Source organism: Zootoca vivipara, chromosome Z, assembly GCF_963506605.1.
Source record: "Zootoca vivipara chromosome Z, rZooViv1.1, whole genome shotgun sequence".
In the NCBI taxonomy this organism is placed as follows: domain Eukaryota; kingdom Metazoa; phylum Chordata; class Lepidosauria; order Squamata; family Lacertidae; genus Zootoca; species Zootoca vivipara.
This window is the reverse complement of record NC_083294.1, coordinates 30,822,719-30,964,749: the sequence shown is the minus strand read 5'-3', so window position 1 is coordinate 30,964,749 and position 142,031 is coordinate 30,822,719. Positions and strand designations below refer to the sequence as shown.

At 45.6% G+C, this 142,031-nt stretch overlaps 5 protein-coding genes and 1 non-coding gene across 17 annotated transcripts in view; 1 reads left to right on the top strand and 5 right to left on the bottom strand.

Moving 5' to 3' along the window:
• The window catches only part of BCORL1 (BCL6 corepressor like 1), a 29,717-nt gene extending 20,704 nt beyond the window's left edge, over positions 1–9,013 (bottom strand). Inside the window, exons 1-3 of one of the 9 annotated variants that reach the window (XM_060270497.1) lie at positions 8,633–9,013; positions 5,335–5,399; positions 1–16 (exon numbers count right to left, since the gene is read on the bottom strand). The exon at positions 1–16 is cut by the window's left edge and continues 117 nt beyond it. The gene's annotated coding sequence lies outside the window, so the exon portion shown is untranslated. The other 8 variants (XM_060270494.1, XM_060270500.1, XM_060270496.1 and 5 more) reach the window with 8 other exon arrangements.
• Positions 9,014–45,650: 36,637 nt separating this feature from the next.
• On the bottom strand, positions 45,651–62,033 carry UTP14A (UTP14A small subunit processome component). The gene is made up of 14 exons (XM_060270190.1): positions 61,596–62,033; positions 60,637–60,710; positions 60,456–60,520; positions 59,832–59,974; positions 58,527–58,682; positions 55,882–56,001; positions 55,665–55,759; positions 53,870–53,993; positions 53,689–53,766; positions 52,221–52,515; positions 50,945–51,300; positions 48,511–48,701; positions 48,323–48,422; positions 45,651–47,043 (listed from the first exon to the last, which is right to left on the bottom strand). The coding sequence occupies exons 1-14, from the start codon at positions 61,665–61,667 to the stop codon at positions 46,753–46,755; spliced, it is 2,160 nt and encodes a 719-aa protein (XP_060126173.1). The 5' UTR covers positions 61,668–62,033; the 3' UTR covers positions 45,651–46,752.
• A 371-nt stretch (positions 62,034–62,404) lies between these two features.
• ZDHHC9 (zinc finger DHHC-type palmitoyltransferase 9) lies at positions 62,405–90,576 on the top strand. Of its 3 annotated transcripts, none has more exons than XM_060270601.1 (10): positions 62,405–62,724; positions 64,981–65,246; positions 75,267–75,427; positions 76,091–76,249; positions 82,631–82,768; positions 82,936–82,985; positions 83,159–83,260; positions 84,079–84,182; positions 88,103–88,253; positions 88,527–90,576. In XM_060270601.1, the coding sequence occupies exons 2-10, from the start codon at positions 65,080–65,082 to the stop codon at positions 88,626–88,628; spliced, it is 1,134 nt and encodes a 377-aa protein (XP_060126584.1). In that variant the 5' UTR covers positions 62,405–62,724; positions 64,981–65,079; the 3' UTR covers positions 88,629–90,576. The 3 variants fall into 3 exon arrangements, with proteins under 3 accessions (XP_060126584.1, XP_060126585.1, XP_060126586.1); XM_060270602.1 differs by lacking the exon at positions 62,405–62,724 and adding an exon at positions 62,742–62,857; XM_060270603.1 differs by lacking the exon at positions 62,405–62,724 and adding an exon at positions 62,878–63,314.
• A 245-nt stretch (positions 90,577–90,821) lies between these two features.
• On the bottom strand, positions 90,822–102,922 carry SASH3 (SAM and SH3 domain containing 3). Its single transcript, XM_035113289.2, has 8 exons — positions 102,604–102,922; positions 99,214–99,309; positions 98,081–98,233; positions 96,373–96,484; positions 95,718–95,881; positions 94,136–94,342; positions 92,660–92,810; positions 90,822–92,374 (listed from the first exon to the last, which is right to left on the bottom strand). Exons 1-8 carry the CDS (start codon positions 102,658–102,660, stop codon positions 92,193–92,195), a joined length of 1,122 nt encoding a protein of 373 aa, XP_034969180.2. The 5' UTR covers positions 102,661–102,922; the 3' UTR covers positions 90,822–92,192.
• On the bottom strand, positions 102,268–102,342 carry TRNAE-UUC (transfer RNA glutamic acid (anticodon UUC)). Its single transcript has one exon. It is a non-coding gene; the product is annotated as a tRNA-Glu (tRNA).
• Positions 102,923–111,693: 8,771 nt separating the features above from the next.
• On the bottom strand, positions 111,694–141,146 carry XPNPEP2 (X-prolyl aminopeptidase 2). Of its 2 annotated transcripts, XM_035113290.2 has the most exons (21): positions 140,893–141,146; positions 136,750–136,823; positions 135,898–136,008; positions 134,657–134,720; positions 132,256–132,360; positions 131,390–131,476; positions 130,063–130,209; positions 129,073–129,174; positions 128,151–128,232; positions 127,327–127,525; positions 125,390–125,479; positions 124,575–124,684; positions 123,965–124,042; positions 120,348–120,419; positions 118,715–118,775; positions 117,069–117,138; positions 116,178–116,282; positions 115,569–115,628; positions 114,976–115,052; positions 114,009–114,107; positions 111,694–113,387 (listed from the first exon to the last, which is right to left on the bottom strand). In XM_035113290.2, exons 1-21 carry the CDS (start codon positions 140,939–140,941, stop codon positions 113,193–113,195), a joined length of 2,037 nt encoding a protein of 678 aa, XP_034969181.2. In that variant the 5' UTR covers positions 140,942–141,146; the 3' UTR covers positions 111,694–113,192. The 2 variants fall into 2 exon arrangements, with proteins under 2 accessions (XP_034969181.2, XP_060126226.1); XM_060270243.1 differs by lacking the exon at positions 136,750–136,823.
• Positions 141,147–142,031: the final 885 nt, after the last annotated feature.

Here is a 142,031-nt window from a genome sequence, read left to right as displayed (position 1 = left end):
CTGTCACAGGCTCTGCCTATTGAAAAAACAACAACGAAAACACAAAGCATTAGGGCCAGATTGGACAGTTGCTGTTTTCAGCTTCAAAGGGGCAGTTCAGACAAATAAAGAGCAGGGGGGGGGCAGTCACACTGACCCTTGGGCTAAGGTGGGGTGGTGCCATGCACAAAGTTAGGCTGGAGGCAAGGGCATCTGAAGAAATGTTTTTGGGAAGTTGGGAGTTAAAACACCAAAAAGAGGAAAGCAAGCTAACTTCTCTGCCGCACAAAATGAGAATAATTATTTCTTTTACTTTTTTGCCTCGTATCTCAGTCTTGAAACTTAGCTTGTTTAAAATGAAAAGCGGGCAATCTGGGAGTTATGGTTCATGGGGTACAGGGCTGTCTGTGGGGGGGGGGGCGCTTAACATGCAAATTTTGTGGGGTACTGTGGGTGAGAAGAAAGCAAAGTACCGTACAAAATGGGAGGCGGCACTGGGGGAGAAGCAGAGAGCACAGATGGGACAGGATCTCCGCAGATGAAAGATGCCAAAAGCAGAGGCCAAGGCTGCACGAGCAGCCGTGCGTTTGCTGAAAGTGCAAGGAAGGATGGGGGTCAACGGCAGAGGCACGAAGGCCCCTTGAAGGATGCAGCAACAGAAACGGACATTGTTGAGTGCATTCTTTTTTTGTTATTCCCAGGGAGGATGTGGGACGGGAGCCAGACAGAACCATTCCCAGGGAACAGAGAAAAGGGGAGAGCAGGAATCCCTCGCAACCACAGGAACAAAACCCAGGGATTGAAAATTGGGTAGAGGGGAAGAGAGAGAGAGAGAGAGAGAGAGAGACGGACGCACATACATAGAAACACACACTCCAAGCTAGGCAGTACAAGTGCAAGTTCCCAAGGAACTACGAGGAGTTCCCTTCTGGGCAGGCAGCACGTAGGGAGGTGCCAAGTGAGAGAATTCCACAAAGGAATTTGCAGAAGTGCCCTCGACCAAGCCCGCTGAGAAGCCACCCTGATGGAGTCAGGAGCCTTGAGAAGCAGCAAGCACCTTCTTTCCCAATCCTCAGTATCCCACTCCCTCAGCAGGAAGCTAGCCATGTACACCTCTTGGGGTCCTACAATGTCATCTTGTGTAGCCTGGCAGATGAGCAGGACCCAAAGCTCTCTCTCTCTGCCAATCTACAGTGAACCATTACAACAAAACAGAGGCACCAGGAAAACAGCTCAAGCCTACAAATGTTTACTTGGAAGTTGCCCTGCTTTCAGCACAGTTGAGGCTAACTGTGAAGAGGATGCTGCAATCTGTAGGGTCTTCCAAATTTAGTAAACACCTTAGCAATGGAGTTTTGAACATAGCTCTCATGAGAAAGGGGAAAGCTGCCTCCAACTTCTCCTGTTCTCTCCATTCCCCTGCCTCAGCTGCCTTTTTCAGAAGCCTGTTCCAATTGCCAGAGATCAATTCGGAACCCATGCAGAAATGCTTGCTGTTTTCCTGTTTCATTGCAGAGTTATTCAAGAAGTAACACACTCGATAATACCGGAATGATCATCGCTTGGGAGTGCTGCACTTGGTCCAGGATGTTGAGGTTCATGCTGGAAGCATGGAAGGGATTTTGGTAGCTTACCCACAGAATCAATTCAAAGCACAACTGTGTATGCCATTTATGCTTTTGCAGGGGTTAGTCCTGCAAGTCAGGGAGGGGCTGTGGATCAGCAGAGGAGCACCGTGCTTTGTATGTGAAAGCTCCCAGGTCCAATCTCTGGCATCCTCAAGTAGGGCTGGGAAAGAGCCCTGCCCCAAATCCTGGAGAGCTGCTACCAGTCAGGATATGGCCTGCTACTCATTCATCAATAGTTCTTGTAACCTGCCCTTCATCCCAAAGAGGAGCACAGGGTGACTAACAACATAACATGAAAAGAACTGTATGACACAACTGCCTATCAGTACAGTAAACAGTACCAGATAGACCCAACATCCTTTGGTCCCCAGCCCAGCCCAAACGCAGGACAGATTAGTGAGTTTTTAAATTTTGCCTGAATGTGACCAAAATGGTGGACGATCCGACGATACTCAGGATAGAGTTGCATAAATAGGGGGCTGCCATGCTTCATTTTACTGTATAAGGCAGCTTCTTATGTTCCAAAGTTCTCATGCAATGGCAATAGAGTAATAGCTAGTCAAAACCTTACGGGTGGGAGGAGAGGTCTGCAACTGTGCTCACACACCCCTTCCTAATGGTCAGGAAAGATGCAAGAGAGAGTGTGTGTTGGAACCGAGAGAAACTATCCTCAAGATAGTCTGGAGGAACACCTTGATCGTCCATCTGAACAGGTGGTAGGAGAATTGCTCAAACAAACAAAAGGACTTCTCTAGATTTTTGTCCTCTTCAACCTGGTCAATTTCAGGGGGCCTCTTGCAGGCTGCAGCATTACAATTAAGGACCACTAGGCTTTCCATAGTTAAAACCATACTCAAGGCAGCTTACAACATGAAAAATATTACATATTTGCAAAAGTAGCCATAAACAATAAACAAAACATCAGAAAGTACACAACCGAATGAAACAATTTCCACAACGTTCCTCATCAGTGAAGTCATGAGCGCTATCCATTGCACTCACACAACCACATTCCAGACAGCACTCTAAATAGCAATCCCTTACCCAGCTGAGCAAAGAATTTAAAATTTCCCAACAACAATATGGTTCCATCAGTGTTTTTCAGGAGGGATGGGGGTGATGGTGACTGCAATACCCTTTCAGAACAGAAGCAGTTCCTCAAGGGAAAATGCCCTGGTCCTGTGCAAGAGATGAGCCACAGCAGCACATTTCTTGGTCTTCAAAATAAACACGCGAAAAGGAATTCCAACCCTGGATGGAACTCAGTGGGTCATCTAATACAATCTCAGTGTAATCTCAGTCAAATGTAGTTGGTACAAGTGTCAACGTGGACCTGGAAAACCCTTGTCTGAGTCCTTGTTAAGTCATGAAGCTCACTGCAGGACCTTGGCTTAGTCACTCACCCTCAGTCTGTGCTACCTGACAGGGCTGTTGTGAGAATAAACTATGATAACCCTCATGTATATTGCCCATAACTCATCCTAGAAAGAGCAGGATACAAACATGATTGATGGTAACAATAAATAACCTCCTACCCTAGGAGACAAGATCTCTTAGATGACATCCAAGAAAGACAGGAAGTTAACTCCATTGCATAACTGCTCTCCAAACTTCTTAAATAATTTTAGTCTACATCTGTCATGGAAGTTCACTACAAAGCTAGGGAAATGGCAGAAGTTGGATTCTAGCACATAATTATACAAAATAGGGTGCACAGGACTCCAATGTTATATAAATGCTGGTGCTTGAAAATTTTATGTATTTCCAAAGTCTGGATTCAAACCCATTGCTTTTTGCTTTGTCCTCAGTAGAAATGATGTCTGATACCCCTAACTTTGCATAGATCCTGCCCAGATCTGTTTTCTGCAGAACATATATTTCATCCTGATATCATGATCTGAATTTTCTGCTGAAGGGTCCAGACATATTCTGAAGGGTACCAAACAGATGAAGGGACTTTACAATGCTACTGCCTGGAACAGCAAGGAAGTCTCTTGAATAGAAGTGATTAGCTTAGTCCTAGCAGAGAGGAAAGGGCAAAAGTGGGACAAGGCAAAAGACTGGGTGTTCTTGCCTAAGATGCCCTGAAAATCTCTCCTAGGACAGATGGAAAAGAAAGAAGGGGGGAAAATATCAAAAAGGATGAAAATCTAAAGGAGGCGGACAAAAAGAAGCGTCCAGAGAAATTGTTTTACAGTTTATGCATTTGTAAAAGGAGGGCTTATTTCTGCAAAATAAAATCCCCAAAGAAATAGCAGGACACAAAAACTCCAGCAGTAAAGTTTCAAACCGCATGTTGCCTTGAATACATGTGTTGTCTTACTTTAGCCAAATAGCTAAACTTATTGTTCCCCTAGTTCCTTCTCCTCCTACTGCATACCCCAAATGCATACCCAAAATGATCAAACACTATTTTATCTGAAGAATGACAACACAAGCTTTTCTAGCCATAACACACCATTCACAGATATCAACACCCGCTCTGGTTTTGGACAACAAAACGCAGCTTTCCTGCTGTCCTTGGGAGATATTCTAGCCTCCTTTTTTATGTCTTTCCCATCACTTCCAAGTGGGCCATTTAAATTTTACACCCAATGATCCAGAAAGCTCAAATCACAGGTTGCAATAGGTAGCAATGGACAGGATAGGAATACTAATAATAATTCAGGTTTGTGCTTTAAGAGGCTCAAAGCACTTAAGATACATTATTTCAATAACTCATACAACAATCCTGTAAGTTAGGTCAATATTATGATCCAGGATGGGTGGGAAAGCAAACACAGCGGTTTTCCTAAGGGCACTTTGTTCACAACAGAACAGTATTTACCACAAAAGATACATTTTACATGTGCTTTAACAATCAACAACATTTGTCTGTGCTCTTTTTGCGCACTAAAACTTCATTGCAAAATCCAGTTAAATGCATTCTCTAATGAGGACTTGTGTTCCAATCCACAGACAAGTTTAGGACTGTTGAACTGGGTCAATACATTGCAAAAAAACAAACACAAAAAACACACAAAAAAAATCTGACTGATTGAATTCCTCCTCCATCCCAAAAGACTACAGAGCAGAAACAGGAGAACCTATGGCCCTCCAGATGTTGCTGAACTCTAGCTCCCATCACCCCCAGCCAGCATGGGCAATGGTCAGGGATGATGGGAGTTGTAGTCCAGTATGTTCTGGTGGGCCACAAGCTTCCCACCTCTGCCACAGAGGAAAGACCAATGTCTGAATAAAGCTTTAGATGTTGTTGGAACATACGGTATTTACTAAGAATCAGGGCAAAATTTACAACATACATATGTATACTGTAAAGCCAACGGCTTGTACAGCTTTGAGAGCTTCAGTGGCTACCACAAAAAGTCAAAATTGACATCTCTGCTGGTGCTTGCAGAGACAAAGGCCAAAAGGAAATGAGCTCCGTCAACAGTTAAAGGCCAGACGGATTAACAACATTTCTTATAGCTCTTGTGTTTTCAGGTCAGCACTCCAGATGAAGAAAGAAGTTTATTCCCAACCTGCAATCTCTTTAAGTTAGCCTTTGACGGACACTTGGTACATAAACAAGTATGCTCCTGAATTGAATTCCATATATGACATTTTTCTTTTTAAATATACTTTCCAGCCCCCACCCCATGAAAAACAGCAACCATCACGTAGGAAAAGTTGCCAAAACTTTGGCAATATAGAAAAGATAAAGTTACCCTATTTACTTATGCTGCACCTTTTAACGACCTGGAAATCTGGACGTTGAGAACTTAAGTGAAGCAAGGACTCAGCACTGGCAACCTGCAATTAAGCACACAACATTTCTGAGAGTGTACAGAATGCCTCTTTCTCCCCATTTAAAACCAGCTCCACTCCCTCACACTCTGCTTGTGAGTATGTATACAGAATGACTGTGAAAGCAATCTTTGCCTGCACACCTACACATTCCCTTTTCTTAAGCGTGCACGGCCAGGACAATGCACTCCTAAGCATGCAAAGACAATAATGCATCTCCACCGAAGCCAGGCACTTGCAAACTTTGCAACCATCTCCCCAGGTAAAGCCTCTCTCTTACTCACACTGTGCAATGGCACAGAGAGAACCATCACTCGCTTGCTCACTGCAGCCTGGCAAGGGAAGCCTCACCGTCGCAGCTGCAGATTAACATCACATTTCTAAAAAACACGAAGACAAGCTACCAAGCCTGGGAAAAGCCTCCTCCAGACCCCAAGCGCACACACATTGTCCAGCTGATGACGCGATGCCTGCAGCACATCTTCCCACCCCCACCCCGCAAATCGCCCTTCATCCCCATTTCAGCTTCAAAAAACGTCCCATCCCTTCACTCTTTCCTGCTGCCACTGCCAGGCTCCGATTTTCTTGGCAGGCTGAGAACTACAGGACAGTAAACACGCACAACGACTAGCTCCAGGGGCTGCCATTTGTGGGGCCAACCTGGAGGCAGAGCCATGGTTACAACAAATTGGAGGGGGGGGGGTGTTGCTCATGTGTTACCTGGACAAGGCAAGGCAAGGCAAACTGGGATAGCATGCAAAGCCCTAACTCTATCCTCCTCACCAACACAGACACCTCTTGTGCTTTGCAAGCATTCTCAAGCCACCCTCCCACCAAGACATCTGATTTTAAAGGGCAGGCCATTCCAAAAGGGCTGGCCAGTTACACTGCAAAGATGCCAACCAATACTTCCCACTCTTCCAAATAGGGCAAAAGTTGTCCCCCTCTTCCTGAAAACAAGCTTATGTTCTCTTCCCCTCCTGCGGACACACACTCTACCAAGACTCAGAGAAATCAACCTCCGGGAGAACGGGTCGCCTCCTTTCCGCCTTCAGCAGCCCATCTCTGCTTAACGACCGTCTAACATTTGGTTACTCCTTCGAGTTTAGCTCGCAGCCGCGACGCGTTCCTCTCCTTTCCCCCCGCGCGCCACGAGCTAGGCTGCCCGTCCCTTCGGGACCGTCACGGGCATCGCCCTTGTCTCTTGCTGGAGGGAGGGAGCGGGGTAAGGGAAAGAAAGAGGGAGGCGGCGGCGGCGGCGGCGGCGGAAAACAGCAACCCAAGACGCCTGGAAGGAAGCAGACGGGAGGGACCAACCAAGCTTGAGTCTCTGCCATTCAGAAGTGTATATGCCATTATCAGGTCTCTACTATCGGCGGATTGCCCCGCAACGTGCGCCCGGAGTCCGTAGCCGCTGAATAATTCCCCCTCCTCGCTCAAAAAATGAAGCCCAGAATTTAGACGGGGTGGTGCAGCTCAGGCTTCCCATGCCGAAGGATCACCGCACGCCCTAGATGCGCAGAGACTCGCGCAGACCACCGTATCCGCCTCCAGAGGCCAGAGCGAAAAGGGTGTCGACCCCCTCTGTCCGCCCCGTCGATGGAAGCATAGGAGAAATGGAAAGAGAGTGTGTGAGGAAGAGGAGGGTGGCGGTGGTCGAAGTAGTGGGGGTAAGCCCAAGCACCCTTTCCTGAGAACAGAAAGTGAAATAATCTGCCTGCTAGCCTGAAGCGACGATCGCTTCCTCCCTCGCCGTCGGGGCCGGAGCAGAAGCGGCCCTGCTGTCACCATCCTGTCCTGGACGGGACCTTACCGCGAAGGAAGGACGGGGGGGGTCAGGTAGGGAGAGAAAAGGGCCGCGGTCCAAGGCCCGCTCCCCGTTTCCATGGAAACCACACTCACACGCCGCCCCCCCTTCCCTCCCCGATGGCGACGGAGGCGGCTGGGGGGGGAGGAGAAACGGGCCCGGGAAAGGGAATCGCCGGGGACCGTCCACACGCACCTGCTTCCAGGGCGGGCCCCCGCCGGGGTACAAGGGGCATTCGATCCCGAGGGAATCCAGCCAAGCGGAGCCGAAGGAGCACAAGGGCCGGCCAGCGCGGCTCCGCCGAGCAGCAGCGCAGCGCAAGGAACAGCGGCGGTGGCGGCACTGGCAGCGGCAGCCCGAGTGTGAGGACGAGAGCGAGCCGCCGCCGACTGCTGCTTGCTGCAGGGCCTGCCGGGAAGTGTAGTCCGGCCGCTCGGCCGCCCCCACGCCCACCCGAGCCGGGCCCTGCCCTGCGGACTACGCCTCCCAGGCTGCACCGCGGCGAGCCCTGCCCGTGCGGGAGGGGCGGTTTGCTCTGAGCCAGCCGAGTCCGGAGAGGGAAAGAAGGGGGGGTGGAGTGTTGGGGGGGTTGAGAGGGGGAGGGGCCTCGCGCCCTGCCCGGGGAGGGGGAGGGGCTGGGTGAGGGCGGGGGGCGAGGGCGGGGACCGTCCTCCACCCGAGGGGAGGGAGAGATAAGAAGGGGCGAAGAGGAGGAGGCGGCAGCTGCTGCTGCGCTTAGGCTCTTGCTCGCCTCCCCTCTTTCCACCCCCCCGGGGTTACCCATTCACACGCACAAAACCAAGTCCTCGGGTGGTACTGGGCACCCATCCCAAAAATATGCACTATTAGCTCTCCACACCGATGAGGTCACGGGACTGGGAAGAGAAAAGAGGAGGGGTACATCAAACATTGCGGGGGGGAGTTAGGTGTTTTCTGGGGAGAGATCTACAATTTTGGGTAATCAAGCGGGGGCCTGAAAAGATAAAGGGGGCGCAAGGAACCCGCGTGGCGTTAAGGGAGGGGGAAGTGCAAGCCCCGGGTGCGCAGAGCCCAAGAGGGTCAAGCGGCGGATCAGCCGAGGGCTCCGCGGTGCCTAGATTGGCGTGCGCGCCTCTGCGCAGCGGGGAAAGAGAGGCGAAGACCGGAGCGGTGCTGTCCGGTGGCTGCACCGACGGAGACAGCCCGCAAGCGACTCGGGAGGGCTGCAGCACGCGGATGGAAAGAAGCAGGGTGCCCGTGCCGGGTGTACCTGGATCAGCCCGAGCTGATACTGCGCGCGTTCCAGGCTCCGCACCTGCGCTGGATGGGCGCCCCCTCGGGGTCGCAGCGCAACGCGGCGTCCGAGTCTGTCTCCCGCTCGCTCGCTCGCTCCCTGGGCGGCGCAAGCCGTGATCAGCACCGGCGCGCCCCGGGGAGCGGCTGGCCTGCCTACCTCCTTCCGTCGCCTGTTCGGCTCCTCTCGGGGATGCGGCCGGAGGGAGGCGCCCCAGCTCGGCCGGAGGATCGGTTGCTGGCTTTGACCCCCAGCCGGCCGGCAGCGTCCGTCGCCTGCCTGCTTGGCGGCCACGCTCTCCTTCACCGCCCGTCTGTCCGGGCTCGCAGCGCCTGCCCTAGAAGTTGCTCGAGCTTCGAAGGCCGCGATCGCCGGCCAGGCCCGCGCGAGTCCCACCTCGCGTCGGCAACACAAGCAGAAAGCCCACGCCGCGCAGCCCTGCTCAGTCCGGCCCCCCTGTGGGCCGTCTCGGCGACGATCGAGCCCGGCTTCCCTTCCCCTGGGCCCGTCTTCTTCGCGACTGCCCAAGGCCCTCCCCCTCTGCTCGGCCGGGACCCTCCTCTCGCACCCAAGTGCCTTCCCACCCGCGCCGTCTTGCCCCCTACCCTAGCCCAGCGCCCTCCCATACCAGGATCGCAGTCCATCTAGGACGAGTGGCGATGATCCCGTTTCCCCTCTAGTTTCTCCCCCACCTTTTTTCTGGCAGCCCCGCACGTCTTTACACCCGCGTGTGCACACACACCTCTCCTTACCAGTGTGCCGTCCGAGCGACTCGATCTCTTTGCCACACCTCCGCTTTCCCGAGCTTTAAACCGACTCCCCTCTGTATGGACCCAGCGCATTACATCGTCTGCCCCAGCCGTTCTTCCTGCTTTTTGTATTCCGCCTCAGGGCTAGTTCTTTCTACCACAACCTGGTTGGCCGGCACAGGCAAGCCCACCCCCCACCTCAGCCACCAAGCAGCAACTATGCAATAGGGGGCTATTAAAACTGTGCGACAGGGAAGTAAGCTAGTATGGACTTACTCTCCAGTAAGCTTCCTGAACAGCCCCCAAGAATTCTTTTAAGCAGGAATTCTTCTAAACTAAAGGATCCTAAAATCAGGAGGAATTTATTGTATTGTATTGCATTTTGCAGCTTTGAGGTAAGCTTTGCGTTTTGCAAAAAAAACTTTCTACAGAGATGGATGGAACTGTGATCAGGCAAAAGCCACCCAACAAACCCCAATCAACAACCCTTACTACTGAAGACAAATAAGTGCATTGAAGAGGATTGACTTCCCATCAGGATAGCTCCCTCTCTCCATTTATTATTTCTGCTCCTACCTCCCCCCCACCCTTGTTTCTTGCTTTTACTCAAACTTCTCTAGGAAGGCCTATTTAAGATTCCTGGCCAGGTGCTCAAAGTATAAAGTCATAAGAGGCAATTCCACCTCACTACCTTAAACTGTATGTGCCCCAATCTAGAGAGCATTGTGGACTGGGGGCTAAAATTAAACTTCCATTACCTCCTGTGCTCAAGGAAAGTTTACTTCTTGTATGACTTCCCTGGTTTATGTGCACAATGTGTTGTTCTTCTAGCAGTACAGTAGCTCTGTGCTTCTGCCTCATCTTCCGTACTAAATGCCTCCTTACCTGCTGAAAGGCCACCTGTATTTTATGTTTCTGCCAGTGGCCAAAATCACACAGGATGTGAAAGTTAGAACAAGACAGGTCCACGAAGATGACCTCCTGGGTGTTACTATTGGACAAAGTTGCTCAGATACAACGCCTCAAACTCTTCCATCAGTGTACCTGTGAATTCAAAAATGGTATGTTTCAGAAGTGAGGGAAAGAAATTTAACAAATATACAGCTAAGTCTGTAATTCAGCAACCAAAGCAACACCAAGCTCCAGCTGAAGTTTCTTGCATAGTAAGAAGACATCCAGGTGATTTTGTGTAAGATGTAGACCAGAATAGGACAAACCTGCTTAGAAATTGGGGAGAGGAACAATTTACCCCAAATAACATGTTGCCCTTTAACTGCTCAGTGGTGGATTTCCCTAATGTGGCTAACGGGCCTAATAAAATGACTCATTTCTTTCTAGATGTAATGGGCATAGCTGAAGTATACCTGCTCTGCTGATCTACGTCACTTTAAATACTGGTTTTACAGCTGGTAAAGCATAGTGGTTTGGGCTCAGTGCAGACCAAACCATGATTTGCACTAACCATGGAGTAGTGTTCACAGACTCTCAGCATTTCCAAAGCAAAGAATACTCACTGTGCTCCCACCAAAAATGTTTCTCTATGGTTTTTTGCAGTTCAGAACATGCTTGCTGTTCCCCTGGCATAAAGCAGCGGAAGAACAGTCACATACATTTCCCACAAATTGAAAGCAAGGTAAGAGTTAATGGTACCCCAGCCAGTATAGGAGCCAAGGAGAATCCTCTGCAGGGTGGGTCAGGGCAAGATGAGAGCACCACCAGAGAAGGAGAAGATGTGGGTCATGTGAGCATTTTCTGTAGGTGAATGTTAGAGACCGGATGGTCTTTAGGTGACAAACCTGTTACTCAACTACAGCCCCCAGCATCCCGACTGAGGCTGATGGGAGTTGGAGTCCCAACATCTTCAAAGGTCCCACCACCACCTTTTTTAGTCTGACCTTGCTGGGGGAAATCACATCCCAGCTGGAGAGCAGCTTTGAGATGGTTCTTGTATGTACATGTGCATGGCTTGATTTTTCCAATGGATGGCTTAACATCAAATGATAGCATGCATGTCTGAATGGGTGATAAGAGCTCTTAGAACACCAACAGAACATTGGCATCATCTCATATTACCTCAAACACAATATTTTCAGTGGAAAGCAACTGTAGGGGCCCAGCCTTCACTAGAGATGCAGTAACTGAGTGATGCCAATGGATGAATCAGCTTGATCACAGGCTGCTGAACATGTGAACTGCCTCCATTCAAAATTCCTGCTTCCTGATTGCTTTTGCTTGGCAAACCAGATTCAGTTAAATAACTATATTGCATCTTGGGAATAAACATGATGATGATGATGATAATAATAATAATAATAATAATAATAATAATAATAATAATTTTTATTTATACCCCGCCCTTCCCGATTTGAAAACTGGGCTCAGGGCTGCTAACAGTAAATATGAAACATTAATTAAAAGTGACTTTAAAAACAGCATAAAATACAACATAAGTATAGCCTCCATGTCAATAAAATTCAAAAAATTCAGGGTCATTTTTCTTGGGGGGGGGGAACCCAGTTTAGTAAACGTCAAGTAATCACCAGGGCTAACTGGCCAAGTTTGGTCCTGCTAGGGCCAGCAAGGAGACCAGTTTAAATGTGGGGTCCCAAAAGGGTTTCTTCATAGAAAAAGGAAAGGGAAAAGGGAATGCAGGATCAGGCTAATTCAAATTGAAGGCCAGGCAGAATAGCTCTGTCTTACAGGCCCTGCGGAAGGGGATCAAGTCCTGCAGGGCCCTAGTCTCGTGGAACAGATCATTCCACCAGGTTGGAGCCATCACTGAAAAAGCCCTTGCCTTGGTGAAGGATAATCTGGCTTCTTTAGGGCCCGGGACCCTTAAGCTATTATTATTCATGGACCTTAGAGTCCTCTGCGGGACATACCAGGAGAGGCAGTCCTGTAAGTACGAGGGTCCTAGGCCGCATAAGGCTTTAAAGGTCAAACCAGCACCTTAAACCTGACCCGATACTCCACCGGGAGCCAGTGCAGCATGTTAGAGCACGGGGTGAATAACATGTCTCCATGGCAAGGACCCCGTGAGGAGCCTTGCTGCAGCATTCCACATCCACCCCTTGGAGTTTCTGGGGCAGTTTCAAGAGCAGCCCCACGTAGAGCGGGTTACAGTAGTCAAGCCTGGAGGTGACCGTCGCATGGATCACTGTGGCCAGGTCGGGGTGGGAAAGGTAAGGGACCAACTGCTTGATACGGCAAAGATGGAAAAATGTCGCCTTGACTGTTGCTGCAACCTGCGCCTCTATGGAAAGGGAGGCGTCAAGGATTACACCCAAACTCTTAACGGAAGGCACTGGCACTAATTGAGCCCCCGGAAGAGAAGGGAGTAGGTCCCACAACCCTATACCATCCCGACCTAGCCAGAGGACCTCTGTTTTCGAAGGATTTAATTTCGGTCGGTTCCCACTAAGCCATCCAGCCACAGCCTCCAATCATCTGGTCAGTGTGTCCGGGGCTGAGTCGGGGTGACCGTCCATCTGCAGATAGAGCTGTGTGTCATCAGCATATTGGTGACAACCCAGCCCAAAGCTCCTGACAATCTGGGCGAGGGGGCGCACAAAGATGTTGAAAAGCATCGGGGAAAGGATTGCACCCTGCGGCACTCCACACACCAAGGAATGGCACGACAACATCTCCCTCCCTAGCGCCACCCTCTGTCCCCGACCAGAGATGAAGGAGCGCAGCCATTGTCGGCCTGTGCCCTGAATCCCCCTGTCGGCAAGGCGGTGGTCCAGAAGATCGTGATCGACCATGTCAAAGGCTGCTGACAAATCAGCAGTCCTGAGCCGCCTCGGTCCAGTTGTCTACGGAGATCAACTGTTAGGGTGACCAGAGCCGTCTCGGTCCTGAAACCAGGATGGACACCGGATTGGAAAGGATCTAGAGCCGATGGATTAATCCGGAGGACTATACGTATTGGTATTTTATGACTAGCAGAAAAGTTTAAAAGAACAGTTTCTGGGGTGATCTAGCAGGGATGGAGACCCAGATACTTGGAACTTCAACTCCCGCCAACCCCAGCCAACGTGGCCAATGGTCAGGAATGGTGGGAAGTGTAGTCCATCAACATCTGTTGGACTATGGGTTCCATATTCCTGTGACAAACAGAAGATAGGAATCTGCTTTATACCAGGGTCAGGCCTTTAGGCTGCTACGGATAACAGTCTGCTCTGACTGGCAAATGTCAGGGATCCAACTTATGACCTTCTGCATTCAAAGCTGGTACTCTACCGCTGAGCTAGGTTTCCTCTTGAAAGTTCTATCTTTGGTGTTATGCCTACCATTCACACATGCAAATTGCATGTCTTGTGGTGCAGTAATCAAGTGAAGAAGCATGCAAGTATGAATCAGCCCTTCATCTATGGGAGTTGACCAGGCAGGCAGGCACACATATTTGCAAAGACCAGATAACTGATAAATCCTAAGGCAGCTGAACTGATGGCTTCAGTGAGAACAATACAAGAGCGGTGAGATCCTGATAGAGACTGAAGGGAAAGAGTAGAAGGAGAAAGAACAAAACTTCTCCTATGCTGTTACAGTGGTGACAGAGAAAGGCCATGCAAAGTTTTGCTAACTGGATGTCCTCCAGACATTGTAGACTGCAACTCCTATCAACAGCAGCCAGCGCAGCTGAGGTTTTGTAGCGCAAAACATCTGAAGGACGCCAGGTTGGTGAAGGCTGCAGTACAGACTTCAGTGATTTAAGTGGAGGCAGTGTTAGAAACTCACGATATATAAGCCAGGTGCAAAATGGCTCCTAAAACCAAGGTTAGTAAAGGTAAAGGGACCCCTGACTATTAGGTCCAGTCGTGACCCACTCTGGGATTGTGGCGCTCATCTCGCGTTACAGGTCACCAAAATGGAATGTCTGGTTGCTATTTGGGGCAAGTCTTATTTTTCAAATGACTGTGATTCTCAGTTAAACATCTGGCTAGTTCAGAGGACAACCTTGAGCTAGGTTAAGAATTTTGAGAACTTAAAAGAAGAAAAGCCACTTTATCCAGGGACAGTCCACATATACACTGGCCTATTCTGACCTCTTTTTCTTAATGGTAACATGGATCATTCATAACATGGGAATAGTATTCACAACTATGAGCAGGGAAGTGGGGTAGGGTATGTGAAGACAAGTGACATCCATTGACTATAATGCTGTCCATTGCTCCAACTCAGGCTGCACAGAAAAAGCATTTTGGTTCCTGAAATTGACCTTAGCTTTCCAGAGGGGAAAGGCAGTAGTAATTAATGTATTGTGTCCATGCACCCTGGAGGGAGTAGTAGTGTGGTGCTGCTTTGACTCTGGGATGATTTATTCTGAAATAACAGCAGGGTAACAGAGAAATCCAAAATGCAGAAACCCACCAGTAATCCACCAGTGCTAAATTGGTGGCATGCAAACCTCTTCTGATACGCCAGATCATAGGTCTGGATGACAGCCTTAGCAGAATTGTTCAGCCAAGGTTAGCATGGACTACACAGAAATTCAAGGGTGCCTTTGAGTATGCACAAAGTACTTCCCTGCGGCACTGTGTATCATCAAGATGTAAAAAAACCCCTAAGTTTAGGAGAATGAACTTGCTGATTGAAGCCAGGATTTCAAGCTTTGATATGATGCTCAGTAGCAGATCATCAACCTTGCATGTAGAAGGTCCCAAGTTCTGCCTTGCATGTAGAAGGTCCCAAGTCAGTGTAGACAATACTGAGTTACATGGACCAATGTTCTGACTCCATCTAAGGCAGCTTCCTGTGTCCCACTCAACATGAACAACTATTTGAGCATATGGGTCCAAACCCAAGAAAGTAGGCTCTCTGCTGAAGTGGGGGACAGAAAGAAGGCTTCATTTACTATGTCCAAATTATAATCAGTATTGCTAGAAGAGGTGTGCTCAGATTGTTTCTTTCTCCTTTGATGGGTACAAGAGTTTTGGAAATGTTCCTCGTCAATTTGAACCTAATGTCCCAGGATTCCTGTATAAAGACCTTCCTAGACCATGTGTATGCCACGGCAAAGTTGTGTACAGCTTGTAGCTGGAGGTCTCCAACGCAACCCTCTCAACAGTTGTTGATTAATAAAATTTGGGGCACTAGGTTTAGGAACAAACTTAATTCAGCTTAACATAGGAAGCAAGGAATCCCCATTTTTAATAATAATGCAGTGTGGCTTTCAGTTTTATTTACTATATGGAAAGCCTTCAAGCTTCTGATCAACTGCCAATCAAGTGCAGATGATATATTTGATGTCTATATCATCAAATATAACACATGCATCAAATAATTAGGGAGGTTCTCCTTAGGCTACTCATTTTCTTTTCTTTCTCTTTCTGAAGTAATTGTCCCACAAGCATGACATATATTAAGGACTGTAATCAGTGAGTTTCTTTATTCCTTTAGTCATCTTGTTGTGTTTCCATGTGCATTGCATTCTGTTGCCTGCATTTTTAACTTTTATTTGAGGAAGAGGAAGAGGAGAAGAGGATGACAAGGCACCTCTTGAGATGGGGAGGGGAGAGAATATATTGCTAGACTGCACAGGATGTTCAGTTAAAAGTTCTTCTGTCTCAAATCTCCCCCCCCCCGCGCACACCCACACCCAGAGTTTTCTGCAATGCCCAGAAAACTGGGTTGGGGGAGTGTGCGTGTTTGGAAGGCCAGAGGCCAGTTGTATGCTGGGGGAGGGGAGGAGGAGTCCGCTGCGCAAACTGACAGCGTGCCCCAGAGGACTCTGGCGAATTTCTTCTGCTTTCATGCCTGCTTTCCTGCCCCCTGCCCCCCCCATCACTTAAGGGAGACCTACTGAGGGCCTCCAAAGTTCTAGCAGATTTTTTTTACTGGTTTCCCCACTTAACAGGGAAAAAATGAGAACGGTACATTAAGGAACAGGCCCTATTATGCTTCCACTCTTTCCCAAAGCCCAACATTTAAGCCATGTGAATTTTAAAGCCAAGTCAAAACAGCTTGTGTATCTTTGCCCTATATCTTTTCAAGCGATTGGTGATGCAGTGGCCTTGGGTTTTGTTTTGAGATGGAAAGGAACTTTCCCAGACAATGTGCGTTCATTAGGGAAGATGAAGTGGGGTTCATGCAGCAAGAATTTAAGGGAGGGGAATACTTCTCAGGCAAGTGGATTTCAGTGGATCTGGGCAAACAATTCTGACTTTTATGTCTTGAGGCAAGTTAAGTTAAGTTATATTATATTGCAGAGGTAAACATCTGGAGACCACCAGGCTGAGGAAAGTTAGTTTAAAGTGTTCTGATAGGGCTGGGTTTAAAATCTCAACTTTGTCAGGAAGCTCCCTAGGTGATATTGGCCTTGTTTCTTTCTGTCTTTTGCGCTCTCTCTCTCTCTCTCTCTCCCCCCCCTCTCTCTCTGAATAACCTACCTCACAGGGTTGTTATGAATATAAAGAAGTAGGGAGGAAACCATGTACACTGCCCCAAATCCCTCAGAAGAAGTATGGAATATAAGTATCAGGTTGTTGTTGTTTAGTCGTTTAGTCGTGTCCGACTCTTTGTGACCCCATGGACCAGAGCATGCATAAATATATGCATATTATTCAAAACTAGTAACATCAGTGCTATTTTTCTAGAAAAAGAGGTGTTGGAACTCACCATGAATGCCTCACTAATTCTCTTAGAACAGCAATGATGCCCACCTGAGATGTGCCAGAACTGAGTTCCAGTGAGTTCCAGCTGGGGAAATAAGCCTTGAGTAACACAATGCAAAAATTAACCTCTGAAAACTGGATAAATTATCAAACACCGTTTCATTACTAGCACATCTCTTTCCTGTCTTTCCATTCTTAATAGAACTCTCCAGGTGGTGAAAAACCATCTTCAAAGACATAAACAGTCCAATAAAGCAGCACAAGACTGAACCACCAATAGCATACATTTTAAAATAGCTTGCAATATCATAATGACAGAAGTCAGAACAAAAACCAGAACCATTTCCAATTGCTTCGATGAGCTCCCTGATCAAATGCCTCTCAGTACAGTGGCTGTATGCTTCTGAATTCCAGTTTCTGCAAACTGCAGGAGGGGAAAGCGCTGCTGTGTTCAGGTCCTGCTTGCATGTCTCCTGCAGATATCTGGCTGGCCACTGAGAGAACAGGATGCTGGACTAGATAGGCTTTTGACCTGATCCAGCGGGGCTTTTTTATGTTCTTATGATCAACTTGTCTCCTAAAGGAGCTGTTAAAGTGGGGTGTTTCTTGGCAGTGCCCTAATTGAAAAGCTTTTCTGAATCCAGTGATGGTTTTTGAAATCCAAAATCTGCACAATCTTGCTTCCTTCCAGTCAGCATCCAGTGTGGGGGAGAATTCTGCCCATCTCTGGCTGGATGCATCTGAAGCATTTAATCTACTCTGATGGTGCAGAATGACCTGCAAAGAAGATCCCCATTGCCAGGGCCAGAGTCAACCTAATCTCTTAGCAAAGATTCCCCCTCCCCTTAAAGTTTCCCACTATCCAGCTCTCCCTCCCAGCTTACCTGCTAGTAGCGGCAGCAGCGCTTCCAGAGTATCATTCCAGGGCATTATGGGAAATTTAAAATGAAGGTTCATGGATGCAGCCACCCAATAAAGACAGACTAGGCAGGTGGAAGTACTGCTGTGGCCCTCCTGGAGTAACAGGATACTAGCTGCTTGCACCAGACCCTCCACTGCATCTATCCATAATAGTTACTATGTCAGTCATGCCTCCTGAAGCGGGATCCTCTTGACCAGGCATCCCCAAACTTCGGCCCTCCAGATGTTTTGGACTACAATTCCCATCATCCCTGATCACTGGTCCTCTTAGCTAGGGATCATGGGAGTTGTAGGCCAAAACATCTGGAGGGCCGTAGTTTGGGGATGCCTGCTCTTGACGGCACATAATTCTTTCTTCCTACACAATTCAAAACTGAATCTTTTGCACCCCAGACCAAAAGCCTCAGTTTTCATTTGCTCAGTTTCCAAATATCTTCCTTTCTTTTGCATTTCAATCATTTCATTATATTGATGTTTGAATCGTTCACACTGATTGGCAGCAGCCCCGCAAGGCTCCAGGGAAGGGTTTCTCCCAGACCTACCTGGAGATGTCAGAAATTGAATCTGGGACCTTCTGCATGCAAAGCAGACTGAGGAGGGACGTAATACCAATCTTTGGGTGCTGTGATTACTAAGACCCAGCATGGGTTTCTCAAAAATAAGTCATGCCAGACAAATCTCTCTCTCTCTCTCTCTCTCTCTCTCTCTCTCTCTCTCTCTCTCTCTCTCTCTCTCTCTCTCTCTCTCTCTCATGGAATTACAAGCTTGGTGGATCAGGAGAATGCTGTGGACATAGTGTATCTTGACTTCTGTAAGGCTTTTGACAAAGTCCCCCATGATATTCTTGCAATGAAGCTGGGTTGAACCAGGTGACTGTTAGGTGAATTTGTAGCTGGTTGACTGACCAAACCTAAATAGTATTCACTAATGGTACCTGGTCACTCTGGAAAAAAGTGACAAATGGGGTGCCACAGGGTTCTGTCTTGGGCCCACTGTTGTTCAACATATTTATAAACTACTTGGATAAAGGAATTAAGGGGATGCTCATCAAATTTGCAGACGACCCCAAACTGGGATGGTTAGCTAATGCCACAGAAGACAGAATCAGAATTCAGAATGACCTTAACAGATTGGAGAACTGCGCCCAAACTAACAAAACGAATTTAAACAGGGACAAATGTAAGGTTCTGCACTTAGGCAGGAAAAACAAGATGCACACATATAAGATGGGGTACACCTGGTTTACTAGCAGTACATGTGAAAAGGATCTTGGGGTCTTAGTGCACCACAAACTTAACATGAGTCAACAGTGTACTGCAGCACCAGAAATAGCTAATGCTATTCTAGGCTGCATCAACAGAAGTACAGTGTCCAGATCAAGGGAAGTAATAGCAGCACTCTATTCTGCCTTGGTTAGACCACATCTGGAATACCGTGTCCAATTGTGGGCACCACAATTTAAGAAGGATGTTGACAAGCTGGAACCTTAGCTGTCAAGTTCTCCCTTTTTTTAAGGGAAATTCCCTTATGCTGAATAGGCTTCCTCGCGAGAAAAGGGAAAACTTGACAGCCATGGCTGGAACGTGTGCAGAGGAGGGCAACCAAGGGTCTGGAAAACAAGTGTATGAGGAGCAGTTGAAGGAGCTGTGTGTGTTTAACTTGGAAAAGAGGAGGCTGAGAGGAGATATGACAGCCATCTTCAAATATCTCAAGGGTTTCACATGGAAGAGGGAACAAGGTTGTTTTCTAGGGGGTTGGACTAGATGACCCTCGGGGTCCCTTCCAACTCTACAATTCTATGGTTCTATGATTCAACCACTCAAAGGGCTGTCACACAGAAGAAGAAAAAGGCTTGTTCTCCACTGCCCCGGGCTATGTACACACTATAGCTTTAAAGCACATTCAAAGCACATTCTTTCCCTCAAAGATTTATGGGCAACTGTAGTTTACCCCCTCAGGGAACTACAATCCCCAGCAACACTTAACAAATGATAGTGCCCATAATTCTTTGGGGAAATCCATGTGCTTTAAATGTATGGTGTAGAGATTCAGGCTGTGTATACACTATACCTTTAAAGCACATTCAAAGCACATTCTCTTTCTCAAAGACTTTTGGGCACTATCATTTGTTAAGTGTTGCTGGGGATTCATCATAGAATTCCAGGCACTTTTGTTTCTTACGGATTGCTGGGGATTGTAAGTTGGTGAGGGATAAACTACAATTCCCTGCAAACCTTATCAAACTCTATGATTCTAAGGCTACATCGGCACCACACCTTTAGAGCACTTTATACCTTTTTAACAGTCATGGCTTCCCTCCCCTTAAAGAATCCCAAGAGCTGTCATTTGTTAGGGATGCTGAGAGCCATTAGGACAGTGATGGCCCAACATGGCCCCCCAGCTGTTTTTGTACTACAACTCCCATCATCCCTAGCTAACAGGACCAGTGGTCAGGGATGATGGGAAGTGTAGTCCCAAAACAGCTGGAGGGCCACGTTGGGCCATCACTGCATCTTCCCCTCAAAGAACTAAAACTTACTCTTCCCAAGGAACTCTGAGAACTGTAGCTCTGTGAGGGAAATTGGAGGCCCCTTAAACAACTCTTAGCACTCTTAACAAATTACAGTCCCCAGAATGGTTTAGAGCAGGCATGGATCAACAGGTAGTTTGTGATCTACCGGTAGATCACTGGAGGCCTGCGGTAGATCACTGGTGGATCATTGGCTCCCCCCAAAGAAGCTGAACAACTGTGGCTCCCCTTAAAAAAGCTCAACATTTTACCTCTTCCCTGAAAAAACTCAACAACTTTGACCAGAACCCCCCAAAAGGGGGAAGATCATTGCCAGTTTTTAACTCTCTGAGTAGATCGCAGTCTCTTGGGAGTTGGCCACTCCTGATTTAGAGGAAGCCATGATGGTTGAAATGGTATCATAGTGCTTTAAAGGTGTGGTGCGGATGTGACCCAAATGACAATAGCAACATGAATGCAACGCTGGCCGGGAACATCACTGGTGTCAGTTTTACAATGGACTGTTTCTACTATGTGTTTATCCCCTCACTCCTGCCCCTTGAGGTTTGGCAGTCAGCTGTGACACATGCCCCTCAATCTAGCCCCAAGTATACTTCCAGTTTCAACTGTTTGCTTCAGTTATCATGTTGGGAAAGGGCTTAAGATAAGGAAGATATTTATTTGCAGGGAAATGGGTTGTGCCTTGGTGGCAGAACATCTGCTTTGCATGCAAACGTCCTGAGTTCAAACCCCAGCATGGGTTGGGAGAGATTCCTGTCTGAAACCCTGGAGAAGACTTATTGATATAGATAGATGGACTACTTCCTATGTTCCAAATCCATACTGACTTGAGAATTACAGCAAGACCAGGGTCTAAACTTGCTGAGTTCCAGGAACCGCATGTGAGAAGAAGGGCCAGTGTCAGCTCCCAACATCACTGGCTGGCTCTGAGCAGCACCACATAGCTGACTTTAGCTCCCATTTCCCTTGCTCCACCCATGCCAACAATGTAGCATCCTGCAGCAAATCAAAATGGTGGCTAAAATCAGCTGTCTGGCTGTGTTCTGAGTAAAGTTTCCTGCCGGGACAACCACCTAATTTCACCAGGGGCCTAGTGACAGAAGTTCCCCACTTTGCTCAGGGCCACCTCAGACCTGAAGCAGTCCATGGTGAGCCGGAGAGAGAAACTTCTGGATGTCTCTCAAGTCTATGTTCAGTTTCTAATGTACTCCTCTTTGTCCCCTCTGAAGAAACAGTGCAATTGGCAGGGACAACATAACATGGCCTTTTCAGCTGTGGCATTGAAACAGGAAAGTACTTCACTGAGGGTTCCATTTTTGCCTGCTTTTGAACAAGTTCCCAAAGTGATGTTATTCTGGCAGGGTTTTATTTTCATTTGTTTTAACTACAGCTTATATATATCGGTAGCAATGTGTTTTACATACTGGATCAGACCAAAGGCCCATCCTATCCAGAAACCTATCCAGAAACCTATCCAGAAATCCTATCCAGAAACCTGCAAGCAGGACGTGAACCGCACAAGCACTCTTGTGCTCGCTCTCCTGCAACAGCCATTCGTCAGTGTACGACTGTCCCCTGCAGCGGAGGCAGAACATAGGAGTCGGGGCTAGTAGCCACTGAAAGCCTTATCCTCCATGAATTTGTGTAAACACCTTAAAGCCACATTAGTGGCAATTACCACATCCTGTGGCAGCAAATCCCATTGTGTTCCACTATGCACTTTATGAAGAAGTCTATTATTTTGTGTGTCCTGAATCTTCCAACGTTCCGCTTCCCTGGGTAGTCCCAAGTTCTAACATTATGAGCGAGGGAGAAAAGTCTCTACTGTACCCACTTTCTCCACCCCACACAGATTCTTCAACTCCGTCATGTCCCTTGTAACTTGCCTTTTTCTCTGAACTAAAAAGCCCAAAATATTGTAAGCTTTACTTCACGTGGGATTGCTCCAGCCCCATGACCGTTTTGCTTGCTCTTTACTGAACCTTTCTTTGCAATTTCTAAAACTGAAGTGCAGCAACCAGAACTCAACACTGTATGTGTGGCTGCACCATATATTTGTATAACAGTGTTATGTTATTGGCAGTTTTATTTTCCCTCCCTCCCCTAGCGTCTCTTATGATGCTGTTATCGCTGCATATTGAATACAACAATTGGGTTTTCACTCGCTTCATCACACACACACACACACACACACACATTCAAATTCTGCAAGCCACCTTGAACATACTTGTCATAGGAAGACATAATATAAATGTTAAAATAAAGTGACAGAACAATCCCATGCATGTCTACTCAGAACCCCACTGAGTTCCATGCGAACTTGCTCTCAGGTAAGTGGGCACAGGTAAGTAAGACAGTGTAATGCAGTTGTCATGTCAGACTAGGACCAGGGAGACCAGGGTTCAAATCCCAGCTCTGCTACTTATTTATACATTTATCAAACTTATATCCCAGCACTTCCTCCAAGGAGCTCAAGGCGGTTAATGGTTAATGGTTCTCCTCCTCCTCAGTTAATCCCCCAAACAAACCTGTGAGGTTCCTTAAACTGAGATGCAGTGACTGACCCAAGGTCACCCAGTGAGCTTCATGATCATGTGGGATCATGAAGCTTGCCAGGTGACTTTGAGCCAGTCACTCTCTCTCTCTTTCAACCTAATCTACCTCGCAGGATTATTGTGAGGATAAATGGAAGGGGGGCACAAGTGAATTAAGTGTGCCAGCTTGAGCTCCTTGTAGAAAAGGTGGCATTAAAATACGCACACTTTCCTGAGAGCAAATCCCATTAAATTCAGTGGGGATAACCTCCGGGTAGGCATACACGAGATTGCACTGTACATACGTAAAACTGCACACCCCATCGAAAACCCAGCCTGCATTCACAGGTATTCCAGTGCTACCTTTCCTCGCCCCACATTTTATTCCTATGCGTCTTATTCTGACCAATAACAAGAAACTTTTCTGCAAAGTTGCACGAGCTTCCACATTAGAAGAGAGATACACACACATACATACATGTATACAAACAAACATACAATACATACACACACACACACACGCAGCCGAGTGCGGTGCGTGCAAGCTAAGCGGCGGAATGTGTTACTTCCCGGGTCGTGTGCAAGGATTACCTCATGCGGCACAATGGCAGACAAACACGTGTTTTCACCTTCGCCCACCAGCGGCATCAGAACGCGTCCGTGGGGCAGGATTGCCTCGGCTCCACCGCATCCTCGGCGAAAAAGGCTGGTCGCGTGAAGAGGGAAGAGGGCGGAGTTTGTGGCAGAATATACGCAAGCAACCACCGTGCGATTGGCTTTCGGAGAAAGGATTGTGGGAGTTTAGGGGAAGATGGCCAGGGAGGGGTCTGCGGGGCCGAGGCAACGTGTGAAAGGGAGGGATGGCGAGGAGGAAGCGGGGAGTCACGCCCGCACGCGCAAAAGGGAAGCTCGGAATGTGGAGATGGGTCCCGGCTGCTTCTCGGCCGCAAGCTTTCGGATTCGCAACGAGCCTCTCTCTCTTTCCTTTCCTTACGTGGGTCGCTCAAGCCCCTAAATTATCAAAAGTTCTTGAACGGACGGGTTAGGCTCTGTTTGTGTCGATCGCTTCTTGGGGAGGCAAAGAGAACAAAATGATGGTGATTGAATTGGGAGTACCTAGCCAGGTACTCAGAGATTGCACGAAACTGAAAATTTGAGGGCTTTGGTGGGAGGAGTAGAAGAATACGAATCGCGCTCGGATGAACCCTAAAATCCACAGCAGGGCGGTGCTTGTATTAGGACCCAGCCAAAATGTCACAAAAACAGTGGCGAGGTTTTGAATTGTCCAGAGTTCTTCGTCGAGCAGGATGTCTACACGAAGGGGGCAAAGAGAGAATTGTTTCATTTTAAAGGGATTCAGACAAACATACCCGAGCCGCCATACGATTTGGGCTTCACGGGTATCTTCTTTGCTCAGCGCAGAGTTAAAGGGAAAGTGGGTGGCCTCTGCCTTATTTGTTATTTATCATTACATTAATATGTTTTTACCTTGCCTTTCAAAACTCCAATGGTCCCCAGGACAACTTGCAATAAACTGCAATAATGCACAGAGAGAGCCTCAAACCCACCCAACCCAGCGGTCTAGTCCCCTGACTGATAAATGTTTCCCTTCCGCTCTGCAGTCTTGGAGCAACTGTCAGTTGGAGCCGAGTGCTACTTGGGAAGGGCGGGGGGGGGCGGTGCAGGGAGAGGGACGCAAGCTTCTTGCAACTTCTGCTTCTTAGGAGCCCAGGGTGGTCTCCCCCTTGCCCCTGGTGACTGGTTCCAGCCAGAGCCAATGACAGGCAGAGCCATAGCTGCCAAGTTATCCCTTTTTTAAAGGGATTTTCCCTTATGCTGAATAGGCTTCCTCGCGAGAAAAGGGAAAACTTGGCAGCTATGGGCAGAGCCACTCCATTCTGCATGTAAGCAAGAAGATAGGTGGTTAACTGGCTGAGAGCAGACCAAGGTTGCCCTAGGCAAGCAGACCCTCCACTGCCAGGGGACCCTTGTTTCCTTCCTGGTAAGCGGAGTGCGCAGCAACATTTACCTGGAGAAGTTCACTAACAGAATAGAACTGTGTTTCTTAGGGGTCGCGCAAGAACAGGTGATGCTCTCAGAGCAGAATATATAAAGTTGCCATTTATTTGGCAGTGAACTGAGATGATGCATAGCTGGCAACTTCTTCTTCCTTCTTCTTCCTGGCAAGGGCCCTATTGCTTTCAGCAGTTACACAACAGGTGGATATTCCACAGGGGAAGCTTTTCTTCAACATAAATGTGCATTGATGGAGAAACAGTCCTGTGCTGAATTCCTGGCTGCCACGCAAGGTGGTAACACCTTTTCTATGGATGATGACAACTCACCTTTCTCCATGGGAATGCTGAGCACACACCTTCATACTGGGGTTTCTGTTAATGACTACTTTCCCCTATTAATACATTTGCCAATATCAAAGGTGCATTTTTCATTCTCACGGTGGAGGTGAGTTATCATCTCGTTGATCAGAGTTTAAAGCAGCCCAGATTGCTGTGAAACAATAAAAAGGAGACTTTTTTTGCTGGTGTACACTTTCAACTCCTTTCCTGACAGAGGCTGCAGCAGTAATGTGCAGCTGGAAACTCTACCAGTAGCGTTTTATGTATCTTGGAGCTACTGCCATGAGAAGCAGAGCCTGTTGGATTTTGGGTGCATAGAGGCACAGAAGCCTCTGTCAGGAAAGGGAGCATCAACCTCTGCCTCAGACCCATGGCAAGTCACTTATCTCTTGACCTTTGCTCCCTCTTCTGCAAAAAGGGAATGAAAGCGACCTGCCTTACAGGGCTCTTGAGAGGACAGCCATGAGAAAAAGGGGGAGAGAGGTCTGCAAACAACAGTACCATGTTCGAATATTTTTTTCTGCCAGCATTAGCATGTGGGGTGGGTTATAGACAGTGGCAAGTTCTGATAGATGGATCCATGGAAGGTTTGTGTATTTATCTAGGGCAATCACATACTTCCCTTCACAAACCCTTACGCCAGAGTGATTCCCAGTGCAATTTAAAGCACAATATTATAACTATAATGGCTAATAGTTGTTACACATGATTTAAAATTGAGCCCCCATTTGCAGTTGCAGTGTACCTCTATATCTGAGATCCTGGGGGCAAATGGAGAGGTTCAAAGCCTTCCTTGGAAAAAAAATGGCTGGCTACTCTTGGAAACAGGTTGCTAGACTAAAAGAGCCTCAGTCTGATACAACAGGGCTCGTCTTCCATTCTTAAAACTGCTATTATAAGAGACTCGACCACTAAAGTGGTGTCCCTTGGGGGATGGAGCAAACTTGTTTTCTCCTGCTCCGGAGGTTAGGACCTGAACCAATGGCATCAAATTCCAAAAAAAGGAGATTCTGACTCAACATCAGGAATAAGTTTCTGACAGTAAAGGCAGTTTGACAGTGGAACAGACTCCCACAAGAGATGGTGGGCTCTCCTCCCTTGGAGGCTTTTAAGCAGAATTTGTATGGCCACCTGTCATGGATGCTTTAGTTGAGATTCCTGCATTGCCCGAGGGGGGGGGCGTGAACCAGATGAGCCTCAGGGTTCCTTCCAACTCTACAATTCTATGATTCTATAGTTAGGGGAAATTGTGGCCCTCCAGATGTTTCTGGACTCCCAGTACACCCAATGGTCAGGGATTACAGCAGCTGTAGTCCAGCAATATCTGCAGAGCCATAGGTTACACATCCCTGAATTAGACTATTGGGTTAAGAACCTTGAGAAGCCAGGTTTGAGTTTCCACTAAGCCATAAAGCTGTCTGGGTGGCCTTGGGCCAGTCTCTCTTAGCCTCTCCTTGAAGTCCTCTAGTGCCCCCCCAAAACCCTGCCAGTAACTGCTCCAATGTCAAATTGCTCTGACCATAAAGGAGCAATATTCAACCAAAATTCACCCTCCTCTTACTTAAGTCTGCTGTATTCAATCTCTTGCCCTGCCCTCCTGGGCAGCAGAGCGTAATTATCTTCAGATACTTGATACTTGAAGACTGCTGTCATGTTGCTGTGGTAATCAGTGCCCCCTGACTTCCCAGTCTTCTCTAGGCTAATCATACCAAACTCTGTGCATATTTTCTGAAATAACTTGCTTTCCATACTGTTGACCATCTACATTGCTTCCCTCTCAACCAATTCCAATCTGTTTATAAGAACGGAAGAAGAGCTCTGTTGGATTGGTAGGACCTGAGTGCAACTGTCCCCCGTCCCCACTTGTGATTCCCAACAATGCATATTCGGAGGCACACAGTGTCAGACCTCTCATCTCTAGAGCAAGTAAACCATTTGGTAGCACAGCAGGTCTCAAGCTTGCCCACTTACCTCATGGAGCACCTGGGTTAATAACCTTGTTGCTGGTCACTTGACCAATACAAATGAAAATGCTTTCAGAAGTACATAATAGCAGCTCTGCTGGAGCCAGCCAGTAGCCCAATCTAATCCGGCATCTTATTTTTACAGTGGTTAACCAGAAACCCAAGTGGAAAGACTGTCAGAAGGACCTGAGTGCAATAGCACTCTCCCTTCCTGAAGTTTCCAGCAAGTGGTGTATTCAGAAGCATCGCTGCCTCCAATTGTGGCAGAGCCAAGCCATAGTGACTATCGACAACCCCATCCTCCATGAATTTGCCTAATTCTCGAGCTATCCAAATTAGAATCAGAATCATAGAGTTGGAAGGGACCCTGAGGATCAACTAATCCAGTGTTTAGCAAAATTGGGTCTCCAGCTGTTGTTGGACTACAACTCCCATCATCCCAGTGGGCAGGGATGATGGGAGTTTGTAGTCCAACCACAACTGGAGACCCAAGTTTGAAAAACACGGATTTAGTCTAACCCCCTACTACTATACTGGGAATATGCAGCTGTTGCATATGGGGATTGAACCTGCAACCTTGGTGTTATCAGCACCACGGTCTAAACCTACTGAGATATATATATATACACACACACATACACTGGTGGCTACCACTACATCACCATCTAAAAAGTGTGACCCGCAGACCTGAACACAATACTCCAAATGAGATCTGAGTAGTGCAGATGGAGCATTGGAAGCTGCCTTGCGCCAGACCATTGGCTGATGTAGCTAAGCACTCTCTTAGCCATGGTTCTACAGAGTTTCAGACAGGAGTCTGCCCCAGATCTACCTGGAGATTCTGGGGATAGAACCAGGGACTTCTTGCACACAGGTGAGCTGCAGCACTTTCACCAAATGCAGGGCTGTGGCTACAGGGGTCTAGCCAGGTTTTTTGCCCCGGGTGAAGCTTCCAAAGGAGTGTCAGAGAGGCTCCCAGCCAGTGTGTGTGTGTGCGTGTGTGCGCACGCAAATGCGCAATGGGAGGTGTCAAACTGGGTCTTTGACCCAGGTGAAATAAAGTCAAGTTTCACCCCTGCCAAATGGAACAAAACAAAGTCTACACTTTTGTCTCCCATCCCAGAGGTGTGTGATTTCTCAGTACAGTAGTGTAACAAACAAACCACTCTGCCAGAAAGCCTCAGACTGCATGTAAAGCAGGAGATTTCTGTTTAGATTTCCTAAAAGCATCATGGGTAGAATGGGAGGTGATCTGATCAGGACTGTCCTCCCTATACTGATACTAAAATTCAAATCCTAGCCCCTGCCACCTGATATTAGATGTATTGGGGGAAACATAAAAGACAGAGCAAGAGCTGGGCAACAAACAGCAATTCTTGCAGGTGCAATTTGCCTTGGGGAAGGGGAACTGGTGCAGGGTATGGAATGGAATTGCACCCTTCTAGTCCCAGTCCAAATTGCATCCTCCCAACATACACACCAGCTGCTTAATCTTGTGCACCCACAACATGGGCCTGATCCAAACTGGGCTCTGCATAATTTCCTTTACAAGTAGATCAATATATTGGAAGACTAGAGTTGAACATTCATGCTGGTTTTTATTTGATTTTACTTGGTTTAATATTTGTATCCCACTTTTTCAACAACAAATGTTGAGCTCAAAGCAGCACACAATAGTTACAATAGCATTAAAAATCAACAACTAACACTGTGATCACTGCAATAACAAACAAAGCAGGATATAAATAAAGCAAACAACAGCAACAAAGTAATCAAAACTTTTTAAATCAACAATGCTATAGTAATTCAAAATACCAGAAAGAGTTGCTGCGCACCAGCCCTATGGTAGCTTAGTTGTTTGCACCATGAAGTTATGTGAAGCAATTATAATCTCAAACTTCCCAGTGCATTTTCGCATCACTTCCCTTACTGCAAAAAACCCAAAACAAAACCAAAAACCTTTTAATAATAATAATAATAATAATAATAATAATAATAATAATAATAATTTATTATTTATACCCCGCCCATGTGGCCGGGCCTCCCCAGCCACTCTGGGCGGCTTCCAACAGAAATATTAAAATACAATAATTTATTAAACCATAAAAGCTTCCCTAAATAGATGTCCCTAAATAGATGTCCTCTAAAAGTTTGGTAGTTGTTTTTCTCTTTGACATCTGGTGGGATTGATTGTACAAGGGTACAAAATCCACTTTCATTGTGCAACCTGAATCTGACCATGCACAACTGAATTCTACTCATAAAGTACTCATAGTCTGGAAGCAGCCAGTCACATGGATCTCCCAGGTAACATGTAAGCACATCCTATGTTCATTCTTTCTTCCCTTTGACTCTCTCATTTCTGCCTTCCCTCTGTTGTCTCCTCCACTGTCAAAATTTCAGTTGTAGAGATTTATACAGAATTGATGACTAGGTGGTACATTCCATATAAACTGCCAAAGATAACAGGTAACCATATAATTCTCTGGGCTGGAAATGTGGTCATGGCATAGTGGGGCTTCCTATTACATGTGGTTATCATGCCAAGCTAACAACAAAGCTTTAGGGTTGCTTCCCCCTCACAAATAAATTGTCTGACTAGATCGGATTTAAAATCAGACTTGCTGGGGTTGGTGATATCAAAACCTTGGGAGAGCCTGTGGCATTTCCAGTTCTAAATAGACTGGGTGAGAAAAGCCTTTGACTGAGACCCTTGACAGCTGCTGCAAGTCAGTGTGGACTGAGCTATTGAGCTTGATAAAGCAGTTTCTTATGCTTCCTGTATTACGTAGAACCGGTGGTGTGGTGTGGTTAGAGCAGGTATGGGGCACTTGCGATCCTCCAGGTGTTTAAGGCTGCTGGATTTCAACTCCCATCAGTCCTAGCCAGCATGGCCATTGGTCAGGGGTGATCGGATCGGAGTTGCAGCTGCATTCAGACAACATCTGGACAGCCATAGGCTCCCTATCCCTGTGCAAGAATGACCACATCTGCACTATGCATTTAATGCAGTATCACACCACTGTAAACACTTGTGATTTCCCCCAAAGAATCCTAGAACTCTACTGTATTTTGTTAAGGGTGCTAAAAATAGATAGGGAGACCTCTTTTCCCCTCACAGAGCTGCAATTCCCAGAGTTCCCTGGGAAGGGGCTTTGACTGATACAGTAAATCACTTTGGTAGAGGGAGGAAGGAAGCGCTTTCCATAGTGCAGAGCAGGAGCAAAAATGTGTGCTTTTGGGGTTACTTCCTGTAATATTATATCAGTGTTCCCTAACTTGGGTCTCCAGCTGTTTTGGACTACAATTCCCATCACCCCTGACCACTGGTCCTACTAGCTAAGGATGATGGGAGTTGTAGTCCAAAAACAGCTGGAGCCCCAAGTTTGGGAAACACTGGACTATGTAGAGTCTGGTGCCATGATTAAAATTCCCCAGTTGATACGAGTCAGGAGTTCCCAAACTGTGGTCTGTGGACTGCCAGTGGTCTGCTAGCTTCCATCAGGTGGCTGTGACATGTCTATATTAAATATTCATATTGGTTTTTAATTGTACTTTAACTGCTTTTAAAAATATTATATCTTATTGTATTGCAGTTTGAATTCTATGGAATGCAAATTGTACTACAATGAAATACAAGATAAGAAACAAAAGAAGCAATAAAAGTATTGTTTAAAACCATATACAGTAGTATTTAGCACAGCACACCGCAAGTGCTACTACAGGCAGAAAAGTTGCTGAAGTGGCCAAAGACCCTCAGCAATTTTCAAGCAGTCTGTTAAGAAATAGATGGGAAGCCACTGGTGTAAACGAGCTTATTATTTACTGTTATAACGGTCAGTGCATTTTAAGTTCTTTGGAATTTTCAGACCTCAGACAGAGAGGCTGTGGCAGGAGAGGGTGTGGACCTTAGGAATGAAGGAGACAACCTCCCCCCCCCCTTTAACAGTTCTCTCAACTTGCCAGATTGCTGCTTTGTTCCAAAGCACACGCGGGGTGGCTTTTGTAAAAGAGAAAATGGAGCTTGCTGAACTACTCCAGCAGGAACGTCAAACTCTCCAATAATTCAGTTTCCTGGTCCAGAGTTTTACAGCAACAAGGATTTACTTGCAGCTAAATCTGGAGTAGCCTCCAAATATGTTGCAAACAGCTCCCCACCACCACCACCTTCAGCTATAACCAGCTGTAACAAGCAGAACATCCTCCCCATGCGGTAATGTGGCCATAAAACACACACATGACCCCCCCCTTTTTTCAGAGGCTGCATTTCAGGAATCCAGGACCAAGGGTCACAAAAAGCTTCCCGAGCATACAGCAAAGAAGTCAAAGAGAAGGTAAGAGGCCACAATTCACTAAGGGAACTTCTCCTCATTGGTATGGATGGAAGCACATGGCACCACAGAATGTTGGGGAAGGGCTGTAGCTCAGCGGTAGAGCATTTGCTATGCATGCAGAAGGTCCCAGGTTCAATCACCAGCATCTGCAGGTAGGGCTGGGAATGTCCTCCACCTGACACCCAACAGCCACTGCCTGGCAGTGCAGATGCAGCAATGGGCTAATCTGGTATAAGACAGCTTCCTATGACAAAGCCAGAAATTGTTCTTCCCTGCTTTGTCCTGTCTCCACCTGTCTGGCTGCTCTGGCCAAGCCTCCACACAACCTGTTTTTCCTTCCTTCTTGCCATATTTCCTGACCCATGCCGCTGAATTTCAGCGGCACTATCTGTGGTTTCAAGCTGCTACATAGACTCGGGCGGTCAGAAAAGGTTGAGCAACCTTGCAGAGCAGCCATCATTTTATCACTCTTTTTTACTCAAACCTTGAATCAGCTTTGGTGGCCCAACCTCAGTTCCGGGTGCTGTAGGAAGGAGCAAGTGCTTTTGTAAAGCCAGGAGTCCCGGACTCTTCCTTGAGAAATGTGGAATAGCAGAACACCTCCTATAAGCAGAGTATTCTCTCTCTTGCTATTCCTGGTCCTAGCCTCTTTCTCTAGCAACACCAACAAAAGGGCTCTCATGGGAGTAACCCTCACTTTCACAGCTTCCAAGTCTGGAGGTGGCATTTTTAGGCAAGGCTGAAATTACCCAATGAACTGGTGATTCGCCTAAACCAAAAAAAGATTAAGAAATGTTTGAGTTAAACGTGGCTCCTGGGTCTGAGAAGGCTGAAATCTACTGACCCCTGAGAAGCCCAAGGCTCCTTTCCCATGTTTTGCATTTCCATCGCAAAAAGCAGGTTGTGGGAAATAGGTTGTGGGAAAGGGACGGCTTACTCACGTGTCGAACGTCACATGGTATGACGGCACACATGTGCATTTGGCATACCTACAAGGGAAGCCTCAGCCGAATTAGTTACGCGGCTACAGAATATTGCACTCGTGACTGTCAACCGCCCCCACCCCACCAAACATTCGTTACCACAGCGGGCAAAGTCGCCTTTAACTATGCTCCCGCAAGAGCTTTACAGACGTGCGCAGCGTTATGACATAAAGTGGGGACACAGAGAATAGAGATAGGTGTACTGTACCTAGTTCCGTGGCTAGGGAACACATTCATTTTTCTTGTCGGTCCTAACTGTGGAAGAAGCCGCGGCTCGAGTATTACTACGTCTCCACTTCAGACGTTCAGTGAGGCTGGACGAACGGGGGTGACGAAGGGGGCATACTGCAAAAAAACTTATCCTCGACGGCACCAAATCACTGACGATTTATACATGCGGGTTGCCCGCACGCTACTGCCTACAAGGAAGCGCTTTCCTTTCCAGGTAAACGACACGTGTGTAATGTGTGAAGCGGCTGTGCCTGGCCTAGAGGGAAGGATTGGGGGCTGATTTGGCTTGCATTTCCCTCCAGGAGACGGCAAGGAGGAGGAGTCCGCCGCCTAAGGGCGTGAGCGTGGCGTTTGTGTGTGTTTTCCTAAACGGCCGCTTCTGACCCCGGTAGAAACCGGACTCCGGAGCGGCTCAGGCACACGCGTTTCTCTCCTTGCGGAAAGGCCGTCTTGGTTGCGAATCTGACCGACGTGTAGTCAGGGAAGAGGGTGGAGGGTATCTGGGTGAGCACGCAGCGAGGGAGGGCGGCAAACCAAAGACCGGGAAGTGACTCCCTTTCTTTTCTTTGCATAATTTTTTTGGCTGTGGCTGTTTTCTCTAAGCACCCGCCGCCGCCAATGCCAATATGCTCCGCGAAGCTGGTAGGGGACGCGCGCTTTGCTTCTGCAAAGTAGGCCAGGCAGGCTCTGCTGCGGCCGCTCCGCTCGCCTTTGCCGCAAGTAAACCCTCCCCCGGCACCACCCGCCCTGCAAGGTGGGGAGGCGGCGGGCCTTGTGAGTGTCGGAGCCGAAGAAACACATAGCGAGGGGCTGGCATTAGCAGATCGAGCGGTCGCAGGGAGGGAAGAAGGGAGGTTCTGCAACTAACTACTCCATCCTCCGGGTCTGGTTGCAAAAAAGCTGCGTGTTTATTTCACTTTTCTTTTTCTCCGCCAGAATCTGCATTCCTCTCTGCGCCCCTCGGATTCATTGTGTAGCACGCGAGAGAAAGCGGAGGCGGGATGTCGTTGCTCAGGGGCTATTCTTTCCACACGTGACGCTAAGAACCGCGTGGCCGTGCTTCTCCCTTGGTTATTTGTTTTTTTGATCAGTGCTTGCCAGGGGCAGGGCGCTGGCGTACATTTAAAAGAAGAAAGCAGGGACATTTAAATGCGCGGTAAAACAATGATCCATATCGCTGGTGTATTCCCGTGCAGCATGTATGATGGTTAGAGGAACAGGATAGGACCTGGGAGACCAGAGATCAACTACTCCACTCAGCCGTGAAGCTCACTAGGTACCATCCGCCTCACAGGGTTGTTGTGAGGGTAAACTGAGGATGGAGAGAACCACCTCCAGCTCCTTGAAGGAAAGGTGGGATATAAATGTAATTACTGTATAAATAAAATAAAATATGTATTGTCAAAAAAAGAGAAGCATGTGGGGGTCCCACACCTATCAGGAATTTTCTGGGGATGCTTAGTGAACTAAATAGTCAGTGTGCACACTGGAGGAGGGGTTCCTAAACTGTGGTCTAAGGACCACCATTGGTCCTCAAGCCGCATTCAGGTGGCCCGTGGCATTTCCACATTAAATGCTCATATTGATTTCTAATTGCATCTTTGTGGCTTTTTTATTTCTTATATTGTACTTTTTCCTTTTTGAATTTGAATTCTATGGAATGCGGATCATAATGCAAAAAAAAAGCAAGCAATAAAAATACAATCGAAAACCATGCAGCATCTTAGCATGGCACATTACAATTGTGACAGCAGGCAGGAAAAAAAATCATCAAGACTTATCAGAGATTTTCAAGTGGTTCATGGAAAGGGAAGACAGGGAACCAATACCGTTGGAGCATTTGGGGAAGACTTCTGATTCACGCATGTATGTGTGCCCATTGCACATTGGTTGCTGTGCCTTCACATGTATAATTTGTGGGATTGTCTGTAGGAGGTGGTGTTGGCTACTGGTTTCGACCTCCAGGTGTGGATGTACTCCAGCTCCCCTTCACCCCTGATTGTTGGCCCTGTTGACTTGGTGTGATGGGTCCAGTAACACCTGAACTGTAGCATAGTAACATTCCTGACAAATGGCCACCTAGCCTTCACCAAGGGGCCCCATTTCCTTCCGAGACAAGCTGTTCCACAGCCTCCTAATGCAGGGATGGGGAAGCTGAGGCCCAGGGGCCAAATGTGTCCGTTCCTGGTCTTTCTGGCCCTTGGGACTCTTCCAAGGCCGCACACCTTCTCCAGTGACACTCATTAGTACACTCCATTTTATTCCTTAGGTCAGGGGTCCCCAAACTAAGGCCCGGGGCCCGGATGCGGCCCAATCGTCTTCTCAATCCGGCCCACGGATGGTCTGGGAATCAGCACGTTTTTACATGAGTAGAATGTGTCCTTTTAATTAAAATGCATCTCTGGGTTATTTGTGAGGCATAGGAATTCGTTCATATATTTTTTTCAAAATATAGTCCGGCCTCCCACAAGGTCTGAGGGACAGTGGACCGGCCCCCTGCTGAAAAAGTTTGCTGACCCCTGCCTTAGGTAGTTTCAAGGGCTGGAATGTGTTTTTGAACCCTGATAATATATGTGCTTAGATGAAGGACTACTGCAGAAAGGCATAATTTTGTATACATGCTCTGCCTGCTTTTTCCTATGGTCCCACCCACCACTGTCATGTCGTCCTTGGAGGTTTGCCCAGAAGGGAATGCAGCTCTCAGTACTATGCTGATGTTGAGCTAAAATGTGCAAGAAGCTAAGCAGGGTCAGGCCTGGTTAGTACTTGGATGGGGACTGCCTGGGAATACTGGGTGCTGTAGGCTTTCTAAGGGAGTCTTTGGTGCGAAGGGTCAGTGCATCTGGCTGTTGGCCAGAAGTTTGTTGGTTTGAGCCAACAAGGCAACTAGGGGCAGGATTTCTGCATTGCAGGGGTTTTGGATTAGATGACCCTTGTGGTCTCTTCCATCACTATGATTCTATGAATCCCTATGAGTTTCCACCCATTGTTTCTAGTCCCATCCTCTGCTGCAATTGAAACCAAATCCTGCTCCATTTCCCACATGACGGTACCTCTTTCAACCATTCCTTATAGGGTTTGGCTTCCAGACTACCTTACCATCCTAGCTGCCTTCCTGTTGACAAATGCTCCCATCCTTAAAATGTGTTGACCAGAAGTGGATGCAATACTCCCACCTGCAGTCTGACGAGCACAGACTTAATTCATGAAGCCTCTGCCTACAAGTGCTTTACCCTCTTCTAAGTTACTTTCCAGTGAATGGAAGAGCAGAGAATCTCATTTCCCGCTCACCCTCTGCCTTTCTCCTGCCCGGAATATCCACTGTTGTAGTGCAATAATGATGGACAGCAGGCCAGTGATGTGCATCAGGTAGAACATCTCTCCTTGCAGGTGACGTAAAAAGTGCCATTTTTTTAATAAACTGTGCTTTTCATGAAAACACAGCAAGATAGTTTACAAATTTACAACACAGCTTACAAGTTATAGGAAAAGCATCAGTAAAACTAGTTAGGAAGAGTAAATTAATGTTTATTAACAGACTGACCTATGCCTATTAAGTGAAATTTGGTTAGCTGCAATCCTAACTGAGTTAGATTTTGCATATCTTTTCATTCATATATATATATATATATATATATATATATATATATATATAATGAAAGTTGAAAGACCGATACACAAATATACTATCTTTTTATTTAAGTTTTTGATACAGAAAACTGGTATGGTTAAAGAAAAGGAATAAATTTACAGAGTAGTGCTGTGCAATGGACATTGCAAATATAACCCTGATCTGTATACAGAAAAGTTACTGAAATTAAGCAGGGGACTAGAAATGATTTGGTATAACATTAGACCTTAAAGCAGGGTCCTCTAAACTTTTTAAACAGGGGGCTGGTTCACTGTCCCTCAGACACTGTCGGGGGCCGGACTATAGTTTTTAAAAAATATGAAAAAAATATGTGCACACTGCACATATTTTGTTTGTAGTGCACAGAAAACAGGAAAAACAATACAATATTTAAAATGAAGACCTATTTCAATCAACATAAACTTAGAAGTATTTCAATGGGAAGTATGGGCCTGCTTTTGGCTAATGAGATGGTTAATATCGCTAATGCTCATCCCTACAACCCAGCCTACACATGGATCTCCCTCACCCCCATGGCCCAGTCTACATGCAGGCCTTCCATGCCCCCATCCCCACAACCCAGCCTATAGATGTGTCTGCCCGAACACACCCATCCCCACAACCCAGCTTATACAAGTCTCCCTAACCCCCTTCCCCACGACCCGGCCCGCACCCATGTCTCCTTAACCCCCATCCACACACACCCAGCTTGCATACCTGTCCTCCAGTCCCAAATCCCCACACACCAGTTTGCCTGCGTGTCTCCCTACTCCTGATCCCCATGGTACAGGCTGCCCGTGTGTCACCCGTCCCCACGACTCCTGACTCACTGCGGGGGCAGCTGCAGGGCTGGCCCTCCCCTCCTCTGGAAGGCGCCATTGACGAAGACACCCATGTTCACATCCATGGCAACCCTGCGGTGAGTTGCGCCCGATAGTCACCGTTGCCTGGCACATCGCGAACTCCACATCCCAGCCCTGCAGGCGCGCCAGAGCCGATGGCATGGCCAGGAGAGAGGCAGGCGCCCTGGGAGGTAGCGGCGAGAGTGCGGTGCACTGCAGCACCAGGAAGGCCCTTGCACTGGGCTCGTGCTCGCCTGCAGCTGCAGCCATCTTCCCAGCGCAGCGGGCGGCTGAGTCTGAGTCTGAGGCAGGCAGGCAGGCAGGGCCAGCCTCCGACTATGCACCGCCGTCCTCCGGGCCAGGGAGGTGGGGGGGGAGAGGCCTGAGCTGCCCAGGCAGCGCACTCGCAGGTGGGCGAGGAGGCCATGAGCGGGAGACGGGGCGCAAGGGGTCTCGGGTGCGCAGGGCACCTCTCTCCTCCACAATCCCCTCCCTCCCTAACTGCCTCCTATTCTTCCAAAGAAATGACAACTCATCTTCCTCTGCCGACCCCGGGTGGGCCGGATTCATGACCCTGGTGGGCTAGATCCAGCCCGCGGCCTGTAGTTTGAAGACCCCTACCTTAAATAATGTTGTGCATAGCAGGCTTGAGAAACACCCTGCAGTTAGATTGCATGTTCAGTAAATGGATGCCAGGTGGTCGAGAAATAGTGTTTAGTTAGGACTCATTTAACTTGCCTATTTAGTTTTGTTATAGAGAACTAGATTCCAGATCCTGTTCCAGCGTTGTGCTAGTTCCAATCTGGCCACCTCCACTAGATGTGGAATCGAGTCCTTACACGTGGCATTAAACACCAACCCACCTTCATGCAGGGCACTCGGTTCTTTAAAAATGGAACACCTGCACATCCAAAGTCACATTCCAGTTCTTCACATATGATGCTAAATAAACACAGAGGTTCAGGGCTTCTTCTTCTGTTTTTTAACCAAGGCTCAACTCTGGTTATTTGTCTCCAATAGCAAGTTCTGAGACCTCTCATTCTAGAAACCAGGCAACTTAAGACGGGGGGAGCTGAGGGGAGCTGCTTCACATGTTCCCTCTTATCTACTTGGAACATACCCCTTTGTATTAAATATGGTGCATTTGGTGTGAATTGGATCACATGGGAAGTACATGAAAGGCCCATTTTGGTCCAGCATTCTGTACTCACAGTGGCCAGCCAGATGCCTACGGTAATGGGAAACCAGCCAGAAGGAACTGAGCTCCATAGCAGCCTTCCAAGCTTACAGATCCCAGCACCTGGTGTTCAGAGGCATAATGCCTCTAAACACTAGGAAAGGGCATATTCACACAGAGGTGTGCATTTTCCATTTGGGAAAAGTGGTAGCTCACTGGCAGAGTATATGCTTTGCATGCAGAAGGTCCCAAGTTCAATTGCATTGCAGATCTTGCCCCCTTCCGGTGTTCTAGTTCTCTCAATTCAAAATATTTGCATGTGATAGTCGTCAATCCAATTGTGTGGAGGAAAGTGTGAACCTGCAGCCCGCTAGTTCATGTAACATTCATTCTGTGCCTGCTGCAATTATCTGTCCCCAGTGGAGAGGGGCTCATAATCTGTGCTTGACCTGGTCTTGAGCTGAACTGGGGGGGGGGAGAGAAATGCACCCTTATAGTATTTTTAGAAATAGAAGAAGAAATGAGGGAGGGAAATCCTACTACTGAGTGTTTGCAAAATGCACTCCCCTCTCCATTTCATAACCACGGTTCCACCTCCTTCCAAATCAGGAGGTTTGAGAAGAGGTGGGTTTCCAGTTGAGAAACATCGTCATCCGCACAGGCTTGAAATGCAGCAGCACTCTTAGGCTATGTACACATTGCCGTTTACTCTGGCTCCCACCACTGGTTTCTGAAACCAAGTGCACATGATGTTTGCCACAATCCATCTGCATCCTGTAGCTTCTTGAGAAATATTGCTGTTTGATACATTTCAAAAAGCCATTATACATGCATAAATGGCAGTGCATGTGCAGTTGACAGCTTCATTGAATAGGAGCTTGGAGGTTTGGGATAACAAACCAGGTAATATGTGTGTGGGGGCGGGGAGCAGGCGGGGAGCAGGTACAGCAACATAAAATGCAGCTTGAAACACAGTGTGTGTATGTGTGGGGAAATTACCTTCCTGTATTTTAAGCTGCTAATGTGTACATGTCATTAGATACCAGGCCTGGGATGTGACCCATCATGTTGCTAGGTGCACCCTGCATCATTCCTGGCCATGGGCCATGCTTGCTGGGGGTGGGGTGGGAACTGGGAGTTCAGCAACACTTGGAGAGTCACAACTTCTTCACTCTTCTAAGCTGATCGATCCAGATGTTTGGTTCAAAACCTCGGTCCTTTTTAAACATGATCACCTTCCTTACGCTTTCCAAAATGCCGCAACTACACGCCTGCATAACTCACTGAAATTTAAGTCAGCATCAAAATAAAACATAAACATCTGTCTGAAAGCCTGTGTTGGTTATTAAAAGCTCATGTTCTGCCATAATAAAGGTTTCTAAATTCAACAGCCCTTATAGGAGACAATATGCATGTCATTTGGGGTGTCCTGGAACTTATTGCAGAGAAGCTGAATCTGTCTTGCATCTGTCTTTTAAGAGGAAGATATAAGACAAACCCTTTTGCCTGAAGTAACTTTTGCAGAAAGGCAGTTTGAGGAACTGAGGCAAAGTGGTGGTAAGTAATAAGTTCTACACCTAATAGGCAAAATAAAAACCAACGAATTGCCAGCTCCAGATGGTATCCACCTGAGAGTTCTCTAAGAACTCAAAGGTGAAATTACTGGTCTTCCAAAAAGAATATGCAACTTATCTCTAGTATCATCTTAGATCTGAGGACTAGAAAGTAGCCAATGTACGGTAATACCAATTTTTCAAAAGGGATCCAGGAGGAATTCTGGAAATTATAGGTTAGTTAATGTATTTTGCTAAAGATAAAATAGCACTGTGTACGGAAGAAGAAACCTTGTTGAAGCAGAACAAGCATGGCTTCTGCTAGGGGAAGTCCTGTCTCAACCTATAGAGAGTGTCAACAAGCATACTGATAGAGGTGATGTGATTGATGCAGTGTGTTGGACTTCCAAAAAGCTTTCAGTGAAGTACCTGGAACGGATTAATCCACTTTCCATTACTTTCAATGGGAAAGTTCGCTTCAGGTTAAGTACGGACTTCCAGAACCAATTATACTCATACTTTGGGTTAAGTATGCTTCAGGTTGAGTACTCCGCGGACCTGTCTGGAACAAATTAATCCACTTTCCATTACTTTCAATGGGAAAGTTCGCTTCAGGTTAAGTACGCTTCAGTTTAAGTACTCCATGGATCGTCTGGAACAGATTAATCCACTTTCCATTACTTTCAATGGGAAAGTTCGCTTCAGGTTATGTACAGTACGCTTCAGGTTAAGTACAGACTTCCGGAACCAATTGTGTTTGTAAACCGAGGTACCACTGTATCTCCAAATTGAGCAAATTGAGTTAATAATTGTTGGTTCAAGTTTTTTTTTAAAAAAAAGGTATATAGAAAGCCTAATTCCATGGATACCAAGATCTAAGTCTAAGGTAAGTACTCTTTGATGAGAGAACCCCAGCAGAGATTTAAAATCACAAAAAATGCATCAAAGTAAAGCATGGAGATATGGGCTGTTAGACCTTTAAAATAAGCCCTTCCATGTTCCTTCCAAAGCTTCCCACTCCCCCTAGCATAGACAGACTACTCATTTGGTAAGCTAAAAATGGTTTACTTATACACTCTCCAAAGGTCAGGTTCATGTGCTTTACCACATAGCATTCAGAAAAGGTTGCACAGGCAGTAAAAGTTTAGTTGCAAAGTGGTGAAAGTCCCTAAATCAGGCATCCCCAAACTGCTGCCCTCCAGATGTTTTGGCCTACAACTCCTATGATTCCTAGATAACAGGACCAGTGGTCAGGGAAGTTGGGAATTGTAGTCCAAAACATCTGGAGGGCCAAAGTTTGGGGATGCCTGCCCTAAATTATTGGTATAGGAGCTCAACAGAGGCTTGTAAGGGACATGTGATCTGAGCTGCAGCAGCCAGCTCAGACTTCCTCACACATTGAGCTTCTCTGGTAGAGTCAATGGGAACAATGGTAGTCTACCTAGTTCAGGCATAGGCAAACTCAGCCCTCCAGATGTTTTGGGACTACAACTCCCATCATCCCTGACCCATGGTCCTGTTAGCTAGCGATGATGGGAATTGTAGTCCCAAAACATCTGGAGAGCTGAGTTTGCCTATGCCTGACCTAGTTCCTCCCAAGGTGAGCTAAACCTGACAGGACAGCTTATAATATGGTATTAGCCCCTTCATGCATTAAGTAGACTTTAGCAGGTTTGGTTATATGAGGCTGGTTATCTGACAGAAATGGCTAATGTAGTTCAGGGTAAACAAGTGTAAAGTGCTTCACGTCAGGACAAATAATCTTAATTTCACATATATATGCTCATGGGGTCTTAACTGGTGGTGATTGACCAGGAGGAGCAAGTCTTTTGAGTAGATAGCTCACCGAAAATGTCGACCCAGTTTTCAGCAGCTGTGAAAAAGGCAAATTCAATCCTACAGATCATTTGGGAAAGGAGAATAAAACTGCAGATATAGTATCCTATATAATAATTTGCAAGTTGTCCCTGCGTCCAAGCTGTCCCGTGTGTCCCTGGGTCACTGCGCATGTGCCCCAGCGACACAGGGATTGGACAGCAGAGACTGCACGCGCGCACTCTCTCCCCCCCCCTGCCTCCTCCAACCGCCGCTCCTGGCCAGAACGTCAGGGAAGCGAGGGTGGAGGCCGGCGGAGACCTCCTCCTCACAACCCTCCCTGGCCCGTGAGAGGAGCGGCAGGAGGCCACGAAGCAGCGGCGACGAAGTAGGGGTTTGTGTCCCGCGTCCTTCCTGTCGGCGGCTGCGGGAGAGGAAGGAAGGAGGAGAAAGCAGCGCTTTCTCCTCCTTCGTTCCTGTCCTGCCGGCGACAACAAGGACAGGTCCCAGGGTTCGGAGAAGCGCTGCGCAAGCGCTTCTCCGAACCCCAGGATGTCTCCTTGCTGTCGGCGGCTGCGGGAGAGGAAGGGAGGAGAAGAAAGCAGCGCTTTCTCCTTCTTCATTCCTGTCCTCCTGCCGCCGACAGTAAGGACAGGTCCCAGGGTTCGGAGAAGCGCTGCGCAAGCGCTTCTCCGAACCCCAGGATGTCTCCTTGCTGTCGGCGGCTGGGAGAGAGGAACGGAGGAGGAGAAAGCAGTGCTTTCTCCTCCTCCGTTCCTGTCCCCCTGCCGCCGACAGTAAGGACAGGTCCCAGGGTTCGGAGAAGCGCTGCGCAAGCGCTTCTCCAAACCCCAGGATGTCTCCTTGCTGTCGGCGGCTGGGAGAGAGGAACGGAGGAGGAGAAAGCAGCGCTTTCTCCTCCGTTCCTGTCCCCCTGCCGCCGACAGTAAGGACAGGTCCCAGGGTTCGGAGAAGCGCTGCGCAAGCGCTTCTCCAAACCCCAGGATGTCTCTTTGCTGTCGGCGGCTGGGAGAGAGGAACGGAGGAGGAGAAAGCAGCGCTTTCTCCTCCTCCGTTCCTGTCCCCCTGCCGCCGACAGCAAGGACAGGTCCCAGGGTTCGGAGAAGCGCTGCGCAAGCGCTTCTCCAAACCCCAGGATGTTCTAGCGCCCGTTATTGAACGGGCTGAAATACACTAGTCATTAAATAATTGTCACCTCCTGCAGTCTCCAGAAATCTGTATTCACATGTATACTACCCCCAAGCCTGGGGGTAGTATCCAGCCATCCTAACTAGTAGTGCTCATTGTTACCCTTATCCTTCATGAAAATGTCCAAAGCTGTCCAAGTTGTGGGTTGGGCCACTACTGCATATTGTGGTATTTTAATTATGTGCTCTGTCAAGAAATCCTTCCTTGTTGTCTGTGCTGAATCTCCCAACATTCAGCTTCATTGGGTGGGTCCTAGATTTACGAGAGGGAGGCAAGTTCCTTTCTGTCCACTAACTCCATTCCATGCTGAAATTTATATACCTTTTATCACGTTTCCCCCTTGCCTTTGCTATAAGCTCCTTAATCATTTTCCTTGCACTTTTCCAGCTCTGCGAGATCCTTTACGAAGTGCCGTGACCAGAACTCTCTACAGTATCTCAAGTGCAATCACACCGTAGATTTGTATCAATAAATGGATATTGGTGGCTGTATTGGTGGCCCCTTTCCTAATGATTCCCAGCATGTAGTTTGCTTTTATGTTGCATCTGGTTGTTTTTGTTTGCCATTGTTGGGGCAATGGAGAGTTTAAAACAAAAAAAAAGGAGCAGCAGCAGGTAGGAAGGAAGGGGAAAGTCCTCGTTTGAACAAACATCTCCCAGTGGACTTGATATTGGCAATTCACAGTGGTAACTGCATTCCTAACCAGACATCTTCCCTTCTTCCAAAAATGGGAACTTGAGAGGATGGAAACTATATTTAGCAAGTCTGCCGCATGGCTCCCACAGGAGGCAGTGATGGCCCACCAACTTGGATTAGGCAAATTCATGGAGAAGACTGTTAATGGGTACTAGCCATGATCAGAAACAGAAATGCATCTGAATACCAGTTGCTAGAAGCTGCAGGTGGCGAAAGTGCTATTGTGCTCATGTCCTGCTTGCAAACTTCCCACAGGCATCTGCTTGGACACTATGAGAACAGGATGGTAGGCTAGGTGGGTCACAGGTCTGATCCAGTCGGGCTATTCTTACATTCTCAACATGCATGTTTTTAAATATGCAAATAGCAGCTTCCAGACCATGGGAATTGGAGAGGAGATGGATCCTACCATCCCTTGTGTGGTCCTGCAAAAAAGAAGAAAAAAAGTGTGTATTCCTGAAACTATCTGCACCATGATAAAAGCTTCCATTGGTACAGAGAGCAGCTCACATATCGTGCAACCTATAGCTTCTGGCAGGTGATTTCCATTGGGACCATGGGCATGTGTAGGGTAAATGTTCCTCTCCAAGTCCTAAATGCTACAGGCATTAACTTGGTCATGTGAATCATGTAACTCTGGGCAGCAGACAAGTGTGGACATGCTCTAACATCCTTTTGTGCAGCACCCTTGCTGTGTCCCCAACCTCCCTTGAGTGCAGCAAGAAAGGTCCGTAGGCCTTTTAAAAAAATTCTGTTTTCTTGAACATAGAACATCTCACATTGCGGACTCTGATATACCTTTCCCACTTAACACTGGGCACACTGCACCTTGGGAGTGGGGCTGCCATGCAAAACCCTGCTTTTGCCCCTGGATACAGAGTTTGAGAATTCAGGCAAATACCTGAACACTCCTTATCTCTATAGCAGGCTGTTTATATGTTGCAGCAGGGGAAATGGAAACACGTAGCGTGACAGTGCTGATCTGCAAAATATGCTTTCAGTCTTTAGAGCCAACACAGGAACAATTTGCCATAGAAGTGTCATTTGTAATTATTTGTATTCTGCACTCTCACTCCCATTTCTGCTTACAAGGTGTAGTTGTTTTCTACACACACATGCACACAATAAATGACAGTTTTAATGTGCAAATATTAATAGGAAGCTTTCAGCACAGATTCTTAGATTTACACCTCAGGAAGTCACAACAACAATCCCACACATGATGCAATCAAATGTAGAAGTTTTATTGGAGATAAATACATGTTAATATTTCCCTTGAGCTTGTTGAAGTAGCAGTATATTTATAGTTACAGGTAGGTAGCCGTGTTGGTCTGAGTCGAAGCAAAATAAAAAAATTCCTTCAGTAGCACCTTAAAGACCAACTAAGTTTATATTTTGGTATGAGCTTTCATGTGCATGCACACTTCTGCATGCACACGAAAGCTCATACCAAAATATAAACTTAGTTGGTCTTTAAGGTGCTACTGAAGGAATTTTTTTATTTTAGTATATTTATAGTTTCCCCCCATAGTAGGTTGAGTAGAGTATGTCAATTAATCTTGTAAGAGATGAACAAACCCAACTGCATTATTCTTAAAGTAATTTGCTTATGAAAAAGAGCCAGGATATAAACATATTTTTCAATACAAGCTTGCACTTTTAAACCAAACAACCTTGCCACCAAATTTGTGGCTAATATACCTATGTCTTCACATGGAATAACCTATCCCACCTTCCCTTCTCTCCCTCCAACAAAACACAACTGGCTGAATTTACAGCTAGCTTCTTCAGTTAAGCGGAAGCTAAACACTAGAATAAACTCCAGTTGGCCTCAAAAAGCTAAATGTTGGAAATTTGGTGATGGGTCTGACACTCGCCTCGTGATATACACGCATATGGGCTGTTGAGTTAGCAGGAGAAAATGACATTGAAAATTTGACATTGAGGGAACAACTGGCAAGTTTATTGATTTCTCAAAAAACAAATAAAACTTATTTAAAAAGATAGGGTAGTGACGACGCCATCTGCGCAACGGTCAGACTTACCCTCTCAATTTATTTGCTGATTATATTGCACTGATGATCTCTGATCCAGAATAATCACTGTCAGAGCCCATCAGGGAGATGGAAAGCATATGGTAAAATTCTGGGCTCTCTCTTAACGAGTAGTTGTGTTTTAGTTTGTCCTGTAAATTGTGATACATTCAAAGTGATCACAGGTTTCAAGATCCGTCCACAGCATGAAAAATATCTAGGAATTCTTGGGTAAAACTTTTTTTACCATTACTAAAAAATATTGTTAAAGACAGTAAGTAATAGGCCCAAGTTAAACCTATCATGAATGGTAAGAGCGTCATTGGTAAAAATGATGGTATTACAAAAATTGTTTTCATTTCAGACTATTCCAATTTGTATATTGATGGAAGCTCTTAAAATTATTGGTAAGGTTTGTCCATCAAGGCAAAAGACCTGAGATTGACAGTTTTTTTACCAACGCTTCCAGAAGTATGTAGATGTGGCTCATCTACAAAATGCAATTAGAATGATAATATACAATACAAACCTATGCTCTTCAAAATACTCAGCAAATTAACAATTGGACATGTTCCTGTAAAATGTCAAGATTCCTGCATTGCAGGGGGTTAGACTAGGTCACCCTCGGAGAGCCCTTCAAACTCTACTGTCCCACGATTTTATACAAATAGTTAATTGATTCACTTTCCACTTGGTGGCACAGAAATGGAAGAGACTGGATCATTTACAGAATTCTGTGTGGAAGCAAGATGCACAGACAATTTGCCTTACTGGAAAAACGAACAAGGAGAGTACAAACACTGAACAGCACAGAAGACATGGATGACTTTACTGAAACTTGTCATCCTTTCATCGGGTTTTCAAAATGATAACCCTGATGAATGGCATCCACCTGATTCACTCAATGGACTCTGGCAGAATTTAATAAACTGATTTGTTCCATGGGAATAAACGGAGGGAGGGAGGGATGGGAAACGAAGACATTTGTTGTATGTGTTTCTGTGGTGTATACTGAAAATCAATAAAACTGACTGAAGAAAATAAGAAGACAACAACGCCAGTTAGCCCAAGGAGTCTGGTGTGTATGGCAGAGCCCCTGTAGACTTAGCTCCGCCGAGCCTTCCTCTTGGATGCATGGTGTGGGTGATGATTGTGGGGTGACAACGACAGTGCCAAATCCGGCTTCCTTCCCATGGCTTTTGCATTTTCCGCTTTGCAGAGCAGCTCACTGTCCTCGGCACTGATGGGCCGGATGATGTGGCCAGGCTGGGTGACAATGTGAGGAGCTGTCAGACGCTGAAAAGCACGCTGAGTGTTCCAAGTGGGGCCCATGGGTGCTTGGATGCTGCGTTCAAATTGCTTGCTGTTCTCAAAGGGGAAGGGCAGCTGGTTCACCTGCAGTGTAGTGAAGAAGTAGTTTAATGGCACCCTGAAATTGGAAGGCTAGGAACACACAGCTAAGCAGGCACTTCCTGGGAGTGAGGGGGCACGTGCACAAAGCCTTGGGGAGCTGCTTGCATTTTATTATTTTGTAGTTGCAACCTGCTCTATCAACCTTCAGGCAGATAAAACAATCCTTATAAAAATACCAAAAGAAAATAATTGCTATCAGGTACATAGTACAGGCAGTAACCATTTTCTGCACATCTGGTTGTCGTCTGGCCACCAACATGCGTGCTGCTTTTCGCCCCAGAACGGGGTTATGCGCAACTTCTGACGCGTGCAATAACCCAGAACACAACCCCCATGCAAACAGGGTGTTGCCTGTACATGCCCAATCAAGTAGTGGCACCTCTACTTACAAATAACTCTACTTACGAATTTTTCTACTTACAAATGGAGCTCCGTCTGCCATCTTGGATGCGGTTCAGATAGGATTTTTTCTACTTACGAATTTTTAGATAGGGTTGCTTCGACTTACAAATTTTTTCGACTTACAAATGTGTGTTCAGAATGCATTAAATTTGTAAGTAGAGGTACCACTGTACATAGGAATTTGCCTAATAAAAAGGTTGGACTATTTATCCATCTGTCCCAGAACTGTCTACTTCTCAGCAATCCACACAGACATCTTTACCATCACTTCATCCTTTTAAACTGGCAATGCAGGGGATGGAAGCTGGGACTTTCTGCCTGCAGAGCAAATGCTCTCCTGACTGAGCTATGGTCTTTCCTCAGTTAAATTCAGAGTTTAAGTGGACTCTACCTGCGACCTGGTCACTGGGAGAGGCGCCATTGTGCAAAGGCAGCAATTGTCCACTTTTGCGCATGTGCAAATGGCGATAGCTGCTTCTGCGCATGTGCAAACAGTGGCAAACCTGCTGGTTGCTGCCAGGTTTGCTGCAGACGTTGGGCGAAATGGACGCAAGCGGAGGCGGACGTGAGAAGCGGTTTGATGTAATTATATACAGTACAATGTAATTTCAGGGAGTTGTACTAGACTACCCTTGAGGTCCCTTCCAACTTAATAATAATGATGATGATGATGATAATAATAATAATAATAATAATAATAATAATAATAATAATAATAATAATAACAACAACAACAAGTCAATTCTAACATCTTAGAATTCTATGAATCCAAAAACGTTTATACTGCATCTTTTCCCCACATTGTTTCTGCAGGTGAAAGCGTGAACAGCAGCCTCTCAGGCCAGAGCGATAAACTCACCTGATGCACAGCTGCTAAAATATTGCGCTTTTCACTCAGGATAACATTGGGCAGGTGCCTGTCTTTCCTTGGGGGCCCAGCTGCTGGTTTGATAAGGAACCTAGAGGGCAAAAAAGAAAAGGAAGAAGGGAGGTGAAGCAGGTAACAGCTGGCAGTGACAGACCACTAAGCTTCCGCCCTGAACATACCGTCTCTTCTTCATCTTACTCGGCCGTAGTCCTGCGCCTCCCCACTCGCCCCATCCTGGAAGCACCAGATCGATAACTTTCGGTTTGCTGTTCTGCTCTGCCCGACGCTTTTCTTTCATAAAGTCGGCAACGACGTTGTCACTTGCAAAGGCCTCCTGGATCACCTGTCGCTGGTCTTTGCCCATCTCTAGCTGCAAGGGAGAAAAAGATCAGCAGGGAGGTGGACAAGGAGTCTCACAGGATTTCTAGACAATAGGTAACTAACACAGGAAGAGTGACCATGATGCTCAATTGGAAATGCAATTGTTTTACAGAAAGTGCTGTAAGCTTTCTTGAAGGCCCTGCTGGAGCCAAAAGACAGTGTACATTGAACGAAGAGAACAGACAAATGAGTCTCCTCCCCATTTTGCACCCTTAACCAACGAGGAGCAAGATACTGCAGAGTGGCACTCAACTGCATCCAATGAAAGCTCATTCGAAGAGATTGCTGAATTGCTTCTGCTTACAGAGTCTGACTCAGTGCACGGATTTGGAGCAGGAAAGAATTTCTCTGCCCATAGGACTGTCCAGGAACTCTGGTGTTTGGATTTTTAAACATCTTCTTCCCTTTCCCAGCAGCATGTGACTCAGCTCGCTTGCAAGAATTCTCTGGAGCAGTTCGGTCCTCGGAATACATTCCTGTAGTACACAAGCTGTCTGCTTGAGACATGCTGGCATGATTCAAACTAAATGACAAAGCATGCTTTGTCATATTGCAGCCTACCCCAATGTTCCCCCCGCCCCAATACGGATGGACTCCAACCATCACCCCCCCCCCAGTAAGCAAAACCAATGCTTACAGATAATGGGAGCCACAGTCAAACACCACCTGGAGGGCTGATGAGGGCTGCATAACAAGAGACTCTTAATCTCAGGGTTGTGGGTTCAAGCCCCATGTTGGGCAAGAGTCCTGTGTTGCAGGGGGTTGGACTAGATTACCCTCATGGTTCCTTCCAACTCTAAATTCCTACGATTCTATTAGTGTCAAGTGTGCTGCTGCTGTCCCTTCCTCTCCCACTTCTTTATGTGAAAGGAGGTTGAAATCACCTGCTTGTAAGCTGTGGGCAGTTCCCTGTTATGTCTGCACTTGTGGAACAGAAATTTGTTTTATCTGCTGCTCATTAAAAAATAAACCAGCATATTGAAGACACATAACCACAGTTCCTCAAGTTCGGACTTAACAGGGAACTGTGATTAATTCAAAAGTGAAATCATAATAATGTCCCTTTGGTTATACAGTGGAACCTCGGTTCCCAAATGCCTCTGCTGTCATACGTTTCAGTTCTTGAACACCGAAAACCTGGAAGTAAATGCTTCCGTTTTTGAACGTTTTTCGGAACCCGAATGTGCAACGCAGCTTCCACGGAGTGGAAGAAGCTCTTGAAACCAATGGGAAGCCGTGCCTCGGTTTTCAAACGTTTTGGAAGCCGAACGGATTTTGTCTTGAGAACCGAGGTACCACAGTAATATTAGTTACTCCTATTTAATGTCTAAGTTTCTCTAGGCATATAATTCATTCTAATGTTAATAGCCTAGTTTTTGGTAATTGCTGTTGATATTTAGGTGCTTTCACCAGGTTATTATTCATTCTTAAATACTCATTAGTATGTATGTGTAAACACACACACACACACACACACACACACACACACACACAGACAGACAGACACAGTGTGCATTCAAATAAAAACATTTTTTAAAAAGGGATAAAGTAGAAGCTTTCAGCCTCCTCTCATACGTGTGGAGGAGTGCATTAGCCTCAGGTTTCTTCTTCTAACAACAAACCCTAGTTTGCCATTCATTTCTGAACTGGGCCAGCCTGCTCTGAAAAAGCTAATCTGTGATGGCATTGATTGGCTTTCTCATGCAGTGAGACAGTTGGTCCTTTTAGCTCAGTGCTGGCTCTCCAATAACTCTAGGCAAACAGTGCTTCCAGCTCTGCTACCCGAAATCAGTTTTTAGCGAGAAATAAAACAAGGAATGAACCAAAGCTCTTCTACATGTGATGCAAGGGGAACCTGTGGACCTTCTGATGTTATTGGACCACAACTACCCTTAGCATAGTTGGCTATGCTTACTGGAGCTGATGGGTGTTGACTAATGACGCCTGGAGGGCCACAGCCCTGCCCCATCCCTAACAGAAAGCATGCTCTCTACCATTGGTCTCTTCCCTGATGCACTGGGATAAGGCTCCCTGCAGCTGGAAAACAAACATGGCAAGGAGATTAAACCTTCTCCCTGACATACTAGCTTTCTCCCATTGGGGAGCTTTCAAAGATGAATGCTTCCCACACCATTAGCCTGAAGGGGCACAGTGCAAGTAAAGCTTTAGCACTTAGCTCTTCCGGATCCACAGAACCCCTGATTAGCCCCTCCTAATGGTGGTGGTGCTCACCTCATCCTGTACAGCAGAAGGCAAAAACGGACACTGCATGGGACGAACTGGCTGAACCAGCACTGCCTTCAGATCAATCAGAGCCTTGCGCTTGGCTGTCTTCTTGGAGGTCTGGGTCTTGCCACCCTTGGGCTGTAGTGAGGACTCAGCTTCCGGAGGCTGTTGAAGTTCAGCACCGTTGACTTCTGTCATTCCATTTTCCTGTGGGACTTCCTCTGGCTCCATGGCCTCCATATCCTCTAAGGTATGAAGCCTTTCCAGCTTCTCACTCAGGAGCGGCCCCTCCGACACAGGACTTGGAGGGGCTGGTAAAAGCACGTCCGTCAGCATGGGCACTGCTTCCTCATCGTTAAGACCTGCAGCAAGAACACGACACAAATAAACATAGCATCTGAAGGACACTGCTGGATCAGAAATCACTCTAGCCTGCAGGGTGGGAAAACCAAGGCTATCTCTCCGTTGCTGCTCTTTAGCAACTGGTACTCAAGGGTACACTGCCTTGGAATGTGGATGCTCCGTATGGCCATCGTGGTGAATATCAGCAGATCCAAAACTTTCACTAATCAACTTTTTAAAATCCATTCCCCCCAACCCCCGCCAGCCTACCCAGGCATATCATTTTAATACACCCAATTTTATTTCTATTTCTATTTTGAGCTTTAAAATAAATGTTGTCCTGTTTTTGCATTTGTCAGTATTTTTAAAAGAAATATTTCAGTTTGTTCCTTCTAAAACCGTGTGGAGATTTAAGCAGTCAAATAAGTAGGATGCAAACGTTTGTCAACTAGCTAAATAAAATGATTGCTTCTCACAGCAGTCAAAACATACTTTTTTTTCTCCCGAAGAAAACACACGTAGCAAATAAACACAAAAGAATTCTGATTGATAAAAAAATTAGGGATGGGTTTTATTTCAGCAGACAATGCTAAAAGACGTGGTGTAGTGGTGTAGTATTTTACATTAAACCTGCACTTGAATGTTTACATTATGAATGTAACATTTGGTGCAACAAACCAGAAACAGAAGTTGGGGGAAGTCAACAGGGAGGGGGGAAACTAGAAAATGGATGTTAAATGATGATATTGAATAATTGTTATGAGAAAAGAAAATTAATAAAAATTATTTAAAATTATACTTTTGTTGGAGGGGGGGTGTCCCTGAAATTACAGCCTATCATTTTCACTGATGACCCCTTGTATTATACAAGGAATAAAATCACCTTATTTGTTCATTTTCCTAACACCATGTATTGTTTTATGGCCCTGGCCCTGCTAACCTGCAACAAAGCCTTGTAGCGAAGTCTCCTTAGTTGCAGGTGGCCCCTTCTCTTCGTCACTCTCTTCGCTGTCTTCTGGTGCAGCTGGAAGGTCCTCCTTGGGCTCTGCTTGGGGCCATCCCAACATCCAGGGGTTGTCTGGATCCAGCCCAGAAGGCCTCTCATTGACAACACTTGGCACGAGATCCCTCTCTGTGTCAGTGTCGCTGCCACCTTCCTCGCTATCAGATGCTGGGCGTACTTTCTGGGTCAGTTCTTTGTTCCGGGCCAGCTGCTCCTGCATGGCTTGCCTAGCCTAGAATGGCAGGCAGGAAACAGCATTTACTTGCAGACCTTAGGCTTACAAAATCCATTCTTTGCTTCTTCACCAGAACCCCCCAGGTCCATCCAATCCCCAAAGCCAGGTGCAAAAGAGTAGAGCCTTTGAATAGGGTTGCCATTTGTCTGGAATTTCCCGGACATATCTGGAATACTGCAGTTGGAAGCAGTGTCCAGGTGGAAATCGGCAACATGCCTGGGAAAATCTGGACGTATGGTAACTCATGTCAGCAGTGTCGTTTTTGCCTATTTCCCATAAAATAGCTTTAAAAAGTCTCTCTCTCTCACACACACACACACAGCTCAACAACTCTGGCAAAAAAACAACCACCCAAAATCTCAACAACTTTTGTGTCCAGATTTTCACTTTTTGAAATATGACAACTCTACCTTTGAAAGTGGCACCATATGCAAAATTGAGGCTTAGGGGGAGGAGACAGTTTTCTGCTGCAGCCCCAAAGCCAACATGGATACTGGGATGGTTTGCATAGACAAACCTGTTTCCTGTATTATTTCAGATAAGAGCTTGAACGGTCTGGTCCTGGAGGATTCTTTTTGACACAGCTGTTGTTACACAACCAGAAGTCAGAAACCCTTGCTGATCTACTGCAAATTGTCCAACAATCTACCAATAGATTGTAGATTTATCTTTGCCCCTCCCCTGACTTACAGTATCCCGTATTTTCAGCCACAAGGCGACCAGCAAAGCATACACCCCTCTAATAACCACCCAGGAAGCAAGTAAAATATTTAACAACCCAACTTGGAATAATTCACTACTATTTCCTTCCCCTCCCAAGTAAGAATTTCAAACAAGACTCTCCAGAGAAAGTCAATTTCCCAGGAGAAAGGGTATGGATTGCAACTGGCCAGAAAATGATTTGCCATCTGTTTTTGGCTTTGGATGTAAATCCACCCAATGGTGGGAAGGCAAGCGGACAAAAGAAAGGCCTTTTATCACCCACTTGCAAATGTTGTTAAAGGTGCTCTAAAAAGCACTTCTATGGGAATAGCCTGATATTTTCAGCCAACCCGTTTCTGGAAGCTACATTTCAGCTCGATCAAATCTCTCAAGCACCTGCCTTGGTTTAATTACATGTTAAGAGTGGGTTTTGGCTGATAAAGCCTCCTCTCTCCACACATCTCTCACCTCTAGGTTGTACTTTGCCATGAGGACTGTAGATTTGGCCCACTTGCCCTTGTTCTGGTGTTTCAGGCTCATCCTCTCCTGCACAGAGAAATAAGGCAAAATTTGTCACGATGGTAAGAGAGCGCCCTCCACTAGGCAGAGGGGCCTCATCTCGGTACCACAGGAAGAGGGCTGCACCCACCTCAATACGCGCTTTCTCAATTTTAGCTAGCTCTTCTAGAGCTGCCTCAGGGTTACTTTTCTGCAACATCTCGAATTCTTTCAGCACCTTGCGTTTCCTGATCTTCCTAAGCATTCTGTGATACCTTCAGGAAGAGGAAGATAGCAATGTCAGAGGCTTGAATACCCAGGCCAGAGGGAAAGGACACGCAGCTAACCGACATCACTGCCACCTCCTGATTCAAGGGAGGCAATAGAGCTGGTGTGTAGAACCTGTTTGCCCTGGCCATTGGCAATGCTTGTTGAGGCTGATGGGAATTGTAGTTCAGCAACATCTGGAGGGCCAGAGCCTGCAGCAGAGAGTCAGTGAAGTGGTTAGAGAAGGGACAAGAAAACTGTGACTCTAAATGTTGCTGGCCTCCCCTCAACTTCAGCCAGTACAACCAATGGCCAAGGATGATAGGGGTTGGAATCCAGAAACTTATTGAGGGCTACTTGTTTGGAGTACTAGCCTAGGACCAGAAAGGCTCAGTTAAAAATCCCTGCTAGTTGTCTAGCTCAATGGGTCATCCTGATTGAGTCACTGTCTCTGCCTTACACACCTCACAGGATAAAGATAAAATGGGCATGGGGATGTTGAGAGAGAGAGAGAGAGAGAGAGAGAGAGAGAGAGAGAGAGAGAGAGAGAGAGAGAGAGAGAGAGGAGGGAGAGCAATGTACACCATCTTCTTGAGAGATCATTGGAAGAAAAGTATCAAAAATAAACAGAGCCCACACCTGTTGGGGAACAGAGATATCATGCATGGGGCTGCATGTTTTCATTTTGCATGCACAGGGATTTGAATCTGTTTTAGAATTCCTCATTCTAACATACTCTAAATGTTATTTATTATTTATTTATTTTGAAATTACATTTATGTCTTGCCCTTCCCGCCCAAAGGAGCCAAGTGTAGCAAGTTGCAAGATGCCTAGTCCTTTGTGGGCTGCAGGGAACTATGCAGAAACTGAACAAGGCTTGTCCACAAAAGTGAGAAGAGGACTTTTTCCATCCACCCACCCTCATTTCTTTTCGGCAGCCAACTTAAAAGGGTGAAGGTGGGTTGGAGGGCTGTTCACAAATTTTCTCCAACTTAATTCAGCTGATCAGCACTTACAGCAATGCCTGCTTTGGGCAGGGATCAGTTGAACGAAGGAGTTCTTCAAGAACTCTGTAGTGCAGCCAATCCCTGCAAGCCTTGCTGTCGTGACCAATCATCTGATCAGCACTAACAGCAAGCCTTTCTTGGAAGAGGAAAAACTGGGAGCATACTTTGCAGCTTCCCAATTGTTATTCCACAGCCATGGCTTTATTTGCCCCAACACCCAATGTAAAATTTGATATCAGGTATGGAGCAGGTAACTGTGCTTGGGGGGCGGGGACAGTTTTGTGTCTAAACCACTGAGCCTAGGGCTTGCTGATCAGAAGGTCGGCAGTTTGAATCCCTGCGACGGGGTGAGCTCCTGTTGCTCGGTCCCAGCTCCTGTCCACCTAGCAGTTCGAAAGCACATCAAAGTGCAAGTAGATAAATAGGGACCGCTCTGGCGGGAAGGTAAACGGTGTTTCCATGCACTGCTCTGGTTCACTAAAAGCGGCTTAGACATGCTGGCCACATGACCCAGAAGCTGTCTGCAGACAAATGTCAGCTCCCTTGGTCTATAGAGTGAGATGAGCGCGCAACCCCAGAGTCTACCGCGACTGGACCTAATGGTCAAGGTTACCTTTATCAGAACTAATGGGACTGTAGGTTCTCAGCCGCTGCTCTACAACAATTGCTTACCTTTTGCTCTTGATCTTCCGCTGACGACGTGCCTTAGCCTCATAGTAGGACTGCAGGACTCGAGCCTTCTGGCGCTGCATACGTCGCAACTGTGCCTGAAATGCACACAAATGGAGAGGAGGGCTGACTGTAAAAGAGCAAGGCAGTGTGGGATCCAGGAAGGGTGGGGGGAGGAAGAGATGGAGAATGGGACAGAAACCGTTAGATCTAGACTCACCTCCTCCAGACTCATGGCCTGCAGTGAGGACTTCTCCTGTGGTGTCAGGAGTGGGTCCTTCACTGGCTGCTTTCCTCTGTGTAGAATATTAAAGATTTCTTGCTCCAGGGGTGTTCGTGCCTTAGAGCAGGTGGGAAGAGGGAAGGACAGTTACAGAGAGGTAAGTTTCAGCTTACTCTAAAGACCAGTCCAACAAGGTTGCAAAAGGTCACTAACAAAACAGGGGACCCCCAACCCCCACCCCGACCTCACAACACTTTATTTGCCAGTCTGATTTTAGGTGAAGGGATACTACCTCTCCTTTGCAGACTATGCTTGTCATTGCTGCCTCTGGAGACTATCTGGAAACTTGAGGCAACATAGGAACTAACGAAGTTATGAGCATGTTACACAGGTGCTTTCCCATATTCACTGGCTCCAAGTTAGTTCCTAGGCTCGACTGGTTTTGACATTTCAAGTCCTTCATGGCTTAGGGCTGCAGTATTTGAAGGATTGCTCCATCTCACTGTGTACCCACAAGTGCCCTGAGATTATCATTGGAGGGCCTTTTCTGGAAACCTCTGCCAGAAAACTTATGGTGAGAGGACGACCAGGTAAAAGGGCCTTCTCTGCAGTGGCCCCAACTTGTGTAAGACCCTCCGCAAGAGGGGATTGCTTGAACTCTGATGTTGTTTTAGAACCAGGCAAACCCTTTAAAAGGGAAGGGGAAAACCCCCAAAGGGATTCAAACTCTGTTTATTTTACCCCTGAAATGTTTTAGTTTGTGATTAGATGCTGTCGTTACAGTTTTAGCTTTTCTCTATCCCTATGCAGACTGTTGTAATACTACTTTTAAGAACTTATTTCCTATTTTATTGTTTCACTGCTTCTATCGTACCGAGAGAATGTTAGTTACTGGCCGAGCAAAACCCATAGCAGGCAGATAAGACAGATCGATAGATAGAATGTATTATTATTTGTTACATTTATACTGCACCCCTACTGAAGAACAACTCATGAATAATTTCTACAGGACCCTCCTTTTCAAGAGAGGGAGAATACCACCTTTCAGAGACTTTAGTAAGGATAGGTTTTAGTTCCAATACAGACAGGAAGATTTAAGAATGAGTGCTCTCCAAACACGTTGAGAGAAAGGGCTGCCTTGGCTGAAATGGCAAAGCTGTATAAAATAACAGGCTCATGGAGACCAAATAGCATGATAGAGGCAGGAAGAGCAGTTACAGCAACAGAGCTTGAATGGGCACAGAAACAGAGGGAAGTGGTTGGTTGCTAACTTTTCCTTTTCTGTTGCAGTTCCCAGTTTTCAAAGTGCCACATCATCTTAAGTAAAATGTAAACACTTATAAAAATTTCAGAATGGTACTTTTCTTCCAGAAAAAATGCACCTGTGGCTAAATTCTCTAGATTTTTCTTCAGCTGTCTTTTAAAAGTAACTCAGAGGTATGGACAAATATCAGCTGGGACTGGATAACCCATATAAGATAATGTTACCACATAATTGCCACATATTATTTCTAGCAACAACAAAAAAGAGAAAGAAGAAAATTCCAAAGCCTGTATCAATAAATTTGTTATTAGACCTTTGTTGACTTTTTCCCTACTCAGTACCACTACTGGGCAAAACGTATTCTTAAACTTCAGGTTCAAGATATTGATGCAAATTTCTCCATGGCTGCTGCTTATAAAACCTGCTCCCCAATTTATCTTGATTTGTCCACTGACTGCTTCAAGGGTTGTGCCAAATATATGGATAATGTTACTGTTCCCAAATATTGGCTGATCTTCTCTAGGACCAAATTTAATTGCCTTAACTGCCTATTGGGGTTTTCTTACAATGAACAATTCTGCCCTCCATGGGGATGGAGCGATATAAATCCTAATAAGTATTCTTTTTGCAATTTTTAAAGAGATGAGCAAAGCAGATTTATTCCTGTCTCACTAAAATATCCAGGAAGGTCTTTTGAGTGTTATTTAGCTTGCTTATTGGCTGATATGAATAAAACAATAACAGAAACAGTTTATAGATACTCATTTCCCACAACAAACTTTCATGAAAATATTGACAGTTAAGTGTTGTTTGGGCTGTTTTCTTTTCCCTGTTTCATATACACGTATGAACCATATCAAATTTTATGCTAGGAGTCATATGGTTTTGGGGTTTCCTTTGTTTTTGAATGGGTCTGTAACTGCATAGTAACATTGGATTGCCTAACAACTTATATGGTATTAATCTGCACAATAAAACAGGTAAGTGTCTCTCTAATTCTCTTTTTTTCAGAGGAGGAACTGAGAAAGAGAGGGTCACTTATATGCAGCCACTTGGTAAGTTCTGTTCAAATAGGAGATCAGAGCTAAGACGTTGAATAGCTAAGTCAGAGTTCCGTCTACCAGACCACAAGCTACAGAAGCCACAGTAGATTATTGGCACACCCACACACCTCCAGGAGAGAACTGCGCCTGAAACCCTGGAGAGCTGCTGGTAGTCAATGCAGAAAATATTAAGTTAGATGGGACACAGTAGAAGAGCAGCCTCCTACACTCCTAGGGGCATAGCTTGGCTTGAACATGAGGCAAGAGCACTGCGCAACTGCTGGGTCCAACTCAAGCCTAATTCTCACTTCTTGCCGAGGTCAACAAACACCCACCTCCCATCCACTTATCACTTCCTCAATGGCCGGGACAGTCACACTCTCCTGTTGCAATGGGAAGACTAGCTGCTCAGCACGTCTGTTTTGCTGCACCACTGGATGCCATTTAGCCAGGGCTTGAGATGTCTGAGTGTAGGCAGCTTCCCTCACCACCTGCAGGTAGACAGATAAGACAAGCACAACCTTCAGCAGGAAGATCCCAGTGACACACAGGTATTTCTTTAAGGAGATGTGGGAGTTGTCAAGCCAGAACCCACTTCTGGCAGAACATACTATAAAAGTGTGACCCTCTGTTGGCTCCGACTAGTCTGAAACACACACACACGCACACACACACACAGAGTCACACACAAATACACACATATATATATTTATGTATATATATGTGTGTGTATGTATATGTATGTGTGTGTATGGTGGACCAGCTACAGCGAGCTTTCCCAGAGGCATATTTTACAGCACCCACTATAAAGATGCCCATAGTCAAGCCTCAGTATATGTTATTTAGGAAGGCATTATTTCACCCAGGATATGACGCAATCCCATTGTTGGAATCTCAATACTTCATTTAGTGACAGCTGGCAATGTAGCCAGGTACCACTTCCACTCCATCTATTTGATCTGAAACCATTAAAACACCACACCCAAGTTAAATTCACGTCCATGAACCCCTCCTCTTCACAAGGCAGAAAAAAAATACTTTGCTTTATCACACAAGACAAGAACATTGAGTTCTACATTCCACCTTCAACAGCATAGCAACAATGGTGATGGCTTTTTCCTGTTTATGCTCTGTCTAGCATACTGCCTCTGAATTATTCTGTTACAGCCGATAAGCCCTGATGGACCTATTCCTCATTAATTTATAGGACCCTTTATAGGACCCTTTATTTATAGGACCCTTTATTTATTTATTTTAAAAAGGATAAGCACCTGCATTCAGCTTCATGTGCTTGGTGAACAAATTTTGTAAACATTTGAAAGAGGCAGGGTGCATCTGGGGGAAAATGGCAATCCCACCCATCATTGTACCCAATGTGCTGTGACTTTACGTGATTTTGGCTTTATGCTGTGACTGTGGAACGTAACCCTATGTAAGTTGAGAATTACCTGTACCACAGGAAAAGGTACATTTGCCAGTCTATCCTACTTGTAACAACACACACACTTTTCTTCTGTTCCTCTCCTTTTGGTCTCTCCCTCCAGTGTCCTTTCCTTTACATATCTACCTCCAATGCCATCATCTTCCTCTTTGCCAACACCCCAAGCACAGCTGCCACCAAAACAGCCCAATGAACTCACCCGCTCATTCTCCTCCTTGCTCAGTGGGAGCTGGATGGCTTTTCTGTGCTGGGCTTTCTTCAGCTGCTTCTGAATGGAACCCAGAGCTGGTGAGCTGGAAGCTGGTTGCAGCAGTTCAGAGAGGATAACTTTTTCTCTAGCACCTGCAATACACAACACATGGTAACATTGGATGATAGGCCAGATCTGGGTGCATCATCTTGTCTAGTATCATCAATCTGATTAGCAGCAGCTCTTCAGGGTCTCAGACAGGGAGACCTTCCCCATCACCTGATTTGTGACAATTTAACCTGGAGATACCAAACCAGGGACTTTCTTCTGCATGCAAAGCATATGTTCTATAGCAAGTGTGGGGAACCTCTGGCACCTTCAGTTGTTGCTGAACTACAACTCCCATCAGCCCCCCCCCTGTGAGCATGGTCAATAGCTAGGGATCATGGGAATTGTTGTCCAGTAACATCTGGAAGGCAAACTTGTTCTATAGCCATGCCCCTCTGCTAGAAATTGAGAAATGGTACATGGATCTGGTCACATGCTCCCTCCTAGCCATGCCCCATGGGTAACAGAGGATCCATCTGTGCCAGCGATTGCCACGCTGCGAGAGCTTGAGGGGAAAGCTCTCACCTCCACCACAAAGATCAAATTCCGAGATTTGTCTGCTCGCCTCAGTGCGTTCAACTGCCCTCCGTCTGCAAAAAGAAAGAAAGGACATTGACCTAGTTAGGAATGGAAAATCAAGCTATTTAAATCGCTCATCCTTTGTCTCCATCACCAGGGCCATGAAACAGTCTCCCTTCCTTCTTACCGCTTCGCTCCAGCCAAGGCAGTGAGTGAATCCACAAGCTGGTGGTGTTTCTTTGTTGCTTCTTCATTGTCTGCCTGGGGAACAAAAGGTTACCAATGAATAAGGGCCCAGGACCATCTCACCGAGGGCTGAACAGACTCATCCTTGCAACACGATGAATAATAACTTCAAAGCGTACCAGAGCATACCTAGCCTCTAGCATGACAGTTCTAACCTGTGAGGAGAAGCAGCAGCTGGCTAATCAGACTGACCTGCTCACTGGACTTACTGCCTTATAGCCGGGGCTTTTTTCCCCCAGTTGGAACTTGCCGGAATTGGAATTAAGTTCCTGCACCTCTTAGGTGGGTGCCATTACCATTACGAGGGAGGAGTTCATCGTGAGTTCCAGCACTTCTTTTAATAGAAAAAAGCACTGCTTATAGCTTTGGAGAGTGGCAGTAAGGAAAAACGCAAAAAGAAAAGGACAAGAAGAGACACAGATGTAGGGATCAAAACTCAGGATTAGGAGTAAAATTTTCAAAAGCCATTTAAGCCTTTGCAAGGAGGCATCAATCCAGTTCTGCTGTTTAATCTCACAGAACTTTAATATATTTATTCCTTATTGCATGAGCGTAGTCAGAATTTTTGCCGGGGGGGGGGTGAGTCAGGACTTGGTTGGGGAGCAGGACTTTTCTTAGGGAGGGCAGAACCGACGTGATTGTCCCCCCTTCCCCCTTGGCTACGCCTATGGCATGCTGTCCTGGGCACCTTACACGGGGCAAAGAAATCCTTAAAGCAAACTGCATTAAAGCGGCTCAACAGGAATACCGCAGCACCCCGAAAAGGCAACAAAGGTATCCCCCTGAGCTTACAGAGCGCTTCCCCCACGCGCGGATGGCTCTAAACCACCCCCTCCCACACACATGGGATCACACAAAGTACAGCTTTGGAAATAAATACGGTTGGGCTTCAAAGTTCACCTCCTTCTCCTCATCGTCCTCACTCATGACCAGCTCGTTCCCCAAGGGATGTTCCTCTTCTGCAGCCGCCATGGCGGGAGCTCAGACACCCCAATAATCCCCTTCCCTTTTTCTCCAGTCCAGGAAGGGAGGTTGAGCACGTGGACGGTCAAGCCCCGGCAGGGAGCAAATAGCACCCTGCGAGCCGTAAAGCGCAGCAGCACTTCCGGCTGCGAACCTAAATTTTTGCAGTACTTCCCCCCTCCACCCCCACTGGTGAGGCCATAGGGGCCGCTATTGCGCTGCTCTGGGAGGGCAAGGAGTGACCCGCCCTTATTTAAATATGCCAATTAATTAATTATTTAAAATTCATGCAAATACGTGCAACGACACCCGTACCTTGCAATCTAAAAAGGAAGCGAGCAAAAAAGGTACTGTACTAAGTCTTCTTCCCTGAGACTGCTGGCTATTTTAATAAGGGGGCGTGACCAGCTCATGACCACGCCTCATTTGGGATCTGGACAAGACCACAGAAGGCTGGGCTTAGCAAGGGCCAATGATGTGCCCGAAACAGCAGCCACGTGAATGCCCGCCTTTGATCCATTGACGCAAAAAAACTCTGGTCGGGTCCTGCCCTTCATCCCTGCCCATCAGGCCGTTCCGCCCCCCTCGTGGCTTGTTTTTTTTTTAATGACGTGCGGTTCGGCCAGTGAAAATGCGGAACCAAGGATAGCAGGCCGTTCTTGAGAACGAGATGCCCAATGGAAAGCCTAGTTCCTCTCCTCAGGAGGGGAAACCCCCCCTTTTTTACTATAATCCTGACGTAAACAACCTGCCGCCCCGCTGCTGGTGAGCCGCTTTCTCGGTCTTAGGAAGCGGCCTCTGAGCCAAGCGCACCAGTGCTCGTCCCCCACTCAGGATCCTAATGGGTGAGGTGGGAGGGAGGGAGAAAAGGCCCAGCAACTTAGCCTCACCCTCTTCCCTTCACCACATTGTGAGTGAGCGATCCTCAGCTCAGCCAATCGAGTCATCCCCTCTGAGCTGGGAGGCGGTGCTGAAGCACAGCTCAACCAATAAGCAGCCGATCTGCCAGAGAAAAGGCCTCGGCGGCACGCAGCCCAGCCTCGGCCCCGGTAGCGCTGAGCGGCAGGTGAGGGGGCAGAAATACGCGAGCGAGCCGGTGCGAGGGAAGGGAGGAAGAGCGGGGAAAACGGCAATGGAAAAAAAGACCTAGAGCCGTGGGAGAGGAGAATGAAGCACCCCCATACCCGTTACTGGAACGGGTGAGGTCGGGGCCCCGGGTGTTCCCTCAGGACGGCGCACTGTGCTCTCCGCCCCTCACACAAACGGCTTGTCCTGCTCCCAGTCGCGGCGGTGGGCGTGGTGTCCCCCTCCCCTCTTTCTTTTTGTTAGGCGTGGGGCGTGGTCCGCGAGTGGGCCCCTTTCCCTGTCACCCCGACACGAGCTTCCCTTGCTGTCATTCTGCTCAGTGGAGCTAGTAGCCGTGCACGGCAGGAGCGCGGCTTCTCTCTCCCCATTGCTGCCGCTGAGCGCGGTGTGTGTGTGTTTTTGCGTTCATTGTGCGGTGGTTCTTCTCGCGCGCCGCACGTGGGAGTTGGGGAAGACACGTGTCGGACGATCGTCGGGATCCTTGCGGATGGTGCAAGGTCGCGGAGCGCCCAGCTGGAAACAATGGGCGGCAGCCGCGCGTGGGTCTGGGGAGCCCGTTGCAGGAGCCAGGTTGTAAGAGAAGGTTGTGTGTGTGTGTGTGTCTGTCTGTCTGTCTGTCTTATTCTGGTTGTCTCTACTCGGCTTTCCCTCTTCCCTTTATTAATTGTATAAAAACTATTGCTACTATTCAAGTATTAATAACCAGCCATGCTAATGGTGGTTGCTTTTGTTATGCTCGGGTTGGGAGTGGGCATGGGTGGGGTGGGACGAGAATGGAAATCATGTTCAGTTTTGTAATGCATGTTGTTATTGTTTTTTGTACGTTTAATTGTCTGTGCAGAGCGACAGACATTTAACGTGGAGACGGCAGAGAGCCGCTGAAGAAAGATGGACCTTGTAGTAATCGAAACCAAAATAAACAAAGCGGGCGTCTTGGGCGGGGGCTTTTTAATCCCAAAGAAAGAAAGGCAGATTCTCGAGTGTTTTCATGGGTAGGCGCGTCAGTACAATCGATAGCCCCCCTCCCCACCCCGCACATTCCCCTTCCCCGAACAGGCTCCTGCTCTCCCACGTGCTGAAAGACCAAGGAAAAGGAAGAATAGGCAAATGCCACATCGATAAGAGCCTAAGCTTCGCTTCTGTTTAGCTAGGCTGGGTTATTTCTCCCTACTGCTCACTCACTGTAGTGCAATGATTCTCACTCTTCATTAATCAACCCGCCGTGAAAGATTATTAAATATTGTACAAAAAAAACCTTGCTACTTTCCTGTTGCTACTACAAAGGGTGGCAAGATTTCTAATGGGAAGGAATATGTTCTAAATTATTGAGCCTGGGTCCAGAATCCCAGACATTTAGTGGCCTCTAGAACACCATGAAGAAACCTATATTGTATCGACCATATCCTTGTTGGCTAGTTTAGAGAGGCTATGAGAGGATTTGTAAAGCCAAGATGGAAAGCAGGGAATTTTTTTCTTCATGGTTGTCTGTTCCTATTGCTGGGCAACAACAGGGAACCAAGAAATAGATGGGAAGGCGATTTTTAACAGCTGTTGGACAATACTCTGTAGAAACTGAGTAGGTTCAGTCACTGGATTATTCTGGGGCAAAACACCAGGGAGATTTTTTTTTACATGATGAGCCATAAACCCTGGGCTGGGTCCAGGAGCTGCCTGATAGAGAGTTTTGTGGTCTGTGTGATGCAGGGTGTGAAAATGGTTGATGTTCATTTCGTGTGGAAATCCATGTGCCATTATAGATCATACTATAATGTAATGAATGTCAAACATTATTTCTACAAGGTTAAGACTCTGCTCTTTGTGATCCAAACTGGCAAGTCATTGGGGAAAGAGCAAATCTATTGCAATTATTGGGACCTGTCTGGCATCTATCCTGGCTGTGGTATAGGGAAGGATTCTGAGAAACACACCCAGCCATAAGTGTGTGTGAGGTCTCTTTTATTGCAATCGATGATGAACTGTAAAGCATTGAGTATGTGTACGCCTTCCTCATACTAGAGTTATGGCACAAGCCATATTCTGTGCTTCCTGTTGGATAAGACAGGCACTTAATGTCATTTAAAAGAGTGCTGTTCAGTGAGTGACTTAAGCTTGGGAGTAGGATTTGAGTGTACCAGGAAGGAAATGCTCCCAGCAATGATATTTCAGACAATTTTTAAAATCCAGGTGTCATGTGCACAACCACACTAACTAATATCCTTGTCTTCTACCTCTCCAGGGGCTGAGGCTGGATCTCTGAGAATGGTGTGTGAATCCCAGTGGCTAGTGTGGAGATCGACTGTTGCTCAGTTGTCTTGCCTTCTGTGAAGGTGCAGCCATGTCTGTGATGATAGCAAGGAAGAAAGTGATACGGAAATGGGAGAAGCTGCCAGGAAGAAACACATTCTGTTGTGATGGGCGCATCATGATGGCTCGTCAGAAAGGCATCTTCTATCTGACCCTCTTCCTCATTGTGGGAACTTGTGCTCTCTTCTTTGCTTTTGAGTAAGTTCACAGTGGTTGAAACTTTTGCTTGTGTGGGTGTTTTCAAGGCTGTGGTTGGTTGGAATGGCTCTACTTTTTGAGTTGCTTTGACGGTTAGAAGAGCCTATATTTGATGGAAATATTGAGCTGTTGCCTGCTATTGTAAGGGCAGAGTAGATTGGTAATCAGATTTCTTTATCAGTCTTGAGAAGTACTTGTGAAACTATGCTGCTATTTTTAAAATCCTTTTATGTTTCATAAACTGACCCAGCCAACTCAAACTTGTGTGAATTTATTGGAAGTCATTTTGTCTTTGTCCCATGCAAGGGGGTGAAGAAGGGTGAGGCCCTTTAGTCAGGGGTCAGCAAACTTTTTCAGCAGGGGGCCGGTCCACTGTCCCTCAGACCTTGTGGGGGGCCAGACTATATTTTGAAAAAAAATATTAACGAATTCCGATGCCCCACAAATAACCCAGAGATGCATTTTAAATAAAAGGACACATTCTACTCATATAAAAACATGCTGATTCCCAGACCGTACGTGGGCCGGATTTAGAAGGCAGTTGGGCCGCATTCGGCCCCTGGGCCTTAGTTTGGGAACCCTGCTTTAGATTCACAAGGCCTTGTTAGCCTGTATAAAGTACTGTACCATCTCTGAAAGGTTTTTTTTTTGGTTGATGACGAAGATATGAATACTGTTTCTTAGTGGTTTGTCGCTGCCATTGTGGATTTGATACGTGTGAGATGCTTGTGAAAAGATGATCTGATTATGATGGCTTGTAAACTAGGAAGTGGCATTGCAGAAGATGTTACTTCAGTTTGTTTCTGCCAAATATGCTTACAGTGTCATTTGTGAAAACCGTTAGCTTGCTAGCTGAACAGCTCATCACTAGAGCTTATGAATCATTTGGTAACACAGAGGGTCTGAAGTTTATCTACTCAGATTGTTGAATGTCCAGGTTAATAAACTTGTGGCTAGTCACTTACCTAGGACAAATGAGTGTGCTTTTCTGGAAGGAGCTTTCTAGATCAGCTATTGAAACCATACTGCATTATAGTATGCATCAAGAGAGACATTTCTGAGTGTAGAGTAAGTAAGTAAACTTTGGAGCCAATTTTTGTAGAAAAAGTTAAATATAAGAAATAATCTTGCTAAGAACCCCATAGTTACACCTTGATTACATTGTTGAGAGCTGAAATTAGGATCATCTCCGGAAATATGTGCTGGTTTTTTTAACTCTTAAGATGTGATTGTTTTGAATTCATGTGTCTTTGCAAGAAACGATATCAAGAAGAAGTTATTGAGACTGGGAATTTTTTTGTGATATAGCACAATGTTTGTGAAGACTTCTAAACTTTGAAATTAACATTTTATGTAGCCAAGCATGAAGTCTGCCTACTACTGTAATTATATCAGTGCAGGATGCTAGATTTAACTCTGCTCTCATCAAGAATCAGCTTAGATTCTTGCACTAGCAAACTTGAATTCTGATTTGGAACCTAAACATGATCATATTTGTTTTATTTGTCTCTTCTAAAATCATCATTATGATCTGATCCTATGTACATTTACTTGGAAATAATCCCCAGTAATTAATGAAAGATGATACATTATACACAAAGAGGTTAATCTAGAATCACACAATCACTTAAGGGTTATGATCCTTTGATTTCTTAATCAATATATATGTCCAAGAAGTCATATCAAGATCCTGAAATCATGGATGCTGCCAGAGGTTCAGCCTTCTTTCTTAGAGATGTTGCTACCTTACGTTTGTAATGAGCCCCTTAAGACGCTCTGCATGTGACATTTTGGCAGATAATAGACTGATTGATCCAGTTTCTACCCAGCAGCTGTTGCACAAAACTAGATTGTGTGTTGCCAGTCACATCATTGCCAGCTCACCTTGCTAAGCACTCAAGCATTTGCTGATGAGATGGAGGGGTAGGTAGGACTAAGCTTGCATTTCTAATCCATCTTGGAAGATTCAGGCCAGATAAAAGAAAGTACTTATTCACACAGCGCAAAGTTAAAAACTCCCACTCACTGGAGTCATTAATGGCCAGTAACCTGGATGGCTTTAAAAGAGAGTTAGATAGATTCACTGAGGATAAGGCTATCAATAGCAACTAGCTATGATAGGTATGTTCTGCCTCCACTGTCTGAGGAAGTATTCCTCTAAATACCAGTTGTGAATCACAAGTGGGCAGAATGCTGTACTAGATGGGCCATTGGCCTAATCCAGAAGGGTCTTCTTATGTTCAAATTCCATGTATGTTGAGTTTCCAGGTTTATCTGCCTGAATGTTTACTTTGACTTAACTTCTGAACATGATACAAGCAAGTTGGCAGATCTACCCCTAGGAGCCAGCTACCTGTGGGAAGCATATGAACTGATGCTTCAGAACTAGCATAATAGAGTTTATTATTATATTTTAAATCCTTCCTTTTCTCCAATAAACTTAAGATATACATGGTTCTCTTCCAGCACCACTTTTATTTTCAGTGCCACTGTTAAGTAGGTTAGGCTAAGACAGGGGTGAGGCCATCCAGATGCTGGAATTCTGTCAGTGCCAACAAGCATGGCCATTGGTTTAGGATGATGGGAATTGTAATGGTGTTGTAATGCAATAACATCTGGAGGTTCCCTGTTGCTGCAGTAAGAGATGGTAACTGGCTCAAGGTGACCTAGTGACCTTCATTGCCAAATGGGAATTCAAACCAGGGTCTTCCTTGATGTACTACTGTACTTGATGTACTACTGTAGCTTCTATACCTCACTGACTGGTGAGAAGCTTCCCTCTGATCCTGGGTTGGGAGTGACGATCATCACTACTGCCATAGTAGTGCCCAGCAAGTTATTGCCAAATTAGCAACAGATTCCGATAAAACAGTGAACACCCAAGACTCCTTTGACTGTTGTGTGATTTGGCATCTTCTTGTTGAGTGACACATGCTCCTTGATGGATCCTTGTTTGGGTGAGGTAGATCCCTAATTGAGAACACTGAACATTTGTCAAGCCATTTGTCACGGTGGCCGGAGTAGGCTACTTCAGAGTAACGACTCTACACAGCTCTGCATTTTATCTTTTATTGGTGCTGAGTATTTACAGTGCTGATGGCAGTACTATTTACAAAGACACATCTGTTCAGCTTGAATCAGAACCTCCAAGTGGCTTTTGGCGCGTCTTGCGCCAGCATAACAACTTGGGGAGACCCATCCTCTTCCCCCGACGCTTTCTGCGCAGTTCCGGAGTTGGGGGGACTGGTCTGCCCCCCTTCCTTCCCCCTTCCTGTCCCACCTGGGACGATGGCTCTTCTACCCTGCCAGAGCCTTGGACACCACTTCCTGTTTCCCCACTTGAGCTGGAGCTTTCCCTCTTTTCAGCCTCGCTCGGGGCTGGGCTGGAACTCAGGAGGGGAGGGGCTTCGCGATATCCCTTGCCCCTCACACCATTTAAGTGTTTTTGACAATAATTGACTATGGATAGGAAGAAGTTTTGGAGTAACCAGGTCCTGGCACTTTGCGCAGCTCCGTCTCACTATATTAATTTTATTATTTATACCCCATCCATCTGGCGGGGTTCCCCCAGCCATTCTGTTTTCCTGATGCACATTTGAAAGCAGATTGTGCAGGGATCTGTAATGTTGGGGAGTGCTTTTAAAGGGAAAAGAGTGTGAATCTTGATACCACACCATTTTTCTTGTGTTTCTCTAAGGTCCTGGGCACCACCTCCTTACGCAAATACAATAACAGAAATGAGAACAGGACATGGTGAAGGGTAAAATCAAGGACAGCTATGTACATTCAATGTGTACATACCCTGGAACTTATTGCTGATTCGGTTGTATTGGTCTAACCTTAGGGGTCAGGTTAATTGGTTTATTGTTATTTGTTCCCCTTCTTGTGGTCAAAGTAAAACAAAAAAATTAAAAAAACCTTTTCACTTTTGAAATGGAGTTGTGGAGAAAGTCTGGAATGTTCAGTGTTTGAACCTGTCTTCTAAAGGAGGTCAAATCAGTGTCACAGATTCCTGAAAATCTTAATGTACTATTCATTTGACTGTTACTTGAGTCACTCTTTGGGAAGAAGAGTGCCTATTTGCTGCTGTTTTAACTATAGCAATGTTGTGTTGCCTGCTGAAACTGAATTAGGGGCTTGTTCAGGCTATGGAAGAAATTTCAGGACACTTCTATCCATTTATTCTTGGATTAGAAACATAAGTTATACTGTGTTAGACCATTGATCTGTTTAGCAGCTTCAAAGTATGGGTCAGAGTTCTTTGTAAGAAACTTGTAAAAAGTCCTGCATAGTGTTTTAAAGTCCTGGCATTACTTGGCATTGTGTCATCAGGTGATTGACAGAATGGTGGCCCTACCCATTTGTCAGATTGGGCCTATAGGAGGTAGGTGTGGTGATGATCTGACCCACCAGACCAGGCATCCCCAAACTCGGCCCTCCAGCTGTTTTGGGACTACAACTCCCATCATCCCTAGCTAACAGGACCAGTGGTCAGGGATGATGGGAACTGTAGTCCCAAAACAGCTGGAGGGCTGAGTTTGGGGATGCCTGCACCAGACAGATCCAGCTCAGTATTGTCTACACTGGCTTGACAGCTGCTCTCTAGGGTTTTTGATGGGTATCTCCCAGCCCTGTCTACAGACACCTGGACTGAATCTGCGACCTTCTACCTGCAGAGCAGGTGCTAGCCTAGAGCTACAATCCTTTGGTGAAAGTCAGCTTCTCAATGACTCTTTTTGGGGATGCATGTGTGCTCTCTAGTTACAAGAACTATCTAATGTAAGTTTTATTATATTCTGTTGACATGACTTCTGTTTGCTCTGTTATTGTTGTTATGTGGCAACTTGGCTTTTGTCCCAGCAAGGTGTAGTCGTGTTTTGTATATGCACCATCTGCTTTTCTGTTTTTATTTGTAGAGTGCCTCCCAAAATGTGACTCTTCCAAACCTGATGCAGTGAATTAAATATTTGAAAATGTGTCTTTTCCTTGGGAAATACTTGCACGAGCGAAAGAGAAAGGGAAATAAACGGTCATTCAGTTTAATCTTAGTGTAGCCATGCTCACTTGAGCTTGGGTAAACAGACCCCCATGTTCCTATGCTCTGGCCACTTCGCTTCACATCTGCCATTGATTACCTGCTGACACTGCTACACCTCTTAGCATTAGCACCTAAACCTGGGACTAGCAGCTTAAATCCCCCTGGTTGTGTATTGGTTCTGTAGCTTTCAAAGAGCTACTGGCATTTTAAAGCAAAGGGGCGTGAGAGACTGTGCTGAGAGAGTGTGTCACTGGCACAACCAGCATATTTGGGATTTCTGCATGGGAAAGAAGTGCAGACCCACTCCTGACTGCAAATGACCCAGCAGTTGTATATAACAGATAGGGAGAAGAAGCTGCATAGACAAGTGGAACAGGAGATGAATGATCATCCCCAACATTCTTCTTCTTCACAAGGCTGTGTTAGTGGGGTGTGTGACTTGCTCTTTGCTGCCCAGTAGGCATTCATTTAAAGTTGGTGTGCCACGTAGTCTGTTTTCAGTAATGTGTTTTGCTATTTTGCTAATGCGATGCGACCGTGTCAAGACACATTTGCTTCCTGGTACAATTTGATCACGACTATTTAAGCCTTGCTATTATGATAGTGGCAAAGGAGGCATGCAAAGGAGAGCCTCTTACATCCCCTTCTTTGCCCAACCCTGCACAACAACTGTGCAGTGTTATCAGTTGGGTCCTGCTCTCCGATAGTTGCTGCCACCCTCCTTTTTTGTCACCCACAGCCCCAGAAGCAAAGGGGAAAACTGAGGATGCACAAGAAGTTAATTTCTAAAAGGGTTCTGAGCCAGTGTACTGTACTCTGCATTCCATGGTTCAACTTGCACGCAACTTGCTGGGAAAATCAGGGCTAGCTTCTAATTGCCTTCTCCTACTCTGATAACGGACCCAGGTGGCGCTGTGGTTAAACTTCTAATACTTCTAATATATTTAAGAGTAGGCTGCAAGGATGGTCAGTTTCCCAGTGGCTTTGAAATCCCAATCTTCAACCCCGCCCCCCCAAAGAGGGACTCAGCTGCAAGGCAGGCAGCTTTTTAAAGGCTCTTTCCCTCTCTTTTGAGGGAATGACCTTTAACTCTTTCTAACCAATGGGGAGCCAGAGCTAGTTGGGCAGGTAACTCAAGTCTCCCAGGTAGGCATCTTAATACCTTTTTGCATTTGAAGAGCATATGAGGAAGTTAAATGACACCTTGATTTAGGAATGGTGTAGCCAGGAGATTCTTCTTTCACAAGTGGGACTTCCTTGTTGCTTTTGCTAGTGCTGCCTCACTGGCTGGTGTTTGGTTTTGTGGAGGAAAGCCCGGCAAGCTAAACATTATTTAATAGGGAAGAACCCTTATATGATATCCTGAGAGGAGAGGAGGAATTTCCAAGGAAACTAGTGGGTTGGCAAGAGATTCACGGGATGTGTATGTCTTCTTGATGAGTCATGATTCTGTCCAATTTGTTTCTAAAGTTATTCTACCTAGAGATCTCTGGTGAAATAGATCTGGATATATTAAGTGACTTGTGCACATGTAGAAAAACAGGTCTTATAGGAACAAGAAGTGACAAAGAACAGGCTTTTTTTACTTGACACCAAGAACAGAGATTCTCTTTTAGGGTGATGCACAATGAGCCTGCAGGTTTGGCTAGATCAGTTTCATAATTGATGGTATGCAAAATTCCTGTCAAAGTACCAAGCTTCTGTGTCATAGTTTGCCTACAAATAAGTTTTTTTGAAGTCTTTTGCTCGTTTTTCCATGAATGATTAAAGTGCCCTTTGAATTTGAACATATTCCCTGCCTGCCACCAAACTTCTAGTGCTTCCAAATCAAAATTTCCATACCCTTGGCTAAAAATTTGATCTCAGATATTGGAGGCATGTTTTCACTGAAAGGGTTGTGGTTGGCAATCCCGCTTGCTAGTAATGTGAAGGTTGCTTGGAGTGCAAAAGAGTGCATTGAAAAGTATTTCACTGTGGATGCTGATGAGCTTTCAGCATTGATTGATTGCGGGGTGGGAAAGTCACCACTTGGCTGGATTTGGGTGGTGGTTGCTGCTGCTCTTGCTGTGACTTCATCTGTTCCTTCTATTTTTGTGTTTAACTGTATTTGTTGGTTGGAATTTGTATTATTGTAAGCTGCCCAGGTGCCAGTTGGAAATATTTTAAGTATGGTCCATATACTGAAAATTTCAGTATATGGATGGAGAGGCATGGGCTGTTTTTGTTACTTGGTAGCCACTATCAAATGGGGCTTCTGTTTGGCTTATGGGCATGTTGGACATTCAGCTAAAGATTCCTCTTTCTGGGGTTCTTCCCATATTCTCTCTAATGAGGGCGTGGAAGGCAATTCTGTCTGTCAGTTCCAGTTGATTTGTTTTAATGGTGACACAAGTTTAGCTGGCTGATGCATGTGACCTTGTTCATATGGTGGTGTTTTTGTTTTGAAAGTTTAATTTTAGTTCGCTAAAGAGAGCATATCAGATGAGTAATGAAACAAGCCTTCTGTATGTTTGGAATGCCAAAAATATGTGTGAAGCAACATTAGAATGCTGGGAGAATGTAGCTGCTGGAGTGGATTTCTGGTATTCTTCTTTCTTAAAGTATGTTTAAAACCGACCCACCTTTATTTTGGAGAAAGCAGCTGTGAGACCCCATTCCAGGTTGGTTGCCCATACCAGTGTACTCCTGAAAGGTAGGAGTTTTTGAACAGAAAACTGCTGCTGGTTCCTGATCTGGATTGGGGCGCCACAACTTTTTCTTCCAAAAAGAAGTGCTCATATTTAAACACATACTTTTAATGAAGTGTAAATAATGTAACATGTATTTAGACCTCAGATAAGCTGGTTTGAAAACAGTAAAGACTTGTCCCTGATAATAGTAAGATCATCTATTTTCTTCCAAATAAATACTCTAAAATGGTGCAAGAGGCACTGGAACATTTACAGTGGTTTTCCATTTCCGAAGGCTGTTAATTAGCCGCTTTGACCTTTCAAGTTGACTCCTATCTCAATTATATTTCCCTCCCTCCCTTCTAACAATTGTTAAAACGGGTACTGTTGTAAACACCTCATTCATAAAAGCAGAATTATTTGTGCAAAAGAAGTATGTGCACACTTCCATGATTAATTATTCTGACTTCCAAATACAGAATTGAGGGGTCTTGTCATATCAGTGAACTGTTAAACCAGAGGTAGAAACTTGGAAATGGTGTCGCAGCATTTCTTGTTAGATATTAATTCAATAGGAGTGTGTGTGTAAAAAGAGAAAACAAGGCAGGGGGGAAGAAGAGAAGGCTTCAGCAGTGCCAGAGAGTCAGCTGTTCTTCATAGGTTGTGCTCCATGCAGAGGTTGTTCCCTGCTGGCTCCAGCTCCGCAGAGCTACTGTCAGCATCCCACTTCCTGCTTTTGCTGCAGGAAAGGGGTTGTCTCCCCCTCTCCTTTCTTTCTCTTGTTCTTGCTAGTTTTTCCTACCACAGTTTACCAGCCACAGTTGTCTTAGTGATATTGCCCTTTCGGGCAGGAACATAGTTTAGATAGGCATAGGATAGACATGGTGATGCTCTGCAGATCCCCGCTTCCTGTCCTTTTTTTTAATCGTAAAAGGCCAGGATGGTGATGCAGAGGTGCATGTTGTAGCAACCATTCTGAAAGTAAACTGGTGGTCCCAGTCCAATCAGCACTTGGGTGGGATACTGTACATCTTTTGCAGCCAGAACATCCCAGGCTCAGTCCCACCAGGTAGACCTGGGAAAGACTTCCTGTCTGAAACCCTGGAGAGCTACGGTACTGCCTGTTAGTGTGTAGACAATACTGAATTAGACTGTTGATCTGACTGTATAAGACAGCTTCCAACATCCAGCAACCATCTCCACATCACCTTCAGGTCTGACTGGAAGAAGGTGGGATATAAAATGGAAATAAAATCCCAGGTGGTGGTTGGAAATGGGTGTCATGTCATTAGCTGATAGAAAATGGTACAGTGTGCCTATTCTCATACAGGAATTTTCTCCTCCCCCTTCTACCCCATTTGCATCTCTAAAAGTAATTGCTGTTTGAGTTCCCTGTATTTTGCTACCCACAAGGCTCAGATGCTAGAATGGAAAGTCCACCCTGTATTATGGATGCAAATACATTTTACTTGAGGACTGTTCAAAAGCATTGTGCAAACAAGTGTTTTTTGCCAGGGTCTTGCCTTTTAAAAGACTGCCCTTTGATTTCAGTGCTTCCTGGGGCAGATAAATGCTTTCAAACATTAACTTTCAATCATAGGTATATGAGAAGGCCCCAAAGTGTGCTGTGTAGACTTTGTTCGATTATCAGACTTCACTACGGTAGCATTTGCTCAGCTTTTTCCTAGTTCTTCTCGTCAACAAACAACGGGACTGAAGACTATTTTTTTTTAAAAAAATGGCAGAATTAAAATCTTGTTTTGAAAAGAGGGGTTCTCAAAATAAAAACACAGAAACCTGCAGCAAATATCAATTTCTACCCTCCATCTCAGGCCCAGCTCCTGCCAACCTAGCAGTTCGAAAGCACGTCAAAGTGCAAGTAGATAAATAGATACCACTACAGTGGGAAGGTAAACGGCATTTCCGTGTGCTGCTCTGGTTCGCCAGAAGCGGCTTTGTCATGCTGGCCACATGACCTGGAAGCTGTACGCTGGCTCCCATGGCCAATAATGTGAGATAAGCGCCGCAACCCCAGAGTCTGTCATGACTGGACCCAATGGTCAGGGGTTCCTTTACCTTTACCTGCCAGTCAGGGGACTTGGGAAATCCATGGTGTTTGCTTTATTCCTGATTCTATTGGTACAAGGTCTTTTTTTCATGCCTCACTGCCTCTGAGCATCAAGGAGACATGAAGTCAAAGGGCAACATTTTAAAGCAATTATATTAAGTTTTTTTGGGGGGAGGCACTGTAATTTGGCACACAACAGGCTTTGTGTCTAATTTCAGTTGCTATGGGCTTTTCTCTCATTGCAGGTGTCGCTATCTTGCTGTCCATCTGTCCCCAACTATCCCTGTTTTTGGAGCTGTTCTTTTCCTATTTGCAATGGCTACACTCCTGCGTACAAGCTTCAGTGACCCAGGAGTGATTCCTCGAGCCTTGCCTGATGAGGCAGCTTTCATTGAAATGGAGATTGGTGAGTGGGTGGCATTTTCCTCAAGCTTTCCAAACATAGTTCCAGCCTGTTGGGTGGTGCCTTCTTCAAATCATCCAAGCACAGTTTAACCATTTGAGTCTGCAGGTATGGAAAGCATTCCCCCACTGCTCCTGGATGATGAAGGGTCTGAAAGGGTAGGGTCCTGTCTAGAGATATGGGTGTACAACACTTACCTTATGCTGCATACCAGGGTGCTGGACCCATGGGCTTAATCAGGCCTGCCAAGCTCTCCAAAGTGGCTTTTCAGCCCCCCTGTAAATGCACCTTTCCCTCCCTTTGTGCACTGCCTTTGCTATGACATCAGAGTGCTCTGGAAACAGGAAGTGCTCCTTCCTGTTTCCTGAGCACCTCTAAGCCATTAGCAAGAGCACAAGGGGAAGAATAAACACTGGCAATAGCAGGAAGAAGTGCCTTTGCTTCCTCCCAGCCCAGCCCTGTGATGGGGAATAAAATTATGAAGAAAACCACTGTCTCCAAAGAGACAGTGAAATGTACTGTAATAGTGATTATGGTGATTATGCCGTGTGAGAGAGTGTAGAATGGTAGTGCCCACTTTCACTTTTACCCTGGCATACAGCTCTCAGACGTTTGACTGCAACTGATAGCCACCCCTGCCTTATTCAAACTGGTTTTCATTTGCAGAGGCAACCAATGGGACCGTGCCTCCAGGCCAGCGGCCACCCCCACGTATTAAAAACTTTCAGATCAATAACCAGATAGTGAAGCTGAAGTACTGCTACACATGCAAGATCTTCCGTCCACCACGTGCCTCGCACTGCAGCATCTGTGACAACTGTGTGGGTGAGTAGTGGGACTATGTGGTTGAAAAAGAAGCTTAATAAAGGAGTTCTCCTGATAATCTGTGACAGAGGTCACAAGAAAACGGTTGTATATTTACTACAAATAAAGAAGCTCCCTGCTGTAAATGGCTGATTTCTGTGTCTGTTAGTCACAGAAGGAACACTGAATTTCCACCTTTATGATATGTAAAATTTGACCAGGCATGGTCTCCACACCTTTAGCCATAAAGGCTAGGAACTTGATTTGTTACATAAAAGCATTCTCAGTTTTTTTTATATTCTCAGTTTTTGTTCTTGGTGCCTAAACAATCATCCAGCAGTCTGGGTGTGCTGTGATCTGGAACCTACCCAGTAGCTGTGGGATGCAAAGGGTTAAGTGCAGTCAAGTCACAACAATCCCTAGATAGTCCACTTGGAGGACTGAGGAGGAGGATATGACTAAGCGTAGTTTCCTCTTCCTTCACATGCAAATGAGTTGAGGAAGTGGCAGATAAATCCTGAAGGAAACAGCCATTTTCCCTCTCTTGGACCAGACCTCTTGGACTACACACATCTTAGTGAGTCTCTCCCTCAAGGCCTCCAGCCTAGAGAGAGAGATGAGATGGAGTCTCACTTCTTATAAGTGAACTTCACAATGTATATATTACCTTTTAACTAAGCAAGTCTACCTCTTGAGTGTGCTGTACCTCGAGATGCTTGTAAGTAAACATCTTTTATACTTTTAAGAGCATTGTGTTGTGTCTTTTCTTTTAAGAGGGAAAAAGGGGAAATACCAGGAAAATACACTTTATTTTAGTGGCTTAAATCAAGCCTGCGCAAACGTTCTTCTGCTGTGTATTTTGCAAAAGGGGAATGTTTTACTCTGCTAAAGTTTTGTGCTTGCTAGCGCAAGCGGGGATAGGATATATTAAACAATATCTCCTCATCCACATTCCTGAACATTCCCACAAAGGGTTATTGCGGCCCAGAGTTGCGTATTTTGTGTATTTTTGAAGGATTGATTTGGATTGTGATTTTGAACTCTGTAGGATTTTTCCAGTTAGGATTTCCTGGTTGAGCACATGGTCTCTTTGTTCTGCAGTGTGCTTGGGGGATTAACTACCCCTCCCCTCCCTCAGAGTTTACAGCACTGAGAAAGCTCAGAGGTAGTGAAGATATTTTTGAGATTTTGAATTTGATTTTTGAAAGATTTTTGAATTTTGGAAATTTTTGAAGTTTTAAGATGGCAAGCTCCAGTTTTGATAGTGAGGCAAGACCAAGTTTTATGCTGCTGGATGACAATAATTTTGTGCAGTGGAAGCAGCGCGTTTTAGTTTATCTTGCTGCTAGGCGTGTTCTGCAGGCCATTAAGGAAGAAAAGCCTACAGGAACCGATGCAGAAGCTTTAGCTAAGATAGAAGCTTGGAGTATTAAAAATGATGAAGCCAAGCACATAATTTTGAGCAGTTTGAGGAATGAGCATCTATCAATGATAAATTTTGAAGATGATGCATCTAAGATCCTAGAGGACATTGAACGCATTTATGCACAATCTACAGAGAGTTCCTATAGATACTTGTTGGATAAGTTACTCAAGTTGAAGATGAATTCTAGAGAAGAGTTTACAGAGCATTTTAAGAATTTTTCTGAGATTGTTCAAAGAATTGCCCTTACTCCCAGAGCCTTTGATGATGTGACTAAAGTAACGTTTATGCTTGCATCATTGGGACCTACGTTTGCTCCATTTAAAAGTATAATGGATCACACAAAGGATTTAACTTTTAATGAGCTTATCAACCATTTAAGAGAGGAATGCAGAGATAGCCTTGATTCTCAAGAAAGGAATCCAAGGAGGAAGGATAGCAGCTATGCATCCAAGCATTTTGGAAAGTCCAGACAGACATCTAGAGAAATAATTTGTTTTAAATGCAATGGGAAAAACCACATAGCAAGGAACTGCAAGAGTCAAAATGGGGATAAAGTTGAATCCCACCCCTCAAAACCACAAGGTGTTAAGAAGGGGAGTCATGAGCAAACCATGTTGATGCAGGAGAGGAGTTTAGCTGTCCAGGATTGTGAAAATAAGCGCAATAAGTGGATTCTTGACAGTGGAGCGAGTTCTCATTTCTGTTATGAAAAGGAGTATTTTAATGAGATTAATGGGGATGAAACCTCTGAAATTGAGATTGCTGATGGCAACATTGTAAAGGCAATTGGTTCAGGAACTGTGAATTTGAAATTCAACGTAGATCATGAAACAATTAATACTAAGATAACTGAAGTTAAGTTTGCACCAAAGCTTAATTGCAACTTACTCAGCGTGTCCAGTTTGGACAGGAAAGGTTTTAAAATTACATTTGAAAAAGGACAATGTATTGTGACTAAGCATGATGAAGTTTATGTTCAAGGCACACTAAAGGATGGTGTATATGAGCTTAATGTTTCAGAGAACCAGCAGAACCAGTCTGCAAAGGTGGCGCAACCAAGTCAAAAGGACGAAGGAAGTCTGGAACTCTGGCACAAGAGACTTGGACACAGAGACACCAACGTTATTCTGGAACTACAGAAAGGTGATCTTGTGAGAGGTCTGCAGGTAAAGCAAAGCAACACAAATACACCAACATCAAAATGTATAACTTGTGTTAGTGAGAAAGCAACTAAACCTTCTTTCCCACGTTGTGCAGAGAAGAGAAGCACTAAAGTATTGGACATTGTCCATACAGATCTATGTGGACCAATGAATGTGTCTTCTCTAGGAGGTAATAAATATATTTTGATATTTTTGGACGATTTCTCGAGATTCTGCGTAGCCTACTTTATCAAGGAGAAGAGTGAGACAGTGGAATTGTTCAGGGACTATCTTAACATGGTCAAGAACAAGTTCCAGCGAGCCCCTTCCATTTTAATGTCCGATAATGGTGGGGAATTTTGTTCACATGAGATGCAGGCCGTCATGGCTAGAGAAGGCATATCACACGTGACCACAGTTGCCTACACACCCCAACAAAACTCAATTGCAGAGAGGAAATTTAGATCCATTTTGGAAATGACAAGGTGCATGCTAAAGGAAGCTAACTTGTCACACAGGCTGTGGGGTGAAGCGGCTCGTTGCTCAGTCTATCTTCAGAACAGACTGCCCACAAAAGGCGCAGAGCGCACACCATTTGAACTTTGGCATGGAAAAGCCCCAAATTTGTCACATATACGTGTATTTGGAAGTTTGTGCTACTATCATGTGCCCAAGGAGCACAGACACAAACTTGATTCCAGAGCGAAGGCAGGGATCCTAGTTGGGTACGCTTCTGGAGGAAAAGGATATAGAGTCTTGGATCCGCAAACTGGCAAGACAAGTTCGCAGCATGTAATTTACTTCGATGAGCAAGGCAAAGTTGATACAAAGGACACTGCCATTGATTGTTCCAAGGAGCCACAGGATGAGGAATTTGTGATTTTTCCTTTTGAACCAATACAAAGTACTAATCCAACTTCTAGTGTCGTAGCACCCCCTATAGGTGACACCCGAGAAGACGTGGAGGTCCAGGCCCCTGGCAGCACCAGAGACGAAGATGATGACGAGCAGCTGTATGGGGATATGCCACTGCTGGAGGAGGATGAGGAAGCTGATGCGGTCGAAAGACCAGAGGTCAGACGCTCATCCAGAACCAACAGAGGTGTTCCACCATTACGGCTGTCCTACCTTACAAGGTCGGCGTCTCCACAGGAACCTTCCAAATGGGAAGAGATAGAGAGGATGCCACCAGATGAAGCCAGTCTCTGGAGGAAAGCTGCTCAGGAGGAGATAGATGCACTTCATCGGAACAGGACCTGGACACTCACAGAACTACCTCCTGGTAAGGAAGCAATTGGAAGTAAATGGGTGTTCAAGGTTAAAAAGGGTTCAGAAGGGGAGGTGCAACGCTACAAAGCTAGGCTTGTGGCACAAGGTTTTTCCCAGAAGTATGGAGAGGATTACGATCAAGTGTTTGCACCGACAGTTCGATACAGCAGTGTCAGACTACTTTTAAGTATTGCAGCATCTAAGCAAATGTCAGTTTACCATATTGACATTGCGACAGCCTTTCTTCACGGCGAAATTTCTGAGCAGATTTATATGAAGCAGCCCAAAGGTTTCATTAAACCAAATGAGGCACATCTAGTGTGCAAGCTGCAGAAAGGACTTTATGGTTTGAAGCAAGCAGCGAGGGCTTGGAACCAGAAACTCCATGAGATGCTGGTGCAGCTTGGGTACAAGCAAGGGACTGCTGATAAGTGCTTGTACACCAAACAAAGGAATGGACAGTTTTCGTACATTTTAGCCTTTGTTGACGACCTTTTAATTTCTACGTCAAATGAGAAAGACTATAAAGACATAGTCAAACACCTCAACAGGGAAGTAGAGGTCAAGGAACTTGGAAAAGTGAAATACTACTTGGGAATTCAAGTTGAGAGAGAAGAGGATGGATCGTTCTTACTCAGCCAAAGGCAAAAGATAACTGAACTGATTGAAAGCATGCAGATGCAGGACGCACACCCAGTTGCGACACCGATGGCCACAGACTTCTTGAAGAATCAACAAGGTTCGAAGTTGCTGCCAAACAACACGCAATACAGGTCAGCGGTCGGCAAACTTTTGTATTTGGTTACCACATGCAGACCTGACCTGGCAAGTGCAGTGGGGATCCTAAGTAGGAAAGTAAGTTGTCCCACTGAGCATGATTGGGCTGGAGTTAAGAGGGTTGTTCGTTATCTAAAGGGAACCATGGACTGTAAATTAAAACTGCCAGCTGTCAGAGACCCTAAACTGCTTGGGTACACTGATGCGGATTGGGCTGGGGACAATAAGGATTATAAATCCACAAGTGGCTATGTTTTTATGTATGGGGACGGAGCTATTGCATGGGGCAGCTATAAACAGAAATGTGTAGCTTTATCGTCCACAGAATCTGAGTACATTGCGGCTTCGGAAGCTTGCAGAGAGATCCCCTGGCTGGATCAGCTCCTGAAGGACTTTGGCGTGCCAAGAACGGGACCTGTCAGCTTGATGGAGGACAATCAGAGCAGTATGAAGCTGACACAAAGTGAAAAGTTCCTTGCACGCACCAAACACATTGGGGTCAGGTACCACTACATACGCCAGGTGATCGAGGATGGACTTGTTGAAATGTGTTACTGCAACACTGACCAGATGACTGCAGATGTCCTAACAAAGCCCCTGCCAAGAGAGAAGTTCCAGGATCTTCGTGGCAAGCTGGGACTCTTGGGTGGTTGATTAAAGTTATTTATGTATGTTTTTGTGTATGTTGTGAATTGCCTGAGAAGGGGTTTGTGGGATGCAAAGGGTTAAGTGCAGTCAAGTCACAACAATCCCTAGATAGTCCACTTGGAGGACTGAGGAGGAGGATATGACTAAGCGTAGTTTCCTCTTCCTTCACATGCAAATGAGTTGAGGAAGTGGCAGATAAATCCTGAAGGAAACAGCCATTTTCCCTCTCTTGGACCAGACCTCTTGGACTACACACATCTTAGTGAGTCTCTCCCTCAAGGCCTCCAGCCTAGAGAGAGAGATGAGATGGAGTCTCACTTCTTATAAGTGAACTTCACAATGTATATATTACCTTTTAACTAAGCAAGTCTACCTCTTGAGTGTGCTGTACCTCGAGATGCTTGTAAGTAAACATCTTTTATACTTTTAAGAGCATTGTGTTGTGTCTTTTCTTTTAAGAGGGAAAAAGGGGAAATACCAGGAAAATACACTTTATTTTAGTGGCTTAAATCAAGCCTGCGCAAACGTTCTTCTGCTGTGTATTTTGCAAAAGGGGAATGTTTTACTCTGCTAAAGTTTTGTGCTTGCTAGCGCAAGCGGGGATAGGATATATTAAACAATATCTCCTCATCCACATTCCTGAACATTCCCACAGTAGCAAGGTTAGGTTACCTCTTCCTGAGATTAGTGCATCAGCAGTTGTGTTTAAGAGTTGTCACAGATTCAGAGGGAGGAGGCATTGCCCTACACCAATCCCCTCCCCCCGCCAAAAAAAACACACCATGTGGTAAAACTGCTTGTTCTATACCTGTGAAAGGTTTGAAAAGAAGTGTATTTTTTCTGGGATGTGGCCACTTTGGATATAATAACAAAAGCCTCCTTACAAAAGGGCAGTTTTTACCATGTGAGTTCTAAAGGGAAAAGTTGCTCGTTGGTAGTTCTCCCACCCCAAAAATGGGTGTGTGAATCTGTCCTTTAGCAACTTAGTACAGGAAATTGCAATGTATCTTTGCCATGTTAGTGGAATTCAAATACATATATATTTATATATGTATGTACTGACTTACTGCTGAGAGTTATACGGCTAGGGTGGAGAGGTACAGCTTTGGCTCTGCTGATGTGCTTGTCTGGCTCTTGCAGAGCGGTTTGATCATCATTGCCCCTGGGTGGGCAACTGCGTGGGAAAGAGGAACTATCGTTACTTCTACCTCTTCATCCTCTCCTTGTCTCTTCTCACAATCTACATCTTCTCCTTCAACATTGTCTACGTTGCCCTGAGTGAGTCTATGTTTTTGGCGGGGGGGGGGGTGGAGGAGAAGAGGGGCTGTGTTGCTGGTGATTGAAAGAGCACTTGGGAAGTGGGTGGTTATATTGGGAAACAGTCCCTGCTCTTCCTGGTTTGTTTGGCATCTGTAGACTTAACTAACTTTTCTACTTTCACATAGAATCCCTGAAGATTGGCTTTTTGAATACTCTGAAAGAAACCCCAGGGACATATCCTTTTTGCTTCTGCTTAAGCTGTCTCTAACCTGCCTGTTGCAGGAGAATGAGAGAGACCATCTCCATCTTTATTCCAATGGAGGGGCATCAGGGTGGGGTTATCTGCAATGTGGGGGGAAGCTAAGTCACCTGTAGTGCAGTTCTTGTTCCCTAACTCAGCTGCTCACAGTCCTGGAGGTTTTGATCTGCTTCTTCACACTTTGGTCTGTGGTGGGTTTAACTGGCTTCCACACTTTTCTGGTAGCGCTGAACCAGACAACTAACGAAGATGTGAGTATCAATACAAAGATACAAGCCTTCCAGCAAGCAGCCTTCCAGCTTCATATGTGACTCTTCACACTCTTTGTAGGAATGCTGCTAAATGAAAACATGGGTTGGGAATCCTGATGGGCAGGAGTGGTTAAATACCATCAGAACATGGTCCAAAACATCTCTTGGATGGATTTGAACTAATCGGATTCCTTAAAATAACATTGCAGAACCTTTCTTTTATTTTGTTTTTAAATCTCTAGTTCTTTCTGAAATGTTTTAGAGGTGGGCGGGAAGGTGCAGCTCTGGCTTCTCTACTTTGGGAGCCTCTCTTTCAGTCATAGCCTCCAGAGCCTACCAAACAGGAAGAAACTTTCTCAAGTGCAGATTAATAGGCAAGATAAAAGTTTTGCTGGACAACAGTTTGTCGAGTCTTTCAGTGACGTACCAGATTCTGGGACATGGACATAGCCAGGATTTATGTTAGCGGGGGTGGAGGGGAGGCTTGGGGGGGGGGCAGAACTGAGTTATCTGTGATGTGATTGGTCAGTTAAGTATTTTTATTTATTTATATGATGGGGGCAGCTGCACCACCCTCACCCCCGGCTGTGCCCATGTTCTGGGAGCAAATCTGCTCTGTAAATGAGGAAGGCTTCTATTGTGACCAAAGTAATTAAGAAAGTAGCAGGGACCATCCTCTTAGAGAAGCGTAAGGGGAGAGGGAGAATCAGGATAACAAGACAGGTGCTTTTTGGGTCGGGGTATGTGTGTCTGTTATCATGTAGATGAGTGCTAATTTCGGTGTTTGGTCTTCCTTCCACCTCTTGCTGTTCTTTCAGATCAAAGGTTCCTGGACAGGGAAGAACCGTGTGCAGAATCCCTATAGCCATGGCAACATTATGAAGAACTGCTGTGAGGTCTTGTGTGGCCCTCTGCCTCCCAGGTAATGGTCTGATTTGGGCTTGGATATTACATTATGACTTTGAGAATAGTGCTGGACATACCGTGTTTCCCCCTTTTTAAGACACCGTCTTATTACTTTTTTTTCTCAAAAAACCACAGGGTGGCTTATTTTTGGTGGCATGTCTTACTGGTATTTTTATTACGAGTCTGAGGGAAGGGAGGTGTGCAGCCCTCTCTCCCCGGCCCTGGGATGTTCGCGAAGGGCTGCTCTCTCTCTCCTCCAAGGTGGGGACTCACTTAATAGCAATCTGCTACACTGGAGCTTCTTAAATCTAAACCAGTATAATGGAATCTATCTGTGTGATACAGTCCTAGCAGTAGCCTATACGTAAAGCAAGCAAGGATCTCTACCAGCCAGCTGCCCAAGACTTAAGTTCCAACAGTCTGATGTTCCAACAATGTAGCACTTTGTAGTCACTGATAGCAAAGAAGCTACCTGCTGAGAACAAAGAAGCCAGCTAAGCAGCAATTAAGATTGCTGACTTGGTAAATGGTAGCAATTGAGAAGCAATTGAGCCAGCGAGGTGAGGAAGCACGTGTTGTTAGGACCGGCAGTTTAACTTTTGTGTAGAGCAGCGTTTAGCAGCTCCGTTTAGCAGCTCACAAACAGCGAAGGAAAAAGTCCTTAATAAATAAAAAAAAGTCCCCAAGGCAAGGACTGCGATCCAAACTACTTACAAATCCTTAAAGGGGCAGCTCCACAGACAACCAAGCAGCATAAGGTAGAAAGAAAACTGCAGCAGGCTTTTTAAAAGGCTGCCTTATGCCTTCGGTAAAAGCAAGGAGACAACAATCAGACACGGGAGATTCCCGTTAAGAGGAAATCAACGTGCATTGAATGGAAAGGTGGGGGGAAGCGAGAGGTGGGCTGTGTGTGTGTGTGTGTGAGAGAGAGAGAGAGAGAGAGAGACGCAGGGGGGGGGAGAGAGACAGACGCGTGCACGGAGGTCTCTCCCTAAAAGGGAAAACAGCCTTTGCATTCTTCAATCGCCCCTCTTTTCTTCCTCGTGCCTTCATCTCCTCCCCACCCCACTTTTCTCCCCTTCACCAAGTAGAGCTTACACAGCTTGGCTAAAAAAATATTTTTGGATCCTTTTATTTAAAAAAATGCTCTCAGAAACGGGAAAGGGAAATCACGGGGCTTTGGCAGCCAGCAGCTACGGCTGTTCGGTGCATTTTTACAAGCTTTTAAAGGAAATACGTGTCTGTGGAACGACAGCAAAATGGGGAGAGATTTTTAGGGGGGGGAGTTGGCTGGCGGGAGGGGGGTTATTGCTAGTGGGTGAAGGGTCTATCAGTATGTCTTATTTTCGGGGTATGGCTTGTATCGCGCAATTGCTTAGAAATCCTGCTATGGCTTATATTATGCCTACGTCTTAAAAAGGGGGAAAGACGGTAGTAGGGTATGGGGTGCTTGGACTAAAGGCCCTCATGTGCATCTAAGTGACGAGAGACTAATGGCATTTTCTGCAGCTTCTGGGAATTGGGTGGGATAATCTTCCTCCTTGACTACCAGCTCCATATTTTAATTCCTCCTGTTTCCATCTCCCAGTCTTGCTTCAGGTTGAGGTCACAAGGAGAGACGGAGAGATCCATCTGCTTCCAGTCCATTTAATTTAATTTATTTTAAATATATTCTTGGCCCACCTTTAATCACAAGTGATCCCAGAGTGGGGTAAAGGTAAAGGGACCCCTGACCATTAGGTCCAGTCGTGACCGACTCTGGGGTTGCGCGCTCATCTCGCATTATTGGCCGAGGGAGCCGGCATATAGCTTCCAGGTCATGTGGCCAGCATGACAAAGCCGCTTCCGGCAAACCAGAGCAGCACATGGAAACGCCGTTTACCTTCCCGCTGTAGCGGTTCCTATTTATCTACTTGCATTTTGACGTGCTTTCGAACTGCTAGGTTGGCAGGAGCTGGGACCAAGCAACGGGAGCTCACCCCGTCACAGGGATTCGAACCGCCGACCTTCTGATCAGCAAGCCCTAGGCTCAGTGGTTTAACCACAGCGCCACCTGGGTCCCTTCCCAGAGTGGGGTACAATAACTCAATTTACAAGTAATATCCATCAGTGCAGTAATATAAAATAAGAGCAGATAAAACAAATAACTAAAACAACCAGTTAGAATGGCAGAAACATTTCTTTCTACTAATCTGTAGAACTGATAGCAACTATGCTCCTATTTGAGGCATATGGCTGAGGATACTTTTACAGACACATGCACAAAAGCTGATCACGTTATAGTTTATTACATCTGGCATAGGGAACTTGTGTTCGTTCAGGCTTTGTGGGATTACTGCCCTCCTCATTCTGTGTCCCTCGGGTGTGGTGGCTAAGTCTGATGGAAGCTGGAGTTTTAACAACAGGGCCACAGGCTCATGTCAGTTCTGCATGTGTTGATTTATACATCTGTTCCATTCACTTTCCATATGAATGTCATTAAAAAAACCCATAATTGCATAGTACTTAAATACATGTTTTTGAAATACATTCTAACAACTTATTTTATTTCTAAGTACACATTATTTTATTGTGGGTTTTGGTACTTTGTGGTGGCTGTTTAGTTCAAGCACCATAAAATTCAAAGGAGTGCAAAATTGGACAGCTAATCATGTTCTGATATGTATATTAGTCTAGGGGGTGCGGTGTGTGTGTGAAGTATTACATTCCAGAGAAATGGATAAGGCAGCTTACGTTGCTATTGCTTCATTGGGCTAGTTCCTTCCTACTCTTCCTAGTGGAACAAGGAAAGCATGTCTCAAGCTTTCTATGTTTGTTTATCTAATCAAATGGTTCAATTTGAACTGCATATCATTAAAGCCAGTGGTAGGTTGAGCTAGAATTAATGACAGGCAGAGCCACACCGTCAGTGGTTATCATAGAATCAGAGTTGGAAGAATGACTCCAAGGATCACCTAGTTCAACCCACTTGCAATGCAGGAATCTCAGCTAAAGTATCCAACAGATAGCCCAGCCAACCTCTGCTTAAAAACCTCAAAGAAAGGAGAGTCCACAACCTTCTGAGGGAGACAGTTCCATTGTCAAATAGCTCTTATCGTTATTCTTCCTGATGTTTAGTCAGAATCTCCTTCCTTGTAACTTGAAGCCATTGGTTCAAGTGCTACCCTCCAGAGGAGGAAAATACAAGCTTTTGATCCACCTTCTATGTGACAGACAGCCCTTTAGATCCTTGAAGATGGCTCTCATATCTCATCTTTTCCAGGCTGAACATACACAGCTCCTTCAACTGTTCCTCAATAGGCTTGGTTTCCAGACCCTTGGTCATTTTGGTTGCCCTCGTCTGCACACATTCTAGCTTGTCAATATCTTAAACTGTTGGCGCCCAGAACAGGGCACAGTATTCCAGGTGTGGTCTGACCAAGGCAGAATAGCAAGGTACTATTACTTCCCTTGTCCTGGACATTATACTTCTGTTGATGCAGCCTAGAATAACATTCACTTTTTTGCTGCTGCATCACACTGTTGACTCATGTTAAGCTTGTGGTCCACTAAGACTCCTAAGATCTTTTTCACATGTACTGCTAGTAAGCTAGGTGTCCCCCATCTTATATTTGTGCAGCTGGTTCTTCCTAGTAGGTGAGGGCTTGCTGAGAGCAACTGAGATTGGTGCAACAGTGACCCAATATTATTATTACTATTACTGTTATTATTATTAATTTATATCTCACCCTTTTCCCTGAAAGGGACTCAAGGCATATTACACAAAGAAATAAGAACAGCTACAAACATAGGGGCGGGATAATTAAAAAAACAAGCATAGACCTATTCATCCTAATGATCCAGGTTCCACTGATTAAAACACAATAAAATGTTTTAAAAAGATCAAAAATGTATACTACTATTCTTGATTCACCTCACTGCATCCTTTCCTTGTAGTGTGCTGGATAGGCGAGGCATCTTGCAGCAGGAGAGTGCTGCCCTTGAAAGCAGTGCTGGACCAGAGCCCAACACTCAAGAAGATGGGACCACAGAAAAACCAGGTGCCCAGGAAACCAGTGGTGACAGTGCCATCCCAGAGGAGAGTGTGGTAAGTGTGGTAGATGCCAGCTTGCTTTGAATGTACTCAGTAAGCAGCTCTGCAATCTCCTGATGGCCATGAGCAGGCAGTTTGGTTGGGGTTTTCTCGGTGTGTGTGTGTGTGTGTGTGTGTGTGTGTGTGTGTGTGTGTGATTTCTGCTATGCAGCCCTAAAAGAAACCTCCAGGAATTGCCAGTTTTCCTTCTGAAATAGATTTTTTTAATACTCTGCTGTGACTCACCCTTCATTCTCTTCTCCCTCTTTTTTCCTTTCTCCTCTCCAGCTCCCTGTGCCAACAGGCAAGGTGCCACAGGAAACAGCGCAGCCCCCTTCTGCAGCAGAACCATCTGTTCCATCCCTGGATCACGAGCAGACAACGCACTAGCCTTCAAAGTGGACATGAACACTGTTTTTGTTTGGCACACTCCTTGTGAAGAGGACCAGGGCAGGGAACAGCTTGGCAGGACAGTGGCCTTGCCGTTCCCTTTAGCTGTTTGTTCACCAGTGGTTGTAACCTGTGTCTACAGACTGATGAGTGCCAGCACTCCCCTTTCTAATGGATGCTGAGCACCCACTATGCTGCTGAGGGACCCTTCCCCCCTCAAAAGGAAATTGCTGCTGCCTAGGGCAGGCCCACTTCCTTTGTCTTTGGTCTCTTAACACTACTAAGTGAGTGCCTCTCCAGCCTGACATCGTTGAAGCGTGACGCCAGCTGGGAAAAAGATGGAGCTGATGGCACCTTTCTGTACTGTTTGTCTACCTGTGGCTGCAGTATTTTATGTTGGCTGAACTCATCAGTCAGCAGAGCCAAGTTGATAATGGGAACATAGACGACCAGGTTTCTACGTAGCGCTCCTTCCCAAATGTTCCCTGCCAGACTGTGCCATATGGTACCTCTGAACCCCAAGTGGTCCTAAATCATCAAACAACCAGCCAGGGGAGCTCTAGCTTGTCCTTGCCCCCCAACTCCCTCTATTTGTCTAGATATTGAAACTGGTACGTTTTTCTCTTTCCTCTTTTCTCCCAGTTAGTATGTCTTCCTGGTCCCTCCTCCCTACCATTCCAGTCTTCTGAGGTAGCATTGGTAAAAGCTGACCTCTCCATTCTGCTAAGCAGCTCAGTCAGGGCTACTGAAGGGGCAGGGCGGACCACAAGGTGGTAAAGTGACTTGGGAGCAAAAGAGCCAGTGGCATTGGAAAGGATACTACTCTACAGGCATAGGAGGTGTGCCCCTGTTCCATTACTTCCTTGTGGCCCATAAATCACCTGGTGCTCTTCAGCTCAGTTGACCCAGTGTTGAGTGATGCTCTTTGTATTATCTTGCTAAATGGTAATTGCTCTGTCCAGACCTTCTTGTGCCTCCCAATCCCTCCTTGTTTATAAGTGGAGGGGAGTTGCCAAAAAAAGGGCTCTGAATGAGTGGTAGTATGTTTGGGGCGGGCAGGGGGAGTAGCCTTCAGTGCCATTTCAAGCAAGACTCATACAGCTTAACTGCACACCATCAGGATTCTTCACCATAGGATGATTTTGTGATTGCTGGTCAGACTGTTGGTAGGGACATGCTCCTTTTTTAATACTCCCTCTCCGCATAAGAAGCCAATTACATGGGGGAGAAAACTAGCTGGAACCCTCACTCCCTGAAAAACTAGCCTTCCTGCATCATGCAATTCTAAGTTCAGCTGTCACTGAGTAGACCCTATCCAAAGTGCAATGTACAGCATCTCTGAGGTGGGAGCAGAGCATTGCTTAGCCTATCCCTAAGATTTAGCTAGCTGTTCAAGTCAGGGCAGCGGAGAAGCTTATCTTCCTCTCACCTTCTCTCCCTGATGGTCTGCAGCTGTGAGAGGTTATATCTCAGTGTATTCCCACTTGGCTTAGGACAGTCACACCACCAGTTCTTCCCACTGTGTTTCTAAGTAGTGAAGCACTCTGGCCAAGTTTGTGCTCTCTTCATCTGCAGGGGTAGAATCAGTGTGTTTAGCAAGTGCCCTGCAATGACTGGGAGAAAGGTGGTTCCTCTTCTAGCGTGGTGATGTGGTCCATGTAGCTTCCTTATTTCCCCCACTGGGCATGGTGGGAGCCAGGAATAGGCAAATGCACCTCCAACAATCTTTGCTTGATGCCTTGCCAGTGCTGCCCTACTTCCCTGAGGCAAAGGTAGAGGCTACTCCTGTATTTCCCCAATTACTGACCAAATCTCAAGTGTTGCAACCATCTTGTTTGGGTTATATTTTCTAATGTACTGTGTCAAATTGCTCCAGGGAGCAGGATGGTCCTGGCTGCCTTGAAGCTTTGGTGTGCTCCTCTGATCTCAATGAAGGTATTGGAATTCATTTGGTGTGTTGTGTTGCCTTGGCACCAGTTTGTCTCCACTGCTAATCTCCATTATTGGTGTTAGGCTTGTAGATAGCCTGGTTCCCCTGCCTCTGTTTATGGTGCAGCATTTACTTTAAACTGAATCATCCGTAGTAAAACAAGAGGCAGCCTGCCTTGTGAAGTGGTAATTTGCCAGGACACCACCCTTTTGATTCAAACAGAGAAGCCACAGTGAACCAGTGGCCATAACTTGGCAAAGCGGGAGAACCAGGTGTGGTATACTTGACATCTCTTGCTGCCAGTCATAATAATGGAAGCCTGCTTGGAGAACTGCCTTCAAGTTTTCATAAGACATGGCTTCTGCGTAGGGCAATTGGATGAGGGGCCGATGGAAACAAACAGAATGAACTGGCTGTTGTGTGAGAGGGGTCAATATGCCTCACTCCACAGTAGAGTGGAGGGTTTCTTTTTTCTGCTGCTTGGGTAGAGGGTGGTGGTTTTAAACCCACTTTTCCAAAAAGGTACTGTACCAGACTTGTGCTTTGGGTGTGTGTGTGTAAATGTGCTTTATTGGGATCCTGTACAAAGAGGCTAAATCTGACCCCAAGAAACCCTGGTTCAATTTGCCAAACACAGCCCAACATCCCCAGCCAGTAAAGTGCAGACCTCCTAGTCCAAATGGTGCTGCTTCTCAGAGGCAGCTCAGCTAGCCTGGGAATTACACCTACCTGATGTTGAGCAGATACATAGGAAGCTTCCTTACATTTACCCAGACCAATGGCCCATCGAGCTTTAGTCCACACTGCCAGCAGCATCCCAAGAGTTTCAGACGGGAAGCATCTTGTGGCCCTACCTAGCTATGCCATGAATCAAACCTGGGACTGTCCTTGTGTAAAACATGCATTCTGCCACTGAGTTATGGCCCTTCCCTGCTTTCTCTCTCTCGTTGCAGTACCACACGTCATTTTAAACAAGATAATTATGGGTATATTCAAAGCAAAAAAAGTAGTAAATTGTCCATCTTCATTTCCTCCCCACATTAGAGCAAGCCACTCTGCTTTTTAGGTTGTCGTTCCTCCTGGGGAGCCTTTTTCCATTCCATAACACAAAGAAGGGGAAAGCAGTGGCTACATTCAGAGCATTAATCTCTGCATCTGCTGCTCTTCTTCAGGGATACAGACCACAATTATTTAGTTCTACCTTCAGTCATGACCCCTATTGTGTCGGTTCTGTATTTTGAGTAAGGGGGGGGTGTCCTTTGAGCCTATGGGGAGAACAGTAACCATCCTCAGCCCAGCAGCATGTTCAGTAGTTCTCAGTACCTTTGGTGGCGGGGACAGCTTGAGCCAACTGCATGCAAGAAGGCTAAACAACAAGCCTTTCTAAATGCAAAAACCTGTTCTTAAAATCTCTAGCCTGGGGAAAGGCAGAGTTTCTGGGACCTGACAAATTTATTGATTTATCCAGCCAATACTCCGGGAGTAGTAAGGCTGCAGCAGTGCTCTTGCTCTTCTTCTGAAGAGGGAGCTTTTGGTTTTGCAGCTGTATCTTCTGTCTTGGAGGCAGGCACATTTTGGGTGACTGCTTACATTTGCCAACCCAACCCCCAGAATGAAGAAGGAAAAACCTCCTCTCAGCCTGAGCCAGCCAGAGAGAGATTTTGCAGCTCTTCCCCCAGCTTAGAGTCTTCTCGCCCGCTGTCCAGTGTCTCTGTCCCTTCAAAGCAGCCAGAATCACGGGGAATGTCTCCCTTTGGCTCTCCAGGGGCCCCCAGAGCCCCCAAGCTTCCTCCTTCATCTTCAGCCTCACTGCTTGCTGGGGAGAGAGAAAGCAACTATTGTTACCGGAAAGCCCACCTGTAGGAAAATAGGAAACTGTTGGACATGAGGCCAGATTATTTGGCCAATGTTGTCTATCCTTGAATGCAGTAGTCTCCCATGATTTCAAGTAGAATGGGGTATCTTCTATTGTCTGCTACCTGATCCTTTTAACTGGAGGTGGTAAGCTTTGAATCTAGGACCTTCTGCAGGCAAAGCAGAAGGTCGTCTGAAGAGTCTGAATGGGAGGGGAAGAAACAAGCTTTTTAATAAAAGCACTTACTGTCATAATCAAGCAGGAGGTCCGCTGCTGTTAGCAGCTTAGCACGGTGTTGTGGGTCAGTTATATTCAGTTCATTCAAGTGGGTCTCTTGCAGCTCTTTGAAGTCCTCCAAGGTCTGGTAGCCATTCAGTAGCAATGTAGAGGCATACTCCTGATGAATGGAAAAGAGCGGTAGATTTACTTAATATTGGCCACAGCTACATTCTGATCAGTGCTGGGCTGTGGTTGCTTCCATTTAAATTTCCCACAATGCCCCAGAAGTCCTGAGCATTGTGGGAAATTTATTGGTGGCTACCAATCGGGACGTGGGTGGCGCTGTGGTCTAAACCACCAGAGCCTAGGACTTGCTGATCAGAAGGTCGGCAGTTCGAATCCCCATGATGGGGTGAGCTCCTGTTGTTCAGTCCCTGCTGCTGCCAACTTAGCAGTTCAAAATCATGTCAAAGTGCAAGTAGATAAATAGGTACCGCTCTGGCGGGAAGGTAAACGGCGTTTCCGTGTGCTGCTCTGGTTCGCCAGAAGCGGCTTAGTCATGCTGGCCACATGACCTGGAAGCTGTACGCCGACTCCCTTGGCCAATAAAGCGAGATGAGTGCCACAACCCCAGAGTCGGTCACGACTGGACCTAATGGTCAGGGGTCCCTTTACCAGACCCAATCACACAGTGCTAAGGAAGCAAATTGTTTCTTCAAGTGGAGTCCAAATCAGGGATCTAGCCCCCAACCCCTAACAACTGCCCTAGGGTCCTACATGCTGATAAAAGGTTTTGCTGAAGTCTCATTGTAAACCCCTGGAGAAACAAGAGCAGAGGCAATAACAGCTCTGACAGAGGCCTCTGTGCAACAACATAAATAAGTGTTTAATAGAAAGAGAGGGAGGATTTGAAAAGTGAGGACTAGCAGCTTGGGGGGAGGAAATACTCTACATCTGTACAATAGATGCAATCAGAAACAGATCTTCAGCAATGGAGCTCAAATGCTAGTTCTTGTGGAATTTTTGCCAATAAGTTTAGATCCTTCATTGCTGCACTTTTGCCCTAGCTGCAAGAGCTTTTATGCAATGACCAAGACAGCTCTATTTGGGTGAACTCAGTCTGCTAAAATTCAGGCTGGCCTATCGTTCCTTTACGGGGAATGAATTATGGCTATACAGTACGTACATATGTGGACTATATGCTAGCCTGGGCTAGTTAATCGCAAAGTACAGCAAAATGCCAGCAATGAGCTAGAGCTACATGTACCCTCCAAACATTCCTCAAAAGCAACACCAAGTCAAACCATTAGCCCATCCAATGTCTGTCTAACTATGCTAATTAGCACTAAGGCCCACAGGTGTCGTTTCTGAGCCATATTTGGAGATTCCAGAGACGGACCCCTAGATCATCTCCATGCAAAATGTGTGCCTAGTCCCTGAACCACAAACCCAGCCCTCTAGTAGCCTTGCTGTTTTGCTCTGCTGGTAGGGCAACACCCTCACCTGAAGATTCATGCGTTCCAGCAGTTCATGCAAGGTCTTGGGTTTGGGCCTCTTGCTCCTGCTTCGCGAACTGCTCTTTGCAACTGGCGCAGGGTCTTCTGGGATGATGTCCACATAGATGAACTTGAAGGAGCCCACTTTGTTGTTCAAAAGACCAGTCCAGGTGCCTGCAGGTGCCTTTGCAATGATGTGGATGACATCTCCTTTCTATGCCAAATGCAAAATCATTACATCTTTTAGTTGATATTACAGCCCTTTTGCTCTGTCTGTGGGCACCACACAGCATGACTACTCTGTCCTACAGGAACACAGGTGCTGGTATCAGCCTGGTATCTCTCTACTTCCTCACGCCCCACCCCCCACCCCGAACTGAGGACGTGGGGTTTCTGTGACCTTCAGGTATGGTTCAGTCAAGCTACTGCCTTCCAACAGAGGAGCCATCAGCCTAGATCTGTCTTGATCGTTACCCTCTGAAAACTAGTCCCACTTAGGATGGCTCAGGGAGATCATTCTTTATGCCTATTTTACAGGGTTAGGGAACCTGTAGTCCTCTAGATCAGTGTTTCCCAAACTCTAGCTGTTTTTGGACTACAGCTCCCATCATCTAGCTAGCTAGCAAGCAAGAACAGTGGTCAGAGATGATGGGAACTGTAGTCCAAAACAGCTGGAGACACAAGTTTGGGAAACACAGCTCTAGATGCAGGTGTTGGGACTCCCAACTCCCATCAGTCCCAATCAGGGATGGTGGGAGTTGCAGTCTAGCAATACCTGGAAGGCCGCAGGCTAGAGCTGTTAAGCAGCCTGTGATTTCAAGCTGTATGGCTGGGGCCAGAGGTGCGGAACCTTCAGCCTGGGAGCTAAATGTGGCCCTCCAGGCCTCTCCATTTGACCCTCAGGGTACTCCTCAGGCCACACCTCTCACATTTATCTGTTCTGTGCCCTCCTTGAGTGCATCTGACTGGCTGAAAGTAGAGATTGGTGTGTGTAAAAACACACCCACCCTCTTTTCATGTTGCTGTGGGGTTGCCAGCTGTACACAAGTAACGGTCACACATCTATTGCTGCACCCACTTTTTGCGTCTGGCCTTGCTCACACCCTGGTGTGCTGACCTTGGAAAGTTGCCTAAGGGAATGAGGCCCTTTGGCTGGGGAAAAAGAGAGGCTTCTCGCCTGCTGTTATACTAAGTGGAGGGAAGACAGCCGGAACCAACACTTGAGAAATGACAGAGAGTTTTTAAATTGAATTTATCCCTCTCGGTTGTTAAAGTGCTCCAGTTTGGGGAGTTTGTGGTCCTGCAGGTGTTGCTGGACTATATTACCCATCTCTGACCACTGGCCATGCTGGCTGCAGTGTTGGGACTTGGGAGTCCTACAACAGCTGGAGAGCCAACTCTTGCTACACAATCCTAACCCTACAATGGGTCACCATTTTTCAGGTTCATGCCACATTGGCTTGATGAATAACTTGGCATGAAATATTTCCTTTGTAGGGTGATGACGAAAGAGATCTCTCTGCTAGAACAGGTCTGCCTTTGCAGACTTGCATGGGAAGAGAAATGCCAAGTGTTGCATTGTTACCCACCTGAAGTTTTAGAGAGTCTTTATCATACGGGCTGGGGAGGAAGTCTGTGTGAACTTTGGCTTTTCCACAAAAAGGGCCAACGTACGGTATGGGGCTGGCCTCATCTCCCTTCTTGCTGCTGCTGCAGCTGCTTCCCATCAGTCTGGGACTAGACAATTCAGCCCCTGCAGGAGGAGAGGTTCAGATCAGAAGGAAGAAATGGTAGTGGGTGGATTTTGCTGGGGCTTAAAGTTTGGACACTGCACCCCTGGTAGGTTCAGTGAAATGGAGATGGAGTGATTGATGGATGTAAACTGTCTCCTCCCCTTTCAGCAGGGAGTTAGCTACTCAGGGTTTAGGAGATCTCGCCAAGCCACATCATTCAGTGTGTGGCAGAGTGTGCTGAGATAAAGCTACCCTCCAGCTTGTGGTCTTTCTCCTGCTTCCTCCATCCAGAAAAAAAAAATCCCTGCAAACAGAAAGCTAGTGTGCCAAGGGAAAAAGCGATATTCGAACCCTTCTCCACGATGCCTCGTTTCCTGTATGGAGGAAGCTTGGTGTTGGTGTTGCGGGGTTTTATTTGTACAGACAGGCATCCTCTTATGAGAACTTCTGTCTGCAGTCCAAAGTGTTTATATAGCCCAGCCTCAGTGCTAAGCCTTCATGCTGGACTCACCATTTGGTGATTGAGAGCTGCTTGTCTCCTCACTTGATTCTGGAAAGACTGGGCCTTCGTCTTCAGTGGGGCTGCTGATGGGAGATGCCGTGGCCTCGTCTTCAACCTCCCCCTGCATTAGGGCAATAAGGCACAATGAACACCCCTTTGCTCTTGAAGAAGAGACAGAAGGGCGGATTGACTTTGCTCGGGTCTAGTGTCTAGACCCTGTTCTCTTGCAGCATCCTGCTCGGTTCTGTTCTTCCCCCAACTACCAAAAGTATTTCCCAGCTGGGCAACCCTTTAACTGAACTTAGAACATGTGCTTTGCATGCCCAGTGGTCCATCACTGAACTATTAGGGCCCATATATTTTGGAATGAATGGTTGTATGTTCCTTCTCTCCCCACTCCCAAACCTTTAGAGGGTATCATCAATTATGTCACTCCCTTCAAAATATGGTATGTTAATCCTACATAAGTGTTCAGATGCCATGCTTCTGAGTCAGACCTGGATTTCTCCCTTAAAGTCCTAAACATCATGGTTAGCTATGGGTGCTTAACATGTCATTAGCAATCGTGTGTCTGTTCTTACACACCCACACAGGGAAGGGCCAGAGCTCAGTGGCAGAGCTCCTGCTTTGCATGTGTCCCAATATGAATCCTTCTAGAGGATCTTCTTCTTCTAGAGTTGGGAGAGAACCCTGTCTGAAACTCCAGAAAGCATTAACAAGTAAGAGACAGTACTAGATGGACCTTAGGTCTGATTTTGTATAAGTCAGCTTCCTATCTGCAGCATTCTGGCCATTTCTTCCCCCTGCCCTGTGCTCTTGATAAAAGTTTCCCAAAAGTGGGTCTCCAACTGTTTTGGGACTACAACTCCTATCGGCCCTAGCTAGCAGGGCTAGTGGTCAGAGATGATGGGAATTGTAGTCCAAGAACAGCTGGAGATCCAAGTTTGGGAAACCCTGCTCTAGATGAATATCCTCTTGCCCAAGCTGCTATTAAGCTCAGAAGGAAAGTTCCTGCTGGTGCTTTCCTGATGGGTTACAAGCTCATGGATCTCTGCACCTGTTATAAATTTTTAATTTTTTTAAAAAACAAACAGTGATTAATGATGCATTTAAATGTCACGTCTTGTTTGGTGCTTAGGCTTCAGTCTTATCAAGCTCGGCAAGTATTCAAAGAGATTATTATTAATAAAGTATTTATAAGCCACTTAGCATCCCAAAAAATCGCATAGCAGTGTAGAAAAGGATAAAAGGCACACGGTGCCAACCACTGAAATAAAACCTGTTCAAGCATCACAGTGGCCAAGTAAGAGACAATAAAATGTACAGCCAGCGAGCTACTCCATAAAGGATTGGGTGAAACAAAAAGTCTTTAGCAGGTGCTGAAAGCATAAGGTTGTTGGCCCCTTGACCTAAGGTGTGCTAGGTGTCAAAGCATCACAGACCTTGGTGGGTTTGTTTCGCCCAAGACACCAGACCCAGGCCTTGCTGCATGAATTGACATCATCAGGCAGTTGTACAAGAGGCCCGTTGGTGATCCCTAGAGCCTCTTTGCTGGCGTTGCTCTTCGCTTCTGTTGCTGCCTATTCACTTTCCCCTTGCAAGCATGAGGGCCGAGAAAAGAACAAGAAAAGAGCAAGCCTCTCCCTTTAGGCAATGACGCAGATTAGGTCCAGTGGGAAAGGAAAGTCGGCTGGTCACACATTGCCTCGTTTCTCACCTGCTCTGCGAGAGCTTTGGCGGCAGCTTTGCCAGTCTTCCTGTTCATGGTACGGGAGATGGCAGCTCTCCATCTCTTACCCAGCTTTGAGGTGCTGCTTCGGCCTGATTCATCTGAGATGGACGCAGAGTTTGTCTGATTGCCTTCGGGGACCTGTACAGAAGAGGTAAAATATTGGGAGCAGCTGGCTGAGCTATTGCAAGGCTGTCTACACACCCCTTTCCCCAGTGAATACGAGGGAGGAAAGTGCACCTAAATATATGTGTAGTTGCTGAACTGTAGCTATTGAGATGGCGCAGAGATTGGCAGCACAGTGTTTTAGACAGACAGTGCAGGAACCACGGAAGTGGGGAGATAAGGATCAGGTGACATCCCTTGAAAGGGGCAGGAGCTCTAACATTGTCAGTACAAAACAGAAATGGAAAACCCATTTGGATGTTATTTGGGATGCAGCTCCTGCCATCCTTGACCAATGGCCATGTTGGCTGAGGTTGATGAGATTCCCAACTGCTCTTGGATGTCACAGGTAGGAGCAGTTAACATGAGCTGCGATAAGAGAGGCAAACATGATTCAGGGCTGCAGCAGTGGAAGCCCAAGGCAGGCAAGAGCAGGACTGACTGTAGGCAGTGGGTGGGAACAGGTTTTGTCCCAAGGCACTTGAGACCACTCCTTGCCTTGCTGAAACTGGTCAGCACCTGGTCAGAGCCATATAGATGTTGCCTGGTAGCATCATATATTTAAAACATACTTATATTGCTTTAACAATCATGGCTTCCCTCAAAGAATTGTAATTTTTAGCTACAATTCCCAGCATGCTAAACAAATTGCAGTGCATAGATAGAATTCTTTGGAGAAAAGAATGTGACCGTTCCATGATGGATAAAAGGTGGGGTATTAGGGTAAGAAAATAAACCGATTAAAATGTGAATAAGCCTGGGCAGAGCCAGATGCTCTGTGATGAAGGCAACATGGTTAGAGTATTAGAGCCTAGGGTTTGAATCCCCATTCAGCACTGAAGCTCACCTTGGGACAGTCACCATATCTCAGGGTTGTTGTGAGGATAAAACTGGGAGACTCCTTGGAAGAAAAGGTGTCCTACAAATGTTATAGGTAAATAAATGGGAGTACTCACTTCCTCCTCTAGGTTGAATTCCTTCTCACTTGGTAGAGGGGAGCTGGGTTTGGATTTAGGAAAGTCCTTGAAGCTGCTGGATCGCTGCAGGGACAGCTGATGAGGGGGAGCAAGAGGGTGCAGCAAGTGAATATACGAAAAGGCAGGGAGCACACATCGGGAAATGGGTGGAGGGGCATGTGAAGGCTCAGCCTCCTAGTCCTCATGTTCTGCAACCAAATCCAAGCTGGTGTAACTGGAGAAAATTTCAGATTCTTCCTGTTAACCCAGCCTCTCATTTCCTCATTCCTCTCTTGCTTCCACTGTTCAGTATTTTTAGATTTGAAAATTTAGATTTAGATTTGAAAATTTAGATTTAGATTTTAGATTACTTGGGACTGATGGGAGTTAGAGTCCAAAATAGCTGGAGCAGGTACTAACTTGGAGATGGCTACACCTTAAACAACAACAACTTCTCCTACATCAAGCTCTGTTATTAATATGTTGGCTGCGGGTGAGGGGGGGTAAATGGGGAACTGTGGGAAGGCGTGGCTCGGGAAGGAAGCAGGCCTTTCTAAGGAAGCATGAACTGTTGTTACGAGGGAAGTAGAAAGCTTGCACGTCTACGCCCCTCGCCAGCTCACGATCTGACTGTATATTTTGGTAAGAGGAAAGAGCAAGTCGCTCCTGTCCTGCTCTCTCTCTAATTAGTGTAATGTTGTTAGCATCACTTGGAGTCCCCACCCCCCACCCCATCTCGCAATATACATGCATTTCATTAATACCTTGCTCTGGGTCTGGAGCGCGGGGCGCTGCCCGCCATCAGAGACGGGAAACAGGGGTGCACGGAAGAATCACTGGTCTTAAGCCAACCTAGCTGTTCCCGCTTTCACATCTGGCGTGCTTCTCTTTTTTTCTTTGGTAAGGTCGCTACAAAAATCGCCACTTAGCGAATGAAGTGTGTGGGTTGGCACCAACAACGAGCAAGCTCTCTCGAGCCTAAGCGCTAGAGCGGCAAAGGTGTGGCTTAGCTTACGAACAGAGAAGCTTCCGAAGTCAGAGGACGGGTGTTGCCACTTTTGTGTGCGTGTGTATGTCCGCACGCGGTGGCGCATTTGAGGTCTGGAAATGCAAATGCTTGCAAACCAGAGTTCACGCCTCGGTGCATAAGCAAAGCAGGAGGAAGGTGGATGTGGGGAGCTGGGAGCTGCTGGCAAGCCTACACCAGAAGCCCACGACTCCGCCCCGATGCAAAAGCTGCTCATCATTGCAGTGCCCCCGCCCCGGCCCTGAGCAGGACTATCAGCCGGTCACACCAAAAACACACAGTCAATTCTTTTGCGGCAGCCCTCCGGTCACACGTAGGAAGGTTCTCTTCAGCTCTTGTTGGAGTTGCAGCTTGCAGCGCTGTGCAAAACTCGGAACTAATTTGCTCAGAGGGGCCCTCTGTTATTAATATTTCGTTGCGGGGCGGCCACAACGAAACCGTGCAATGACAGCTCTACTCGCGGTCTGTGCGGTAGTTGAGTTTCATCTTGAGATCTCACGGACTGCAGACCATTTCATCAAATGCATCCGAGAACAGATGCATCTGATGAGGTAGGTTGTTGCCTAGCAAAGCTCTGCCCCCCAGTAAGAAGCCAGCAAGAAGATATTCTAGAGGGGGTGCTGTTCTGTGGGAATTTGAACCATTGCTTGGTTTTGGAGGAGAGAGATGAGGAAGTGAAAAGGGGGGGGGGTGACAGGAGAAGATGGAGAGGTGAGAGAGAGGAACAGAACAGCATCCCCCCAAAGAATGAGAGAGGAAGAAACTGGGGCAGTAACATTCAATCCACTAATGAGTGAGATAAAAGGGAAATAATATGCCCTGAAATCAATCAGGCTGCTGTTTGGAAAATATATAAAAACTGCAGATGACAAACACCATCTTCATTGTTTTAGGTCCAGGAGGAAAGCAGCTTTGAAGATGATACACAACATATGTGCATAGGCTAAAAATTGGGAGAAAGTCATAGCGCAGCCATATATTTGCATACAGAGGGTCCCAGGTCCAATCCCTGGCATCTTCAAGTACAACCGGGAAAGAGTCCTGCTTAAAACCCTGGAGAGCTGCTATCTAGCCAGTGTAAATACTAAACTAGATGGACCCAATAGTCAGCATGAATGCAGCTTCTTGTTCCTAAAGCAGACTTATTGCTTCATAAACATTTGCTTTTAATGTGTGCAAATTTAATTGACAGGCTAATGACCAATAGTCACATTATAAATTCCTTAACATTTATTTAATAGGCCTAAGAAAGAGCACCCTCTGTCTGCAGAGGACAAAGTGGGCACTGAACTCTGATCTTTCATGTTTCTATGGCTTGATCATTTCACTCCTCTTTTCTTCTGTGTTTCTGGGTTACAGATGAAGTCTTCCCTCCCCTTTGTCCTAGCATAAGTGCTGCACTATAATTTATCAGCTGCTCTTTTCCGTGGTGTGGAAAATGTCCCTGGTGGATTTCTGCCCATCATACCATTTAAACTAGAACAAGCTCAGAGTCAGAAAACAAGCACACAAACACATCCACATATACAGTACACAGACACTGCATAACTGTTGAAGGAAACTGACCCCCCCCCCCAGCAGAGATTGAAGGCTTGGATGACCACAGTTTACCCACCCCTGCCCATGAAGCAAGCTTGAGGACTCGTATCTAAAAAGTTCTAGACAGTTTGGTGCTCTGGATAGCTGCAGGGCTGTCAACTGTCCTGGAGAGCCCTTCTAGGATTGTGGCACTCAATTTTGCTGGTGTGACAACCTCACCCCAAGGAAACATTGCTGCCCAAAGAGACCACTTGAGTGGATTGTGCAGTTGCTGTGAACCGAGCTGGGACCAGCTTTGCCTAACATAGCACAACCACAAAGCGACCTAAGACAGCTTCTAGAGCAGCAGGTGCCAAGCACCATGGGGGAAAGGGGAACATAAAAGCTACCATATTTTCAGAACCTTGCTATAGATAGCTCAGTATTGTCTATGCTGGCTGGCAGCGGCCTTGCAGGGTCTCAGCTAAGAAGCATTTACCAGCCTTACCTGGAGTTGCCAGGGATTGAACCCAAGACCTTCTGCATGAAAAGCAGATGTTCTACCACTGAACTACAGCAACCCCTGCACCAAAGTGTAGCCCCTAAGGAAATCCACAACCCCTAGCCTCTGGCTGGCAAACTACGGTATGCCGCCCCCCAATAGTCTCCTAAAAACAATAGGTACAAAGGACTAGCATCGAACTAAGCAATTCAGGTCCTGGTGCTCTCCACAGCCTCATCCCATAAGTCAAGCGCTGCTGTTGTGCCCCTACTAGCAATCTGTTGGGCAAGAAGAGGTTCTGGGAAGAGGTGAGGACCTGGTGCCTGCCTCCCCAACCACTCACCTTCCTCTTTTGCACTGGGTCCTTCTCGCTGGCATTGGATGGCTTCCGGCGCAACATGGTGCTCTCTCTCCAGAGTACATTAAGTGACAGGCAGAGCAAGAGAGTAAGCCGGAGAGAGACAGAAGGCGAGTACGAGAAGCGACAGAGGCCAAGAAGTAGGCAGGAAATCACTGCATCACATGGGCTCCTTTCCCAGCAACTGGGCCTCAAGCAGCAGAAGTCGGGGCCCCAGCCCCATGCTTGCACATTTGCACAGGAAGGAAGTGGCGACTTACATGCACAGGCAGACTTCTCCACCCAAGACCAAGTGAGAGGTTGATGTCTCTCTTCTGGAAACAAGAGACTCACATGGGTGCCTCTCCCCCTGAAAACACAATAGTGTGACCCTTGCTGTGGTGGTGGTGGTGTGGGTCTTTGGAGCACAGGGATTGTTTGGAGAGCCAAAGGAAAGGATTATCTACTAACACTTCCATATTTATTTCCATTTTAGCCCACCTTTCCTCTAAGGCAGAGGTGGGGAACCTTTGGTTCTCCAGATATTGCTGAATCACAACTCCCATCAGCTGCACCACACATGCCCAATGGTCAGGGGTGATGGAAATTGCAGGCCGGCAACATCTGGAGATCCAGTGGTCACCTGCACCACCTGCTGTAAGGAATTTAGCAGGTGCTCCTCCCCATTTCATCTGCACAATAGCTGTGAGAGGTAGGATAGGCTCAGAGAGAGTGTCTAGCAGCTGAAAGTCACCCAGTCAGCTTCATGGCTGAGTGAACTCCAGCCTCCAAAGTCACATTACATCATGGGCTTTGTAGTCTTTTGAACAGCTTAAACAGGCTGCCACAATCTAAGTGTGACGTGCTGAAGCCAAGTGAGCATGGTTTCGCACTCCCAGGATACTACATTTTGACACAAACTCCATTCTGAGCAGACCCCCTTCCAGACAATTTTTTTAATGTGCCTTCATGATGATTTTTGCCCATTATGCTATTAGGGTGGTCATGTGCAACAGCAATGGGTTTAGGGGACTGTAGGTTGTTCTGTCCCCGTCCCCCCCCCCCCAACGGGTGCTGAGCTAAGAGGGCACATCATCATACCTATATTTAAATGGGTACCTACTGAGAAGACCCAGAAAAAGGCAACTGTACCAAAATGAATTATTGTGAAAATAAGAAATCTTGGGTGGGGAGTGGGGGTGAGCCAAATTTTGTCCTCACTCAGGGCACCATATTACCAAAGTCCCCCCTCCCCCTGTGTGCAATCTCACTTTCGATACTGTTTTTCACCTGAAAAAGTTTTTAGGTGATCAAACTGCTTCATTTCTAGTCAGTACATATCCCGTAACTTAAAACCCGTAATTTTTAATGCCACAAATGGAGTTTCATGGGCTACTTCTGTTGCACTATTGCTCCTCTGGACAGCAATAAGGTGGTAGCATTGAAGATGCATCACAGAGTAAACTAAAAGCAGAATAAATACAGCATTAGTGCATGATTATTGTGCCAAGAACATGTTACAGAATACACCCAGACTAAAACAATAGTCTGGCAGCAATATTGGCCAGCATAGTAGGACATGCTGAATTTTTCAACTTTCAAATTCAGCAAATGAGAGGTGCTAAAAGGTTGTAACATCACTTGGGAATTCAAAAGATGCTTTGGTTATATTAAAGTAATTTAGTTTTGCTTGGTAAGTGAATTGTAAAATTGTAAAAAATGATTGCCAAATACTTGCATTTGTTTGTTTGTTTGCATTACCTGACATTTTCAGAAGGTAAAATTAAAATTATTTGATTTTCTGAAAGCAGTTTATGCTTCTTCATCACATGTAGATTTACCAAGCTAAACGTCTAGTCACAAATAAAAGCAGATTTGAATTCCTCACACCCAAAAAACGTAGTTTTAAAACTCCTCACTGAAGAAATTCACAAAATTAAGTTTAACCCCCTAAAATGTCATGCTCTATCTGCACAGTAATATACACAACCCTGCCGTATGCGCTTTGTGCATGTGTTTTGTGTGCGCCCGTGTTATGCACTCCGTGTCGCAGCTGCTACTGCGACCATCTTATTTTTCCTCACAATGAATCTCTCCCACAGAAGATGAGTATGACCTTGATGATTTGAAGCAGCAAGCTCAAGCAATAAAAATGAAATCCAACAAAGTGGATGAATAATAGTCGCAGGCTGAAAGCAAAAGAGGGATGTCTTTTAAAAGGGGCGGGGGCGGTGGAGAGGAAATAAAAGAGAGGGAGAAATTCATTACAGTCCAGCCCTGCCAAGGAGGTTGTAGGTGCACACAACATACAAAACGTTATGGGTCTGTGTGACATTTGCAATCCGGCTTCATGCAATGTCAAGAATGAAGGATGCACGCTGCTCACATCAACAGATACTGGAATAATTAGTGCTTTATTTTAAAAAGAGTAAAGAGTTTCTTGTCTTTGCAAGTTATAACAGTGTACCATGCCTCCAGGAAATACACGTGTAGTTGACATTTTGGCTTTTCCCACACTGTACATTTATTATGGAATTTTGTGTTTTGTTCATTTGCTTTTTTTTTTTTAAATAAATCTTTATTCAATTTTTAAAAAAACCACATACATAACTAATGAAAACACATACATAACTAAGGAAAACAAAAAACAAAAATAATAAGAATATTCAAATTATATACATACACAATGAATTTATAAAAGAAAAAACAAAAACAAAAAACAAGAGGGAAACATAAGCAATATTGTCACGAATAAAGTAAAAAGAGAAGGGGAAAAAAAAGACAAAAAAAAGTACAAATAAAAATCACTTCCTGTTATTTACAGCACGCGTTTCTTTGTTTCCTCTCTTCTTCTTGCTGATCCTCCTAATCTATTCCACAGCTCATTTTCACTTTATATTTAATTTCTTCTCTCCTTTTAAATTCTAGTCTAGGCACTTCACTAAATTAATCTTTATATTTTCTCTCTCCATATACTCTTGAACGTACTTCCATTCTTTCATTATCTTTTGTCTCGGAACGTGTCTAATTATTGCCGTTAATTTTGCCAATTTTAAATATTCAATTAGCTTCTCCTGCCATTCTTGTATCGTAGGTAAGCTAGCCCCTTTCCATTTTGATGCAAGCAATACCCTTGCCGCTGCACAGGCGTACAGCAGGATATTCACTCTATCTTTTGGTATATCCAATGGAGTCATACTCAGGAGAAAGGTTTCAGGGGTCTTTTTAAATGTACATTTTAAAAGTTTTTTTAACGCCTCATATACTTGGTTCCAAAATTCCGCCACTTTAGGACATGTCCACCAGCAATGATAGTAGCTCCCAATTTTATCCTGACATTTCCAGCATTTCCCCTCCCCTGTTTTATAATATTTTGCGATCTTATCCGGGGTCATATGCCATCTATAGAACATTTTCAAGATATTCTCCTTAATTGATATACAAGCTGTAAATTTGGCGTCGAATTTCCACAATTTATCCCATTGATTTATCATAATCGGCCTGCCAATATCCGATGCCCATTTTATCATGGTATTTTTTGTAAGCTCATCTTTTAACTCCCAGTCCAATAAGAATCTATAAACTTTTCCAAGTATTTTTTTTTTCATTATCTAAAATAATTTCTTGTAATTTAGACTTTTCTTTGGAGAACCCAATTTCCCTATGTATCTTGAAAATGCTCTGTACCTGGCAATAATGTAACCAACTGGCGCAATGTATTTTAATTTCTTCATATGATTTTAAGTTGAGTTGGTCCTTATCTTGTATCAATAAATCTCGGTATGTGGGCCATTTTTCCTTTATTGGGTATCTGCTCATCGCTGTCATTTCGGTGGGTGACGCCCACCAAGGGCTGTATGGCTCCAATAGCTGTTTAAATTTGAGCCAGATCTGGTACAGGGATTTCTTGATAACATGATCTTTAAATTCTCTTTGATTTCCTTTTTCCTCCAACAGGAGGTAGGCGTGCCACCCTCTTGTGTGTCTAAATCCCTCTAGTTCCAACAATTCTCGGTTCTCCAAAGTCAGCCATTCTTTTATCCAGCACCATCCGGCTGCAGCGTAATATAATTTTAAATCAGGGACCCCCCACCCTCCTCTTTCTCTAACTTCTGTCAATAATTTAAACTGTATCCTGGGTTTTTTGTTTGCCCAGATAAATTTGCTTAATATTCTTTTCCACTCGTCGAATATTTCCGTTTTTCCTATTATGGGTAGCATCTGGAAGAGGAAGACAATTTTTGGGAGGATCACCATTTTAATCGCCGCAATTTTCCCGAGAGGGACAAGAATAATTTGTCCCATCTACCTAGATCCTCCTTTATTTCCTTCCATAGTTTTGCGTAATTGTTTTCGAATAAGTTAATATTATTTGGTGTTACTTCTATGCCTAGATATTTTAATTTATTTACGATTTGCCATTCTGCCAATTCTTCCAACTCCTTAATTTCTTTTCCTCTTAAATTTTTAATCATAATTTTTGTTTTTTTGGCATTAACTTTAAATCCAGATACTCTCCCATAATTCTCCAAGTTTTGCTTTAATTTAAGTATTGACTCTTTGGGGTCCTCCAACATGATTATAACGTCATCCGCATAAGCCTTTATTTTTATTGTATGCTGCTTAACTTTGATGCCCTTTACTCCCTCATCCTGTTTGATCTCATTTAACAGATATTCAATTGATAATATAAATAATAGAGGCGAGAGTGGGCAGCCTTGTCTTGTCCCCTTACCAATATCGAACTTTTCTAATATGTTTCCATTCACAATTAACTTTGCTGATTGATTCTTATAAATGGCTTTTATACTTTGTAAGAAATTGCCCTTGATACCCATCTTTTCCATAGCGCCTTTCATGAACTCCCATGATAAGCGATCAAAAGCTTTTTCAGCGTCGAGAAAGATAAACGCCGCTTTCTTTCCCGGGTTCCAATCCAGGAATTCTATCATATTTAGAAATATCCGTATATTATTTGCAATTTTTCTCCCTGGCAGGAACCCTTGTTGGTTTTGGTCAATTATTCTATTTAATATCTTTTTCAATCTTTCTGCCAATATGTTTGCATAAATCTTATAGTCGACGTTTAATAATGATATAGGCCTAAAATTTGCCACATGTACTTCTTCTTTTTTCTCTTTTGGTATTAAAGTTATGTATGCTTCCTGCCAGGATTGCGGAATGTTGTCTTCGGTTAGTGCTTCATTTACCAATCTCCAATAAATCTCTATTAAATCTAACTGAAAGGTTTTATAGTGCTGACTTCCCAGCCCATCTGTGCCGGGGGATTTTCCTAATTTCATTTTGGCGATTGCTGTTTGGATTTCTTGTTTTGTAATTTTCTTATTTAGGAATTCTCTCTCTTCCTCATTTATAACTTTCCCTTTATAATTTCCTAGATATTTCTTTATCTCCCCTTTATCCTCTGGCCCCCTCTCATATAGATTTTTATAAAATTTTGTCAAACATCTATTTATGTCCTCCTTTTTTGTCCAATTTCTCCCTTCATCTTTAACACATGTTATAATTTTCTCGTTTTGTCTTTTCTTCAGTTGCCACGAGAGGAGTTTACCTGTTCTATTACCCCATTCAAAATTTCTTTGGTTGAGCCATTTAAATTCTATTCTCAATTTCTTGATTAACTACACTCTCCAGTTCTTTCTGTAAAATTTTTATTTGGTTCGCCAATTGTTTTTTGATGGGTTTTTAACTTGTTCTTTTTCCTTTTCTTCTATTCTCTTTTTAATTTCCTCTATCCTAGCCTTCCTTTCTCTTTGTTTCTTTCCTTTCTGCTGAATGTATAGACCCCTTATAAAAGCTTTGCTAGCGTCCCATATTGTTGTTAATTTTGTCTCTCCATTCATGTTAGATTCAAAAAATTCTTTCAGTAGTTGTTTCATTCTTTCTACAAATCCCTCATCCCTCAACAAATCCTCATCCAGTCTCCATCTCCTAGTACCATTTTGCCCATCTTCTATTCCCACCATCACTGGGTTGTGGTCAGTTATCAGTTTAGACATTATTTCACATTTTCTTATTTTGGGGCAAATACTCTTGGTCAGCCATATCGCATCCAATCTCGCTGCTGATTTTTTAGCCAGGGAGTAATGTGTGTATTTTTTCCCCGTTGGGTTTCTCTCTCTCCATATATCTATTAAATCATAATTTGCTGTTAAATCTAAAAAGCTTTTGGGTAATTTCCCACCTTTTTTCCTCCCCGTATTGGTTCTGTCTAATTCCTTGTTAGTTACTCCATTTAAATCCCCTGTCAAAATCAATTCTTCCCCATTCCAATTTTCTCCCACTAATTTTCCAATTTTATCAAAGAATGCTGATTTGCAGCCATTTGGTGCGTATATGTTGACCACCAATATTCTCCCACTGTTTAAATGTATTCTTGTTCCAACCACCCTTCCTTCTTTATCTTGAAATGCTTTTTCCGCTTTAAATTTTGGATTTACATATGTTACCACCCCCCTCTTATTTTTCTCGTCCGCTGAGATGAATTCATTTCCCAATCTCTCATTTTTTAGGATCCTTTCGTGCTTGCGGGAGATATGCGTCTCCTGCAGGCACATTATGTCCCAGCGCCCTTTCTTCAATAGATGCTCTATTTTATTCCTTTTCGACTTTTTGTTCAAGCCATTTATATTCCAGGAGATCAGATTATACATGATTCTTTATTTAGATATAAGGGAATATAGAAATATAGAAATCAAACAGCTATTCCTGGTTTTCCTAAAATAAAAGGAATGGCTTCTTGTTTTGTTGTTTTTAACGGCAGACTTGTTTAGGAGGTTAACCGAGGAGATCAAAAGAAATCAAAAGAATTAGAGAACTAAAGAAAAATCGTAAATCTTAAATCATAAATCACAACATACACTTTAAAATACTGTGTCCCTTTCCTATCTTCCTACTCCCTCAATTTTCCCAATACTGTTTCTTCCACTTCACTTCCTATCTGGTCTTTCGATAGTCAATGATCTTTTCAACCCGTAACCTCTTTCCCTCCCTCTTCCTCTTCGCCCACTTCGTTCTTTAATCTTCTTAAAAATTTGTCAGCGTCCTCTGGTGTTCTGAACGTCTTCCTTCTTTCCTTGAAGACAAAAGTCAGGCCTTCTGGGAACTCCCATTGAAACCATATGCCTCTTCTCGTCAGGGCTTCGGTTAACTCTTTATATTTCTGTCTTTTAAGGACAAACCTTTTAGGTACCTCCTTAAATATGGCCACCACTCTTCCATCTATTATTAATTCTTCCTCCTTTTTCCTTTGCAGGATTCTATCTTTTAATACTCTTGAGTTTAAGATGACCATGCAGTCACTTGGTCCTTTCCTGCCTTTTGCTTTATCTGTCCGTAATCTGTAGATTTTATCTATATCAAATACTAGGTCATCTTCTTTTACTTTTAACCAGTTTGCCAGTTCTTTGGTAATTCTTTCGCTCAGATGTTCATTTTGTGTTTCTTGCACACCTTTTAATCTTAGCCACAGGGATTTCTGCTTCATTTCTAATAAAGCTACTTGGTCTGCTAAGTTCTCTTGCATCTTTTTAATGTTCTGTCTTTCCTTCTCTTCCTCATCGCGTAGCTCTTTCATTTCTTTATGGTCTGTCACAATTTTCTTAATGGATTCTTCTTGTTTATGAACCTTGACATTTAAGTCTTTCATTGATTTATCTAATTCTTTATTCTTCCCATAGAGTTCTTTAATTTGGCCAGACATTTCCACTATGAACTTAGAATTGCTTTCGATCTTGGCCTCCACTGTGTCTAGCTTTTCGTTCAGTGTTTTGTTCATATCTGTAATAAGTTGTTTATGTGATGAGTTCATTTCTGCGATGAGCTCCTTGATATCAGCTAGAGCATCATTTTCCTGTGTAAGGGATTGTCTTCTTGGTGGTTGGGCTTGAGTTCTTTTACTTCCCATTTCTGGCTATTTTGAGTGTTATTTTCTTGGCAAATATTTTTAGCAGATATTCTTGGCAAATATTCTTGGCAAATATTTCTTTCTTAGCCCTTTATCACTTGTCTGCGGGGAGTCCCCTTCGCCCCTAAGATTAAGAATCCATGGGGGGGGGGGAGTCACACAGTATTTCGGAAATTGCCTTGGGGGTAGGGTTTAAGAAGATAACTTAGTCCTTGATTTCTAGATTAAAATAGTATAGTTACACACAGTTCATAATTCAGAACCTCCAGCAGATGTCGCTATTTTATGTTGTGAGCTTGGGGGGTTTCACTTCTCCCTTTCCGTGAAGAAGGCGGAAGCTCTGACTCTGCAGTTCTAACGGCGTTTTTAGATCTTATCCGCCATTTTCCCTCTCAGTCCCCTTTCTCTCTTTCTCTCTTTCTTTCCTGTCCACCCCCGCGTCCTTCACCACCTCTCCTATTCTGTCTCTTGCGTCGCCTCCTCCCCTCTATGTAGTGTTCTTTTAGATCTCTTGAAGTTTTACCTATTACCTTCACCGGCGTGATTTACGGTTTACGGAGGTCGCGGTAGATTGTTAAGTTACACGCTTCTCAGATGGTCGCAGCCTCTGATTCTGTTGTTTCAAATTCACTTCTTTCACTCCCGACCCCTTTTTCCTGTGAAGCGCTTTCACTCTTGCCGCTTTCGGCTATCTACTGAGTGCTTAAAAGGAGTCCCGTTTGTAGCAATCTCCCTCCGCGTCTGTAAGTAACTCACCGACTTCGCTGTATCGACCTGGGTTCCAGCAAGGTTGATTTGGAATCCTTTTACTTTTCCTCCCTGGTCGCCCTCTTAAGGTCTCTTTCAGTCGGGGTGCCAAGGGTGCTCGCTATTGCGAGTTTCTCAGGACGCCTCCTCAGCGCGACCGTGATCTATGGCGTCGGCTCCTCTTCGTCCTCTCCACCGAATGGTGCCGGGACGAAGTTCTGCCTCCTCGCCAACTTTTTATTAATCGGAGAAGGACCCGCACTCTCTCCTTTCAAGTTGGGGTTTTTTGGCGTCTTAACCCCCCCTTCGGGCCGATCGCTGAGCTAAAAACCGCTCCGGTTTTGCGGAGCTTTGTTTTTTCGTGACTCGTCCTCTAGCGCACCCTGGCCGGAAGTCTCAGCAATTACTGTGCTTCTGTGGGCGTTCATTTGCTTTTTATGGGACACCTACATGACGCCATGATAAAAATATGCTCCTCTCATGTTTTGGTCCATTCGCCCTCCTCCCACCTCAGAAAATCGGACTTTTAAAGCATAATGGAATTGCTGTGCATTTTCCCCAAGTGCAGATGGTCTACTGCACAGCTATTTTGTCTGGTTATGCCCTGTATGGGTTGCTCTAAACATTTCCTTCTCAATGGTCCATCTTTCCTCTCTAGGAATACACTTTAACCCGTTCCTTATCCAAATAGCATTGTTTTCAGATCTGTTTCTCTGTCCTCACCCCCACCCCCAAATTGCAGCAGGGCAGAGATCATGATCGTAAGTGCAGTAAGAGGGAAGAAAATATATGACATTTGATCTGTTTGCAAGGTGGTTTTATACAACAATGAATGTTTGTCCCGCATTCATCTTGATTTGCTTGCAGGTGTTTATGCATCTAGCTAATCATTCTTTCAAGCCACACTTTCAAGGCATTTCTCTATTGCTTTTCAAACTGCAAAAAGTCTTTTTTTAAAAGTGGATTTATTGAGCAAAGGCAAATGAACTCTTAGACCCACTTTAATTGCACAAAACTGAAGTTACAATATGCACTTGAAATTGGGCTTATCCACATCTACCTTTCCTCTGTTCTTCCCAGGAACAGTCCGTGCTTTAAAGCTTCATGTCAAAGCACCTGTTTTTGTTTTTGCTTAGGAGCTTTCTCTGCAAAACCCCCCATTCTTTTAAACCTCAATTGGAGAAAATGGCAATCCACAGAAAATCCAAATTGATGTTTTCCCCAGTCTGGTGCCCTCCAGATGTTGTTGGACAACAACTCCCAATTAGTCCCAACAAGCATGGCCAGTGGACAAGGGATTGTGGGAACTGTAGTCCAAAATCTGGAGGGAACCAGGCTGAGACAGCCATAGATGCTCCATGTTAGTTGGTGAAACGTGAAGAAGACAATCCCTTAGCAGATAGGCTGCTGACTCAAGGGAATCAAGTACATTATTTCCTCCTTTCGGGTTTTTCTTTTTCTTTGGGGCTATATATACTGCTGTATATATTGCTGATGTCAAATAGGGATGTATCTTTTTCTGTGTGCCGTATTTACATACAGATGTATTTCCCCCCCTTAACTAGGGGGGAAATGACACTGACACATAATGCAGTAAGAATGAAAAAGGGCATCAAATGAACTTTCAGACATGGACACCCCAGGTCCTTCTTTTTACGGCCTAACAGCAGAACCCTTTAATGGATATAGGTATAGATGAGCACAGATTCTCCAAATTCTCAGAGTGGACTGGATCTCTGTAGATCAAGGGCTTTCTGCATATATTTTGTCCTGTAAGGAGGCTTGATGGGGAGGAGGCTTTGGAAGCAACAGCATCCGGCAGCCATAGATGGCTGCTAACTGTAGGCTAAGTTTGGAGGAGAGGCAGGCTTAAGTGCAGTGATGTGGACCAGTGAGGTGGTATAATGCCCCAAACTCAGCCCTACACCCTAGGCAGAAGCGTAGAGGTCAAGGTGCCTACAGCCAGGGTACTTAGGGATGTTGTCAGCAGGTTGGTGTCAGAAAGGGGCTCTGTGTTCTGCTCCAGCCACAGGTATTCCTCATCCAGGTTGCGTCTCTGTAGCTCACGGCCGATGTGCTCACGGATGGACTCATAATACCTGTTGATGTATTCGATCTGTGGGGGGCGGGCGGAGTGGGAGACAGAGACAGAGAAACAGAGAGATGGAACACTGTGTTTGGTGTGGCAGGTTCCTCCCCTCTGCACCCCCCTGCTCTCTTTACCCACCAGGCTTTTGCTAGAGATGCTTGAGGATTTTAATCGGTCTGCCATTTTAAGCAAACAAATCTAATTCATACACCCTGGGCCCTTCTTTGGTCTGTTTCAAATTGTTTCACTGGGTTTTAAATATTCTATGAGTGCATGTTTGCAACCCGCCCCAGACCTTACGCTGAAGGGCTGGTGAGAAATCCTATTAAATTAAATAAATACCAGTTCACAGATCGAGCACAGTTCTCCTCTAGCTTTTGCGCTTCTCCAAATTTTGCAGTTCTTGGCTCAATATACCAAAATGCACACAAAAGTGCATGTTTTAGATGCACACCAAATGCACGTTTTTTGATCATTCATGTACCCCTGTCAGGGCAAAAATGCATATTTTAGGATAAAGTGCATGCAAATATGATGTTAATTTTTGTATGTGTTTTCTTAAAAAGTGCAGATGGGTGTAAAAATGGGCTGGAATGAATGAACAATGCCAGAAACAGATTGATCTGCCCACCCTTAGCTTGCACCCACCTGATCCGAGGACAGGAGGTTCACATCAATGAGGTTCCGTTCATAGGGCACTAGGGACACCACCTCAAAGGTCAGGTAGGGCTCTTCAGAAATTTGGTACTATGGCAGACAAAGAAAGAAGGCGGCTCACATTTTTTGAGCAGTTGCATCAATTTTGTGAGGTTGAGTTTTGCATGCACATTCTCTCTTCTGTAGAACCAAAGGGCAACTCAGACATATGAACAAGCCAAAAACCACTCAGGGGTTCCTCACATACTACTACAGTCCTAATGAAAATTACACACTGCATTTACTTTTCTTTTCTTTTAAAAAAACAAAAACCCATGCTCATGGTTTGTCATGACACCTTTTTAGATTCACATCTAGTCTGGCCCTTAGTGAAGTCTGTTCACATATATAATTGCCAGTCGTCAAGTTATAGCATGGGGAAGTCAAATGTTGTCCATACACGACTGAGTTGGCCCCAGGGAAATCCAAGGCATGATGGGGTTGTCCCCCACCATCCTATGGGTGACAATGACCACCTACCCTTGCCCTGGATATTGTGTTATAGCAGGTATGAAGAACCTGTGGTTGCCCAGACGTCTGACCCTGCCATCATGATCAACTGTCAGGGATGATGGGAGTTGTATTTTTTGCAGCCAAAAAGGCTCCCCTACTGGTAATAGTTCCCCCTTGTCCTCTTTCTATGCAATTGGTCCTGGATTAGGGTCTGCAGTCATTTCACACAAAGGATAATTATAAATGCTTCCCCCCCCCCTTGAACATGCAGAAAGGTCCTCCTTAGAATGGGAAATGGGAATGAAAGTGACTTTGAGAAGGACTCCAAATACCTTAAGGCCTGACCTGTATGTTGCAGAATCTCTACCTCTTAAGGTTACAGCTCACAGTTTGTACAGAAAATGTGCTGCAGGTTGTCCCGTAGCCACCCATTAGTGACCCATCAAAGGCAGAGAAAGAGCATCACCTTGGTCTTTGCTTCCACCACAACCGCAATGTCCTCCAGGCGGATCCCAAACTCACCATCCTGGTAATAACCTGGCTCTGGAGAGAATGGGGCAAAGGAGAGGGGAGGCAGAGAAAGAGTTCAGAGTGCTTCTGTGCCTCCCCCTCCCCACCAATCTGGTAAATCTTCTTACTTCATTGCCCAAACCAGTCAGGCTGTTTATTTAAATGAGACCCTTTTTAGCAATGCAAATTCCTGGGTGCAAATCCAGAGGGCGGTCTCACGAAATGGGCTCTGAATGACAAACACGTTGCAATAAATCTTATTAGACTGAAACTGTGAACTGCTTTTACTACAGACGCACTAAGACTTTTGGTAAACATGCACATTATTGTGATTTCATGTATTTTAAAGAACTGCAAAAATCTCATTTCTGCTCGCTGTGACAGGCCAACACAAGTACCCCTCTAGAATATGGTGTAGTGAATGAAACATCTAGCAGTTCCCAGATACAAACTCCAGAAAGAAAAAGAACCCCTGCCTGCGATTCAGAAGGGGGAGGGAGAAGCAAGGCTTGGTGGCATCAGAACCAACAAAGATCATGTGGCACTTACCTATGGAGGTGAACATGCCTTTTTCCAAGGGCACATTGTTGGCCTGAAAGCCCACAGGCCCTAAAGGTGAAAGGATCAGTTATTGCTATCAGAAAACCAGCCCAAGAGATTTTGCCACCCCTACTGAACCATGACCTCTTCCCCTCTTATGCAACGAAAACCATTTCACCAAAGCTACACAACCCCTGCAAACAGACATAATATCATGAGAAATATCGGTTTTCGTTTTTTCATGTTAAAACTCCCCCAAGTTTCTGGTCCTGAAGATTACAGAGATCAGCTTGAAAGTATCCTGATAGGATTGAGCTTAGTTAAATGTCCATAGTATATCTGCAAGGAAGGAGGACGGGGAGGAAATTGGAACAAACTCTGGTGACACCCCCCCCCCCGCTTGGCAAAGCTTCAGTAACCTGTGCAAATCACTGCCCTTTGCTACAGCAGACCCAATCTATAAGCAAATGTGTAGGGCATGCTGTCATATAGAGATTCCAGAATTCAGCCCCTAGTAGCGTAGAAGGTGGATCGCCATTTTTAAAATGTTTGTTTCATTGTTTGTCACTATTGAAGGGCAATATAAGCGCAATTCAACCTAACCCTGGTGCGACTTACACTCATGAACAGACAAAAAGTTGCCAATGCCATGACCAGTGCCATGGCCGTAGTTGAGTCCAGCTTCCCATAAGGCTCGGCGAGCAAGGGCCTCCACAACTCTCCCTAAAACAGAAAAGTCAAGTTTTGTTGAGGAACAGCAGGAGAGAACCCTTAGTTTTCCTGCACACCCTTTCCCACACCTGCAAATCTCAGCAACAGGTAATAAAATGCATACTTCCTTTGACAGTGGAGGTGGAACATAACCAGAATGCCTAGTGGCCACTGATATCCTCCAAGAATTTGTCTTATTCTTTTTTACAGCCACCCAAGTTGGCAGCCATCACTATATCTAGTGCATAGCTGTCAAGTTCTCCCTTTTTAAAAGGGAAATTCCCTTATGCTGAATAGGCTTCCTCGCGAGAAAAGGGAAAACTTGACAGCTATGATCTAGTGTGACATGGCCTGAGAGGTGACGCGTGAGGCTGTAGGTCTGGAGAACTACTGGGTGGGTCAGGGTCTAAGTAAAACTGAGACACAGGAGGAAAGCGGTGTGGGAGCGGGAACAGAACAACTTGCAGAGAGACTCTCACCTATGCCCAAAGCATGTTCACAGGGCCAGCTCTATCTTTAGGCAGAGTGAGGAAGCTGCCTCAGGCGGCAGGTAAGAGTGGTGCTGATGGCAGTGGCAGTGAGCTGCTGGAAGACAGAGCTGTATGTATCACACTTAGTCTGCCTTAACCACCCTTAGTAAACTAGACTGCTGCTGTCAGTTATGGTGGAAAACACCACTGGCCTGGCATCCTGCGCCATTGAGACTACCCCTAGTGAGACTGCCCCTGTGAGCGCCGCAACCCCAGAGTCGGACACAACTGGACCTGATGGTCAGGGGCCCCTTTACCTTTACCTTACCTGAAGTTCTGGGTGGAAAGACGAGCCTGGACAGGTCAATGTTTCCCATCAGCACACGGGTATAAGCTTCCTAAAAAAGTGGAAGAGAAGAAGAAATAAAGAGATGAAAGGAAGCATGTCTGAAATGAAGGGGGGGGGAGATGAGCCAGATTCATGGAAAATTTATTTGCCATAAGAACACACAAAACCTGCCCTATACTGTTAAACCACTGGTCTATTTAGTACTAGGGGCAGCAGGGAGAGGTGAGGGACCCAACCCTGACCTAGCACTCAGGGATGAAGGAAGGAAAGCATATTTTCAAGACCTCTTTCACCTACCCACCTGGAGTCCTTTCACCCAGAATTCAATAATCCCTTATTTGTTGTTCTTCAACCAAAGGTATTACTTTCCTTTCCTTTGGACCACATCAGTGAGGCAAGGGTGTGTGTGTGTGTGTGTGTGTGTGTGTGTGTGTGTGTGTGCACGTGCGTGCGTGCGTGAGTGCGGGTCTTGTTGTTTGGGCAGCCTAGGACCTCCCTAGGTTTGTGCCCCAGGCAGGAGGTCACTTTGGTGCTACTAATGTACCAGTTTGACTTCACCCTCAGAGGCACACTCCATTGTCTCTCAAGACAGATAGATGCCCACAATTTACTGTTGTGAAAGACAATAATATGTTTTATTAAGCACCCCGTTTCCTTGTCTGGTCTGGGAAGCCCCTTGCAGAGCACAGCAGATGAGTTTCCATTCAGAGTCATGAACTGAAACCAACATGCAAATCCTGCAACAAAATGTTGCAGTGTTGAGTGCTGCTGCCCGGCTGCTGCCTTGCCCTGCAGTCCATTCCAGCACCACCCTCCACATTCTGTGGCCATTCCATTGAGCATACTTATTTCTTATTTAGCTGTTTTTGTCCCCTCCCCTTCCCAGAATCCTCCCCTGAAAAGTGTTGTTGGCTGTGTTTTTTTGTTTTTTGGTACTTTTGCAAACCTCAGGGTTCCCCAAGCCTGCTGATGGTTCCTTCTTATGGATGGGTGGTGCCATTCTGTCTGCATGGGCAGCTATGGCATGGACCACTTGAACACCAGAAACAGAGGGAACGGTACTACACTTTGCATTGTGTGGGCTGCAAACATACCATATATTCAAAGTACATTTAAATCACACGACTTCCCCCAGAAGAAGAAGAGAAGAAGAAGAGTTTGGGTTTGATATCCCGCTTTATCACTACCCGAAGGAGTCTCAAAGCGGCTAACATTCTCCTTTCCCTTCCTGTTGATCTGTTTGACATCCTAGACCTATACCCTTTAAAAATGTGGCTCTTTTCATAGCGGCTGGGTGGTGGGTGGGGTGTTATTGGGTTGTTGTTTTTATTCTGATTATATATGTTGTGATCTTTTCTGTGAACCGCCCTGAGACCTCCGGGTATAGGGTGGTATATAAATTCAAATAATAATAATAATAATAATAATAATAATAATAATAATAATATGGCACTTGGGAACCACCTGCTTTACCATACCCATCCTGAAGCGAGCAAGAGAAAAGAAGGGAAAAGTAACTTAGACAAGGGGGTGGGGGTGGAAATACAGCAGAAGGAAAACAAGACTTTGTCCCCGAGTCCCCAGGTGTGCAATCCAGGTGTACATGTAGGAAGAAGAAACAGTACCTTCTGAAAATCTGTGGGCTCCCCCCAGTGGACAGTCCGGGTTATGTCTGTTGTTCCATCGCTGCAGAGGGGAGAGAAGCAAAGCCAAGGGAGCTTTGTCAGACAACGGGTGTCCTCAGGTCAGGATTTTGCAGCGGAAGTCCAGAGCCTCACTTGGCAGAAGGAGCCGGAGGGCTTCCCAAAATGTAGCAAGGCTGGCTTACCACATTTTGAAGCAAAGTCACGCAATACAATTGCCATGTAAAGAGGGACTCCTTAAGGAGTCCAGAGTGTATAAAACTACCTAGTTTTAGGTAATCAGGAGCTGTTTGGTGGATGGGGCTCCCCTCACTTAGCCCCAAAGTTGTGCCAAATATATTTAGGGGAGCATGTGGAGAACCTTTGAGAGCAGCAGTTTCCCCCTTGCAACGTGGAACCTATTGCTCCCAGAGACTTGTCTAACTCTTAACACTGATTTAGGAAGTGAGGGTTTCGTTTTTTAGCAATGCCTTTGTTCTTCCTTCTGGTTACCTGTTTTTATTCTGAGTAGCTGTATTTTAAAATATCATTTATTGCACCTGAACCTGGATCCTCCACATGACCTGTTCCTTGAGCAGGGACCCTAATTTGCTTGCAAATGAATCTTAACAACAAAAATAATGACAATTTGGGAGCACCTCTGCTCTTCCTCCTAGGCATAGTTTGATATTTCATCTGCATCTTGTGATGGGTAGTAAATATTCTGACTGTTTATATGTTGTAACCTGTTTACAACATTTTACAGACTTTATAGAGAAAGCGGCCAATAATTTGTAACAACAACAAGTTTTATGACAAATTCATTACCCGCCCTTCACCAACAGGTCCCAGTGTGGGTTACAACGATTTAAAAACAGTTTAAACAAATCATAGGTGAGTCCTAAAACACGCACACTCCTTGTCAAAACCAAGGTAAAGAGGTATGTCTTCAGCATATGACAAAAACTACATAATGTAGGCACCATATGCACCTCCGTGGAGAGGAAGTTCCACAATTTAGAGGCTGCCACAGGGACTTCCCTCCATTGCAGGGGGTTGGACTAGATGACCACAGGGTCCCTCCCAACTTTACAAGTACGTGGCATCCCCAGGTTCCATGCCCAGTGCGACCAAACCAGTTGCACTCCCCTAAATCTGCCCCTGATACAGTCTGTAGGGAAGGACGCTGTATTTCAGAGATCAATAGATCAACCCAAACCCTAGAGTACAAGGAGGTGTCACTTGGGCATACTCAGAGTGCTATCCTTGATAGGAGGAAGCTCCATAAATCCAGAAGCAGCTTGCTAGGAGGGGAGAAGTCTCTTTGCTACCTTCTCAGCAGACACCTCACTGGTGTTTACCAGGAGAGGGAGGAGGAGGGGTGAGGCAGTGGGGAAGTTGGTGATGTGTAAGCACATCAACAGGAGTGCTACATTGGCTCTGCCAGTGTGTTTGCACTCTGCTGACCTTCCTGCACCTTTCCTCACTCCCTCCTATGGTACAGTGACCTGCCTGCCAGCAACCTAGTACTGTACAGAGGCCCTGCCCCACAAGATGAGCTGCTTCTCCATAAAACCCTCTGCCAGATGCAGGCACCCGAGCCTGGCCAAAGAGAGAGAGGGCACCCCATACTCACAAATATTGGCCCCCTGAGTCCAGCAGGTACATTTCATTCACAGTCAGCTTTCGGGAGGTAGCATTGGATGGGCTGAAAGAGGAAAAGAAAGGCACAGAGAGGGACATCAGAATTAGCATGTTAGGTCAGGCAACTGTGCTTCCAACTGTGCTTTCAGTGTTCAGTTGCCAGCAGACGCAGGGAAATTCGAAAACAGGATAAGGCGGCAACATTCAACCAAAAAGAGTAAAGGAATCTTACTATTATTTGGAAGCACATAGTTTCCCCCAAAGGATCATGGGAACTGTACTTGACCCCTCACAGAGCTAGAATCCCTGTACCCTTAACAAACAGTTCCCAGAATTCTCTGGGGGAAAGTCATGTGCTTTAGAGGCATGGGGTGTACGCAGCCTCTGTTTAGGTGATGGTTTTTTATTCCTCCCCTGCCCTCCACTGTAAAGTCCCATGGCAGATGACAACAATATAGAAACAAAAGATCACAACAATTTACAATCAGAAAAACAGAGCAATAATGTAAGAAGCAATAGTGGCCCAAGGGGTGGGAATGTGCTGCAAAGCCGTCCTCCCAGCACCGGGGCTGATGCTGTTTATCTGAATGTGCCTTGTGTGGAGTGAGGCTGTGCCAACCTCACTCTCACTGGTGCCAACCTGCCACTCTCACTGGTGCATCCCATCCAAGGCACCACCATGGCATGGGTCACTCAAGTCCTACCCAGTAAGTGGATGCTGGTTTTGGGAGGACTGCTCCACATCACCACTGATGTGCCAGTAAAATTTCAGGCACATTCAGGCACATTCCCAAAGAATCTTGGGAATTGTCGTTTACCCAGAGGCAAACCTAGGCTCACTTGTGCCCTTCACAAGGAACTGTATTGGTGTCTCCAAAGCCAGGAGAAACCATGGAGCAGAAACTTAATGTTTGCTTTTCTTCACCTTTTGCACTACAACAGCGATTTTCTCTGTTCCCCATCCCCCCTATCAGTCTGTCTGTCTGCCTACCTGCCTCCTTCTGCTCCATGCTTTCCCTTCTGCCGCCTCCTTCTTCCCTTCCTTTTTCCTCCTCCTGCAACTCTTCCCCGCTCTCTCTGTCTTTCTTCTCTCCAAGCCCCTGCTCACACTTCTAAAAGCTCTGCCAGCCAACTGGAGAGGGCTCAACAGGGCTGCTACAACAGTAAAGTAAAGGTAAAAGTATCCCTGACCGTTAGGTCCAGTCGTGCTCCTGCCCACCTAGCTACAACAGTACACACCAGCAACTGGATTCCTCCGCAGAGATGGCCAGAGGAGCCTGTATGCCTGACCGAACAGTGGAGGAGCGGCCCTGGGGAGTGTGCAGGCTCCTAGCCACTCCAAGCCAGAGGTGCAATTCTTGCGCCTTCCTAGGCCTGTGCCCTTGTGGGCTAACCTGGCCAGCCCCTGAGTTTACCCCTCACAGAGTTACAACTCCCAGCACCCTGAAGAAACTAGAGTTCCCAGATACTTTAAATGCACTGGGTGTCTCTGGAAAGCCCACAGGCAGAGCAAGAGAGCAATAGCTCTCTCCCAGGATAGCTCCCCAGAGAGGCAGCCTGCTTCTGATTCTGGAGGCAGCATACAAACAGAGCAGCAACTGCTGTATTGGCAGCCGAACCATCTCCTTTTAAAGCCATTGGAATTGGTGATCATTATTGCCTCTTGTGGGAGTGAGTTCCCTGGTGGCACCTCCATGTCCTAAGGCTCCCAGGTGGGTGGGTGGGGGGGTATAATTGCCTTTGTGCTTTTTCTGTGAGTTTCCTGGAAGCATCTGAGGGGGGGGGGGGGCTAGCCAGTGTGAGAAAACAGGATGCTGAATTCACCAGCAAGGCTCTCCCTCCCTATGCTTTGCAGAGGCAGGTGTGACATGCACGCTCAGGAACCCATGTGCACAAACCACAACCTATATTTGGGCATGCCATTTTTAGATCCTGCCCACCCCGGTTTGTGCAGATTCTTGGCAGCTCTGTGGTTTCCCTCTACACGCTCTCGGCTTTTAGGACGGGCTCCTTCATGTGAGCATTGCAGGCCAAGGCTATGTGCACACTAGTAGCTTAAAATGCAAATAAGTCTCTCACTCACTCACAAAACATTGTGCTTGCATGTTGCTGTTCAAACCAGTGAGGGGGTGGGGGGATGTCTTCAGCTGATGCACATTAACTGTTTGATTAGCCCGCCCCCTGGCCCAGCATTGCTATTCGTGAATCTGCAATCTGTACATGTGCAACATGTGCTTCGAATGTACACGCCTCAGCTTAACTGTGAAGTGAATTTGGCTTAGGTTTTTCAAATCGGGTAGAAGCTGCATCAAACAGCAGTATATCTCAAGAAACAACAGCACGGATAGGGATCGTGGCTCAATATCATGTGTGCATCGCTTCAAACACCAGCAGTGGGATTGCCCTGGAGCCAAAGTAAGTGGTAATGTGTGCCAAGCCTAAGTTCTTACTGGCTCTCACACCAGTTTTAACAAACCCAATTTTTCAACTGTTCTCGTAGAGAATGCAAGGAGGCAGTAAGGCAGAAGTAGGGAACCTCAGGCCCAGAGGCCAAATCTGCCCCTCCAGACCTCTCTGTTTGGCCCTTGGACCTGCCACCTCCCTAGCCACACCTCCTCTCCCCTGGCCACGCTTCTCACCATCCCCATTTTGTGCTCCTCCTTGGGCACTTGTGTCTGGCTGAAAGAGGGGGAGAGAAGAGGCCACACAGTCACATGGCTTCCCTCAAAGAATCCTGGGAGCTGCCATAACAAATGGGTGCTGGGAACTGTAGCCCTGTTGGGGGAAATTACAGTTCCCAAGGTTTCGAGGGGAGCAAGCTGTGACTGCTCAAGTGGAATAGATGTGCTTTAAATGTTATCTGCGGATAGGATTATGTTTCCGTCCTGATTTCTGTGTTGCTGGAATGTAGCTTACTGTAATGCTCCATCTGCACTATAATTTAAAGTAACATCATCCCCCTTTAAACACGTGCTGGGAGTTGTTAAGATTCCTCTAATCCCCTCACACAGCTACAATTCCCAGAGTTCCCTGGGAAGAGGGATCGATTGTTAAAATACTCTGGGAACTGTCGCTCTGGGAAAGGGCAACATCTCTCAGCAATCTTAACAAATTACAGTTCCCATGATTCTTTGGGGGAAGCCCTTACTGTACTGTTTTAAGTGGGGGGGGGGTGATACTGCTTTAAATGTATAATGCAGATGTAGCCTCCAAATGTGTACAATGGTCAAAACTGCATACAAACAAACAAACAAACAAACAAAAACCACCACATGTTTATTAGGAGAAATTTGCACTAAAATGCTGGTGAATTTTCACAAATCACAGATCGCTGCAGAAATGTGGAGAACTGAATTTAAGAGTGGGAAAATGAGGAACTGCCCTCCATTTCTATCCACCCCTAATTATAGGCCCTAGTTAAGGAGATGGAAATGGTGAGTGATACGAGAAGCAACCGGTAGAGTCCTCCACTCCTTTGGTTCTGAGAGAGGGAGCCGTCCCCATGTTTTGGGATGTGGAACTGAGAATTTCAAAGGTTACCTGTATTGTATTGGTAAATGTGAATCGGGTAGGCCTGCAAACCAAAACAAATTTCTCCTCAATCCCTACCTGTAATGGGCCAGAGCTGCATTCAGACCAGTGGCGGAGATGGTCTCAAAGCTGGGTCCCTGGCAGTAAGCTTCTTCGCTGTGGAAGGAAAGAGAAAACTCTGGTTGGCACCCTTTTCATCCTCTGCAGCATCATCACCAAGGATTGATTTTCATACTGTTCACATGCCACAATAGCTTCTAAGCCATTTGCAAGCATAAAATCTACTATAAATTCCACACATAATTAAAACAAAAGAATAAAACAACCCTACCAAAATAGTAAAACCACTCAGATTTAATATCATTATTATTTATTGTTTATTTAATTTCTATACCGCCCTATACCCAAAGCATAACAATGAGACAGTTTTTTTATATATATAAAAAACCCTATTAAAATAGATAGGTCAAGAAGTTCAAGTTCAGGGAAATGAAAGCTTGTCTAAGGAGGCTTGCCTTCAATAGCTGGGGGAATGCCAATATAGATGGGGCTTCTCATATTTCAGCAGACATTCCACACAACACTGGTACCACCAGTGAAAAGGCCTTCCTCCATGTTCTCACAATGTGATAATCCTCAGATCATGGCAAAACTAGCCTAAATGAAGCATTGTCCTTTTCAGACTGACCTACGCAACTGGTCCACATAACGGGCGCCAGAGATTTCATTCACAGAACCGGTGGGAACGTTCTTTTCCAGCCAGACCAAGTACCGAATCACTGCAATGGCATCTCGTACCTGTGGTTGTAATCGTTGTTTAAAATACCGGTAATAAATAGCCATGTTGCAAATTTATGAGCATGACCAAACCACCCTTCTCTCTCTCTCTCTCTCTCTCTCTCTCTCTCTCTCTCTCTCTCTCTCTCTCTCTCTCTCATGGAACACATGATTGCAATAAATGTTCAAATATCATTTTATCATCATGTCTGTTCTGGAATGCACACATCATTCCCATTTTGACTGTCTACACCCTGCATCAAGTTTTCATTTGCAGAAGGCATCATAGCTGACTGGAGCCATACTATATGGCAGCAACATGGGCTCATGGTATAATCTCTTCCAGCATCATGCCTAGCCCTGACCTGGTACTGGACATGGAGTCCTCAGAGGACAAAACAGACACCCCATGGGTTGAGGATCTTGGGGAGCAGGCAGGGCCCCCAGAGTTCAATGCTGAAGATCCTCTTGTGGGTCCTCCCCCAAGTTGATACTTGATGAAGAACCCCCGAAACTGTCAAAGATGAGGAGCCACCTTCTCCCCCACCAGTCCTGATGAGTACCAGCCCCAAAGGCTTCAGGATACACTGTCCAGACCAGTCATGGGTAAAGGGTCCACTTGTGTGGTTTAGGAGAACTGCCTTGAACTTTCTCCCCAATCTAAACTCAAAAGATCATTGCACCACAACGTTCCACTGCTTTTGCACTCGCGGTGCGCTTACATACATGGGCAGCTCGCAGCATCTCTTGCTCCTTGGAGTTCTTGACTGCTTTGGTGATCATGACAGGAGAGTAATCCGTTGCCAAGAGTTTTTCCTGTAAGACAGGAAGGAGGCAGCCATGTCAACAGGCCATTCTCAGGGGGGATGCACCTGTTGGCTTACCCTGAAACAGACCAGCTGGAGGCAGGCCTTTGACATCACTCGCAGAGCATTTTGCGCAGTTCCCCTTTGCTTATGCTGCATTCTATATGTGGCAGTTCCCACAGCATATCTTAGAGTGCCTCCATGCATGCACGCACAATCATCTCCTGATGTCTGCTGTGTGCCACAACGAGCTCCATTTGAGGCAGGGCTCTGGTCCTGGAGCCTGGTTTCAATCCCAGAGCTCAACATTAAAAACACTTGTGAAGTAACAAGCATAAGACATGAAGAAGAGTCCCTCTGGATCAGATGAAAGGTTTATCTAGGTTTAGGGAATTAGCAAATCTTCCCATTTCAGGCTGCACTTACATGGCATTTTATTTCATTTTCACAACTTTTCCCCTAACTGTTAAGTTTACAAGACATTGTGGTGGAATACAGTGCAGAAAAAAGAGGTTTCAGTTACACCACCCAGGAAAAAAACCACACCTCTGCACAGGTAACTTTCTGTGCAAATGCCTATGCCCTAACCAGAGTGAAAGAAGAGGTGTGCCTAATAATAGCTCGTGTGACCTAAAAAGCAAGGCTCGGCAGCTCAGTTGTCATGCACTGCCACCCACTGCAAACATTGTCAGGTGGCACAGAAACTTTGGAGGATTTAAGACAGCAAGCAGCATGCAAAAACCATGCAGGGAGCTTCCTGGGCAGGAAGTTACTAGCTATGTTGGTTACGCTCTCAGACACAGCATGCTTTTGAATACCAGCTGCTGGAAACTGCAGGATGAGAGTGCTCAGGTCTTGCCTGCCGGTTTCCCACAGGCATCTGGTCAGCCACTGAAAACAGAATGCTGGGCTAGCCTGATCCAGCAAGCTCTAATGTTCTTAATTGCACAGTGAATGGAGGCGATGCATTATTCGATGCCATGTGAAAACATAACAAAACTTTTGCTTTTAGCAAACAAAAAGGGGTTCCCGTTTGGATGTCCCCGGGGTTGACAGTACTAAGCTAGGTGAATCAATTGTCTGACTTGGTACAAAGCAGATTCCTATCCTAAGTTTCCAAACCATGAGTGGTGATGATGGCTCACTCTCTATGTTCTTCCTTTTCACCTGAGAAGGGCCATAGATGAGTGGCAGAGCATCTGCTCTGCACAGAGAATGTCCCAGGTTCAATCCCTGACATCTCCACGTGGGACTGGGAGTGCCCCCCATTTGAAACCTTGGAGAGCAGCTGCCAGTCAGTGTAAGGTAAGGTAAAAGGTAAAGGACCCCTAGATGGTTAAGTCCAGTCAAAGGCGACTATGGGGTTGCGGTGCTCATCTCGCTTTCAGGCCGAGGGAGCCGGTGTTTGTCCTCAGACAGCTTTCTGGAACATGTAGCCAGCATGACTAAACTGCTTCTGGCACAGTGATGGAAACCAGAGCGCAGTGATGGAAACCAGAGCGCACGGAAATGCTGTTTACCTTCCCGCAGCAGCGGTACCTATTCATCTCCTTGCACTGGTGTGTTTCTGAACTGCTAGGTTGGCAGGAGCTGGGACAGAGCAACGGGAGCTCACTCCGTCGCAGGGATTTGAACCGCCAACCTTCTGATCGGCAAGCCCAAGAGGCTCAGTGGTTTAGACTACAGCGCCACCCACATCCCTGACCAGTCAATGTAGTAGACCATACTGAGCTAGATGGACCAATGGTCTGACTCAATGGAAGGCAGATACCTATGCTTCTCCCCCAGTTTTTCCAGTGCAGCCTCCTCTCTGGTTCAAAAGGTTCCCCTATACAAGAGTCCCTCCATCTTTCTTACCAGGGGGATTTCTCGGTAGAGTCCTAGGTTGGTGTATTCAGTCCCAATCCAGATTCGAACGCCATCCTGCTGGGCATACTTTCTCAGACTTGTGCTTGCTTGATCATAGTCTTCCACCTGCACACACAGGGGCCCTGGGCACTGAGAGACCAGCGACTGGGATGCCTCTTTGCTCAGACGACTCTGGTTCACAAACAGACTAAGGAGGGGTGGGGACAAACCAAGTGAGGTCGGAAGAACAAACAACTGTTAATTTGTTGATTCACTTTGGGCCCCTCTGGCACTATATATTTTAAGTGCTAGTGAACAGTAAAAATCACTTTAAACGGTCATGGCCTCCCCTGCCCCAAAGAATCCCAGGAAGTATAGTTTGCTAAGGGCTCTGGGAGCTGTTAGGACGCCTCTATTCCCCTCAAAGAGCTCCAGTTTTCAAGAGTGGTTTAAAAACGGCCCATCCCTCTTCTCAGGGAATTTTGTAAACATCGTTTGGCACATAGGTGAGAATTTCGAAGGAGGGTTGTGTTTCTGGAACGATATGAAGACTGAAAGTGAGAATTTGGGCCCAGCGTTGCCTGTAAATACAAACTGCATAGAATTTCTCCCTCATCCCTAATGCTTAGTCAGGACAAAATGCTGAGTTTCTGTTTTGGGGGAGGGAAGGTAAAACAGGAAATGGAAGATAAGAAATGGAGTGTTCTGGAAGAGGGCATGGCTGGCTGGCATGCACCCTGAGGAGAGCATCTCACACTGCAGCAATTTTATTCTGGATCCCACTTGTTTGAACCAGACCCTTGTCTTAGACGGTGAGTAAGCTGCTCAGTTACCTGATATCTGTCTTGGTGAGAAGTGTGTAAGCATAGAAGACAGGTGTGTAAGGGATGTCATCTCCCCGAAGATTGAAGAGCCCTGTGGAAAGGCAGGAGTTTCTTACAAATTCCATTTTCCCCCTTCTTCTTTTTGCCTGGGAGGCTTTTAAATGGTTGAAGGAAGCAGGGTAGGGTTATGGGGAGAGTGGCTTGCAGAACGGAGACAGGATTAGAGCCACAGGGGAAAGCAGAGGAGAAGGCCCTGAAGTGAACGTGGGTTGTCCTGAAATCCCTAGAATCTTGCACAGCTCAGAGATTGGGGTGGTGTGCAACTGTATATAATTCAGATGACTTATTATTATTATTATTATTATTATTATTATTATTATTATTATTATTAAGCATTCATTCTGAATTGTTTGCAGGGAGGTCAGACCATGGTGGATATTTATTGTGCATTCATTCTGATTTGTATGTGGGGAGGTTAGATGACATTGTGCCAAAGCAAATGTTATCAACACGTTCTCCAGTGAATCACTTTCCTTATAACAAAAGTCTGATCTTTTGGGGGAGAAAGAGTTTGACGTGCAAGATCTCCCAATCCACTATACAATCTTAATTGGCAGGGATGTGATTGGTCCATCTAGCTCAGTGTTGTATAAAGTGAATGACAGCACCTCTGGGGTTTCACAAAGGGAACTTCCCAGCCCTACCTAAAGAAGCACAGGACTGAACATGCGACCTTCTGCTTTCAAAGCATCTGAAGCCTTCCTAACAATGCCACTCTCTGGAGCCAGCCCTGGTAGGAGTAGCTCAGGAACAGAAAGTGAAGACAACAAAGGGAATGTGTACTGACATAGCTGAGGAGGCTGCAGAAACAGGCAATGTGGGAATATAGAAAGCAAGCTGTGCATTAACTTGATTACAACGGAGCACTCACAGGCAGTTTCCTCGAGACCAGACAGCAGGACTGCTGTGGGCTTCCTGCCATGATTCTCCATCTGAGTCCGGATAACAGAAATCTTCTCTTGCCAACTGCTCCCTGAAGGAAGAGGAGGTGAGATGCAATGGGAGGTTGGTTGGCACCTGCCTGTCCCTTCGCTAACCTTTTGGCTCCATGAGGGCCACATGCAAGAAGACCATGTGCAGTTAAGAACCAGTTTCGATGGTCCAGAAATGAAGGTACAGTGGTACCTCTACTTACGAATTTAATGTGTTCCGAACGCACATTTGTAAGTCGAAAAAATTTGTAAGTCGAATCCCATAGGAATGCATTGGGGGGAAAATTTGTAAGTAGAAGCAACCCTATCTAAAAATTCGTAAGTAGAAAAATCCTATCTAAACCGCATCCAAGATGGCGGACGGAGCTCCATTCGTAAGTAGAAACATTCGTAAGTAGAGTTATTCGTAAGTAGAGGTACCACTGTATTAGAGGCAACTGTAAAAACCTGGACAGCATTGGGCTATCAGTACACAGGGCACATTATGGAGTTACATAAGCAATGGGAGGAGAGATAAACCAAACAGATGAAAATAGAAAATATATACAGGTACAGAATAACTTATCTGCCTGATGCCATGTCAAACCAGGGAATATTAGGACACTGAAGCATGCCAACTTGAATGTCTTTTCTTGCTTCCCCTGCACTTCATTAATCTTAGAGAAAACAGGCCAATCCTGCCAAGTAATTCTAGTGTAATATACTATATACATAGGAAGCCATCTTATCACTGGCCAACTAGCTCAGTGCTGTATGGCTAACAGCAGCTCTCCAGGGTTTCAGACAGGAGTCAGGGATATTCCCCGCTGTACCTGGAGATGCTGGGCATTGAACCTGGGTCTTTGTTCTGGACAGGAGCTCTGCCACTGAGGTGTGGCACTTCCCCAAGAAGGCAGGCACCAGTCTTCATGCATGGCTCAAGAACATACCAACAAAGTTGTCATGGAGTTGGTAGATGGTGTTGGTGGGAGGAGGAGGTCTCTGTGCCCCCCATGCTTGGTCCACCAGGTTGTCCTCTAGGGGAACGAGGATAATATCGGAACCCTCCAGGACCTGGTTGTAGCTCTCCCAGTTATCTGCGGAAAGAGGATGTCAGGCAGGTAGATGCAAAAAAATCACCAGTGATTGTAAATGATTGTAAATATCACTTCCAGAAGAAATTAGTTCCAGTTCACATTGAACAGCAGCCAAGAATGATTACAGAAAAGGAACTAATTTTGTTCCCAAAGGGAACTGATTTCATTCCAGTTCAGTCCACAGTTAAATTCAGTTTATTCATGTCGTCCTAGGTGGTTTCTCCCCAGCCTTCAATATCTTACAAGTCGTTCTGCTAAATTAGAAAATACACTTAATAGAACATCGAAACACACTATGTAATATGAGGTAATACGAGTGATTGTTTTGTTCCTTCTCCCCAACAATTACAATATTTGAACTTACCGTAAATAGCAGCATTACAGAGGTAAAACTGTGGAATGCAGTGACCACAATCAAACACAGAGTTAAGTGCGGTGGAGCCCCAAGTATAAAATTATTGAATGAAAATGAAAATTGAATTGAATTAATACAACCTCCCAAAGTTCCACTGCAGAAGGAACTGAGGGTTTGTCTCACTTCTGTTTCCCCCACCGCTTTCCCCTGGGAAAACCCACGGTTTAGAGTTGCATTGCAGCAAATGGCAATCAGGTTTCCTGCAGATTGCCATTTGTTCCGATTAATCGCTAAAGAGCATGTTTTCTGGGGGAAGCGGACTGGGCTGGGGAGCAAAGGCAAAACTGCTCAGACCCATCATGCTTTCTTAGCACTGGACAGGTGGAAGTGGGGATGAGCCCTTAATTCACATTCAGTTCACCTGGAAATTATAGCAACTGCTTCCATGCGTTATTCAGAGATTTTTTTTTTTTAGTTGATTAAACTGAATTAGTTCAATCCAGGGACTGAAAATGACTCCATAGTAAGAGCTGGTCCTCGACCGTAATAATAAATGAATCTGAATCTGAATCTGACTCCATAGCTGCCCACAGGTACAGAGCAGTTTTCCTTGGCCAGGGTCTGTGGGAGGGGGGAAGAGCAAGTCACCTGTAGTAGAGCAGTTCCTCTTAGACTCTGGGTGGATTTAGGCCTCTTCGTCTCTCTTTAGAAGGTGAAATGGCCCACTAAGTGTGAATTTACACAGTAGATTTACACACAAAGAATCCTGGGGAAAACCATGTGCTTTAAATGCATAGTGCAGATGTGACAAGCAGTGCTCCTTACCAATAGAAAAGAGGAAGGCATCCAATCCAATCCTCTCCCCAGCTGAAACTTCTTGAAGAATCCACTGCCCAATAGAGTTGATCCAGACTGCAAGAGAAAGGAGAGTGAACACTTTGGTGAGTGTTCCACCAATTGCACGGACCACCTCAGGAGAAGAAGAAGCTAGCTGCAATTCCATTGCCAACATTGGCCACTGAGTCAACTAATGCCATAGCTCAGTGGCAGAGCCAGTAGCACCCAATGCTGACAATAGCTGTTTCACAAGAAATTCACATGGTGGAAGCTGCCTGGGACTTGGGCTGAGGTCTCCTAGAGGACACCTGCTCTAGTCTTCTTCTTTTTTTGACACCTGCTCTAGTCTAGAAGGGCTTGTCCACTGGCATGTGGCACTAGAGATGAACAAACCTGTCAATTTCAGTTTCTCATTTTTCCAATCTTAAGTTCACTTCCCTGCATTTCCACATCTGGGTGTGATTTTTTTAAAAAAATGTATTCATGAAAACTCACCAGCCTTTTAGTGCAAATATACTCATTTTCACATTTTTTAATATACATTTTCGCAAAGCAACTTCCCCTAGTACAATGCATTTTTGTATGTTACCGTATTTTCACTGATATATGCATTTCTATGCATACTTTGCCCTAGTAGATGCATTTTTCTTCACATTATTTGGCTGGAGGACTCCACTGCAACACAGAAGTGCTGATTTTGAAAGATGGCTATGTCTGCTTATTGTTTCGGGGAAAGCTAATTAAGAAGGTTCACATTTAATTGTGAGCTGAATTGAATTTCTCCCCTTCTCTATGCAGCCCTGGTGGCCAGAGGGGGAACTGTACCCCAATACATTTTTATGGTGGGCACTAACGTGACTTCTGCAGCTCCCAGTTGCAATCCATTTGGCGCTCAGCTTGGGTCCAGTAGCGACTGTCAGTGAAGAGGGCAGCCTTCTGCAAAGTGACCACACCGGTCCCTACAACAAGCAAGCAGAACAATTTCATGTGTGTGTATCAGGATTAATTCCTAAAATCAGAGTTGCTATGACCTGAGCTTGCTTGGGAAACACATTCCTTAAGTGTTCAGCCCTATTTCCTAAGCACTTGCTGGAACTGGCTACTACTTGGTGAAGGAAGTGCACTCTGTACATGCCTAGAAGCTTCTTTACTAGGTCTTGGTATCCCAGAGCTAAACAAGTCCTAAATAAAAGGTAAAGGGTAAAGGACCTCTGGATGGTTAAGTCCAATCAAAGGTGACTATGAGGTTGCAGCGCTCATCTCACTTTCAGGCCAAGGGAGCTGGCGATTGTCCACAGACAGCTTTCCGGGTCATGTGGCCAGCATGACTAAACTGCTTCTGGTGCAACGAAACACCATGATGGAAACTAGAGCGCACGGAAACGCTGTTTACCTTCCCGTCACAGCGGTACCTATTTATTTACTTGCACTGGCGTGCTTTTGAACTGCTAGGTTGGCAGGAGCTGGGACACAGCAATGGGAGCTCACCCTGTCACAGGAATTCAAACTGCCGACCTGATCTGCAAGTCCAAGAGGCTCAGTGGTTTAGACCACAGCGCCACCCACGTCCTAAATAGGTCATATCCAAACTGTACATTTAAAGCACATGTCTTTTCTCAAATAATCCTGGAAACTGTAGTTTATTACGGGTGCTGGGAACTGTAGCTCTGTGATGATAAACTACAGTTCCCAGGGTTCATTGCAGGGGGGGGAGCCATGTGCTTTAAATGTCCTTTTTAAGCATGGTGTATAATGGATGTGGCAATGTGTTTTCACAACCAATGTTGCGAGTGCTCTTTCATGTGAAGTGAATCATTTATAAAGGTAAAGGTAAAGGGGCCCCTGACCATCAGGTCCAGTCGTTTCCGACTCTGGGGTTGCGGCGCTCATCTCACTCTATAGGCTGAGGGAGTCAGCGTTTGTCTGCAGACAGCTTCTGGGTCATGTGGCCAACATGACAAAGCTGCTTCTGGCAAACCAGAGCAGCGCATGGAAACACCGTTTACCTTCCCGCCGGAGCGGTCCCTATTTATCTACTTGCACTTTGATGTGCTTTCGAACTGCTAGGTGGGCAGGAGCTGGGACCGAGCAACAGGAGCTCACTCCGTTGCAGGGATTCAAACCGCTGACCTTCTGAACAGCAAGCCCTAGACTCTGTGGTTTAACCCACAGCGCCACCTGGCTCCCATGCATCATTTATAAATGATGTCAATGAAAAGACACAGAGAACATGAGAGCCAAGTTTAGACTACATGTGAATCTTTGCCAATGCAAGCTTCACACTCACATTACAGGTGTGAGAAATCAGATTTCTGCCCTTTGTGTCCCGTAAACCCCCCCCCCCCGCGAGCTTTAATTTTTTTATTTTAAAAAAGCAAATACAGTGCCTTGAATACAACACATCCCAACATCTTTAAAACATTAAATGCAGGTACTTTTCTTATTTAAAAATTCAGAAAATACTTTTACAGTATTCTCTGCCTTCCTTCCTTCACATGTTCATAATGAGTCAATTGACAGTGAAATCCTAGACAGCGATCAAGCCAAGTGCTGATGGGAATTGTAGTTCAGCACCATCCAGAGGATCAGGGGTTCCCCACATATGGCTTAAAGGTTAGCTCTGTTAATGCTAAAGTCAACTAGCCATGAGGGGAACAGCCAGGCAGGGTGGAATGATCTTTGCTGAGCTAGCACGTGCCCTGATTGGCTGTGCAGTTCTGAGGGAATTCTTTTCTCTGTACGTTTGGTTATGTGGATGTTGTGAAGTAAGAAAGATAAAATCTCTTTGCTCTTTTCTTCCCAATTTATATACCGTTTTGTTCAGCTTTTCTGAGTAACGTGTTATCAGCATTTCATTTCACTCTGGACTCCTGTGTTATATAAGCAACTTTGCAAACAATAAAATAAAAATTATTCACACAAACAAAAAACAAACCAATAATGTGCTGTTGATATTTCCTTGCACATTCCATTAACTTGGCATTCAAATTAGGTCTGGTTCTAACTCCCAGGGAACAGAAGTCTGCATTAGGCCTAGGCTGGGGATTGGAAATATGGGACCTAAATATTGCTGAACTACAGAGCTCCCATCCCCCCTGATAATTGACCATGCTGGCTGGGGCTGATGGGAGCTGGAGGCCAACAACTTGCAAAGGGTGACATGTTCCCCATTTATTGTCCAGGATCTGTGTATCTTAGGGTACTGGCCAATGTAGACCAGGAAAAGTGGGATGGTATGTCCGAAAGAGTATTCACCTGATGATCCTGTAAAGCCTGTCATCCAGGATAGCCTCTTGTCGCGTTCACCAATGTACTCACTCTGGGAAACAGAAAAGCCCTCTGAGTGCAGGGAACTGTCTTCATAGAATGATAGATTTGTAGAGTTGGAAGGGACCCCTTTCTAATAACATACCAGTATATTAAAAAGGTAAAGGTAAAGGGCCCCCTGACCATCAGGTCCAGTCGTGTCCGACTCTGGGGTTGCGGCGCTCATCTCTCTCTATAGGCCGAGGGAGCCGGCATTTGTCCGCAGACAGCTTCCGGGTCATGTGGTCAGCATGAGCATTTGTCCGCAAACAGCATTCCGGGTCATGACAAAGCTGCTTCTGGCGAACCAGAGCAGCGCACGGAAACGCTGTTTACCTTCCCGCCAGAGCGGTCCCTATTTATCTACTTGCGGGAGCTCGCCCCGTTGCAGGGATTCGAACCGCCGACCTTCTGATCAGCAAGACCTAGACTCTGTGGTTTAACCCACAGCGCCACCTGGGTCCCTACCAGTATATTATCTCCTCTTAAAAACCCCCAAAACAAAACAGAAAACTTATGCGGCTAGGAAATCAAAATTATGTGTCCAAAAAGACAGAATTCTGCAGTCTGCATACATTATACAAAGTGTGCAGATATATACAAATTAAAAGGCAAAAGGTAAAGGGCCCCTGGATGGTTAAGTCCAGTCAAAGGCAACTATCGGGTTGCAGCGCTCATCTTGCTTTCAGTCCAAGGGAGCCGGCGTTTGTCCAGACAGCTTTCTGGGTCATGTGGCTAGCAAGACTAAACCACTTCTGGTGCAATGGAACATCGTGACGGAAACACCGTTTTCCTTCCCGCCATAGTGGTACCTATTTATCTACTTGCACTGGTGTGCTTTCAAACTGCTAGGTTGAAGCTGGGACAGAGCAATGGGAACTCATCCCATCGTGGGGATTCAAACCACTGACCTTCTGATCGGCAAGCCCAAGAGGCTCAGTGATTTAGACCACAGCGCCACCCGCACCTTTTTACTATATGCAAATAGATTGTTTTGCAGAACCTATCCTGTTTCTGCTAGTCATGGGAATCTGAAGTCACATATAAGGCAAGGTATCTTATGAGGCCTTGACACACAGAACTATCTTTGTAGCTTCAGGTCTGGAAACGTAGTGTTTCTTTTTGGACAGAACCCAGTCCCTTCCCACCCCTGAAAAAGCTGGAGCTGCTAGCTACACCCTTTGCCTTACCATGTGTGCATCCGTGGCAGGGATGATGTAGGCAGAGAGGTTGCGAGATTGCATGTGCTGCCGCAGGGTGCTCAGGCGCTCACTTGTATTGGTGACTGTAGGAGGCAAGTGCTGTAAGCACAAATAGATGATCAGTACAAGGGCAGAGGAGGGCGAAATGGGGTCAGCACAGCCATTCACACTCTTTCACGGGCCCTTTCTCAATGCTGCCTCACGGTCTCAGAGCAGCACTGACACATGGACCTCAGAAGTTGCCAGACTAGATGCTTCGTAGGGCTGGACTACACCTTCGTAGGGATCTGTCAGTTTCCGTTCTCTCATTTTTACATGTTTCTGCAGCAATTTGCTATTTATTTATTTTTAAATCCTCATGATTTATCAGCATTTTAGCGCAAATTTCTCTGAATATACACATCTTTGTATGTGATTCTACCCAATATGCACACTTTTGTATTCAGTTTTGGACTAAAATTCACATTTTTGTGATGCCCTTTTTGCATGTTATTTTCATTAGTATTTTTATGCATGTTTTAACCTAATTCATACTTTTTTTAAAGGATGGTTGGAGAACTGCACCACAAAATTCAGATAAGTGCAAATTTCAGAGCACAGCTGTATTTTGGTGGGTGTATTGTTTCAGTTAAGTGTGAATTTGATAAAGTTGCCTATAAATGTGAACTGAATAGAATTTATCTGCCATCCCTAGATGCTAGACATTTTGGGAAGGGGGTTCTCATTCTCTCTCTCTCTCTCTCTCTCTCTCTCTCTCTCTCTCTCTCTCTCTCTCTCATATGCACACACACAAACACAAATAATAGATTCCTCCATTTTGAGCAATATTAAGGATCTCACCGGAGGGGTGATTGTACAGTTTCTGATATCTTCTGATTCAGAACTTCTTTTCCCAGGGTAACCTGTGATGAGGCCTAAAAAAGAATGAAACACTCCATCCATATTCAAGTTAGAATGCCTGGGTTGTGTATGGGGAGCTGGGGAGATGATGTATGGCCAAATGCTTGTTCACCTGTCCTGTTGCAGTTGTTTGCTAAAATGCTAAAGTCCTACTCAGAGTTAGACCCATTGAAATTATTGGACCTAAGGCAGTCATGCCTATTATCTCAATTGGGTCTAGTCTGAGTAGGGCCATCATTGGAAGCCAGGGGTTAGATTTATAATTCACTGAGCGCTTGCACGGAATATTGATTTCACATCTCCTCTTGTATCACAGAAAGAAAAGATAGCCTTAAATACCTGGGGAAGGTGAGCAGGGAAGCCAGGCATCTGCAGGTATCGTACTTCAGGGAATAGGAAAGTCTCTAAAAGTAAATATGCTTGTGGTAGGGGGGGAACCCTCCACGTATGTATAGTCTTCTTGGAGCATAGAAAGCTGCCTTATATAGAGTCACACCATTGTCCTATCTAGCTCAATATTGTTCACACTGACTTGCAGCAGCTCTCCAGGGTTTCAGGCAGGGGACGTTCCCAGTCCTATCTGGAGATCGAACCTGGGATCTTTCTGTTTGTGAGGCAGATGCTCCACCACTTCAGCTTTCCCCTCTAGTCTTTTAAGAACTAACCAGTGCTTCTGGTTCTATATCTTTAAACTGGACTCGACGGCCCTTCAAAGAGAGGGCTGTCTTCTGGCAATCCTTCAAACAGAGGACTGTATTGCAAATTAAGACACATTACAACCTTTAGACAAGACCTCTGGTGGCTAACTCAGTGGTGGCTTATTCACACATGCAAATCACCAGTCCTGCAGTGATCAACCTGCAAGTGTGAATGAGCCGACCTTTGCAAAGATTTACCAACAAGATACATAAATATTTAAATATGGAATGTAGGAAACTGCTGTTCTGTGGAGTCTGTATTTCTTGCACTAGCTGGCAGCAGCTCTCCAAAGTTTGAGGCAGGGAGCACTCCCTGCCCTACCTAGAGAAGCTGGGAACTGAACCTGGGAGCTTCTGCATGCTAAGCAAATGCTCTATCACCACTGAGCTATGGCTCTTCCCCCTATTCACTGAGTGTAGGAGTCCCAGTGATCATTTGCCTTTGCTTCTTTATTGATTTCAGGTGCATTGCACTGATTCTAGTTGCCTAGGCAAACTGATCAAGTTTCCTGAACTTTTTCAAGTTTCCTGTGCCTGTTGAGAAGAGGCTGTGCAGAGCTGAGCCTGTTGGATTAACACTACCATTGGTTTCCAGTCAAGAGAGATGACACTGTGTGGTCCATTCCATTAGCAAGGATGGCAAAAGAGTAATCAGCTCTAGCAATTGGCACCAGATGTGCCACGTTTTCCCTGCTGGCAACAGGCAGAGGTTTACATCATCGGAGGAGCATGCAGTGCTATACAGTACTTTGGGTCTGTGTTGCAGCCTTAGAAATGCAGCTAGTTATGCCCAGGGCTGAAAGCACATTTAGACAGAGTTAATGGAACACAGACAGGGAAAATTTTGGAGGTGGGTCTGCTTTTATTTTTACAGCCTTGCTCCTGTTGGGTTTTCTTTTCAAATTAACAGTCACCTGATGACAGGAAGAAATCAAACAAGGACAGAGCTATATCTGTCAATTTCATCTTCACTCCAGGAAAAGTTCCCTTTCCCTAATATGGTCTGCATGCTGAGACACTGTTAAAGGATACATAAATAAGTAGGTACCGTAAACAAAGAAAAATGGTTTGTGGTCCTAGGAGTCTTTTTAGGCTCCTGGGCAGTGTTGGCTGGTGCCCATTGAGATTGGTGGGGCAGACAGGAGAGAAGTAAGTGGAGACAGAGCCAATGGCAGGCAGAATAAACTAATGGTTGTTGTTGTTTAGTCGTTTAGTCGTGTCCGACTCTTTGTGACCCCATGGACCAGAGCATGCCAGGCACTCCTGTCTTCAACTGCCTCCCGCAGTTTGGTCAAACTCATGTTCATAGCTTCGAGAACACTGTCCAACCATCTCGTCCTCTGTCATCCCCTTCTCCTTGTGCCCTCTATCTTTCCCAGCATCAGGCTCTTTTCCAGAGAGTCTTCTCTTCTCATGAGGTAGCCAAAGTATTGGAGCCTCAGCTTCAGGATCTGTCCTTCCAGTGAGCGCTCAGGAGAGGGAACTGGCAAACCACTCCAGTATTTTGCCAAGAAAACTCAATGGACAAAGACAACTAATGGTAGTTTGACTATATCTTCCTCTGCTGCTTTTAAAATTGCAAAAGCCATGGGAACGGGCAGTGTGTGTGTGTGTGTTTTCTAGAAGAAGAGGTGCAGGTGGGAAGGTGGGAAAAGGTCTGGGAATGGGGTAGGGGAGATAATTTGATTTGTACTGTTGTGAGTTTGGAGAGTTAGCCTGCATGATGCCTGCTTCCAGTGCTTGCATTGACAGGTGCAATTAATGACAATTCAGTGTCTGTTCTCTGTCGCTGCCCCAAAGGGAGCACCAGCTGATAACAGGGTGGAAGCCCAATGACACACAGGGCAGTCTTGAGCAGGTCAGGTGCCCTGGTGCTGAGGCACGGATATTGCTCCAGCGCCCCCGCCCTTGCAGCGCGCAGCACGGCTTCCACACGGCTTTGCAGCGCAGCGCCCCGCCTACCAACCCGGCGCCCTGGCACCCCACGCCACCGGGACTAAACCTAGAGCCGGCCCTGATGACACAAATCATGGAACCTGACAAGCATACACTGGATGGTTCTTGGCTATGTTCGGCACAATGTAGGATTTGCTGAGCTCCCTCTGGCTTATAATTTTACCTGCCATAAATTGACTGGAGAATGTCATTGAGCAGTTTACCAGAGTCTGAGTTGACGAGGCACCAGAGTTAGCCAGGACTTGAAGCAGGATGTTTCTGGTTCCCTTTGTGAAGAGTAGGGATGGGTGAATTTCTCATTTTTTGTCTCTCTCAGTTTCTATTCCCCCCCAAAAAATCTTAAATTCAGTTCTCCATATTTCTACACCAGTTTGCATTTTTTTTAAATAAAGGAAACAAAGCCCTCATGAAAATTCACCAGCATTTTAGTACTGATTTGTCCTAATAGACATTTGTTTGTGTGCAGTTTTGCCTAATATATACATTTGGGTAAAGCACACTCTCCTGATATAATGCATATTGGTGTTTTGTTTTTGCAGTTTGGAAAATGACAGAGAAATGCATTGAAAAGTGTGGTTGAAAAAAATGATAAATGAGAAGATATGTAAGCTCCCCGCAAACAAATCAAAATGAATGCTCGATCCAGATGGGGGAGAAAAATTATATTCAGTTCACATTAAAAGCTAAATTTGCATTTCCTGAAACAATCTGAGAACCGATACACAGACATCCTTCGAAATTCCCACTTACTAATGCAGTTCTCCAACCAGAGTGTTTACAAAAAAAAAAAAAAAACATGTATTAGGAGAAAGTGTGTGTAGAAATGAATACATTAGTGAAAATAACACACAAGAGTGCATAGCATTAGAAGAATTTGCTTGCAAAAATATGTACATCGGTCATAGCTACCGGTACATATGAAAATGTGCTTATAAGAAGAAAATTTGCACTGAAATGCTGAATAATTTCCATGAGTACTTTCCCCCCCTAAGTAGCAAACTTCTGCAGAAATGTGGTGAACTAAATTTTAGAATGATAAAATGGGAACTGAAATTATAAGATTCACCAATCCCTAATGCTCAATGAATACTTTAATCTAACCTCTGTGAAAGCTTTGTGAAAGCAAATCAGGATGAATGTTCAATAAACCAAAGCTTTCCTCATGGCTAGCAGGTGCTGAAACGGTTGAATCTGCAGGCCCTGAGCAATCTGAGGGAAGTGAAATGGCAATGGTAAGCTGGATGCGCAGGAGAAAAGCAACAAAAATTTTGTCAACAATGTGTGCCAAATCAGCCCAGAAGATCCATTCAGTTCTGCTGTACTCACCATGAACATGTGGTCATATGAATTGGCCTGGTGTTTAGGGATGGTTCTGAAGACAAGCCCTCCCTCCCTCTTTGCACGGCCCCTGTTTCACCAACCTACATACCATGAAGGAGAAAAATCCAGACTGCCACGATGCGGGTGCAGCAGGCCATGTTCTTTTCAGAATGGAGACTCTTCAGCAAGGTAAGGTTTTTGAAGAAATATTAAAACACCGGACAGCGCTAGAAGACCTGTGTCTGCCAATACAAATGTGTGTGTCTTGTGGCAAAGTGGCCCAAGAGAGCCCAGATAACTTTCTAGATTACATGGGTCTCTGTGCTCCAGAGATCAGGTTCTGTTCACCAGATAAAACAAACAGATAATGAGGCACATGATGGGGATACAAAGTTCAACTTCCAGGCAGCAGAGAAATCCTGTTATCTCTTGGAAAACCTTCTAGTGATTTTTTTGCAGTTAAGCAAGAAAGCTAGTTTAAATTATTCGCCGAACGCTTCAGAGGTCTGAGGGCAAAACCGCACATTATCCTCACAATGCTATTTACAGCATGTAGATGTACAATGTGCTCAGTTTCCATACTTAGGCAAAACTGCCCAAACTATATCAAAACACCTTCTTTTGGGCCAGAAGCTCCTCTTCTCCTTCACCTTCCTCTTCAGGCAAGTAACACTTTTGTTACTTGCATATACTCTTAAAGTACTCCTGTTTTTCCTCCCTGTTAAGCTACTTAACTAAGGCAGAGTCATAAATGAATCTACTATTACAGTAGATAAGAACTATTGACTTCTATGGAGAAACCATCACAGAAACGGTATAAGCAAGGAGCAAATATTGCTTTGTGTTAGTTCAGGTTTCCTTTCCTTTTTAGTGTAGGGAATGTGTGAAATTGCAAAATCTGCTCAAGATAAAGCGAGTTTTGGAAATTTCAGGCTGAGCTATGCCTCCAGGTATGGTTCAATGACATTTGGGATCTGGCTGTCACTTAGGACGGTAGCAAAAGTTGTTACCATCCTTTGTTGAAACCTGATTTTCTTTCTTTTCATATGTAAGGGAAGATGATAACAATTCTCTACTCAAATTTGGCTGTGGAGAGGCTATATTAACGTATTAAGAATATGTTTGAAATGACACTACAAACTCAATGATTTTTTTAATTTTGATTTTGGTGGAGATTGTATTATATTACTAGACTTGTACCCAGTTATTTTTTGGAAAACAAAAAATTTATTGCAAGAGAAAAAGAAA

Excerpts from the sequence above, each read along its gene's own strand:
- UTP14A (XM_060270190.1), bottom strand. The coding sequence starts at position 61,667 with ATGGCGGCTGCAGAAGAGGAACATCCCTTGGGGAACGAGCTGGTCATG. Across the intron at positions 55,760-55,881 it reads AGGCCATGAGTCTGGAGGAG|GCACAGTTGCGACGTATGCA; the intron begins GTGAGTCTAGAT and ends TGTGCATTTCAG. Across the intron at positions 52,516-53,688 it reads TGGCAAAGTACAACCTAGAG|GCTAGGCAAGCCATGCAGGA; the intron begins GTGAGAGATGTG and ends CTGCCATTCTAG.
- ZDHHC9 (XM_060270601.1), top strand. The coding sequence starts at position 65,080 with ATGTCTGTGATGATAGCAAGGAAGAAAGTGATACGGAAATGGGAGAAG. Across the intron at positions 65,247-75,266 it reads GCTCTCTTCTTTGCTTTTGA|GTGTCGCTATCTTGCTGTCC; the intron begins GTAAGTTCACAG and ends CTCTCATTGCAG. Across the intron at positions 82,986-83,158 it reads TGAAAGAAACCCCAGGGACA|GTCCTGGAGGTTTTGATCTG; the intron begins TATCCTTTTTGC and ends CAGCTGCTCACA.
- SASH3 (XM_035113289.2), bottom strand. The coding sequence starts at position 102,660 with ATGTTGCGCCGGAAGCCATCCAATGCCAGCGAGAAGGACCCAGTGCAA. Across the intron at positions 96,485-98,080 it reads CCAAAGCTCTCGCAGAGCAG|GGGGAGGTTGAAGACGAGGC; the intron begins GTGAGAAACGAG and ends GCCCTAATGCAG. Across the intron at positions 94,343-95,717 it reads AAGACTCTCTAAAACTTCAG|AAAGGAGATGTCATCCACAT; the intron begins GTGGGTAACAAT and ends CATTTGGCATAG.
- XPNPEP2 (XM_035113290.2), bottom strand. The coding sequence starts at position 140,941 with ATGGCCTGCTGCACCCGCATCGTGGCAGTCTGGATTTTTCTCCTTCAT. Across the intron at positions 136,009-136,749 it reads ACTGTACAATCACCCCTCCG|CACTTGCCTCCTACAGTCAC; the intron begins GTGAGATCCTTA and ends TTGTGCTTACAG. Across the intron at positions 132,361-134,656 it reads AGGCTTTACAGGATCATCAG|GGACCGGTGTGGTCACTTTG; the intron begins GTGAATACTCTT and ends TGCTTGTTGTAG.